This window comes from Xenopus laevis, chromosome 9_10S, assembly GCF_017654675.1.
Source record: "Xenopus laevis strain J_2021 chromosome 9_10S, Xenopus_laevis_v10.1, whole genome shotgun sequence".
Lineage (NCBI taxonomy): Eukaryota > Metazoa > Chordata > Amphibia > Anura > Pipidae > Xenopus > Xenopus laevis.
The window spans coordinates 24,565,311-24,709,489 of NC_054388.1; the positions used below are offsets into that span (position 1 = coordinate 24,565,311).

Genomic DNA, 144,179 nt, shown 5'->3' on the forward strand with positions numbered 1-144,179 from the left:
AAGCCATGTTAGGCCTCAACCAGAAGACATTTGCCAAATAATGAGGCATTAGTAGCAACAGCAGCAGTAGTGTTGGAATCAACTGTATTAGAGCCAGAAGAATTAAATGAGGCAGGCCTCCAACAGAAGACATTAGCCGACTAAGCGGCAAAATTAGAAGCAACATATTTAGAAGCCATGTTAGGCCTCAACTACAAAAAAAATTGCCGACAATGCAGCAGTAGTATCTACGATAGCAGTAGGAGCTTTGATAGGCCCCCACCAGAAAAAAATTTGCCAACAATGCAGTTAGTAGCAGGCTGCTGCAGCAGCAGCAAGGGCTGCAGGTGCTGACAGATGGGGAATGGGCAATACTACTGAGGAGGAGAGTATGGGCAGCAATGGAAAGAGGAGGCTACATCTGTGAAGAGGAGGAGGAGAGGAGGCTAGTCTCTGCTGTCTGCAATGGGCACTTGAATATCGCCACTTATCCATGCCTCATTCATTTTGATAAATGTCATCTTATCCACGCTGCCAGTGGATGGCCGTGTCCGCTTCTCAGTGACCCACCCCACCTGCAGCACTGAAGACACGCTCTGACAGGACACTGGCAGGGGGGGGCAAGCCAGCACCTCCAGAGTGTACTGTGCCAGTTCTCGCCACTGGTCGAGCCTCAATACCCAATAATGCATGGGGTCATCATCAGGGCGAATGGCATCCTGCACGCTGACCCCATGTAGTCAGCCACCATATGCTCCACCCGCTCGAGGCTCGAAAAAGCTCTTCCACACACCCATGAGATCTCCGCCCTTGCTGCTGCTGCTGCTAGGCCCTCGTCTCTGCTGGGTGTGTGGAGTAGTGGAGGCCTGAGAAGTGTCAGACTGGGGGAAGGCCTCCACTAGTTTTGAGCACAGAGCCCTCCTCAATTGACCCACCTTCCTCTCTCTCTGGCTCGGTAAAAGGAACTCCCCCACCTTTCCCTTGTACCGTGGGTCAAGCAAAGTGGCCACCCAATAATCCTCCCGGTCTTTGATGAAATAGACCCGGGGATCACTTCGGAGGCAAGTCTGCATATGGGCAGCCATGTAAAAGTGGTGCCCCCGACCAACCTCTTCTTGACTGCCCTCCAGATGCAGCAGGTCATCTGGCTCGACCTGCCCCTGCTCTGTACCCTCCCAGCCACGGACAATAGCTCGGGTGGTTGGGTGGCATGTGCCCTGCTCCCCATGCTGCGCAGGCACCCAGTCCTCCTCTCCCTCATCCTCCTCATCGGGCACCATTTCCTCCTCATCCTGCCTCCCAGCCCCTCTGCCTGCCTATTGGGCCTACTCTCCTCCTCCTCAGACACATCACCCTCCTCTAGCAGCCCATCCAACGTGCGCTTGAGGAGAAACACCAGGGCTATCACATCACTAAGACACGCATTGTCCCTGCTAACAAAGCGTGTGGCCTGCTCAAAGGGGGCAAGTACTTGGCAGAGCTGCCTCATTTGCTGCCACTGCTCTGCACTGAAGTACCCTAAATCTGCCCCCTGAGTACGCCTGGCACTGTGCTCCAGCAGGTAATTGCTGACCGCCCAGCCCTGCTCTACGAGGCGCTCCACCATGGGCAGGGTGGAATTCCAGCGCGTCGGCAGGTCACAGATGAGCCGGGGGGTGGCAGATTATGCTGCTGCTGCATCCGTGCCAAAGACGCGATGGGGGAAAATGGGCGCATACCCTACGTACCTTCTCCAGCATGTCACCCAACCCTTGGTAGTTATTGAGGAAGTGCTGCACCACAAGGTTGAGGACATGTGCAAAGCAAGGCACGTGGGTCAGGTGGCCTAGGTGGATGGCGGCCAGCAGGTTGCGACCGTTGTCGCAAACAACGTTACCTGCTTGGAGCTGGAGGGGAGTGAACCACCACTGCACCTGAGTCTGGAAGGCAGCCATGAGCTCAGGTGCAGTATGACTCCTCTCGCCCAGGGAGAGGAGTTGCAGCACAGCCTGACATAGTCTGTGCTGCACTGAAGCGTAGCTGCGGGGATGCTTCAGGGGTGGCTCATGCATAGTGGAGGAGGAGGAGAAAGTGGGCATGTGGGGTTTGCTCTGTACCCCACGGGGAGGCACCTGTAGCCAGAGGGGAGCGCGCCTGCTTGCACCCTCCCCAGCACTCATCAGGGTGACCCAGTGTGCAGTGTAGGTTATGTACCTCCCCTGCCCATGCCTGCTGGTCCACGTGTCAGTGGTGCAGTGCACCCTGCCACCGACAGCATGATCCAGCGACAGGGACACATTCTCCACCACCTGCCGGTGGAGGGCAGGGACGGCCTTTCTGGCAAAATAATGGCGGCTGGGGATCCGCCAATTAGGGGCAGCGCAAGTCATCAGCTGTCGGAAGGGGGCTGCTTCAACTAGCTGATAGGGCAGCAGCTGCACTGCCAGAAGTTTTGCTAGGCAGCCATTACGCCTCTGCACTTGGGGGTGGCTGGGGGAGAGGCGTCTTGCAGGTGAGGAACTGGGGGAGGGAAACCTGGCGGGACAGGGGCCGCATTGAGGAGGAGGAGGCTGCAGAAGAGGCTGAGCTACACAGTGACTGCCTCCAACTGTGAGAGGACAGGAAACACCACTGCCCCCCGGTGCCCTGCCACTTTGGTGCTGCTCCCATGTCATCCTGTGATGACATTTCATATGGGAACTTAAAGCTGATGTTCCCATATGTGACCCTGCCTGCCCCCTTTAGAACCTTCTGCCGGCAGAGCTGGCACACTGCCTGGCACGTGAAAAATGCCCACACTGCTGAAGTACGGGCCACTGCCTTGCCTGCTGTGGAGGGTTTTTATTTAAATGTATTCGCCCATCACTGCTCAGGAATACCATCCCTTAGAACCCCCCAATGCTTTCTGATAATATCAGCAATTTGGTTGCTCAAGACATTCAATCTAGAAACAAATGGAATAAGCTTCATCTGTCCCTTACTATGTATCATGGTTTCTCTACTTGCTCCTTCTATTTTCTTCCGTTGTTTCTCTAAAAGTTTCTCTGAACTTCTCCTGCATTTCGTCCAGTCTCCCAGTAAATTTTTGTTCATCAGTTACAATTCATTTCACTCTACCGAATTGAGATTTTGGTAAAGCTTTTTTGACTTGTGTTGGGTGAAAGGAATCGAAATGGAGGAGAGTGTTCCTGTCAGTGGGTTTAACATATAAATCCACGGATAAGAATCCTCCATGGTTCATTATTCTAGTATCAAGGAAGGAAACAGATTCTTGACTAGCATGAGTTGTAAACTTAATACACGATAAGGATGAATTTATATCACTTACAAAATTGTCGAGGGTCCAACGTGGCCCCGTCCATAAAGCGAATACAGCATCTATAAAGCGAAACCACGTAGTACAATGTTTTTGAAACCATTCATTTATGTATACATACTGTTCTTCAATTTGGTTCATAAACATATTTGCGTAGGATCCCATGGCTGTGCCTCTTATCTGTAGGTAGAATCGATCCTGGAAGAGGAAAATGTTATTATACAATACCATTTCCAGACACTGGAGAACAAATTTTTTTGAGCATTATCAATTGTCTGATCCTGGTGTAACTCCATGCAGACTGCCTCCACACCCCCATCATGTGGGATGGAGGTGTAGAGGCTCTCCACATCGAGTGTAACCAGCCACAATTCCCCCTGGTAAATTTCCATAGCCTGAATTTTTTGCAGAAATCTGCCATATCCTTAATATAGGCTTTATATGTAGTCACATAGGGGTTTATTATTTTGTCTACAAAAATTGATACAGGTGTTAGTGATGAATCCGTACAAGATACTATAGGACAGCCCAGGGGGTTCTCCAGTCTTTTATGTATCTTTGGTAGTGAAGTGAGTTTCAACTAATGTGAAACACAAACAGGATGGTCTCTCATCCAGGCTCCTTCTTCCTGAATCTCTTGATAGGGAGATAAAACAGATATCCTGTGCAGAAGCACTTAAAACATATTTAATAAAAAAGTAAAATCACACTCACAAACACACTCTGGTATGTCGCATTGAAAAGTCCTTCTAGCACTTAGGTTTCCTCGGCGTCCCTTGGAACTTTGTGCTCCTTTTTTTTTAAAAAAGCACGAGCGGCGCTGCGCCAAATCCCAGGCGTAAACACGCTCGGCGCTTCTGCAAGGTAAGAGCGTAGGAGCGTAATCACGCTGACGCGTTTCGCCTATCGGCTTCCTTCCTTTCCTGCTCTCTGCTGCTGATTTATCTCCCATCTTTTTTTCTTTTTCAACAAGTCCCTTCAAAAAACTTTATTTCTCTAGAACATTTTCACAATATTCTGTTAACTCCTTTTTATACTAAAATGAAGCAGTTTTTCTTTGTATCACATTACATTCATGTATGATGCTTCACAATATATTATAATCAATATAAATTTTTTTTAAAAATTATAATCTAAAAAGTACACTTATAGTTGCAATCAGGACACCATAAAAGTTTATTCATAAAAAGTTTTCCCATTTAACTCATTTCTTTAAAACAGGGATAATGGATAGAAGGTTATTTTGGTTTTTTAGTCCATCATTGTTTATTTCTGAAGCTTGTGTTTGGGCAGAGGAGGGCCCTAAAAGAAGTTGCTGGATTTTGGGGGAACTTCAATCCTGGATTAGTTTTTTACATTTGGACTTATATCTGATAAAGGCTTTTTATTCACAATACGGACCGGTGCTGTGCTTCAAGTATCTTACAATATGTAAATGGATGGTGGCCATTAATCGCACGTGCACTGGAAATTCTCCTTTAAAAAGGTAACAGTGGAGCTGAATCAACCAAGTTTACAAGGTGGAGAAACCATCCCTGAACAGAGGCGGGGTCCTTCGACACCACCTGTCTGCTACATAGAATGTTGTTCTTACATCTGTACCCCCCCATTTCAAAACACTTCACACATCCATTCATGCAACTCTCACAAGTAATACGTGTTTCTAGGAGTGCATGACACAATGGTAATCCTATCACAGTAACTACTCAGAATCAACACTTGAATTTCAGATGTCACCTCTCTGAAGAGTTACAATGTGCCAGTGTGATTGGATTAATGAAAGAGTCTATATGCTGAGAACTTCCCACAGCAGTCAGTTGAACTGCAGAAGCTGCTAGGATGAGTAGTTAAATGTCTTCAATAATTACTCAGCAAGTCCAGTTGTTTTTTTGAATTACTTATATTAGATATACCATGACCTAGATCAGTGATCCCCAACCAGTAGCTCGCGAGCAACATGTTGCTCTCCAACCCCTTGGATGTTGCTCCCAGCGGCCTCAAAGCAGGTGCTTATTTTTGAATTTCAGGCTTGGAGGCAAGTTTTGGTTGTATAAAAACAGGTGTACTGCCAAACAGAGCCTCAATGTGGGTTGACAATCCGCATAGGGGCTACTAAATGGCCAATCACCGCCCCTATTTGGCACCCCAGGAACGTTTTTCATGCTAGTGTTGCTCCCCAACTCCTTTTACTTCTGAATGTTGCTCACGGGTTCTAAAGGTTGGGGATCCCTGACCTAGATGAATGAAAGTATTCATCGTCAGAATATAATAGAGCTCCATATGGAAAAATGGCTTGGTTTAGAGAAAACATGGAGTTCTGTGGTTTCTAAATATTATTTGGTTCCATATAGATTGAAGATCTCAAAGATAAGCAAAGCTAAAAGGAGAGAGGGTTTTACTTGCATTCATTGCACTGTAGAGAAATCATTCAAAGGAACTGTAAATGTAGGAACAGTTGTGGAAAAGAGCAATTCCAGAGTTGATGTACAGACTTTCCCATGTGCTGAGTGTAAGAAATACTTAGCCTCAAAAACAATAACAACAAATGACTCATTTGCATAGCAGAGGTCTGAATAGGAGGCGGAAATATATACATATGTATAGATACATAGAGAATCAAAAAGTATAGAATCTATTTTGTTAATCCCTATTGTTCTTAATTTCAAGATACTGTGTAACTATCTATTTTTACTATTAATAGGTTATTTTTGGAAATATTCCTTCCTCTCCTTGGTACAGGGATAACTTAAAGGAGTGAGAGGTATGGAATGGAGAGTTGGTCTCCCCCAACTTCTGCTCTCCTGTGCCATGTGTGGTTTATATAGTGTCCATGTCACAAAGTACCTAACCTGGGATCTCACTCTTCTGTGAAAAGGTAGGTATGAGGTGTGGGGATATAAGGTACACTTACCAATAATCACAGGGGGTCCAGGTGCTCAAGCCCCAGACCTTCAGCTTGGGGAGGCAATTTAATACATATATATTCAATTGTAGGCTGTCACAACCCGTACTTTACTCCAAAATATGATGCAAATAAAAAAGTAATTTATTTAACCAAAAAACAATATCTGAAGGGGTAGCCTTACGCGTTTCATGCCTTTTGGGCACTTAGTCATGGGCTGGGGGTATTCTGTATAGACAGTGATATTTAAATGGGAACAAACCAATCAGAGAAGTGCTTTGCACAGCCAATCAGAGAAGTCAGTACATAAAAGATTGGGTTCAGAAATAGAGGTATACATTGAATCGACATTAAAAGCTTAAAAATACATATTTTTACAGAAGAAAATATTTTATACACAAGATTCTTATAGTTAAATGTTTAACATCAGTTTTACGGTCAAGGTGACAGTTTTAGTATTTTCAAGATTATTCAAAGTTTGAGGTATTGGAAATATTTTTAAAACAGATTTTCAAACATTTTTAGACAAAACAGGATACACTGTAATCTAAATTCATTACTGAGGGTTGTCTCGTTCCTAGAAAGAAAATCCATCAAAATGTCTGGCCACAGTAGTTAAGCTATTTTCATTTTTGATGTTAAGTATTTGTTCCCTTATTCTTTCTTTTAAGGTACGACTGGCTTGGCTGACATATTGTTGAAGACATTTTTTGCAAGTGATCACATTTTTAGAGTCGCAATTAATATATTGTATTATATTGAAGATTTTTCCTGAAACAGAGGAAGAAAAGGTAGTTGTCATCTTACAACCAAGCCTTGTTGAGTTTTGAGAGCAGTCTTAAATAGACGCGGACACACAGAAGTCAGCGCGCAACACCACACTTCGGGCTACAAGCGGACATCTTCATATCAGTAAGCAACACCACTTTTGATACAGCAGATGATCAGGCCCTTCACCTTAGGTGCTGGACTCAGGGGTCACCACCCGGGTCACTGAACATCAACGGTGAGTCCCCTCTACTTTAAGCTTTCTGCATTGTATCTATCTCTGCACCTCGAGGCTCCCTAATGCGCTAGACTCGGGGTACTATGTACACCCGAGTCTCCTAGTTCTAAGAGGTGAGCCCTTGCATCCCACTCTGGTCTACTCTACACTGCGGCACCATCTATTTATGTATTTGAATCTCCCTCATGTGCCAGACTAGGGTTAGCATACTACACCCGGGTCTCCTAGTTGCAATAGGTGAGTCCCTATTCGGCTTCAGATTTCTCAATTGCACTTTTTACATCTTGCCTAAGCGTAAATGGTGAGCACAAAAGTTTGGATTTCGTCTTATATATCCCAACTTTTGCAATATAACAAGTATACCATCTGTGCCCCTCAAGTGCTAGACCTGGGGTTTTATACACCCGGGTCCTTTAATATCTGGATCAGTTATCCCTTCCTCATTTTTTAGTCCATATGAACTATTTATTGATCTTACCATTTAGCTAAGGGACTTCCTATTACTCAATCTAATTAAGTCTGGCTTTTTGTTTACATACCAACGTGTAAAAGAAACGGATTTGCACACACACCGATTAGTGCAGTCGGGGATTATTCCCTTTTATTCAGCCACCAAACATCAACGTTTCGGGGGGGAAACACCCACCCTTCATCAGGATACAATTATTTGTGCAGTCACCCATTTAAACCCAACTTCCCACGCCTTCTTTTCCCATCATGCAGTTTGCCATAGAAATTAACCCTTATGTGGGATACAGGAAATTCGACCTATATGTAACATACAATTAAGCAATCAATTCAGTACGACAGTCAACAAAATGATCTTTTTCTTTCTTAAAGTGCCCATGTGCAATAATTATTACAAAATATGCTATCAAAACATTATTTTAAACAATTTTTTTTAAAACACCACATACATTAAACACCATATTGCAAAAATCCATGTGTTGTATTATAATACCTTACTGCCCTTGGGATTTTCTAATAACCCTTAATATTATATGTGATCATTCAGCAGTTCTTATCTGTAAAAAATGAATAAAAACATGCAAGAAGGTTAAAATCAGTTTTTCTCTCATAAGAAACACGTATAACTAAAATTCTCATTTAGGCCCTTTGGTGTGAGTGTTTTTAGCTGCCAAATCCAAAAGGCCTCCCGTCTCAACAATGACCTCTTATCTATTTCACCTTTCTGCCTGTGTATAACCTCTAATATTTGCCATCTGAGTTGAGAAATGTTATGTTTTGCTTCGCCAGGAGGGTTTCCTTTTTAAATTTCTCTTTCTCTTTCTCTTTTTTTTGGCCTATAGTAGCCCCTTCTCCCTTCTCTTCAGGTTTATAATTCCTTATTCTGCTCTTATGTTCATTCATCCGGGTTTTAAACGCTCTGGAAGTCTGTCCCACATAACATAGGCCGCACGGGCACTTTAACAGATAAATCACCCCTTCAGTGTCACACGTTGCGTATTGTTTTAATTTAATATTGTGACCCATAGTGGGGTGTTGGCAAATTTCCCCTTTAATGACCCCATTACAATGCCCGCACTGAAAGCATGGATAAGTGCCTTTCCTGTTAGATATTGGTTTCTTTATAATTTTTCTAAAATCAGTTTTAGTGAGTCCATTAGCTATACTCTTTCCTTTTTTATAGCTAAACAGGGGTTTATCATCAAAGAGTTTACCAAAGGTTTTATCCCTCTGTAAGATCGGCCAATGCTGTAATAGAGTTTTTCTAATAAAAGCAGAGTGTGGGCCAAAAGTAGTTACACAAACTGTATTTTGTTTTTTGTTATTCCTCTCTTTTTTCTTAGTTTCCAAAAGTTCTTTCCTGTCAATGCCCATGACTTCATCCCTTATAGCCCGCAGGTCCTTTCCTTCATAACCCCTCTCTTGGAATTGTTGCACAAGCCCTTTCGCTTGACTGTCATACAATTCATTAGAAGAGGTAATTCTTCTAGCACGTATAAATTGACTTTTAGGCAACCCTCTGGTGACCCCTACTGGATGAAAAGTATCTTTCCTCAATAGGTTATTTCTATCTGTCAATTTCTTATACAGGTCTGTAATAAACCTTCCTTCCGAAAATGTCACCTGCACATCTAGATAGTTAACCGTTAGGGGGCCCTTAGTCATAGTGAATTTTATGGTGTCATGTATTCCATTTAAATAGATGAAGAAGTCAGATAATGTTTCCTCACTCCCTGTCCATATCAGAAACATATCGTCCACGTAGCGTTGCCACATGGCGATATGTTGCTTGTACACTGGATGTTTTAATACATGTGTATGTTCAAATTGGTGCATGTACATATTAGCGTATGCGAGCGCCATGTTTGCCCCCATACTTATTCCCTGTATCTGTAGATAAAAATCAGAATCAAAACGGAAATAATTCCGTTTGAGGATAAGTTCCATACAATCACATAAAAAGTTGACTTCATGCATGGGCAATTTTTCTTTAGACAAATTTCCCCCCCCGAAATGTTGATGTTTGGTGGCTGAATAAAAGGGGATAATCCCCGACTGCACTAATCGGTGTGTGTGCGGATCCGTTTCTTTTACACGTTGGTTGCTAAGGGACCCGGCCGGGTCAACGGAAGGAACGCACCACCAGCTTGCAGGATTGGTGAACTACAGGTGTGCGGTAGGAGAATTACATTGTAATTTTTGTTTACATACCAAGCCAGTAACCAATGAGGAAGAATCTCTCTAGTTTATAATATTTATTGTAACATTAGCTATTTATACGATACATTTTTCTATGAATCAACCCCTTTGTATAAATTAGCACAATAGTTTATGGGCTGTCTGGGGACTACTCTGTGACCCCCATTTGAAAGCCATGTCAGAAGAAAAATAAAATAAATTAAAAACATAAAAGGATGAACACTGTAGCAATTCCATGTATAAATACCCCAGAATTCACAGTAGGATCAATACAGTAGCAATTCCATGTATAAATACCCCCAGAATTCACAGTAGGATGGCACAGGGGCAATTCCATGTATAAATACCCCCAGGATTCACCATAGGATTGCACAGGGGCAATTCCATGTATAATACCCCCAGAATTCACAGTAGGATGGCACAGGGGCAATTTCATGTATAAATACCCCCACAGTTCACAGTAGGATGGAATAGGGGCAAGTCCATGTACAGATAACCCCAGAATTCACCGTAGTATGGCACAGGGGCAATTACATGTATAATACCCCCAGAATTCGCAGTAGGAACACACAGGAGCAATTCCATGTAAAATACACCCAGAATTTACCGTAGGATGGCACAGAGACAATTCCATGTATAATACCTCCAGAAATCACCCATAGGATGGCACAGGGGCAATTCCATGTATAATACACCCAGAATTCATCGTTAGATTGCACAGGGGCAATCCCATGTACAAATACCCACAATCCAAAAACTTCCTTCTGCCTTTACCGATTTTTATTTTTATATTTACCGATGTGAGGTGCTCAATGTTAGCTCTGCTGCAATCGCGAGATTCCTATAGAAATAGGGACAAAGGCACACTTCAATCAATGCTTCTGCAAAAAATCCAAAGCTTTTCTTTTATTTAAGGTGAGATCTCAGCAAACGTTTCGGGGCCAAGCCCCTTCATCAAGTGCTACTTACAAAGTATGCGCAGGGAAATATTTTAAGCAAAGGTTAACAAACAACCCTGCCTACCCATGATTAAGTGATGACATCATAGCGATGAATGACATATGCATTGACAAACATATTAACTCCTGTTGTTCTCATTTCAAAAAGGATACATAGTACCTTTGTGTCATATTTATCCGTAATTGTCCGTGGGTAACAATAGTCCTAAATTCTGATCCTCAATGAAACAAGTCCCTAGTGTCGGTGTATGCCTAAGGCAGTTGCTGTGAAAAAAATTTTTGTGAAGAGGTTTCTTTAAAAAAAAAATCACTTATACAATTACAAGTAATCACAATCCCATAATTAGAAGTTAAGGCTAGACACATATTGATTCATCAGTAAAAACAGGAATAACTTTTTTCCTCATTCAATCCCATTGGTGCTAAAGTATTTAGTTTTTCGATCCATAGGACTTCCTGTTGCAACAATACTCTATCTCTATCACTGCCCCATTTGGGGAATTTTACGACTTGCAACACTAGCCACCTCAATTTTTTGCTATTATGTCCATAGGTTTTAAAATATCTACTTATTGGAGTCACATACTTCATTCTTTCCAAATCACAATTGTTAATTGACCTCTTGTATTCCCTAATATGTATTTTCACCTGTCTTTTGTTTTGCCAACATAGGCTTTACCACAAGGGCATTTGAGCATGTAGATGACACCCGTTGTATTACATGTGGCAAAGTCCTTTAATTTAATTTCAAATCCTTTTGAGGGATGTTTTAATTTATTGGCCTTAATGATGCCATTACAGCAATGGCAAGATAGACAGAGATAAGTATCTTTTTGTGATGTACCAAAAAAGGTGGGCTGACGATTGTCACTCAATTAAATCTTAACCAATTGGTCCCCAAGGCTTCTAGCCCATTTATATGAGAACATGGGTTTTTCTTTAAACAAATTGCCAAAATGTTTATCATTCCCTAGACTCTCCCAATGTTTGTACACAATAGATTTGATATCTCCTAGTCATGGACAGCATTCACTCCTCCGGGCCAACTGGACAGGCCCTCCTCCCAAAGATTAAATAGTGAGCCCTTCCTTTACTCACCCATCTTTTTTTGTCCTGTCCAGAGGCCGGTGGATAGATGTAGGTCTGTTTGACCATTATTTCCCAGCAGTGGGGGGTTTTCTATACTCTCTCCCTGTCAAGAGCTGTTGATACTCTCCCCTGTCAAGAGTCCTGATGCTCCCTGTGAGTGTAGTTAGCAGGGGAGGGCCGGATCTGTCTGGAACAAGCCAGGGAGACTAGCCATTACATTACCCTTATGGCGGTTAGGTAGGTGAAGTATCCTGGAGCAGCGTGAGTCTTAACCGCTCCATGCAGGTTCTGCTGCAAGTGACGTTCAGCGGTCGTGCTGGGATGACGTCACTGGGAGCACAGTCACGAGCACAGTAGAGAAACCAGCAGACCTGCAGGGGAGATGAGCTACAAGCCGGTGTAGCTGTGGAGACAAGCCAGATACTTTAAAGTAAGGGCCGACTTTTTGCATTCGACGACAAAGATCTCTATGCTTCATGCACAATCAAGGGGAAGTAAGGTGGGCGCCATTTCTGTTAAGGGCATGCCTGGGGCGGCGAGCCTGATGGATTTTGGCGACAAAATTAAGCTGTTGGCATTTTGGCAAGGATCATGTATTATGCATAATGCCGGGAGCCATGTATTAAGTTATATTGAAAAAAAAAAAGTGAGAGTGTCTATGGCTAATTGTATTTATTAATTATCCAGCCTTCCTGCCCCTGCTGCTGAGAAGAAAGACAAGACTCCAGAAAAGTCTGCTCCTGTGGTACCTTCATTGGTCTCAATCTCGCCCTCTTCAGACGCTAAGGGAGACTGTACATCTGATAAGTCAGACAATTCGCCTTCTGACAAAGAATCAGTTTGTCTTGCATATGAATGCCTCTGTCTTTTCTTATCATTGCAACTTCCTGGAAACCTTGTACAACAGCTTGTTTAATAACAGCAGCCAGGGATTCTGCAAAAGCTTGGTTTCCTTGAGAGATCACTATACTTTGCTCTTCCTGATCATATATTTGGGAATCAGCCTCCAGCGAAAGAGTATATAAAATCATATTTCGCTGGTACTATACTCCAACGCGTATCAGCAAACTTAGTGGTAATCCGGAAAACTCTATCTTCTTTAGAGGATGTGGGGAACAAGGGTTTTTTCTGCACACATGGTGGACATGCGCAGTGGCACAAAATTCTGGAAGATGGTAGCTTCTCTGCTCTCTGAGGTTCTACAAAACACCGTTCAGGCAGCTCCATACACATTTCTTATAGTCATGAAAATTAGGGCCATAAACTCTAAACAATCCAGTAAACTAGCTACACATATCCTGACAGCAGCAAGATTGAAAAAGACCACGACTACCTGGTCGGCAAATATTGATAACTAAAGTGAACTGGACCAGAGTGATGGAATCTATAAGAGACAAACTTCTAGATAGAAGCTATGAGGGGGAGCTTGAATGGTTTCCGTGGGCCCAATACCTGGAAAAAATCCAATCCATGACTGACACCATGCAGTAGCTTAGGTGCTCCCTGGTAAGAACTGAATTTAGGGAACTTCTATTCCTTCTACCTGTTTTTCTCCTCTTCCTTCTCCCCCCCCCCTTGCTCTAGCTGCCCCTCTCCATTTCTCCCCTTTCAGATGCAAGACAACAGAGAGGATACAGAATTACCTGAGAGATTACAAGATGTAACTAGACTCACAGGAAGATCTTTATGAACCAATATAAAGCTACTAGTTAAAGGCTCGCTTGAAGCTGAATATATGTTGTAATTTGTTGAACATATTATTTGTTATAATGCAAACTAATAAAAACTATGAATAATAAAAAAAAAATACAGATGGTGAACTGATAACAGCCTGCTTGCATTACTGTGATATAACACACGGAGAGTTTGGTCAGATTTTGTGGGTAAGATTTTATCTGATTTTGCCATGCACCATGCAACCCCCACACAACAGCACAAGATTTTTAGGGTGCTATAAAATCTGATTTCCTACAGCTGTAGTGTATTGTCAGATCAGATAAAGAGTCACATTCAATTCAATGAGAAAAGGGTTTGATCACATGAAAACTCATGGACGAGATTCAATTTGAGATGTAGTTCAATTCAAAAAAACGTATCTCACAGTTTATCACGTGAAACATCTATTGAAGTCTATGGGAAAAAAATGGGAACTGAATCCGGAGAAAAACTATTTCTCCTTGAATTCAATCTTGCCTGTGAGTTTTCAAGTGATAAACCATAAATTTATTTCTCACTGAATTGTGTCTGGCCCAAAATCGAATGTACAATGAATGGAGTCTTTTGTACACTTGTTTACATCAGACAATCAATTCTCTTCAATGAGGGGGAAAAAAGTCTTTCTGACACCATGTTTTTATCTTTTAGGATGAAGACGTGGCATGCTGTGTTAACATTTGACAAGCATGATGAGGTGGATGGCAAATGTTTCATGTAATTTACACATGAGATTTTTTTTCATCATTCCCATTATATTTTAACCCATGCAACTACATCTGACTTGTAGGATGCTTTCTGTTGATCCAACACCATCCTTCAAACTACCATGTAATTTAGCCATTAAGCCATCCAAACATCAGTTTTTTATTAATTTTAGTGAAGCAGTGGTGTGTATACTATTGTTGTGTTTTTAGAAGTAGCTCTCACTCTCTCTAAATAAACACACTTATTTGTAGTATTTTTATAATATTTTAATAATATATGTAGTATATTATTAAATATACTCGACCTTGATTCTGGGATAGCAGAGGATGTGATTTACTTAGACTTTGCTAAAGCATTTGATACAGTGTCACACAAAAGGTTACTGGTTAAATTAAGGAATGTTGGCCTGGAACATAGTATTTGTACCTGGATAGAGAACTGGCTAAAAGATAGACTACAAAGAGTGGTGGTAAATGGAACATTTTCTAATTGGACCAGCTCTGTACTAGGTCCCTTGCTTTTCAACTTGTTTATTAATGACCTGGAAGTGGGCATTGAAAGTACTGTTTCAATTTTTGCAGATGATACTAAATTGTGCAGAACTATAGGTTATATGCAGGATGCTGCCACTTTGCAGAGTGATTTGTCTAAGTTGGAGAACTGGGCAGCAAACTGGAAAATTAGGTTTAATGTTGATAAATGCAAAGTTATGCACTTTGGCAAAAATAATATAAATGCAAGTTATACACTAAATGGCAGTGTGTTGGGAGTTTCCTTAAATGAGAAGGGTCTAGGGGTTTTTGTAGATAACAAGTTGTCTAATTCTGGGCAGTGTCATTCTGTGACTACTAAAGCAAATAAAGTTCTGTCTTGCATAAAAAAGGGCATTAACTCAAGGGATGAAAACAGAATTATGCCTCTTTATAGGTCCCTGGTGAGGCCTCATCTGGAGTATGCAGTGCAGTTTTGGACTCCAGTCCTTAAGAGGGATATAAATGAGCTGTAGAGAGTGCAGAGATGTCTGCAACTAAATTAGTTAGAGGGATGGAAGACTTAAATTATGAGGGTAGAAATCCAATATACTGCAGCACACTGTAATTTGTGTAAAATTTGAAGGTGTACTTTATTGGCTCAAATACGAGCAGACATGTGGCAACGTTTCGGGCCTCGCAGGACCCTTTCTCAAGGGCTTGAGAAAGGGTCCTGCGAGGCCCGAAACGTTGCCACATGTCTGCTCGTATTTGAGCCAATAAAGTACACCTTCAAATTTTACACAAATTACAGTGTGCTGCAGTATATTGGATTTCTACAATTGAGGTTTGGATCCGTGGCAGGTGTGATCGAATACTGCTAGAAGCACCTGATCCGAAAGGATATATTGTCTGAGGTGAGCACTCCATTTTTGTGTGGAATTAAATAATGAGGGTAGACTCTCAAGGTGAGGGTTGTTTTCTCTGGAAAACAGGCGCTTGCGAGGGGACATGATTACACTTTACAAGTACATTAGAGGACATTATAGACAAATGGCAGGGGACCTTTTTACCCATAAAGTGGATCACCGTACCAGAGGCCACCCCTTTAGACTAGAAGAAAAGAACTTTCATTTGAAGCAACGTAGGGGGTTCTTCACAGTCAGGACAGTGAGGTTGTGGCATGCACTGCCGCGTGATGTTGTGATGGCTGATTCAGTTAATGCCTTTAAGAGTGGCTTGGTTGATTTTTTGGACAGACATAATATCAAAGGCTATTGTGATACTAAGCTCTATAGTTAGAATAGGTATGGGTATATGGATTTTATGTGAAAGTAGGGAGGGGTGTGTGTATGCATCCTGGGTTTTCATTTGGAGGGGTTGAACTTGATGGATGTCTTTTTTCAACCCAATTTAACTCTGTAACTATGTTACATATCAGTCAACCATTACTAAAGAACATGCTCAACTCGTTCTTTAAAAGGAGAAGACAAACACACCTTGAACAGAAAGGTATTTTTAATGAGAATAATGTTCGTGCTACAATACATGCAAGAGCTATTTACATCTGTACATAGGGCAGCTCTTCTGCCCCTATTTATAAATAGTATTTACAGAGTCCAATAAATAAAACCACACCCCCTCAAATGAGGATTGTTTAATTCATCTGATAAAAAAATATTATAAAATCTAATTTCTTTTATCATTAGCTGAGATATTAAAAATGATCATAGGTAAAGGCAGGTTCTAGTTACAAGATCTGAGTGATGGGGGTCAAATTCATATCTTCATGCAATATTGTTCATATTAGGCGAACTGGCTGTATGATGCAACCTCACCTCGGGTATCTATTAAAGACCTGCAGTTAAAGGCAGTTTTTTGCCTAAAGGGAAGTGGGGTGTTAGTCCAGGTACATATGCAATTTATATCCTCTCTCTTCATTCTGCTCTTCCTGCTGTCCCCACACCTCCTTGTTTTGGGGTAGGAAGAAAGGAAGATGTAGGTGTGTGTGGGCAAATGTGTTTTTGTAGCAGATGCTCGGTCAGGGCTGAGATGTGTGTGTGACCAAATTCTTTAATGTTTAACCAACCGGTATAATTTGTATGTTTGTATACTGTATATATTAATGTACCCAGTGTGTGGGTCTGCATTCAGTTTGTTTTTATACATCAGATTTCAGCAGCATCAGATCATATCTGACAAAAGTCAAATTGTTGTATCAAGAAACTGTCATGGGATACAATCTGATTCAATTTGAAGGCTGACTATATAATTGTGATTGATTTCTAGGCAGTGTCATAGTAAAAAATTGTTTAATATTCTGATTGGACCCAATTCTACTCATGCAGGGCCAGTTCAGAAAACTTAAGGCCATAAGTTGGACCTTAGCAAGTGGATTCAATAACAAAACAAAATGAAAATGATTTGTCGTTCCCATAGAGTGTAAGGAGAAGGGCATGCCACTCCAAACTCAAAGATTTCCTACTCATAGATATGCAGCTGTTGTGGAAATACTTCTGGTATCCTTTACTTAGGAACTGTAGTACATCCGAGTGTTAAATTCAACCTGTTTTCTGTGTTCAAGCAACTACTTTAAAGGATTAAGAAAATAATCCCAAATACAATATGCTCATGTCCGAAAGAATACTGTAATGTTCTTGTTTGTATTTTTATGTAAAAACACATGTAGGTATGTGTAAAATAGCCACCCCTAGTTAAGCAGGCAAATCCTTATTGTTCTAGACACTCAAATGGGTCCTAATGGGGACTTGTGTCAATGCTCTGCTTTATGCTATGCCCCTGAGATTCTCAATAGTGACCAGTAGATGGCATTGTGCTAAAGTATAAAACCCTTTGTAGCCATGCTCTCTTGTGCTTGCTCTAGCCTGAGCAGGCAGGCAGAGCTCCAGTGGAACCTAGACAGGTCAGATCTAGTAAGGATAGGCTATTCACCTTAAGAGGTCACTCTAGGAGTGACAGATAGGCTATTTAGCTGAGCAGCTCAAGGCTCTGACGAGGAGAGTCAGAGGGATTAAGATCCCAGGTACTAATTGCCCAGAAGTAGGGACTAAGTGTGTAGACTTAGGGATGTAGAATTCCCCTGGGTTCCACTTAGGGAAAAGGCTGAAAGCTGGATGTACCTTCATTGCTGCTGTGTATGTTCTCTTCCCTGTGGGACTAATACTGTTGTGCTGTGAGTATATGCCTATCCACTGTTCTGTATGATCCTGCTTTGCTATTATGTACACTCCACTGAGGATGGTAATTGTTCAATAAATATGTTCATTTGTTAAGTTATAAGAACCACTGGTGCCCAATTCTTGCAGTTACACTACACCCTGCCTCCACACCGATTGCAAAGGCTTACTCCCTAAGATTTAAGTTCTCATCCAGAGCACAATATTGGGAGTGGAGCTCATAGATAGAGATTGGTGCAATTTACTATAGGGCTACACACATATACAGTCATTAAAGAACATTTGGTATCAAAATAAGAGACTGCAATGTTTTAAAGAAAGCAAATTTAATTTTCCCATTAAGCAGAATAGGAATCTTCACGTACCCTATCACTGTTTTCCAAAACAGGAGGCTAAAAGCAATGTACAGAATGTATTAAACACTAAATAGGAGGAGTGATGCTCACTAAAATGGAGCAATAGTAAAAACCTTTTTTGCATATTTGTTGCCCATATGACCCCTATGAGGCAAAATTGCTTAAAATAGGAGCCAAACAATGTCAATAATCTGCTACTAAGTTTACATATTGCACCTCTTATTTTGTCCAAACACCAAGGCATGAAAGCAAGTAAAAAAACAACAGATTCTCACATGTTAGCCGTTACAATGTAATATTCATGGATTTGACACTTTTAATCACTCATTACACAATAATGACAATTATTTTGCAAAATGCAAGGCATTTTAAGGGAGTTTGGCCATTTAAAAAATATTTTAAAATACTATTAACCTTTCATTTTACCTTTAAAAGAATGTGTGAGGGCATTATGTTTTTTTGCTTCACTGATGAATAAACATACCACCAATTTATGTCTACTCATACATAAAGTTAACTGTACTAGGTTGTTCAGTAACCAAATGCTTAAATAAAACATAAAATATTATCTGGTTATTAGTAATGAAACTACTTATCCTTAATGGGAAAGTGATTTCATACTGGCATAAGATCATTAAAAAAATACTAGCAGATTAGTGAGCTGTAACTACTGGAAAGCTCCCATTGAACTAATTTGTTGGCTGAGGGCCATCTTGTGGAAAGTAGTTTAATGTCCCTGCCCACATTTTTATTGGCTTTGATAAAATAAACAGTAAATATAACAGAGCCCAACAGGTCACTTTTTATGGTTTCCATATTAACTCGTGGTACACTAAGGCATGTTAACTAACAATGGAGAAAAATATCACCGGAGATCTCTGGAGATGTTGACCATGGCAACCAATCGGCAATTTGATTTAAACAGTCACCTACAAGTTATGATGGCCAAACACGGTCAGATTTAAGATGCCGATATTAAATCGATATTTAGCTTATCTGCCAGTGTATGGGGTGTTCCAACAGGCCTCCCTGATCAATATCTGGCCAAGAAATGGCCTGATATCAGTAAGGCAGGTTTGATTTTCCTTTACGACCGCATTGGCTAGTTGATGTGGTCCTCATCGCGTCACAACCCATTGCCATTGCTGTAATCTGATCATTTGGCCCTAGGGCAGAACGATCGGATTAGCCCGATATCACCCTGTCGTTGGTGGGCATATCAGGAAAAGATCTGCTCGTTTGGCAACCGCCCCAAGAGAGCAGATTTTAAAGTATCTGGCCACCTTTAGAAACCAAAAGCAATGATCTGATTGGTTGCTATGGGCAACATCTCCCGAGATCTTTTTCGTAAACATTAGCGAGATGACAAACCATCCCATCCAAGGGCAATGGCAAACACAGCAGTTCACCACCTGAGCCCAAAGTGGCAAAATGCAAAATGCAATAGCTTGGACCTAAAGGGTGCTCTCACATGTCAGGTGACTGTTGCTCAGAAATGCATGACCAAACATGTACAAGCAACTTGTGGGTTCAGGTGATTGTCACCGAGATCAATGGGAAGTGATTCCAGGCATATGATGCACCCACACCAAAGGCTGTCTGCATGTACCGCTGAGCAAATACAATTTGCATGAGCAAACTTCTGAGTACATAATTGTATTTTTTAATTGTCATCCAGAATTAAACACTTTTTCTTATTACACATTGTCTTGCCATTATAAGGGTAATTTTTTTTACTTTTTGTTTTACTGGAGATAACACTTGTCTGACTATGTCAAATGGTTTATTGTCTTATTCATAAACATTTAAATTTGACTCTTCAAAAGGTTTCTTTGTTAACCAAAACCCCAACTAATTACAAGGTCCATGCCCTTACAATTTACTCCCTCACTGTTAGTATTTCTGCTTGCACATTCAAGCCCTTCCCTTTTAAGCACCATTTGTCAACAGTGGGCCCTTAGCTTTCTCCATCCATTAATAAGAACCCCCAACAATCACTTAGGTCCAAACCCTAACTGCTTAACACACCAAGAAGTTTGCCTGGCTCCATGCCTTGTTGACTGGCCATCTTCTGCACATCAAAGCCAAGATGCATAAGGAATTGCACCACACTCATTTCCTGTCCTGTAAAGTGGTCTCGGATGGAGGGGCAGGTTGGGTTACACTGTGGCCAGGGGCAGCTGTCCATCAAATGGAAGGGGCATCCCTTCAATTGAACCTTGCTGTTCTTGTTTGGCTCTTGCAGACTCCGATCCCAACAATGGAGAGCACGTGGAAGAGAGGTGCCTCGGACCTGAATCTCTGTCCAGTGACTGAAACACAAGAGAGGAGCTCAAATCAATGGTATATGTATTGCAGCTCCTAGATATCTACCCAGTAACAAATGTACACAGCTTTGTTTTATCAAACTGCTATTTTTGTGCCTGACCATCTAAAGAGAAAGTGAATTGATCCTCTAACTTAACTGTGGTATTTTATAACCCTCAGCCTACTCAAGGACTCCTACTCAAGGCATCATTACATTATTTTATATACAACGTAATGGAGGGCTAGAGTATATTAATCTCCCCCAAATACTTAAATTTTACCTTGGAAATATGGGTGCGTGTTAAAATAAAATTGTGGCATCACATTGTTTCCAAGCAAGAATTATTTTGCATTGTGAGTAGTGAAGGCAAGTTGTGGAATGCTATTATCCTATGCCTAGCCAATTACAAGTAACAACTACTAACCTCCCTATGAAAGCTGTAAAACGTGACTGCTTATTTTACTTACACCTTGGATTTAGTCTTCCTTGACATTGTATCCTGTTGAGTATATGCAAACAAGAACACTTGGCTAAGCTTGGTATTTCAAGTAATATGATTAGATGCTAGTAACTAGATGCCCATAAGCATGGTCCCCCTCCTTATCACCCTGGGTATTAATGTTGAAAAACAAGTTTTTTTAAACATACCTTTTAAAGCAAAGGTGATATCTGAGATTGTTCTGTACAGACTAGCCTTCTGCTTCACCTAAGTGCAAATACTTCTCAGGGAGAGCCAAGTATATTACTTTACTAACATAACAGCTTCTGTCGACGAAGTCTGATAACCTGTAGCTCTTATAATGTATGATTTACATCTCAGTTAAAAGGAATGAACCTGGTAGTTGTAGAAATGCCTGCCCTACTTTCAGTTCACCAATAGAGGGACCATAACACCTAACATACGATTCTACTCTTTAATAGTAGCATGTTTGCTGGGAAAAGTTCACTGTAAAACTTTTTTTTAATTAATAATAAATGTATATGCACATAAAAGTAGCTGTAAATCTTAGCTGTAACCATTCATGGTTCTGCACTGTTATAGGGCACTCTATATAGTATGCATGTCATAAATTGTATTGTATTTGGTCAGCTCACTGTTGGAATGGGTTGGCAGACAAAACTACTCCCAAAAGCAGGGCATAAAACCCATTAGAAATGACACTCTTGATCAAGCTGTGCATTTCTCTTCACAAATAGCAAATGCTATATAAAATATATTGTTGCTATTTATGAAAACGTGTATGTTTTGAAACACACATGGTTTAGCTACCATTTTCAAGCTAAAATTGTTAAAGTTGTCAAAGATGGGAAAATCTACACAGAGCAGAGATTGGCCAGAAAATTCCTGCTTTCTGCGTGTGTCTGCACCTGGGCTGATGCATTAGTTCCAGACACAGGTAAGTAAGAAGGCTGATGCCAGCATAGATTCTGTTTTTTGACCTGCAAATCAGCTCTGTGTGGCATTTGCCTTCATGTTTAGTGGCAGCTCTCCACTCTGCTCTGCACCTATGCAGCTATATGGGACCTGCGGAAGAGAGCAGAGAGAAACCTCCGTTGGAGAGAAGAGGAACCTATGCTCTATGTGACCAGGGCCTTAGGCTCAATAATTCATCTACCAACATATATAGAAAAATGCATAATTGCAGTAAGTTTTAGCAACCAGACACTTTATTTTAATAGTCTCATATCCAGTCCATTTACAGGTCTAATAGGAAAGAGAAATAGCAATAAGGTGCAGAACAACCAGTGGTCCTGTGATTGCTCATTATTTGTATATTGCTACTTCAATTGCTCTGGCAGAGACCCATAACCACTTGCCATTCCTTTACTGCGATATGAATAATGTATAATTGCATATTACTACTAATTACATAAAGTGTGCTGCAGAAGTCTGTTGACACTTTGCAATATCTTTATAGCAGTTTTTGTCTACATGATTTTCTTGCTGTTTAATAAACTTTATGTTAATACACCAGCACTGCTGTGTTTTATCTTATTCAATTCCTGTCTGAGTCTTTCTTATGATTTTTGTGGCTCAATGCCTGCTTGTTACTACTTTTTGTTGTGGGTATAAAAATGGAAGCAATTGTTGCACAGATGTTGCACAGATACCATTTTGTTCTAATGAATGGTATGCCGTGTACCCATCAGCCCAGTGTATGAACACTTAAAATAGATTTAATTCAGAGGAATGGGGATTGCCACATGGAAATATGTTTATGTGTGGAGATCTGGCTTAATTGAGGGAAAATGCAAAGGAGGTTATTGTCAGATTGCTACATGTAAAGTGCTTTACATGCAGGTCTTCTACAGATATATATACAGAAGGAACCCATTCTATTCAAACCCATTTCCTAAAAGTAAAGCAAGTAGATAAAGTCAGAATTAAAAACACTGCATCCATATCAGTATGTCATTTTGTTAGATACCCAGGTCATTAAGTTATTGTAAGCAGGCCGCCACATGATGACTATGGAACTTGCAATATGTAATAAGCCCAAGTGAGAATAAAATGGAAGAAAGAGATGAATATAGAACACAGCAGACAAAAATAGGAAGTATGATGTAAACATAAAAGATATAAGATGGCCTATAGATAAACGAGACTTACCTACGTGTTATCACCTCATGTGCTAGACACGCAGGAGCAAAACTCGCCCTGTGTGAAAAGAAGCAGATGTTAAGAGTGTGTACACTGGCCTTCAGACCCACACAAATAATAGTATAGTTCAATGTGTTGCCAGACACAAACCCAACATCCTTTAGTGTGTTCCTCAGCTCCCGGCCCAAATTTTGGATATAAAGCCATTGACTCTCTTGCACTGGCTGCCTACTCAGATGAACATTATCTACTGTCAGCTGGGCTTCATCAAACAGCCACTGCACCACAAACACAGGACCTAGTGTTGAAGTAAAATTGTGATATCACATTATTTCCCAAGCAAGAATTATTTCGCATTGTGAACAGTCAAGGCAAGATAAGGCACCCTTTCGCCAATATCGTTACCAAAGAACACCAAGATGTTACTGTGCGCACAGTTACTATACCTGGGGGGGTATGGACTTGCTCACTTTCACTGCTTGGTGCGACAGCATGCCTTTAAAAGCAAAGGCGATATCTGGGGTTACACTGTAGTAATACATTATGAGAGCTAACAAACTAGAGGTTTTCTTGACCTGAGGGCCAGAAAGTATAAGCACTCCCCTCCGATCAACGCAAAGTACTTACTTTTATTTTAACCCTATACTTATAGGGTACACACCGTGGAGTGGGAGGATGGCTTCTTACAACTGGGTCAGGAGGGGCTCTACTAAGGGGTTGTTGGGCCCCTGTGATGACAGCATTGGTGGGACCCAGACACCCCAGTCTGATACTATTGAAGTGTAAGAAAGTGCCATAGCTGCTGCTGTTTCTTATCTACTGAATGCATGAAGACAACAAACTTTTGTATTTAAAGCCAGAAAGGTTCATTATTATCCTTCAAATTATAGAGCACTGACATTAAACAGAGCTGGACTGGCTATCTGTGGATTCTGTCAAATACTAGAGGGGCTGCTTTAAGATACCAAAGACAGACTCTATTTGGTGGACTGATGGTGGACTGTTTGGGCCTCTGTGTACCTTCTATGAACCAGAGCCTATTTTTAATCCCAGTCCGGGAATGCCAACATAATTTGAAGATCTTTATAGTACCTTCATAAGCATTAAAGGAGTAGGTAACAAGTGAATGGTTAAAAACTAACTTCCACTAGTAGTTTCCACTGATAAACACTGATTTATCAGAATCCAAATAATCTTAAAATATGCTTTGTGAGGTGAAAATGAATTCACACAAAGAAAGCCACAGATACAGCTTTCATTTACATATTATTTATAGCTACATACAAATGGTAAAAAGGGTATTTTTACAACCCCCAATGAAAAGGAAAGAATTATATAAAACACATTTATTCTGAAAGAAATGTTGTGTTTTTCTTTCCTAAGGGGAGATGTGCTTTACTTTAGGTAGTAACTTGCCTAAACTTGCACAAGGGACAATTTCCAAGGTGCAAACAGAACAATGTTTGTTTGTGTATTAATATTTAGATATACATTAGTGGAAACATTCTCTACACCAGGGATGCTTAACCTACGGGTCAGAACCCAAACATGGTTTTTAGTATGTTATAAAATGGCCAATTTTAATCAACTTTTCAATTGATCATTATTATTATTTTTTTAATTATTTACCGCCTTCTAAGTTTTTCATTTCTCAAATGGAGGTCACTGACGCTATCTAAAAACAAGTGCTCTGTAAGGCTCTGTTAGTGCTACTTTATAGTACTCATTTTTATATAGTCAGGCCCCCGTCTATTCATATTAGAGTCTCTTATTCAAATCAACGCATGGTTACTAGGGTGATTTGGACCTTAGCCATCACATTGCTGAAATTGCAAACTGGAGAGTTGCTGAATTAAAAAGGTAAATAACTTAAAAAACACAAATAAAAATTTAAAACTATTTGCCAACTGTCTCATACTAAAAGTTAATGTAAAGTTTAACATCTCCTTTATCCCCTACAACAGAAATAGTAATATTTGGAGAATGTAAAAATCTGTTTTTGGGCTAAACAGATAATTTCACAATTTCATTTTAAAGGGATATATATATATATATATATATATATATATATATATATATATATATATATATATATATATATAAAATACAATCAAAATTAGCACATGCTGCGTAGAATTATAGTGTGAAGATTTTATAGGACAAGAAAACAAATTCACTGAGGTGGGTGCCTGAACATTACAGTACAATTTTCAGATTTCACTACACATGCACAAATTTAAAACTGCATTAGAGATTACTGATGTGCAGGAAAGGGGATGGAGTCAGGCTGTGACTCATCATGTGATGTCATTATGCCCCGCTCCTGCCTCCAACCATCACTATTTATATATTCATGTTGTGATCTCCCCACCCCCTTCAATGACATCACAGGAGGCCAAGCCATACGCAGGTATACAATTAGTGATAGCTCGGCAGGTCATTTAAATTTCAGGCTGGCAGCATGTGGGTCAACATATTGGTTGGGTTTTTACGCTATCTATTCTTTGTAGATTTTGCTTGATAAAGGGCTGGTATAGCCCAAAACGTATCTTTGCTAGTGGCATGAATAAAAATGTAATTCACTTTTCAGAATTCTGTTGGCTGTATTATTGTATTTTTTATAGATATGTTACTCACTTCTCAAAGTTGGATAGATCTTGTAGCCAAAGAAGCAGTTCCATTCTTCCCCTTCTTTAAACTGCTGCTTGCAACGTTCTGGAACCATGCTGTTCCAGTACCTACACCAGAGAAATAAATTCATGTCAGGAAGTACAACACCTGCCTCTGTATTGATTCCTCCCTGCTCCCCAGCCTCAAACAACAAATTCCATTGTTGTTAATTTTCACACAACACAACTGTTAAAGCCTACAGACCTACAACAGGTTTGTAATTTGGATCTTCATACCTTAAGTCTACTAGAAAATCATTTAAACAATAAATAAACCCAATAATCTGGTTTTGCTTCCAGTAAGGATTAATTATATTTCATTTTAGATGAAGTACAAGGTACAGTTTTATTACTACAGAGAAAAAGGAAATCATTTTGATGATTTTTAAAATGATTTTAATAGAGTGTATGGGAGATGGCCTTTCTCTATTTCAGAGCTTTCTAGGAAACAGATTTCTGGATAACGGATCCCATACCTGTACTTCAGAACACTTTCTTGCTCCTCAGTCTACACCTTTCCGCATGCTGCTTTTAGACTACTTCTTAGGGCAATAACACATGGTGCTACTTATTGTCCAAAATTTGTTGCGTCTACAAAACCCCACAATAGGGAATACTATAAGGGAATACTTAAAATTGTTAAAACGCGCAAATCGTGTAATCAATCAAAAATACAAACAAAAGTATATTTAAGCGTTTATACAATTTGAGTATTTTTGCAGACACAATTCTCAGTAGCACGTGTGTCATTAAATGTGCCATGCTGAAATTGCAGTCTTAGCCCCTGCACCATTATATCGATCTATATTATCTATAGACTCCCTAAATTCCACACTGGCATTACTGATGTCAAGTCATTATAAACCTATTCTTGCTGAACCACTATCCTTGAGGTCCATTGTCCAGATGAAGACAATGGAACAACTGTAGCTTTGACATGTCTAGTCTCTTCCTTCCAATCTACTCCATACCTAATTCCTCTCTGTATAGCCTCAGTGGGAGCACATGTAATTATATCTGTACAGTCTGTTCTCCAGTATTGCTTGTTATTCAGGAACCAGCCAGAGTCAGAGAGTCCTCGAACTTCGATACCAGGGTAACCCAACTCCTCCAGTAGATTAGCCACCATGTCCACATTTAGAAGGACACCAGTTCCACCAGCACTATGTAAGGAAATTTAAATTAGACACTTATGTCATGACAAATAGGGGATATAGGAAGAAAAGCAAGTATTAATTGAGGAAACCCAGGGCCAGGCAGGGTCTGGGATACCTGGAAAAAAACTGGGGGGCCCTCGCCCAATCACAGCTGCAAATTAAGGCGGAAGGAGGGAAAACATAGGTGGTGCAGCAGCAGAGGATGGGGGTTGTTCATAAGGGGGAGAGATGGGGCTGTACATAGGGGGAGGGTGGTTACATAATGGGGGGCCCTTGGTGTCACAAGAGACATTTCTAAGATACACTTCACAGTAACTATTTTATTAATTATAACAGTGCCTTTAATAAAACTCAGGAAATCTGTGCAGGAGGGCCAAAGATAAGAGTGTAGCAACTAATTATTATTTAGAATAGTTTACAGTGTTGGTGACTTCAATATTAGAAAAATGTGTACAAACAGAAGTTAATTAAAAAAAGTATTTCCAGTGAACTATCTGAAACAACCAAAATAGTGTTGAAAGGTGAACCCTTGTAAGGTTGCAGCCCCAGTGGGCCCCTGATGCCTTAGTTCCAGACTGATGCCAGAGACAAATGGACAGAGATAGAAGGATAGCAATTACATAGGTAGACTCTCATCCACATTAAGTAATGGCTGAACTGTGGCACCATAGCTGGTTAATGAAGGATGCTAGGAGCTGCAGTTCAGGAAGAGGCATAACGATCACTGATGCAGGTCTTCATATACCTCCAATGCCATTAACAGTTACCTGCTTCCAGCCAAAAGAAGAAGCTTGGCAGTGTCCAGTCCCTTCCCTAGAAGCTCCTTGACCACTTCCTGTATAATGAGCGATCCCATAAATGCATATCCACCTAGAATAATAAAGGTGGCAAACATTAGCCTTAAACCCAGAAGTTTTTTGGGGGGCATGCTCCTTTGCCAAGATTGATGTGCCCCAGAATGTATCATTCACTTAATAAATGTACATGAGTTTACCCCACTTACACCTTCCCTTGTTGTGTCGGTTAAGCATTAGTCTTAAACACAGGTCCAATATACCGGCGATTCACTCTATGTATTTTTATTAATTGTTGTTTTATATGGTCCAGCACTACTTATGAGGCATGATAGTAGTGAGTCTTGTGTATTGGGTAGCATGTTTTTAGCTAAATGCTAATAAATGCTAAGTTTTAACACAATGGTAGTGTCTACCATCTGAACTGGTTAACTTGAGGTGTACCAAACGGATGCAAATGCTACAATGTATAAAACTTTGTAACATTTCATTTGTAATTATTTTTGGATACATATACTTTAACCTGCAGGTGTTTGAGACATTAAATTGTTCAAAACTCTAATATTGGTTATGATGAGGTAAGCAAGATGCTTGGACAGCAGGGGAGCAGCAGATGTAATCTATTTGGATTTTGCCAAAGTGTTTGATACAATTCCCCAAGGCTGTCTGCAAGTTTGGATATATGGCTCAGAACCATTAGGCTGTATCTGTGCTATAAACCAGCAGTTCTGGATGCATATTTGGCCAAAGGGACACAAAGAAGTGATTTGCATGTCTCCGCCCATGACGCCTCATAGGAGAATCAAAACTCTCACTTTTGGTATCTAGGCAGTGCTTTGTGTATGGCATGAGACAAGTAAATACCTTCTGATTTCAGAAGGCATCACTTTGCATATAATTGCTAGCTAATGGCTTTTTGGCTCCTTTCAGCCCTTCTCACCATAACCAGATTTGGTTCCCCATTATACAATTCCCCACAAATGCCTGCTTTCTAACCTAAGGTCTGTTGGGCTTAATGAAGTTGTTTGCACATGGATAGGGATCTGGCTACAGCATGGGTGTCCAAACTACAGCCCGCGATCCATTTTTAATTGGCCCACAGCAAATTCCTAAAAAATACCAGTATATGCTACAATGCATAGGCATCAGAACCGGGGGCTGTGTATGGCTGTGTGTATCTGATCTACTTCCATTTCTCACCACACCCTCCCCAGCCGGTGCAGTGGAAGTGGCCAGCGGTGAAAAGGAATTCTGCTGCAGAGCCAGAGAGGGAGCCGAACATCACAGCAGCACGTCACACGTGCGCCTGCTGCACTTAAGAATCCTGCTGCCGAATGGGATTCAACCTCTCCTCAGTGAGCGGCTGCTGCACTGCCTTACAATGATGCCACAGCACAGTCACGCCAACCTGCCTACCCATTCCCACTGCAGCAGCCAGCCTCAGTGATTTTTTAAACCTCTGTTCTCTCTCCGTTAGAAAGAGTCACTCCCCCTCCCTCCCAGAAACCAGGCATGAAAAAAAAAAACTACATTCCTAAAAAACCCCTTCTATCCCCTGACTCTAACCCCCCCCACCTCAATAGTTTTATCGCGTGTCTCTGTGATCACATAGAAATGAATGTGCGGCAGCAGGTAAGTAAAGGTGCCCATACATGGAGAGATCCGCTCGTTTGGCGATGTCGCCAAACAAGCGGATCTCCCTCCAATATGCCCACCTTGAGGTGGGCAATATCAGCTGATCCGATCGTGGGCCCTAGGACCCAACGATCGGATCCTAACGATGCCCAAACGGGCGGTCGGATTGCGGGACCGCATCAACGAATAGATGCGGCCGAGATCCGACGGGATTTTCTGTCCCATCCGATCGAGATCTGGCCGACTTTCGGCCAGATCTCGATCGGTGAAGCCCGTCGTGGGGCCCCATACACGGGCCAATAAGCTGCTGACACGGTCTGTCGGCAGCTTTTATCGGCCCATGTATGGCCACCTTAAAAGTTACAGTCACAGAGACCACCTTTAGTTTCTGGGAAGGAGGAGCTGGCAGCTCAGAAGGAGAGGAGCTTGTGTGTAAAGAAGACTGGAGTTGTAAAACTATCAAGCTTTTTTTTCATGCCTGGTTTCTGGGTGGGAAGGGGGAGTTACAGAAGGTGAGTGTCTAATGGAGAGAGAATGAACAGTTGAAATAAAAGTTACAAGACAGGATTGGGTACAGAGGGTGGTTGTTAATGGTACTGTTAATGGTTGCTGTAGTAGGGTTCTTAGTGGGGACCCTCAGGGCTCTGTATTGGCTCCACTTTTAAAACTATGCATCCCAATTAATTCCATTCAGGATGTAGCAACAGGATCTTGACATCTGGGCAGATGAGATTCAATGTTGATAAATGTAAAGTCATGCACCTTGGATGCAAAAATATGCAAGCCACTTATACCCTTAATGGCACTGCAATAGGCAAATCCATAATGAAAAATGATCTTGGAATCCTTATAGATAATAAAATTGGCTGTAACAAGCAAAGCCATTTGAGCTGTAGTAAAAGCGACCTCGATTAGCGATAGGAGGGGGTTATTCTTCCACTGTTCAGAGTGCTGTTAAAGTCCCATCTAGAATATGGCATACAGTTTTGGTCTCCGGCACAATCTGCGCACCTGCAAATTGCTGGTAGCAGGTGTGAATTGCAAGCAGTGGCGATCTGAGTTCATGTGAATCGCCGGTAGTGGCAATCCGAGCGTATGCGAATTATAAGTAATGGCGATCCGCGTGCATGGGAATTGCTGCTAGCGACGATCTGCTTGCAAATTGCCGGTATTGGCATTCCCGTGCATGCACATTGCTGGTAGGAGCATCCCCATGCATGCGAATTGCCGTAGCAGCGCTCCCACGTGTGCAAAATGCCGGTAGCAATGTTCCTGCGCATGCACATAAGGGGCATTCATGGGCGCATGCGAATTAGGAGTGTTCAAGTGCACATGCTCGGTAGCTTTGCATGCAAGCCTAGTGCCAGGCCCTGTCTAAGGGTAGGCAGAAGAGGTACCCACCCAGCACCCCCCAAATCATTGTGCCCTAGGCAGCTGCCTCTTCTGCCTACGCCTAGTTCCAGCCCTGGGGCAGACAGAGTATGGCACACCCAGGGAGCATGGGGCAGACAGAGTATGGCACACCCAGGGAGCATGGGGCAGGCAGAGTAAGGCACACCGAGGGAGCATGGGACAGGCAGGATATGGCGCACCCAGGGAGCATGGGGCAGGCAGAGTAAGGCACACCCAGGGAGCATGGGACAGGTCAAACAGAGCAGGAGACAGGGAAAACCACTCCAAGATGTACTACATATAGTACAGCACACTCAGGGAGCATGGGGCAGGCAGAGTATGGAGCACCCAGGGAGCATGGGGCAGGCAGAGTATGGTGCACACAGGGAGCATGGGACAGGCAGAGTATAGTACATACAGGAAGCATGGGGCAGGTGGAACAGAGCAGGAGACAGGGAAAACCACTCCAAGATGTACTACATATAGTACATACAGTGACACAGTGCTGGTGCACCTTCATCAGTTTGTAGAAGTGTGAACAGGTGAACAATGTAGGCAGTTTCTGTCAGGGTCTCAGATGTTAACAATAGATGTGTCACAGGTGTGAACAATGCAGGTGGGATTACATGTGTGAACAATGCAGGATTTTATAGTCTGAATTTTAAATGTAAACAATGCAGGGGCCAGTCACTCTGTGCAGTTATACCTTTTAAAGATGACACATGATAAGCAGACACATCAGGCAGACTTTCATGTGGGGCCACACAAGGGGGGGTCATAGGCCACATGTGGCCTGCGGGCCACCAATTGGACAGCACTATATTAGATAGCTTTAAGAAGGGTTTGGATGGCTTTTGAGCAAGGGAGGGAATACATGGTTCTGAAAGATAGCTCATAGTACAAGTTGATCCAGGGACTAGTTCGATTGTCATATTGGAATCAGGAAGGAATTTTTCACCCTCTGAGGGATTTTGGAGAGCCTTCAAATGGGTTTTCTTTTTGCCTTCCTCTGGATCAACTAGCAATAAGGCAGGTTATATATAGATTTAAAAAAGGTGAACTTGATGAACATGTGTTCAACCTAACATACTATATTACTATGTTAATTGTGGCTTATTCAAAATAATAAAAGCTTGTTCAAAATAATAGCAGTATTATCCAAAATAGCAATAGTTCAATTAGTGAGGTCATTCATTCTGTGAAAAAAAAAGAAGTAAATTATGACAAAGGAAGGCAGCAAATGTTGTTGTGCATGCTGATTATAGTGCATTTCTCTCTATAACCAGCATGCACAACATTTGCTGCCTTCCTTCAGATCATAATTGACACTTGTTTTTTTTTTTTCACAGAATGAATGACCTCACTAATTGAACTCCACACTGCTATTATTTTTAACAAGCTTCAACAAGAAAATTACCCCAAACACTTCAGCAACAGCCTAATATTCCATTTTCTTCACTTTCTGTAAAGGAATACATTTGATAAATGTTTCTTCATGTTTTGATTTGGAATAGAATGTGCAATGTTCCCAATGCATTTGCATGTATGGAAATAAAAGCTATTATAAGGATTTGAGCTTTATCACTGTTATCCTGAATACAAATATAAATCTATCTATCTATCTATCTATCTATCTATATATATGCAGTCCCACAGTACCAGCACTCAGACAGATGTTGCCAGTGGTGCACGATCAACAAATCGTATATAGTCTTATGAAGGATCAGCACACACTGTTCTGTAGTGAAGTAATAGTGTTTATTTTCAAACGTATATATATATATATATATATATATATATATATATAAATATATACATATACACACAACTTTCCCTTGTTTGATATATATACACACACACACATACATATATATATATATATATATATATATATATATATATATATATATATATATATATATCTATCTATCTATATCTATATCTATATATATATAACTATATATACACACACACACATAAATACAGTACATACAGTCTGATTCTTTAATTGAAACATATAAATGGTTACAATGATATCTGGTTGCCAACAATCCACAACCTTTGAAGCAGAATTAAATTCATTCTGAGGCTGTAGTCCGCTCCACTCCTGCCATGAGACAAGGTGAAAACCTTGCCTCAGGCGGCAGAGAGTGGTCAGTTACAAGGGGCAGCAAAAAAAGCCACTTCTTGTAACTTTAAGAGCTGAATTTCCAGGTTTAACCAGGAAATTCGGCTCAGCCAGTGCAGATAGCGCTATTGCACTCATTGCACTAGCGATGTTGCCCCTTTGACCCACTCTGACGCTGATTTTGAAGCGTGGAACAGGAGGGGGGGCTGGAATCGCCCCTGGCTGTAGTGTTATTTATTTTTACATCGATAATAAAAATAAAAAAAACACACAAATTCCAGAGCACTTATAGTGAAAACTGTAAAACAAGAATACAGATGAGGATGAGGCTTGCCATTTTCACTGGTTTATAGCATTTTTAGATAAAACCTTGGGGGGTTCTTTTTACAAAAAACTTTTTTATAGTGATCTGGGTGCTTCTCTCTACCCAGATTATAGGAGATTCCTCATCTGTATTTTTGTTTTACTGTTTTCACTATAAGTGCTCTGGAATTTGTGTGTTTTTTTAGAAAAGATAGCTTCTCAATCTAGCTAGTTAAAATAGAATTGAGACCACAGTTCCAGAAGCACTGACTTCTCCTCCTTTGTGGGGTCCCGCAGTTAGTAAAACAATCAGCTAGACAATACGGGACTTCTCCACCCTTCTACCAATTTCCTTTTCCTACCTTTTCTTGGAATCAGAGATATTCATAATTACACTTTAATTAATTCATATGTGAATTAAATCACAATTGGTGGCACTTTACCATCCTTATTGGTGTTTTAGCTGGTTGTTAGTAATTCATTAATTAATGTTAAATGAATTGTTTATGAGTTAGAAATTACCAAATATACACAATATTTAAAAGGAAAATTAATTGTGTCTTAGTTTTACCCTATTTAATGCTAATTTATTGAGGTTAAGCACTAGCACTTTGTGGGATGAATTATTAAGGGGGGAACCTATAGATACTGGATCACGAGACCAAATGGTTTAACTGAAATCAAATCACACAGTGATAACTTTTTGTTTTTCTGATTAAGAAGACGGGGATACTTTCTTTCTTTTCTCCTATACAAAAATTATATACCCATACCTATACTAATTATAGAGTTTAGTATCACAATAGCCTTTGATATTATGTCTATCCAAAAAATCATCCAAGCCATTCTTAAAGCAATCGCATCACCCGGCAGGGCATTCCACAACCTCACTGTCCTGACTGTAAAGAACCCCCTACGTTGCTTCAAATGAAAGTTCTTTTCTTCTAGTCTAAAGGGGTGGCCTCTGGTACGGTGACTTTATGGGTAAAAAGGTCCCCTGCTATTTGTCTATAATGTCCTCTAATGTACTTGTAAAGTGTAATCATGTCCCCTCGCAAGCACCTTTTTTCCAGAGAAAACAACCCCAACCTTGACAGTCTATCCTCATAATTTAAGTCTTCCATCCCTCTAACCAATTTAGTTGCACGTCTCTGCACTCTTTCCAGCTCATTTATATCCCTCTTAAGGACTGGAGTCCAAAACTGCACTGCATACTCCAGATGAGGCCTCATCAAGGACCTATAAAGAGGCATAATTATGTTTTCATCCCTTGAGTTAATGGCCTTTTTATGCAAGACAGAATTTATTTGCTTTAGTAGCCACAGAATGACACTGCCCAGAATTAGACAGCTTGTTATCTATAAAAAACCCTAGTTCCTTCTCATTTAAGGAAACTCCCAACACACTGCCATTTAGTATATAACTTGCATTTATATTATTTTTGCCAAAGTGCATAACCTTGCATTTATCAACATTGAACCTCATTTTCCAGTTTGCTGCCCAGTTTTCCAACTTAGACAGATCACTCTGCAAAGTGGCAGCATCCTGCATGGAACTTATAGTTCTGCACAATAGTATCATCTGCAAAAATAGAAACAGTACTTTCAATGCCCACCTCCAGGTCATTAATAAACAAGTTGAAAAGCAAGAGACCAAGTACAGAGCCCTGCGGTACTCCACTAACAACACTGGTCCAATTAGAAAATGTTCCATTTACCACCACTCTTTGTAATCTATACTTTAGCCAGTTCTCTATCCAGGTACAAATACTATGTTCCAGGCCAACATTCCTTAATTTAACCAGTAACCTTTTGTGTGGCAGTGTATCAAATGCTTTAGCAAAGTCTAAGTAAATCACATCCACTGCCATCCCAGAATCGAGGTCCCAACGTACCTTCTCATAAAAAGAAATTAAGTTAGTCTGGCAAGATCCAGTATCTTATCCTTTATTAACCCTTTGAAAAGCTTTCCTACCACTGACGTCAGACTAACTGGCATATAGTTTTCAGGCTGAGAACGGGATCCTTTTTTGAATAGAGGCACATTAGAAATTCGCCAGTCTCTTGGCACTATGCCAGATCTCAATGAATCCTGAAAAATTAAGTAAAGAAGTTTGGCAATCACAGAGCTAAGCTCGCTAAGTACCCTGGGATGAATACCATCTGGCCCCGGACCTTTGTTAATCTTAACATGTTCTAGTCTCTTTTGAATATCTTCATGTGTGAACCATGCATCATTAGTTGTATTACTAGAATTGGGACTATTAAGAAGGAAACCTTCAATAACTGGTTCCTCATTTGTGTAGACAGATGAAATATATGAGTTCAGAATCTGCGCTTCTATTTTGTTTTCATCAACCAACTGACCCCCCTATGATAGTAAAGGTCCCACCCCTTCCTGCTTCATTTTTTTACTATTAACATATTTAAAAAATAATTTTGGATTTTTTTTATTGCTTGCTGCAATATCCTTTTCCATATCAATTTTATCTTGCCTTATAGCTTCTTTGCATGATTTATTGGCCTCCTTGTACCTTATAAATGATTTGGCTGCCCCAGCTAACTTGAAAGCCTTAAAAGCACCTATTTTCCTACCCACCTCAACATCAACACTTCAATTGCACCAAAAAGGTTTTGCTTTGCAACGACGTTCCTTGCTTACAAGTGGAATATACTGACAAGTATATTTATTAAGCAGCATTTTAAAGATTTCCCATTTTTGTTCTGTGTTTAACCCTGTGAAAAGCATTTCCCACTTAATATGTTGCAGAGATGCCCTTATACTGTCAAAGTTTGCACGTCTGAAATTTATTGTTTTAGTTACACCCTTATAGAATTGCTACAGAACCTCAAAGGAGACCATGTTATGATCACTATTCCCTTAATGCTCACCCACACAAATGTTAGAGAGGAGTTCAGAATTATTAGTTATTAAAGGTCCAAAAGAGAGTTATTCCTAGTAGATTCTTGAACGAGCTGGAATAAAAATTTGTCATTCAGCATATTTACAAACCTACTAGCTTTTTCTGTCTTGGCAACCTTGGGTAATGACCACAGTCAATGTCTGGATAAGCAACAACTTGACCCAGCTGTGAAGCCGCTTGTATCTGCAAGAGCTGGGCTTCATACTCGACACTTATACGAGGTGGTTTATAGCATACACCAATGATAATTCTTTTTGTAACCTTTTGCCCAGTCAAAATCTCTACCCAGAGGAATTCTACACCCTCACCAGTGCCAGCTATGGTTATTTCTTTAGCGCATTTAATTCAGGCTCCTCCACCCTTTTTAAACCCTCTGTCCCTCCTAAAAAGGGTGTAACAATTTAAATTCACAATCCAGTAACATGTTTCATCCCACCAGGTCTCAGTGATACCAATTATATCATAATTTTTAGAGCATACAATTAATTCTAGGTCTCTTATTTTACCTCACAATCTCCGTGCATTTGCCAGCATACAGCGGAGGTTACAAATTTTACTTTTGAAATTTGCATTACTTAGTGGAGAATTATATGTTAAGTTAGCATTATTCTGTTTTAGTTCCTTTTTCAAAAGGAAATTAAATATTCTGAAAGCTTGCTATGATTATCTTAGTTAGGCAATAAAGGTATCACCTTTATACCACTTTTTGTTATTTTTTGTGTACAATTGTTGTTTTTTGCCCTAAAACACTACATGTGTTTGGAAGAGACACCACATATACAACTCCGACCATTACCAACCATCAACCTGTGGGAGAGGTTCAGAGTGGTTTGATGGCTTCTCAGTAAGTGATTGTTGGTTGCCACAAAAAGTGGCTTCCCTCTACCTGTTCCTGTCTGTTTTTAAAAGTTTTTCAATTAAAAGAAGTTTGAGGAATTATATGTTGGATTAGGCTCCATTCATCAGGGTAGAAAGCACACTGCGAAACGATAACTGAAGTGTGTGGATTTTATGGTTATCTTCACATGACCATATGTGGATGTAAAGTTTCCTAAAAAGCAAGCAGCCCTTATAAGGGGAGGGGAATACTTTTGATCAGCAGCGCAGTAAACAGTTTGCAGAAGATCAAAGATCAGGAGTTTATGAGTGCTTAGTTATTCATTAAATCATAAACTCGAAGGGGACAATTAGATCATATCTAAGTCAGATTCTATGTTTCACAGAAGAAACCTTGTCCTGGCTCTAAATACAGCCTTATAATGAATGAAGAGGCTGTGCTTTCCTTAAACTCTCTAATGAGGGCAGTGTCAGAGCTAGCCCTATTATTAGTAGACAGTCTACACTAGCACTATAATTAGAGGAATTTCAACATCAGCCCAATAAAAAACCTTCTGTAAAGGAAAGTTGAAGCATCACAACTCACTTTTCTCAGTTTTAGGCGATACTCCACTCCATACATCACTAGAGCAATATGGGATGAACCTGTAGGAGGAAGGGGGGGGGTCACAGGTCATATATGGTAAGAAGGCCACTAATGCCATACAAAAAACAAAAAATAAAAATTAACCTACACAATATTAGCATTCCACCAGTGAGGATTCTCTTCTGGTTGAGTTGACAAAATGCCCGAAGCTGTGGAAAAATGTGTTGAACAGACTGGATTAAAGATCCAGGTACAGAAAATAAGGTTTATCATGACATAAAAATCTGAGGGGGGAAGGCATATTATTCATACCAATATACATGTATAGCCACTTTTCTATTGTTCAGTAAATTTGGGCAGCAGAACAGCAGGAAGTGAATAGGAGTTAAAGGAACAGTAACATTAAAAAATTAAAGTGATTAAAATGTAATATACGGTTAGCACGCACTGGTAAAAGTGGTGTGTTTGCTTCAGAAAGACATCTATAGTCTATATATATATACGCTGCTGTGTAGCCATGGGGGCAACCATTCAAGCTTGAAAAAAGGAGAACGTGCACAAATAAAAACATTTTTGATCCACCAGGATTGGCTCCTCTGCTGACTGATGCAGCATTGTGCCTGAACCCGGAAACATTCGGTGCAGCTTCGGTGCAGGCAGAACCAGCAGATTTCAGCACCAAATCATACATTTTGGTGCTGAAATTCACCACAACTGCCTGCTCTTGAGCAGAGGCAATGCTTCTGCATGCAGGCACAGCAATCAGCAGAACAGCAGAGGAGGAGTGGCTTCTTAGCAAGCATTTCTCTGCAGGTCAAGATCTGCCCAGTCTGGCCCTAGCCTTAAGGTGACCATAGACGAAAAGATCTGCTTGTTTGGCGACATCGCCAAACGAGCCGATCTTTCCCTGATATGCCACTAACGGGCACGGCTATATTGGGGGTAATCTGAATGTTCAGCCCTATGGCCGAACAATCAGATTACGATCAGAGCGCAATGGGCTCCAGCGGGACTGGTCGGGACTCTCCAAACACAGTCTGAAAATCTTACGAATCCTCGAGGATCTTTGCGTCTATGGCCACCTTTAGAAAACAAAAGCAAAGATCTAATTGGTTGCTATTGGCAACATCACCAGTGATGTTTGTCTCCAATGTTAATAAAAATGCCCACGTGTCAGCTGACTCCAGTGAAAGGCCAAAGTCACTTACCCGTTTTAGAAGGAGGCCAGGCCCTGGAGCTCATAAGACTCCTCATTGTGTCATAGCGTATATCACAGTTCTCACGGCTGATGCAGTACCATCCTCCTAAAAGTAATAATGAGAGTAATACCAGCAGCCAAAAAGGTTGTAGAAAATCAAATACAGGTATGGGACCTGTTATCCAGAATGCTTGGGACCTGGGGTATTCTGGATAATGGATCTTTCTGTAATTTGGAACTTCATACATTAAGTTTACTGGAAAATCATGTAAACATTAAATAAACCCATTGGGCTGTTTTTGCTTCCAATAAGGATTAATTATACCTTAGTTTGGGTTACTGTTTTATGATTACTGTGAAAAAGGAAATACTTTTTAACAATTTATTTTATTTAGATAAAATGATGAGAGACGACCATCCCATAATCCCATTTCTGGAGAACGGGTTTCTGGATAACAGATCATACTTGTAATAGGTAGTGAGAAAGACTTGTGATCTGGAAATACCATTGGAGACAAACTGCGCGAGAGAGAGGAACACAGAGTCTATTCACAAATACTATTGGAGACAAACACACATAGAGAGAGTAACACAAAGTTGTTATGTTTTGGGTAGCCGAGGATGAGTAGAGTATAACCGTGCTTTATTAGCAGGCTCATGCAGGCATTACACAACAGTAACTTTCACTTTTAAGTTATCAGGAAGTATGCACAGTATAAGTCTGGGCACAGTGACATCTAAAGGCCATTTGTATAAACACCACATATTCCCCCTATAGTAGGAAAGCATTTAGGCAAATGTAATAAACAACAACAATGCATCTTAAAGCAATAATATACATTATTCACATCACATAGTCCTGGGTCCGTGCAGGTAGTTTTATGATTCTCTCAGTACTCCTTATAGGTTCACTTTCTTCAGGCCTATTTCAGTTGACATCAGGAGTACTAAAATGTCCTCCATCAAATGGAGCTTCTCCAAAGTCATTCCTAACAGGCGCAAGATGACTTGGATTCCATATGCGAACATCAGACAGTTCATATGTGTATGGTCCTCGCTGGCGTCTCACTTCAAGTGGTGTAGTAAATTTAGATTGTCCTTGTTTCAGTATTCCTGGTTTCTTAATTCTGACAAAAGATCCAGGCTGAAAGTGCACTTCTCTTGCACCACGTTTTCTGTCAGTATAAGCCTTGAATTTGGCTTGTTGACGTTTGACAATGTCAGCAGTAGAGGATTTTGTAGGCACAGTATTTTGTGGAAGCTTGATGTCTGCAACATGTAACTCAGTGCACATCTGTCTGCCATGTAATAATTCAGCTGGATTGGGATGTTGCATGGCGCGTTGCTCTGTAGTTATGTAGAAACTCTGTTGTAAATATTTTCCAAGATTTCCCAGTAAGATTTGCTGTCTGTAGTGCTTCTTTCAGACTTCTGTTGAATCGCTCGATTTCTCCTTTTGCTTGTGGGTAATACACTGAAGATTTCCTATGCACAATATTCCTCTCTCTCTCAGAAAGGATTCAAACTCATATGAGACAAACTGTGGTCCGTTGTCTGATATTAACTCCTTTGGATTACCTTCTCTGCTGAAGACTGTAGACAGAAATGTTAATACTGTAGCTGATGTTATATGATAAACAAATGCAATTTCAGGCCATTTACTGTAATAGTCTATCAAGGTTATAGCAAATCTGCAGTCTATAGGAGCATCTGTAAAAGGACCGACAAGATCAATAGCAAGTTTTTCGCATGCTGAATCAGGAAATGGTACTGGCGGAAGTGGTGGTGTATGTGTAATAGCTGTTTTGTCATGATTCTGACAAGTAACACAAGAATGAATGGCAGTAACCACATCGGCATCCATTGCTGGCCACCAGTATAGTTCTCGTAGTGTTTGTTTTGTACGTACAATTCCTTGATGACTCTCATGTGCAAGTTGTATGAGCTTTTCTCGCAAGGTCTCTGGTACCAGTAAGCGGAGAGCTCCACGGACAACATAGCCATCTACTAAGGACAGTTCATGTCTAATCCTGTAGTAAGGTTGAGTATCAGGACTGAGTTTCTTCTCAGCATTTGGCCATTTGCTTTGTAAGATATCCCGTAGTTTTACTTGAATTGGACATGTGAGGCAAGCTTGCTTAAAATCAGCAGCTGTAATTGTAGGCGATAGTAAATCGGTCAATGCTACAACTTCTGGGTCCTCATCCAGTGTATCAGAAGCTGCAGGTAAAGGTAAACGTGACAAACAATCAGCAGTAACATTTTTCAAACCTGGTTTGTATTGCATTTTGTAGTTGAAATTCAGTAGCCTTGCTGACCAACTAGCTTTTCCTAGTCACTTTGTTGTAAGCAGTGTACAACAGTGCAGTGTAAAGGGCAATGATCCATGCATAAGGTAAATTCTCTACCCCATAGGTAGGTTCTCCAATTTTCTGTTGCCCAAACACATGCTAGAGCTTCTTTTTCAACAGCTGAATACTTACGCTCTGTCTCTGTATGTGTTCTGGATGCAAATGCAACAGTTTTCTCTGTATGATAAGCATGGATCTGTGTGAGAACTGCACTAATGCCATAGTCTGAAGCATCTGTAGTAACCATAGTGGGTAGTGCAGGATCAAATAAAGCTATCGCTGGACTGTTCATAATTAGCTGTTTCACTATTTCAAAGCTATATTGAGCAGACTCTGACCACACCAGACAAAGTTCCATGTAGTAGTGCTCTAAGTGGCTCCACAACTGAAGCATAGTTGGAAATAAACGTAGAATACCATGAAGTAAGACCTAAGAAAGCTTGTAAGGTCTGGAAATCAGATGGAGTAGGTGCTTGTGTAACAGCATTGACATGGTCAGGGTCATGCAGTAATCCATCTTGTGAAATTATTTGACCCAGAAATGACAGCTGAGTTTGTCTGAAGTGGCATTTGGAAAAGTTCAGTTTCAGTCCTGCAGAATCAATGCATTTCAGAACCATTTCCAGGTACTTGTCATGAAGATCCATAGTTGGAGCGTAGACAATTATATCATCCAAGAAGCATTCTACACCAGGTATGCCATGGGGTATAGAAGACATCAGTCTTTGAAAACAACTCTGTGCTGAAGCCAGTCCATAAGGTACATGCTTGAACCAAAACAAACGATCATGGGTGATAAATGCAGTGAGGTCACTACTTTCCTCATGCAGTAATACTTGATGATAAGCACTCTGAAGATCCAGAGTAGAAAAGAATTTTGCTCCTCGGAGTTCTGAAAATATTTCCTCTATGTGTGGCAAGGGATGATAATCCATAACAACTGCTTTATTAGGTTCACGGAGATCAACACACAATCGAATACCTCCAGTTTTCTTCATTGTTACAACAATTGGTGAAACCCATTCAGAGGATTCTGATTTTTCAATTAAATCTTGCTCTACCGGTTTCTTAATTCCTATGAGACAGTCTCCCTTATAGAGTAGGGCAATCGCCTCAATTTCTGGCTCAATTACTGGTTTTACATCTGGTCTCAACTTAACTTTGTGTACAAAGTTCTTTGCACAACCCAGTGAAGCTTTGTGGTGAAATTTTAGACACTGGCTGTGTGGCAGGCACTGGTGCTGTAGTAATGAGACCATCAACTAATTGTAGGTTTAATGCAGCAAAGAGATCCATTCCAAGTATAGCAGTACCTTTATTCACAATGTAAAAGTCACATTTTGTAGTATTTGATTCAAATTGTACAGTCACTGGCAAGCAACTAAGCACAGGGATTGGATCCTTTAAGTAACTGATCAGTTTCAGGGCAGTTGCAACAAGCGGATCTTTTGCAAAGTATTTCAAGAAAATATCCTTTGGTAGTATAGAAACAGCTAAACCTGTATCAAGCATCAGGTTAATGGAGTGTCCCTTGTCAGCAGAATCAGTACTGACACTGACAGTGCATATAAACTTGTCTGGAATAAATGTACCAGCTTTATCCACACTTAATACTGTAACATTTGTAGTAGTGATTTCATGAACACTTTAGCAGAACTACGGCAACTTTTGTGCAGTTTCGGCACCGTTTAGCTTTTGCAGGACATGTCACATAATTTGCAGTGTGTTGTGTTGAACAACAGCGAAAGCAGTATTTTCTATTAGTATTTGTTGCACAGTTTTGCAGTGTAGGTGAATCCCTTTCCTTAGCACTGTATTTTGCCTGTGACTGTGCATTATTAGGCCACAGTGTTGAATTCACAATTTGTACATTCCCAGCAGTTCCCCGACTGAGAGTTTTAGCCTCTGCCACTGCTGTTTCAATTTGGCTAGAAACTGTAATAGCCTTTGCAAGGGTTAAATCCTGCTCTCTCTCTAATGCGAGGTGAGTTTGTTCTTTCCACTGTTTGGTCTCTTAGCATTTCATCTGTTAGAGTCCCAAACTCACAGGTAACAACCAACTCTCTCAAAGCGGCTACAAATTGTTCTGTGGATTCGCCATTACGTTGTCCATGTTGGCCGAATGTATATCTTTTAGCAACCACATTTACTCTTGGCACAAAAAAGTTCTTTATAGTAGTAAGAGCAGTTTCATAAGTATCATCAGGTAATGGTAATGTTTAAAATATACGCTGTCCCTCTGCTCCCAGGCAGTGAATAAGTAAAGCATGCTTTCTAGCAGCAGAAATCTCCCCTTGGTTAGCAGCAATAATGTAGTTTTCAAACATAAGGATCCAAGCAGTAAAAGGTATGGTAGGCTCACCAGGCTGCTGCAGAGGTAGAAAAGCCATCTCGTCATCAATTTATGTTTTCGGTAGCCGAGGATGAGTAGGGTATGAGAACAGTGCTTTATTAGCAGGCTCAGGCAGCCATTACACAAAAGTAACTTTCCCTTTTAAGCTATCAGGAAGTATGCACAGTATAAGTCTGGGCACAGTGACATCTACAGGCCATTTGTATAAACACCACAAAAGTCTATTCACAAACAGTTAAACAGTTTATGACAATCATGTTTTTGCCATCTTGGCCTTTGATCTATGATCACATCAATAGCTGATTCATCAAAAGAGTCCTTTTAAAAGATGATACCATTTCAAAACGTGAATTATTTTTACTTCCTCAGCTGTGGCAGTTTGCCCAGAACCACTCAGGAAAAAAAAAAAAAAAAAGGAAGGAAGGAAGGAAGGAAGTTTTACCCTCGAGAAAGACAAGCCATCGTCTGCTACCCTTGGACTCCTTTAGGTAGTAGCTGTAATAAAACAGAGGTATTTTATAAAGAGCAGTAAAATGACAAATGGTTCCCTGTGAAGCGGTTAGCCATTAGTCCAAAACCCACATATATTCAGCAAATCAAAAAAATGCAATGGCCCAAATATAATAAGAAATCTGTAAAAGTTGATCTTTTTTGCCTTCCTCTGGATCAACTAGTAGTTAAGAAGATTTTATATAGACAGAAAAGGTGCAAATGCAACATTTATGAGTGCATTTCTGACAGAGTATACTGTAGCACACTCATGCCAACAGTTCAGCATTGATGGAACTACCAAGAACCTACTGCCTGCTTTACTATACCTTATTAATCTGCACAGCATTTACAGATGTCCTTTTACTTCTGAATCAGGTGTTGGATTAGAAGTAGATCAAATATACACTATACACTGGTGTGTTCAAACCCTACAGCCATAGTAAACTTCTTAATTATAGGTACAACGCTCACCCTGGGTGGGTCCGGGTGCACATGCCCCGCACCTTTTGCTTAATTCGCAAAATTCAGAATGCATTAAATAGTAGACAGGTCACTCACCGCTCCAGATCTCTGGCCCGGGTGCAATGCCCCAAACCCACAGCTTTGGGAGACTCTCACAGCCAATATAGAACCCTTTCGGCATGCACTCTACTAATCAACAGGCAGCAGTGAAATTAAAAATCAATTTTATTTATCATCAATTACCAACAATTCTCTTCCTAACGCGTTTCATGTGATCCCACATGTACTCATAGAAATGGTTAAGCGTTACACACATTTCATTCAAAAAGCATTGTGAGTTCACGTCACCATTGACGTGTTTCCTCTGTTAGGTAAAGATTTGCTTAGCATCCATTTCTAATCATGTTAACATACAATTTGAAATTTCAAAGATTAATAATTTATAGAATAATATTTTAATGACTGCACTAATATCACAAAATTAATTATTATACTTATTAAATCCAGTTCCATTAAATTAGATTCATAATATTCATAAAATACATTTAAAACATTTGAGACCTCATTTCATATGAAACAATTGATCAAACGATCAAACTTGTTATCAAAGTTACTTGTTCATACCCATGGGGTGGTTTCTAAGGTTTCTATTCTTTCTTCGTAACCTTTATTTATGTGTAATCTTGGGATTCTTGCAGAACTTCTCCCCAGTGGTTAGAGCGCTAAACATAAGGAGCCGTATTATGTATATTGGAGGCAATGTAACCTAATGTATCAAGATAGCTTCCCACATTTATATAGTTTCCTTTGTATCACTGTTGCCTATGTTATCGATACACTTATGGGTATGTTATTACTTCTATTTTTAGCTTCCTAACGATCTCAATCTTTTCATTCCGCAGCATACGAGCGGAATAGAATACAGTCCAGCTACACAAGAGAGAATGAGTGACAGGTGGATGTGCCTAATTAATCAGTTGAACTCCCAATGCTTTTTAAATGAAATGTGTGTAACGCTTAAAAATTCCTATGAGTACATGTGGGATCACACTAAACACGTTAGGAAGAGGATTGTTTGTTAAATAAAATTGCTTTTTAACTTCACTGATGCCTGCTGATTCGTAGAAAGGGTTCGTCGAAAGGGTTCTATATTGGTTGGATAATTTTTTTTTTTTTTTAAAGAAGCATGGAGAGAGGTATTATGTTAGGACAGTAAAGGGAAATAAAAATATATGATGGTTCTCCTCTACAAAAAATGCCTTGAATAGAATTATGCACTTCAGCACTGAACTCGCTTGGAATGTGATTGGAATACAATTACAGTGGAAACAGGTACTTTTGAAAGCGATGAAGGCTTTTGAATTTCACCAGATCCATCTAGCAAGAAAAGATATGTATTTTTTCATATCTGTGTATCACAGAAACCTACGAGAGAAGAAAAAGGTCTTGGAGAGGAAAGGGCCACAAGAATGTTCTGCAGGACACCATCCACAGTATCACCAAGCCTGCCATTCAGCACATCTCTGGCTTCATTTAAAGGAGAACTAAATCCTAAAATTGAATTTGGCTAAAATGGTGTATTTTCTATACCGAACTTATTGTACAGCCTGAAGTTGAGGTCCCTGCTCACCTTCTTATAAAAAGAGGTTAAGTTAGTCTGGCAAGATCTACAGTATCATGCATCAAACCATGCTGGCAAAAACTCATAGTATTATGATTTGCAATGAAGTCCAGTATCTTATTAACCCTTCGAAAAGCTTTCTTAACATTGACGTCAGTCAGGCTAATTGGCCTATAGTTTTGAGGCTGAGAACGGGATCCCTTTTTGAATAGTGGAACCACATTAGCAATTTGCCAAAAAATAACAGTTCAGAATATCAGCAATTCTCATCAACCATCTGATCCCCCTCTGATATTAAGGGCCCTGTCCCTTCCTGCTTCATTTTCTTACTATTTATATATTTAAAAAATAATTTTGAATTCTTTTTACTGCTTGCTGCAATACCCTTACCCTTGCTTTTTTGCATGATTTTTTAGCCTCCATGTAACCCAGTAATGTTTCGGCTGTCCCAGCTCACTTGAAAGCCTTAAAAGCACGTCTTTTCTTACCCACCTCAACACCAACACTTCTACTGAAACAAAAAGGTTTTTGCTTTGCAACAAAGTTCCTTGCTTACAATGGGAACATACAGACATGTATATTTTTTAAGCAGCATTTTAAAGACCTCCCATTTTTGTTGTGTTTTACCCTGTGAAACGCATTTCCCACCTTATATGTTGCAGAGATGCCCTTATACTTTCAATATTACACGTCTAAAATTTTGTTTTAGTTACTCCCTTATAGAATTGCCTCTGCAACAGAATCTCAAAGGAGACCATATTATGATTACTATTCCCTAAATGCTCACCAATGCAAATGCTAGAGATGAGTTCAGTATTATTAGATATTACAAGATCCAAAAGAGAATTATTCCTAGTAGGTTCTTGAATGAGCTGGAATAAAGGTTGTCATACAGCATATTTACAAACCTACTAAGTTTTTCTGACTTGGCAACCCCTTTACCCTAGTCAATGTCTGGATAATTAAAGTCACCCATAGTCAGTGTCAGACTGGCCCGGGCTAGACCCCTTCTCGTAAGGACCCCTCTCTATGAAAACTTTTTGTTTGTCGGCTCTGTCAACGCATGCTTGTGGTGCCAGCGCCTTCATGTATGCGAGCAGCAGATAAGGAGGTGGGGGGCCAGAGGGGGGCCCTGAACAGCAGTCCCGGTGGGCCCCCTAGTCCGACCCTGCCCATAGTAATAACTTGACCTAGTTGGGAAGCCACTTTTATTTGTAAAAGTAGCTGGGCTTCATACGCGTCACTTATACAAGCTGATTTATAGCATACACCAATGATAATTTTCTTTGTAACCTTTTGCCAAGTCGAAATCTCTACCCAGAGGAATTCCACACCCTCACCAGTGCCATCAATGGTTATTTCTTTAGTGCATGGCTTTTATTCAGGCTTTAGATACAAACACACTCCCCAACCGTTTTAATCCCTTTGTCCCTCATAAAAAGGATGTAACCATTTAAATTTACAGTCCAATCACGTTTCATCCCATCACATTCTGGATTTGGATGCTAAACCACCAGTTCTATTTTCCAAGATATTTCTGAAAAACATCCTATATTTGAACATACCAGTCATTAATGGTCAGCTCCAGCACAAATACAAATAAGTCTAACTTACCCTGCTGGACTTCCGTCGTTACAGGTCACTGATTTGTTATGCAGACTATGCAGTTTCATCTCATCATCTAGGCGCTGTGCAGAGCAGGGGTACAGGGATTGTGCAAGGCTCTTAATCTGATTCATGAAATTGTCCATATTACCCTCAACTGCAGTGAAGTCAAGCGGAAAGCTCTCGCCACCCCCTTCACTCCTCTCCCAGCTACTGGGTACTATTTGCTGGCTGCGTCTCCTCCAGGTCTTCCTTCCACCAACAGCAATTGTGCTGAGGAGCAGTAGTAGGGTTACACATAGGGTCCCAGCCATGCCAAGCACCACCCTGAGAAGAAACAAATTGACAATGATGGAAATTTACTGAAATGCAAAAAAAGGATTGCAATGAATATAGCAAAGTCTCGATTAACACAGAGGTCAAAACCAGGGAGTAACCTGGTAACTGCAGTTTTGCAGAGGAACTGCAAACCCCTAAGCCACCAGTTTTAAAATGCAGCTCCAACTGAATAGCTTTAAATGATGGGAGTAGTACAATAGCCATATGTTTGAGGTGTTTAAAGGGGAACTAATGTCTAAAATAGAATAATGCTAGAAATGCTGTATTTTGTATATTAAACATAAACTTACTGCACCAGAAGCCTAATTAATCAAATGACTTATGTTTTCAAAGTTGGCCGCAGGGGGCTGTCATCTTGTAACTTTGTTAAACATCTTTGCAAGACCATGCACATGGTCAGTATGGTCTGGGCTTCAGTTTGGAGGTTAAGCTTAGGGATGGTCATAAATTATCAAAACAGCACAAGTCAAATAATATCTGCCATAGAAGCCGATACAGCAAGACTGATAATAATCAGAATATGCAGACTGCATTGGGTCTGTGGATACAAATCTCTACACAGTTGCCGGCTGGTTTATAGGGAAACAAACAAAGTTGCTCAATGTCAGGAAAGTAAGGTGGGGGGGCTCCCCCTGCTGTTTGAAAGTATGCTTTTTTTTTGCCTTTCCATCCCCTTAAATCTTGGTACAAGGTTGTTTCAGGGACTGGTCTGAATACCATATTGGAATCAGAAAGAAACTTCCCCCCTCCATTACTCCAAAGAACACATATTGCAGCGCTCCGAATTTTGTGACAGTGGTTTATTGTGCCATCAAACGAAACCACTGTCACAAGATACGGAGTGCTGCAGTGTGTGTTCATTGGAGTTATACTGTATGTGGGTCCCTGGCAGGGGGATCAGCAGCTTGCACCCGACGTGGAGAGGTATAGTTGAGCATTGTCCGCATTTGATTCCCCCCTCCATAAGGCACTCCATTTATTTATCTTATTTTACAAAGGCCTTTTATAATATTGAGATTGACACTTCAGAACCTTAAAGGATCCATTTCTTGAGAGAATAAAATACATTACATACAGATTTACTAGGATTCGAATTGTAGAATTTGAATTTTCAATTTCTTTTTTTGTTAAAACTTCGAATTTAAAACCACCAACTCAAATTTGAATGTGAGATTATCACACCTCAACTCTGGAAACAGTTGTAATTCAGTTTTAGACCGGCCCCTATTTCTGATTTTCTCAGATTTGCTTTCATCTGGTATGGTATCTATGGACTGGAGAAAAGCTCCAATATTTAAAAACGGATTACGATCTCAGCCTGGCAATTATAGGCCAGTAAGTTTGACATCTGTGGTGAGCAAATTATTTGAAGGCTTGTTAAGGGATCACATTCAAAATTTTGTCCTTATGAAGGATAGGTCATGTCAGACAAATTTGATTGCTTTTTATGATGAGGTACAGTAAGTAAGATGTTGGACAGTGGGGGAGCAGTAGATGTGATCTATTTGGATTTTGCCAAAGTGCTGGATACCATGCCCCACAAATGACTGCTTTCTAAACTAAGGTATGTTGGGCTTAATGAAGGCGTTTGCACATGGATAGGAAACTGGCTAAAGGATCGGGTACAGAGGGTGGTTGTTAATGGTACATTCTTTACTTGGAGTAAGGTTCTTAGTGGGGTCCCTCAGGGCTTGGTATTAGGCCCAAATGAACTTGTTCATAATGACTTAGGGAAGGGTATTATAAATAATTTATCAGTGTTTGCAGATTACACTAAACTATCCAGCCCAATTAATTCCATCCAGGATGCGGCATCATTGCAACAGGATCTTGACCAACTGGCAATCTGGGCAGCTAAGAGGCAAATGAGATTCAATGTTGATCAATGTAAAGTCATGCACCTGTGATGTAAAAAAAATATCCAAGCCACTTATACCCTTAATGGGACTGCATTAGGCAAATCCATAATGGTAAAGGACGTTGGAATCCTTGTAGATAATGAACTTGGCTGTAGCAAGCTATGCCAGTCAGCAGCATCAAGGGCGAATAAGGTCTTGAGCAATATTAAAACGGGCATAGATTCACAGGAGGAGGGGGTCATTCATCCACTATATAGAGCACTGGTAAGGCCCCATCTACAATATGCCATACAGTTTTGGTCTCCAGTGCTCAAACAGGACATTACTAAATTAGAGAGGGTCCAGAGAAGGGAAACTAAGATGGTAAAAGGTATGGAAAACCTTAGCTATGAGGAAAGACTGGTCAAATTGGGGTTGCTCACACTGGAGAAGAGGCGCTTAAGGGGTGATATGATAACTACAGTATGTATAAATATATAAGGGGATCATATAATAATTTCTCTTTATTCACTAGGAAGTTTTTCCAGCTGACACAAGGTCAACCATTCCGATTAGAAGAAAGGAGGTTCCGCTTAAAAATTCTGAAGGTTTTTTTTGTTTTTTTTACAGTGAGAGCTGTGAAGATGTGGAATTCTCTCTCGTACAGGCTGATACATAAATAGCCTTAAGAAGGGGTTGGATGACTTTTTCGCAAGTGAGGGAATACAGGGTTATGGAAGATAGCTTATTGTACAAGTTGATCCAGGGACTAATTCCAATTGCCATTTTGGAGTCAGAAGGATTTTTTTCCCCTCAGAGGCAAATTGGGTTTTTTTTTTGCCTTCCTCTGGATCAACTAGCAGTTTGGCAGGTTAAAATAGTTGAAAGGTTGAACGTGTGTCTTTTTTAAACCGAACTTACTATGTTACAATGTAATTCAATACTTTGCCACCTAAAACCTGCCTGAGTTCATGTAGAAGTCAATGGCAGAGGTCAGTTGAACCATTTGAAGATGTTAATAGCCTTCCTGACATTCAAGGTTATTTTTGGAGGAAAACGCAATTCAAGTTTGATTTGGATCTTCAGGTCGTTCATATTTGATCAAATGTTAGAGATTCAAGTTTTTTTCATAAATAACCTCCAATTCGAGTTGTGAGTACATTCAAATTTATTAAAGTTAAACATTTTTTTTACATAACTTCGAAATTAAACCTTTGATAAATAACCCCCTTATTGTTTAACAATGAAAAGAGATAGAGGTGCTACAGAATACCAAGGTGCTACAGAATACCAAGGTAGATAAACTCACGTTATCTACTTATCTCAAGTAAAGTCAGTGGTCCAGGAGCTCCTGAACCTCGGCTTCAGGGAGCAGCAAACCGATATGATGCAAATAAAACAAGTCATGGGCTCAATGACTAAGGGTCAGATTTATCAAAATGTGAGATTAGAACTCACCACAGAAATACGAATTGACTTTCTATTCAGTCCTATGGAATTTTTAGAATCTTATTTATCAATGGAGTTCACCAGTTGATAAATATGCTTTTAAAAATCCCATAGGAATGAATTGAAAGAGTTCTTCGAATCTCACACTTTGATAAATCTGCCCATAAGCGTCTGTTGGGCACAAAACACGTAGGGCCCATGGAGATGTGTATTTCTTAAAGGGATCCTGTCATCGGAAAACATGTTTTTTTCAAAACGCATCAGTTAATAGTGCTACTCCAGCAGAATTCTGCACTGAAATCCATTTCTCAAAAAAGCAAACAGATGTTTTTTATATTCAATTTTGAAATCTGACATAGGGCTAGACATTTTGTCAATTTCCCAGCTGCCCCTGGTCATGTGACTTGTGCCTGCACTTTAGGAGAGAAATGCTTTCTGTCAGCGAGACATGGGTTTTTACTATTGAGTGTTGTTCTTAAATCTACCAGGCAACTGTTATCTTGTGTTAGGGAGCTGCTATCTGGTTACCTTCCCATTGTTCTTTTGTTTGGCTGCTGGGGGGGGAAAGGGAGGGGGGTGCTATCACTCCAACTTGCAGTACAGCAGTAAAGAGTGATTGAAGTTTATCAGAGCACAAGTCACATGACTGGGGGCATCTGGGAAATTGACAATATGTCTAGCCCCATGTCAGATTTCAAAATTGAATATAAAAAAAATCTGTTTGCTCTTTTGAGAAATGGATTTCAGTGCAGAATTCTGCTGGAGCAGTACTATTAACTGATTCATTTTGAAAAAAAAAAAATTTCCCTTTAAGTTTAAACAATACAAATACTGTTTTTACAATGTTGGCACTGTGGATTTCCTTGAGTGCTGGATAGTCCAACTTGTTTTATTTGCTTCAATTTATTGTTGCCATAGAAAATACAACATGAGAATCCCCATTTGTGGAATTGCTACAAAAGCTCAGTCATAGGGTGAAGTATTGGGTGTGCAGGAGATTTTGATTGTTGTTGACCCCAAGTGATATTATAATGATAATATAGTAACCAACAGACATAAATGAAAGGACCACAGTACCATTATCAGAGACTCTGCTCTCCTTTATGACAGGCTAGCAACTGCAAATTTCTTCCCTCATTTAGCTGCAATTTATTTTTTAATTTTAAAGCACAAATTACAAAGTTTAATGATGAGTTTTTTTGGACAAAGGGTTAATGCAGGCTCCACATTGTGCTTTAAAGTCTGCTTTTTTTGGACAAAAAATGTGTGTTTGGTCAGGAGCAGACAGATAAGGGTTGGGTGCTGGTTGAATTATTGTTGCCTGCACATCACTAAGGCACAACACTACTGGCTTTAAAAAAATGTACAAAACAAAGACTAAATAAAACAAACAACAAAAAAACTGGTACAAATTATTTAATTTCAGAAATTAAAGAACGCTCCTCCTCTATGTTAGGTGAATGTCAAAACCCCAGTAATGAATGGTATCAATATGTTTATTGGCACATCATCATCTTTTAATCATATAGCACCAACAAGTTACGCAGTGCTACGCAGTGTTTTGCACAGTTTATCTATTCACTTTAAGCAAGGGTTCGAGGGGGTCAAAATATTTCATATACTGTATTAAAAGTGTAGTTATCTTCAAAACCAGATTACTAGCCATTATGCCACTAAAATGTAGCATCAATGTTTGTCATTAAAAATGTATGGAAAATCATATTGGGATTGCTGGATATGGTCATCATTACACATATAGCTACTTATCCACTCTAAGCATAAACACTAAGCAAAAGTTGCCTGATCTCGCTCTGATGCAGGATGTGCTGAACTCACTTAAATATACCATCATGTTTGTAATGTAAGTGTATTACAAACTCCTTAACACACTGTGCTCTAAAAGTTGTGTCAAACATATGGGATCTCATCGACAGCAGAATATGCCATATGGCCATAATGTGTACATTTTACACATTTCCTTGTGTTCTTCTAACCTTTTTTTCTTTGTTCCTGGAACAATGATATGTGATATTTTAATACACCTCTCATTTTATTAATGGATTTAGCCCACACCAGTTGCTCTTTTAACATCGTACAAGTTTATTTTAAACTATAAATTATGGGAGACTTGACTACAGTGAAACCTCACTTTTACATCCCCTGATTTTCCCTCAGTTTACACCTTTTTTGTAGTCCTACCTAAAATGTATTGCATAATGTATTTCTCCGATTTTACAATTTCTTGGATTCTACTGCTTTAGATTATGAGCATATATTATTGCCCTTCCGGAGGGTTCCTCATAACTATCTGTCTACAATAGATACCAATAGGTTTATAATACAGTTTATCAATCCAAACCAAGGGGAGCATAAATTTATACTAACCCTAGGCAAGGATTAGAAAAGCCAATCCATCTTCCTGCAGGGACCATATTTGTAATTTATATATCTTACTTAACATCCATGCCTGGTTAGATAACCAAAAACTCTCCAAATAAAACTAGAATCTTATGCCCAAGGTACCTTAATGGACAATTTGATTATGGAACTGAACCAGGAATGGATTAACCCCACCAGTCTATATTTTATAGGTTGACAAAGAGACACACGTCCCTCAAGTTCAACCTTTTAGAAACCAGACTGTCAGCATTGTCTCTTAGGGCCCAGTGCAGAAGAAGTGTTGCTCAATAACCGATTTCTCCTTCCTGTCTGAAATTACTAGACACAAGCTCAGGAGGTCATGTGCGGTTGGAACCAGATAACTATCTTATCTTGCAATGCTGCACATCTTGCAAGAATGTAGAAATTTATATGTCAGTAAGTTTCCATGCCTTATAATGTTTAGACCATTTATGGTATGTCCATGTACCCCACTTCTGTCTTACCATTGTGACATCAAAAATGGAATAAAAGCTTATGTCAAGTGGGAGTATCTTTGGTAAATCCATGGGTGACATTCCCTGTGTTACTTCAACAGCTTATCCAGACAAAACTGTTACGTTATCTTGACTAAATAAATTGCCTTATTATTACTGAAGGTTTTCCTTTACTAAGCTTTGTCTTGCACAAGGTCAAAATGGTATTACTAAAAATACCATCAAAAATCGCAATCGGACTACTCCCTGATCAACTTCCATAACCCTGTATTCCCTTCACTTGCTAAAAAGCCATCCAAACCCTTCTTAAAGCTATCTAATGTATCAGCCTGTACGATATTCAGGGTAAGAATTCCACATCTTGACAGCTCTCACTGTAAAAAAACCCTTCCCAATATTTAGACAGAACCTCCTTTCTTCTAATAAAAATTAGTGACCTCACATCAGCTGGAAAGACCTACTGGTAAATAAAGCATATAACCCCTTAAGCACCTCTACTCTAGCGTGAACAACCCCAGCTTGGCCAGTCTTTCCTTAGCTAAGATTTTCCATGTCTTTTACCAGGTTAGTTGCTCTTCTCTGTACCCTCTCTAATTCAATAATGTACTGTTTGAGACCAAAACTGTGCAGCATATTCTAGATGGGGCCTTAGCAGGGCTCTATATAGTGGAAAAATTACCCCCTGCTCTTGTGAATCTATGCCCGTTTTAATACAATGCAAGACCTTTTTTGCCCTTGATGCTGCTAACTTGCATTGCTTGCTACAACCAAGTTTATAATCTACAAGTACTTAAAGATCCTTTTCCAATATGGATTTGCCTAGTGTAGTCCCATTAAGAGTATAAGTGGCTTGAATATTTTTACATCCCAGGTGCAAGGAAGGAAAGGCAGGTTTTAGTTATAGGGGATTCAATTATTAGAAAGGTGAATAGGGTAATCTGCTGTAAGGACCCTTCATTCCGAACAGTCTGCTGCTTGCCTGGTGCTAGGGTTCAGCATGTGGTGGAACGAGTGGAAAGATTATTGGGAGGGGCTGGGGAAGACCCAGCAGTCTTGGTACACATAGGTACCAATGACCAAGTTAGAGGAGGTGGTGAAGTCCTCAAGAACAATTTTAAAAATCTAGGTGCAAAGTTGAGGGCGAGGTAATTTTCTCAGAGATATTACCTATGTCACGAGCAACGCTAAGAAGACAGCGGGAGCTTAGGGAGATTAATGTGTGGCTGAGAGATTGGTTTAGGGAGGAGGGTTTTTGGAGAACTGGGGTGATTTCTCAGTCGGCTACAGGCTCTTCGGTAGGGATGGGCTGCACATCAATGATGATGGTGCAGCTGTTTTGGGGGAGAAGATGGCTAGACGGTTGGAGGAGGTTTTAAACTAGGTGTGGGGGGAGGGTTTAGTAAAATATTCAGTGGAAGACAGGTTAGATGTTTGGTTGGAGGTACTGTTAAGGATAGGGAGGACCACATGTCATTAATTCAATATGGTACCAGTATTAAATGTATGTTTGCAAATGCAAGAAGTCTGACTGGTAAAATGGGAGAGCTGGAGGTACTGGTGCTGGAGGGAAAATATGATGATTGGTGTGGCCAAAACATGGCTGGGAAGTTAATATCAGCGGCTATACTTTGTTTTGGAGGGAAAGAGGTAATAGAAAAGGAGGAGGGGTATGTCTGTTTGTTAGGCAGGATTTAAAAGCTTATATAAAGGAGGAGGAGGTTATGTTAGGAAATGAGGTGCAGAAGTCTTATGGGTAGAGTTCTTCACCAATTGTAAAGAGTCCAGCAAATTAATTGTAGGAGTATGCTATAGACCCCCTAATGTAAGTGAGGAGGAGGAGGCGAAGCTTCTGATGCAAATAGAAAAGGCTGCTAGTTTGGGTAAAGTAATGATAATGGGGGATTTTAATTACCCAGATATTGACTGGAGCAACAATTCTGCCAGATCAGTTAATGGGAAAAAGCTTATAAACTTGTTGCATGACAATTTTATGGCACAACTTGTTGAGGAGCCAACCAGAACAAATGCTATTCTGAATCTAGTGATCTCTAATGACCCAGAACTTATAGCAAATGTGCAAGTCATTGAACCCCTGGGTAATAGTGACCATAATGTTATATCATTTAATGGCTGGTGCATAAAACAAATATATACTGGGGCAACAAAAACCATGACTTTTGGAAAAGCTAATTTTAGTGCCTTGAGGGCTGCCCTACAGAGTATTGATTGGGGCATTAAGTTTTCAGCTAAAAACACAGAACAGAAATGGTTGTCAATTAAAATGATATTAAATCATTACTGTTCTTAAAGGGATACAGTCATGGGAAAAAAAAAATTTCAAAATGAATCAGGTAATAGTGCTGCTCCAGCAGAATTCTGTACTGAAATCCATTTCTCAAAAGAGCAAACAGTTTTTTTTATATTCAGTTTTGAAATCTGACATGGGGCTAGACACATTGTCAATTTCCCAGCTGCCCCTGGTCATGTGACTTGCGCTCTGATAAACTTCAATCACTCTTTATTGCAAGTTGGAGTGATATCACCCCCTCCCTTTCCCCCCCACCAGCCAAAAAAAAGAACAATGGGAAGGTAACCAGATAGCAGCTCCCTAACACAAGATAACAGTTGCCTGGTAGATTTAAGAACAACACTCAATAGTAAAAACCCATGTCTCGCTGACAGAAAGCATTTCTCTCCTAAAGTGCAGGCACAAGTAACATGACCAGGGACAGCTGGGAAATTGACAAAATGTCTAGCCCCATGTCAGATTTCAAAATTGAATATAAAATAATCTGTTTGCTCTTTTGAGAATTGGATTTCAGTGCAGAATTCTGCTGGAGCAGCACTATTAACGGATTCATTTTGAAAAAAAAATTTTCACATGACCGTATCCCTTTAATTTATTCCCTAAGGAGTAAATGTAGAAGCTCTAACAATCATCCTATGTGGCTTAATACACAAGTAAAGAAGTTAATAGGAAAGAAGAGAAAGGCATTTAAAAACTACAAATCTGTTGGGACAGAAGCTGCATTTAATGAATATAAACACTGTAATAAATGTTGTAAATCAGCAATCCAGAAGGCAAAGAAAGGCCCTCCGGTTTCTGCCTCTCTCCCGCTTTGTGGTGCTCCCAGGGACTAGAAAAAAAACTGAGTTAGATTCTATGGAGCAACTCCACCTGCTATTTATTTCTAATTTCGTGGTCAAATATATGAACTCAATAACTCGATTTTAAATCAATTATACTAACTTATTGGCACGGGTAACTTTATTTATTTATGAATTTCATGGGATAAGAAATGGGGTTGGATTAATACTAACACCTGGAAGCACTAGCACTTTGATAAGTTCATGATCGGTTCAACCAATTATTAATAAAATTACTTTACACTCAAGTAATGGCATCTTGATTGTTGTGGAGCACAGAATTAACTTTGGAATTTAAGAAATTCGCATAGAGTGGATTACGATTAGAGTGGATTACGATTGGAGTGAAATAATTAATTATAGAGTAATTTATTTAAATCAATTCATTTTTAATAAGAAAAGCACTTGCACTTTATAATTAATCACTTTAATTCATTATAGCCATTAATTGATTGACACAGATGTGAAAGTATTTTAATTCATTTTATTAATCGAGTCTTAAAGATAATTCATATAGTTATTGAGAAGTGATAAACCAACAAGTGGAGGTGATAAACAGATCTTTTGAGATTTCATACAAGTACCACTGTCAATTGTCATCAAGTGGGGGTGGCAAATTAAAAATATCAAACTATTAAAACAAGGTTCTTTCCTTCTTCTTCTCTTTGCATGTTTTAATGTTAAGATGTTAACACCACACCCATTAGTAATTTCACTCTAGCCTTGGCACCAATTTTGAGAGGGTTTAAATAGGTATGTTTGTTATGCACAATTTTCCTGAATAGTCCTGAAGACGGCTCAAGTAAGGAGCCGAAATGTTGAATAAAAAATGTTCACACATACATACATACATATATATATATATATATATATATATATATATATATATATATATATATATATATATATATATATATATATATATATATATATATATATATATATATATATATATATATATATATATAGTATTCAAAGTGGACCAGCACACCGAAGTTTTCAATCAAAAGGGTTTTATTTCAACATCACTCGTGTCCAACGTTTCGGCCCACATCATTAAGGCCTTTATCAAGGATAAGTGCAAGTGATCATGTGGGTGTTTAAATACAAAAAAAGTGGGCGTCAAGATGACATCATTAACAACCAATTAATGCAAATTAGTGCCTTAATACAATCAAGTGAATAATGTGTTACAATTCCAAATCTGGTCTCTAGGTGTCAGCATTGTACCAATTTCACCATTTTACTTTTTACTATAATGCTCGTGATTTCCATTTTTGTGTGGAGTTTCGCATAATCATATGTGATCATATATAATTATATATGTGTACAATGTGTATCAAAAAGAGTCATTAAAAACAATAAAAAAATATATGTCGCAAAGAAAAATTCTTTAGTATCTTATTGGACTGCTTACTTTGTCTCGGCATGATAGAGCTATTAGCACCATCTAAAAGAAAAAGATATGTATCAATATTACAAACATTGTTACTACTCATGTTTCATTTCACGTTTCGTTATTATGTTTCATATCTCTATTCATGTTTGACAATCGAGACTAGGGGAAAAACATTTTTTAAGTTAGGAAACAATTCAGGATTAGTTGCCCATTTAGGCCCCTGGGTGCCGTGCAGTCTAGCTCATGTATCCAGAATGCTTCTTTCTTCAGAAGCATGTCATCATAATTACCCCCTCTAGGTTTTTTGGGTATCTGGTCAATTGGCATACACCTGAATGCCGTAGGGCTATGCCTTGCTTCTGCCCAATGTTTAGCTACAGGCTGTTGGGAAATGTCCTGTTTCTTATCCTTAATTTTGTGTAATCTGTCTGGATCTAGAGCCGCTCTTATACTAGACCTGTGCATCGCAATACGCTCTTTCAGTTGTCTAGTAGTTTTTCCACAGTACACCAGACCGCAAGGGCATTTTATTATATACACTACCATTGATGATTCACATGTCAATTTTTGTCGAATAGTATATTTTTTGCCTGTCTGTGGATGAAAAAAGTGTGTTCCCTGTATCAATGTTCCACACATTACACAGCCCATACATTTGTACACACCTGGTCGCTCAGATAAAAAATGTTGTGCACTAGCCTTTTGGTACTTATCCACAGGATCAGAGGGGCTCAGGGTTTCTTTTAAATTTCTACCCCTTTTGAAACTAAATCTTGGTTTTTGAGGTAGGTATTTAGAAATGGTCTCGTCCGTGGCAATTATAGGCCAGTGCTCTACCACACTTTTTTTAATGGACATACTATTCACATCATATTGGCTAACATAGTAGAGATCCTCCTTCCTGTTGGTTTTTTCACATCTTTTTGATCTCATCTGTTCATGCATGATCTCGGCGCGATCTAGGGAGAGTGCCCAATTTTTCGTATCAGATAGTAACCGCGCTGGGTATCCTCTTTTTAAGAATTTGTCCTGCATATCTGATAGGTCTACCTCTCTCTTGGCTCGATCGCTGTCTATTCTAGCTACCCTCAACATTTGTGACTTGGGGAGGGAGTTTAATAAATGCTTTGGATGGTTACTATGGTAATGTACCAGAGTGTTTCTATCTGTAGGTTTTGTGTAAATGCGTGTCTGCAGGGACCCTTTGTCTTTATACAGCTCAACATCCAAGAAACTCATACATTGTAAGTCATATTTCACAGTAAATTTCACAGGGCTGTCCAATCCATTCAATTGCTCTACAAACTCCTCTAGTGCTCTAGAGGGACCCAACCACAGGAAAAACAGATCATCGATATATCTTCTATAGAAGGCTCCATGTTGTCTAAATAGGGGGTGCTTCAAAATGTGATCGTTTTCAAATTTACACATATATGCATTCGCGTATACCGGGGTCACTTTTGACCCCATCGCTGTCCCTGTGCTTTGTACATAAAAATTAGTCTCAAATTTGAAATAATTCTTATATAGAATGAATTGTATCAATGTAAGTAAGAATTCGATTGGAGGCCCTCTATATAATGGATTTTGAGTTATTAGTTCGCGCACCGCCTCCACACCAGCATCATGTGGGATGCAGGTGTAGAGGCTCTGCACGTCCATCGTAACCAGTATCACTTGTTATATCCACATCAACACTTTGTATAACATGCAAAAAGTCATTTGTATCTTTTACATAGCCATAGATATTCTGGATGCAAGGCTGTAGTACATAGTCCACGTATTCGGCTATGCCTTCGTTAAGCGATCCGTTAGACGAAATTATCTGCCGCCCTGGTGGCCTTTGGGCATTTTTGTGAATTTTGGGTAGTGTATAAATCACTGGTCATACAGGGTGTAATGGCAAAAAGTACTTGAACATGTCCTTTGTAATCCAGCCTCTACTCATAGCCATATTCAAAATTGTGCTTAGTTCTTTACTGAACTTCTCAGTCGGGTCAAAGGTCAGTTTCTGATACTTAGATGTGTCTGACAATTGGGATAGCAATTCCTGTCTGTAGTAACTGTAGTCCATGACTACTATCCCACCTCCCTTGTCGGCGGTCTTAATTATAATATCAGAATTTCGTCTTAGGGTTTTGACTGCCTCCCTTTCCACTGCTGTAAGATTGCCTCTCCATTTGTGTTTGCCATAAATGTGGGCAGACATATCTATATTTAGCATTCGATTATAGGTCTTAATGGATGCATTCATGCTCGGTGGATCATAATCACTCTTAGGCTTAAATTTGTTCATAGCGGGTGGGTATGTCTCCTCAATATCCGCACCCCTTGCATTGGATGTATCTAATTCCCGTGGCTCTATATTAACAGCATCCATGACATCTCCGCCAATAGTTATGCTAGTGTCCAGAGTTTTGGCGGATCTATCAACAATACCCCCAAAACGTTCTTTAAGCCTTAATTGCCTGGCAAACTTGTAATTGTCTATAAAATGGGAAAAAGAATTGCCACTCACCATGGGTACAAATCCCAATCCTTTTTGCAGTAGTAATTTCAGGACAAATTCTTAAAAAGAGGATACCCAGCGCGGTTACTATCTGATACGAAAAATTGGGCACTCTCCCTAGATCGCACCGAGATCATGCGTGAACAGATGAGATCAAAAAGATGTGAAAAAACCAACAGGAAGGAGGATCTCTACTATGTTAGCCAATATGATGTGAATAGTATGTCCATTAAAAAAAGTGTGGTAGAGCACTGGCCTATAATTGCCACGGACGAGACCATTTCTAAATACCTACCTCAAAAACCAAGATTTCGTTTCAAAAGGGGTAGAAATTTAAAAGAAACCCTGAGCCCCTCTGATCCTGTGGATAAGTACCAAAAGGCTAGTGCACAACATTTTTTATCTGAGCGACCAGGTGTGTACAAATGTATGGGCTGTGTAATGTGTGGAACATTGATACAGGGAACACACTTTTTCCATCCACAGACAGGCAAAAAATATACTATTCGACAAAAATTGACATGTGAATCATCAATGGTAGTGTATATAATAAAATGCCCTTGCGGTCTGGTGTACTGTGGAAAAACTACTAGACAACTGAAAGAGCGTATTGCGATGCACAGGTATAGTATAAGAGCGGCTCTAGATCCAGACAGATTACACAAAATTAAGGATAAGAAACAGGACATTTCCCAACAGCCTGTAGCTAAACATTGGGCAGAAGCAAGGCATAGCCCTACGGCATTCAGGTGTATGCCAATTGACCAGATACCCAAAAAACCTAAAGGGGGTAATTATGATGACATGCTTCTGAAGAAAGAAGCATTCTGGATACATGAGCTAGACTGCACGGCACCCAGGGGCCTAAATGGGCAACTAATCGTGAATTGTTTCCTAACTTAAAAAATGTTTTCCCCCTAGTCTCGATTGTCAAACATGAATAGAGATATGAAACATGAAACGTAATAACGAAACGTGAAATGAAACATGAGTAGTAACAATGTTTGTAATATTGATACATATCTTTTTCTTTTAGATGGTGCTAATAGCTCTATCATGCCGAGACAAAGTAAGCAGTCCAATAATATACTAAAGAATTTTTCTTTGCGACATATATTTTTTTATTGTTTTTAATGACTCTTTTTGATACACATTGTACACATATATAATTATATATGATCACATATGATTATGCGAAACTCCACACAAAAAATGGAAATCACGAGCATTATAGTAAAAAGTAAAATGGTGAAATTGGTACAATGCTGACACCTAGAGACCAGATTTGGAATTGTAACACATTATTCACTTGATTGTATTAAGGCACTAATTTGCATTAATTGGTTGTTAATGATGTCATCTTGACGCCCACTTTTTTTGTATTTAAACACCCACATGATCACTTGCACTTATCCTTGATAAAGGCCCTAATGTGGGCCGAAACGTTGGACACATGAGTGATGTTGAAATAAAACTCTTTTGATTGAAAACTTCGGTGTGCTGGTCCACTTTGAATACTGTATACGCTGATTGACCAAGCACCCACATTCGACTAACAAGGAAGGAGTGCAGGTACTTTGTGAATGTTTATATATATATATATATATATATATATATATATATATATATATATATATATATATATATATATATATATATATATATATATATATACTGGATAAAGGTGAGCACTCACAGGTCTTAAGATGCAAAAAAATCTGTGAAATTTATTGAAAATGAATAACTATAAATATTTATTTTCAATAAATTTCCCCCATTTTTTGCATCTTAAGACCTGTGAGTGCTCGCCTTTTTCCAGGATATCTTACTCACTTTGCTGATAGCACACAGGCACCAAACACTTTTTTTACGAGTAGTGCCGGCCCAACATGGACGCTATATATTCTGTCTGGTGCACTCAAAACCAATCTCGCAACTGCCTGGGTGTTGGTGAAGAAAGAGAAAGAGAGAGAGAGAGAGAATTTATTAAAGATGTTTTCTTTTGGTAGCCCCTATCATTGCCCTTACCAAGAAGGCCAATGGACCCTAGTATATGGTCTGTGTTAGGTTTCTATTCCAAGAAGGGGAACCCAGTTGCGGTGACCCTGCACTGGAGCGCAGTGAAAGCCCTCGGGTCGGCTGCTGGAAGTAAGGCAGCAGAGGGGAGAACCTGCTGGAGTGGTTAAGGGAGGGAGCAGTAGCAGGAACTGAGCACACTCAAGGAAAGTTACCGGAGGCGGCTGCTAATTGCAGTGGCGCCACAAGTTGCCGATAGGGAACAGGGAGATAGAGTCAGGTCCGGGCCACACGAGACCTGAACACGAGCCAACCAACTAAGCATCAATCCAAGAGAAATTACACAAGGGAAGTCAAAACGAGCTGGGTCAAACACAGGAATTCATGCAATGTTGCGATTAGCACAGAGGAGTTCACGAGTAACAACTTGCTCACTGAAAACCAATTGTACTGGCAAAGAGTCAGCGTGCGTGTGGGGTATAAATAACCTCCCACTTCTGCTGATTAGCAAGTTGCAAACTTGTCCTTAGCCCCTGCTTTACTGGACAGAATTCAATTCCTAACAGTCTGACAGTACAATTAAGGCATTTTAATTGCTAAAAAGAGCCTTTATTTCCCCAGTTCTCCAACATCATAACTCTTCTCTTTCTTTCCTAGTAGAAGTGGATAGTTTGGAAATTGGCGCAGGGGCAGTGTTGTCTCAGCGTTACCAAGATCCATCCATGCGCCTTCTTTTTTTTAAAAAGTGAATTATGACATTGGTAACTGGGAATTATTCGCCATTACATGGGCCTTTGAGGAGTAAAGACACCTTCTAGAGGGTACTAAACATGTGGTCTCAGTATTTACTGACCATAAAAATGTATTGTATATTGAATCTTCTAAACGCTTGAACCCCAGACAGGCTAGGTGGGCATTGTTCTTTACCCATAACACCATAACATTCAGACCAGAGGAAAAGAATGTTAAGGTGGACGCCCTCTCTAGAATCTTTGTCTCCAGTCCAAGGGAATAGTCTGAAACCATTGTGGCCAAGGAAGTGATTGTAGCAGCTTTAAGTCCTGATTTGTATTCCTCTTTATCTAAAGCCCAGACTGATTATCCTTCTGATACATCTTCTGGCAAACTGTTTGTTCCAGAAAGTCTCTGTGAAGCAGTCTTGCTGGAGACTCAGTAGCGGGTTACCCGAGTCGCAGTAAAACCTGCTCACTTTTGTCTCATACACTCTGGTGGCCAACACAGAGATGGGATGTTGGTAACTATATTGATTCATGTTCAGTTTGCCAGCGCTCCAAACGGTCTAGGTCAGGCACGTCCAAAGTGTGGGCTGGGGGCCAATTGCGGCCCTTTTTCAAATTTACACTAGCCCTCAGCCGCCATCATGAAATTAATAATAATGAGGCCCCCCAGCACAGTGCGATCAGGAATCCCATAGCAGTAATATTAAGGTACATTAGTGAAATGATCTGCCACTGCTACCTGTGTGATGAAGGTGTTAGCAATAGGCACGTACTGGCACATAGCGATGCACTGCTCTCACATACTTCTTTAGGGCTGAAGGTGTCAATAGACATACTGACGTGCCAATACAGTACACTAAAGAAGTATGGCGTCACTACGTTCTAGTACGTGTCTATTGCTAACACCTTCAGCACACAGACAGCAGTATAGACCAAGTGGCAGATCATTGCACTAATGTGCCCAAATATTACTGCTACGATTACTCGATTCCTGTTATTTAATGTTAATGGTTCAGGGAATGTCATGGCTGAATAGTCAGCCCCTACGCATTTTCACCTCACCAAATCTGGTCCTCATTGCAAAAAGTTTGGCCATCCCTGGTCTAGGTCTTTACCACAAAGGCTGCTGTAGTCAGTTCCCATTCCTGAGAAACGGTGGACCCACATATCCATGGATTTAATTGTATATTTGCCTCCCTCCAGAGGGAATTTTGGTGATAGTGGACTGTTTTATTAAAATGTCAAATTTCATTCCCCTTCCCATCCTCCCCTTTGCCAAAGCATTTTTTGTGTCTAAAGTGTTTAGATTTCATGGTGCCCCATTGAACATTGTTTCACATAGGGGGGTTCAATTTGTGTCCAAATTTTGGTCGGTTTTCTGATCTCTCATGGGGATTGGTTTGTCTTTCTCATCTGCCTATCACCCTGACTAATGGCCAGACTGAGAGAACAAATTAGTCCCTTGAGCAGTACCTCATGTGTTATATTTCTAGTAATCAGGCACTCTGGGCAGATATTCTTTCATGGGCCGAATTTGAATACACTAATGCCACTCATTCATCTACTGGCAAGGCTCTTTTGTTACTGTGTTTGGTTATAATCCCACTGCCTTTTCTTTTTCAGGTCACTCATCTGAGGTCCCCGCTGTTAATTCTTTGGTTGATCACCTCTCTAGGATTTGTGGTAAGGTTCAGAATTCATTAGCCTCTGCAGTTCTGTCATGCAAACAGTTTATTATTTAAATTTATCAAATATACCCGAGATTAGAGAAGATCTAATATTGTGTTTGTAATGAAATTTAAATGCTTTCATGCGGCCCACAGCCCCCCCCCCCCTTTTGTGGCCCTCCACATGAAAGTCTGCCTGTTGTGTCTGCTTACCATGTGTATACAGAGATTAACAGGCCCCTGCATTGTTTAAACCTCAAATTCAGACTGAAAAGACCCTGTATTGTTCACACATGTAATCCCCCTTGCATTGTTCACACCTGTGACACCTCTATTGTTCACATCCTTTGGCTTTAGCCCTGTACTGTTCACACCTGAGACCCAGACTGAAACTGCCCACATTGTTCACCTATTCACACCTTATTTAAAATGCTAATGGGGCACCAGCAATGTGCCACTGTATGTTGTACATTTTAGAGTGGTCCTGATGGGTTTCCCTGTAATCTGCCTGTCTTGTTCTCTGCCCATTCCTGACCACTCTTTTGGATTCTGTTTAGTTGATATTCAGTATTCTGACCCGGCCTGTGACCCCGACTAAGCTAATGTCTCCTGATATTGTACTATGATATCCATTTGGTATTTACCTGACCTGTAACCCCGGCTATGCTTTGTCTCCTGATATTGTGCTACGCTTTCAGTTTGGTGTTGACCTGGCCTGTGATTACAGCTACACTTCTTGTTCTCTAATTATGTATAATTTGCAGTTCCCTTGCTTGCCTAGAACTCTTCCCTTGGTCCTCTCATGTTAAGACCTGGAGGCACCCGAATAGCGGAGGGCTCCTCCCGATGCCAAAAGGTGTTGCTAAAGGTGGCAGTGAGTGAGTGAGTGAGCCTTGCCTGGTACCTTGGGGTTTGTTCTAGATTTGGGATACCAATCATAACAGCTGGCTGACTACTATTAGTTTGTATCAGCAGCCATCTGTAGCCTGCATCCTCTAACCCCCCCCCCCAATTCCCTGCACACGTGATTTCAATAAGAAACGGAACATCACAGTACAATGCATTGTGGGTTATGTAGTTCCTGCTGTGGAGAAGTTGTTACAATTTGTAACATCAGTTTTTAGTCCCTCCTCCTCTGCCAGGATTTTAAATGATGCAGAAAGAGAAGAAAGGTTAAACAGCTGGATTTCAGCATAGAAAATGGCATTTAATCCGGCACGTTTCAGGGGCTGCTGCCGCCTGAGGCAGCAGCCCCAATGCCGCCCCTCCTCCTGCTCCGCTCTTCTAACTACCAGCGTCGGAGCGGCCGCATCGCTAGTGCAGTGAGCGCTATTGCGCTCGCTGCGCTAGAAGAGCCGAATTTCCGTTTTAAAAAATGGAAATTCGGCTCTTAAAGTTACCAGAGGCGGCATTTTGCCGCCCCTGGTAACTGGCCGCTCCGTGCCGCCTGAGGCAAGATTCTCACCTTGCCTCATGGCCGGAGTGGCCCTGCATTTAATCATACTTTTTGAAGAAAAACATACAGTGATGGCTATATTAGGGATTCTGGGTTATGTTGATCTCTTTATCAAATTTTTGGTTTTGAAGCCGGAGTTCCCCTTTAAGGTTAGTATTAATTTGGAGGAAATACTTTTTTTTTCAGGCATTCCAGTACATAGGAACGTGTCAAAAAAGTTGCTGAGACAAAATTGTCCAGCCTATTGGCCTCAATGCATTTCGTTGTTTCGCTAATTCGCTAACGGGACAGATTCGCTCCTCACTAAAAATGAGGGAAAACTTTAAATCAGGGGATGTAAAATTGAGGTTCTACTGTAAATCGATTCTACATTTATAAGTTTTTAATTTTAAATAACACTGTGCAAATACAAGAATGTGTCAGTGCAATACACTCCTCTAATAGGGCAGTTGGGACAAACGAGGGAAATAATTTTGAGAAATGTGTATTTGATCATAATGGGGTCTATGGGAGACAGTCTTTCTGTAATTTGGAGCTTTCTGGATAATAGGTTACTGGATAACCGATCCCATACCTGTATAAAGCAAGGGGCAGTGGGTACTGACAACCAGGAATATTATATACAGTTAATGAAGGTTCTAGAACCCTAAGAACATTGCTTATAGAGAGAGGCAGTGTTGTTTTGCATCAGTTGTTATGCTGAATACTTGCTGCTCTCAGTTAATCTATGAGATTTTGCAAGTACTTTCTGTGCTTCTGTTTTGAATTTTGCCAGACAACTGAGAAACACGGCATAGCCAATAAGCGACCTTACACTAAAACTAGGTAAAGAAGAGCAAGTGCCTCCCTTTCTCCTTCCCCCCCCCCCACACACACACACACGTGTCAGTTGCACTTTTCCCTCTAATGATTTATTTGTAGGTGCACTCTCTCACAGGATACCAGAGACAGACGTGCGCAGTACAAGCCTGAGCCAGGATCACTGAGCGGAGAGTTTAAAGCCACCCACTGAACCACCAATGCTCGATCCCCTGATATGGCCCCCTAGTTCTGACGCCTACATGTTTAAATGAAGCAGACCGTGGGTAAAATTACACCAGATAAATTATACTGTTTACACTGCAAATAATTCACTCTACCATATAAAATTTAATTCCTAATCCAAGAAGGGTATTTTTTTTTTAGTTATAATATTGGTGTCTAGGCAGCTAACTCAGGTTATTGTGCCTGGTCATGTGCTTTCAGAAAGAGCCAGTGCTGCATTATGGAACTGCTTTCTGACAAGCTAATATTTCTCCTACTCAATGTATCTGAATGGAGTTGCAGTGGGACATGGGTTTTTACTATTAAGTGCTGTTCTTATATGTACCAGGGAGCTGTTATCTGGTTACCTTCCCACTGTCCCATAGGCTGCACTGCAAATTGGAGTGATATCACTCCAATAAAAGACGTGCTATCATATAGAAAGAAATTGTGTTTTATATTGAATGTTGAAAATTGGATTTATAACATACAATCTGGAAAAAACTATTATGTTGTATAATGTAAAGGTTGGGCCACAAAAACTTATGTTAAATGAGTAGTGATGAGCATTTTTTTTTTTTAGTCAGCCATGGATTCACTGCAAATTTACGCATTTCAACGCCTATTTTTCACCGAGACAAAATTGTTGCCAAGACAAAATTCTCACTCGTGTAAAAAATTGTTGTCTATTGACTTCAATGTGTTTCACCAATGGGACAGATTCGCTCATCACTAAAAACATAGGCGGATTTTCCATAAGGCTTGGGGAGGCTAAGCCTTCCCAAAACTGTCTGCAGCACTTTCAAAAAAAAGAGAAAATATAAAGTTTTTCACTGATTGGTGCCCTCTTTCCAGCATGCATGTTCGTGTAGATACAGCGCACTTTGAACGGCCACTTAGTAAGAAACAGCTATGGAAGCAAACTTTTCATGGGCAGATGATGGGTTGCTGCTGGGACATCACAACCTCAGTTCTGATGCAAGCACGGCACAGAGCAGGCAGAGTGTACAGTGCAATGTTCCCGGGTTTCCACCTTTGGCTGGGCAGTGGGCTGACTGGTATGTGTGATGTTAGAGCTGCTTACTGTTGTGTAATGGCTGCATGAGCCTGATAATAAAGCACTGTTATACTCTATCCCATCCTCGTCGCAATTTGTTATGTTTTGGTAGCCGAGGATGAGTATAGTACAACAGTGCTTTATTAGCAGGCTCATGCAGCCAAAACATAACAGTATGTTCATCAGAATAACTATAGTGCATAAATGCAGGTGCCCAGCAGAGGATTGCATACCTCCCAATGGACATGTTAACAAAATGTAACACAAAATAGACGTGTCTTTTGATGTAAGGGGAAATGGCCTAGTTTGAGACTTTCAAAGATTTTTAGGTATGTGAGATTTCACTATAATAATGCTCACTCAGGACAGGGGGCAGTATAAAATGTAAATATTTATTTGTTCTAAAGTTAAATGTCATTAATGCAAAATTTAGAAAGGGGTAAATAGGTGTAAGTGATTGCAAATCACCATGCACGGCACAGTCACAGCACAACAAGGTCTGCCTTTTCTTTTTCGTTATTTAATATTTGTGCCCCTGAGGAAGACCACTATGGTTGAAATGCGTTGGGCTCACTAATTATTTTGTAATTTTGGTTAACTCCTTTTTTTCTTATGTATTAAATATATTTTGTTAATTGAGTGTGCAATTTCTGGGTTACTTGCATGTTAGTTTTGGAGACCCTTAGGGTAAGACTCCATGGGAGATTTCTGTGCCATCCGACGCACTGGCGTCACCTCGGATACGACAGAAATAAGGTAAGTAATAGCATTGTTGGATAGTGTCACAGCGTTGATCCGATGTGACACGACATTTCCATCTCATATTATTTCTGTCGCATCTGACATGACGCCTGTGTTCTTGCGCAGTGCGTCGGATCGCGTGGAAATCGCCTGTGGCGTTTCCTATTGATTAGCACCTCGAGGTATCATTTTAAGGGTGTGCGCCTTCTTTCCCAATATTTTTGCAACACAACAAGGATCGGCTCCACAATAGAAAAACTAATATAAAACTGAGTGTAAACAAAAAATTTATTTGAAGACTTCAGAATATCCCACTATATGTAATATAGGTTTAAATGTAAATATGCAGACAAATATACAGTGCAAACAAACATCAGAAAGGGGATTTTAATGCTGCATACAATACTTTTTCTTTTTCTTTTATAACCTCTATGTGGTGTATTTAGTGCAAGAGTCTCATCCCAACTGTTGCCCCTCATTCATACATGTTATTCAACCCACTGCCCTCAGTTTTGTGAGACTGCAACATCCATCGCCCTTACTGAACACAGTAGAGACATTGAGCTGGAATGCTTTCCTTTGGTGATCACCAACTAGGGTTGAGAAAAAAATAAAAAATCACCCCCACCAAACACCCACACCTTACTTCCGCCCTCCATTTATAGTCCCGTGCCCCCTGCCTCGCCAATGATGTCACAAAAGGGAAGGCTGAGCAGGTTCGTGCCTATAAAACCAGAAGCTGTAAGTTGGCAGTGTAAGGTCACAGTGTGGAGAGCAGGCAGGAGAGCTCAACCCGCACCCAACTGGAGCAGCGAGGTCGACCCTAACCCGCCCGAACCGCAGGTATTGTGATGATGCATACATCACTAATCAATTAAACTATTTCTGAATCTTTAAGGTTTTATTTATGTCTTAACTTTTGTCAACCCCCCCCCCCAAACTCCCCCTGGAACCCAAATGCAGAGGACTACAGTTCAGCCAGAGCTGGGGGACTGCACTGTGCTCTCATTTTCAGTTATGTTGCTCCTTTCTTTAAATTAAATGCTTTCTGGCACTTCACTTTCCATTGTTTCCTTAAAGGAACAGTAACACCAAAAATTTGTGTTTTAAAGTAATGAAAATATCATGTAGTGTTGCCACGCCAAAATGTGGCGGATCTCTACACGTGTGTCCATAGCCTAAAACTGATCTGTTTGCTTCAGAAACACTACTATAGTTCATATAAACAAGCTGCTGAGTATCAATGGCGGCAGGCCCGGATTTGTGGAAAGGCCACCAAGGCCCGGGCCTAGGGCGGCAGGATTTTTGGGGGGCAGCATACTGACCAACCACACCCACATTGGTTCATAACACTGGTGATGCGCAAGGAGATACAATAATTTCCTGTGCACCAATCCCCATTGCTCCGGTCCAGATGATGGAAATTTGCCCAAATAAAGGTTGTGGTGAATGGCAGTGGGCCTAGGGGCGCCCACTATGTAAATCCGGCCCTGAATGGCGGAAATTGAAAAAAGTAATCAAATTGCACTTGCACACCCTGGCCTTCTCGAATGGTGATACCTAGTGCACAGCAATGGAGGAATCAGCTACCTCACTTCCAACGGATCCAGCATGCTGCAATACACTTAATAAATTAGCAAGGTTTATCCTGCTAGTATCACCTGTGTGCCAGTGAAATTTCCGTTGGAAATTGAAAAAAGGCTATTTGGCATAGGATAAATAGTAGATAACCGATAACATTATGTTCTACAGAGCTTATCTGCTGTGTAACTTGAGCCTTTTCTCGTTTGAATAGCTGCCCCCATGGCTACACAGCAGCTTATTTATATAAACAATAGTAGTGTTTTTAAAGCAAACACAGCAGTTTTTATTAGTGCAGGGCAACACTGCATTATATTTTTATTACTTAACCAATTTCATTTATGATGTTACTGGTCCTTTAAATATTTTTAGTTATGAAACAATTGTCAGAACACAGCTATACAGTAATTACCTTACAGCAACAATCACAAAAAACTGATTGTAGACTGCATGTTGCAGGATTAAGTAAACAAGGGCCTGGGTGGGGGAAAATATATAAGGAAAAACTTTAAAGCTGGCCATAGATGCAAAGATCTGATCGTACGAATCGAGGATTCGTACGATTTTCGGAACGTGTGTGGAGAGTCCCGACATTTTTCGTCCGGCGGAGATCGGTCGTTTGGTCGATCGGTCGTTTGGTCGATCGGTCGATAATATCTCTGCGTGTATTGCCGATCGTACGATTTTCAGTGGGAGACTGTCACTAGCTTTGGTTGGACATAGATATCGTACGATTGCTGTCAGGGGCAGAACATTGCTGATCTGTTCTTTAACTAATCTGACTGGTAAGACTTTGATCTGAATGGTTAGTGGCGGGTCGGGAGATGGGAAAGTCCGATCGTACGATGATTCGTACGAACGGATCTTTGCATCTATGGCCAGCTTAAGGCCTTTCACATTTAAAAGCTTTTGTTCTGGACTCCCATATATTGTGCCCACTTCTCTTTGCTTCACTTTAACTTCCTTTCACTTTCCCTTACCCTCCCCCTCATATCCTTGCGGTTCTGGGTGTTACCACATAGCTTTGATCTTTTTGTAAGAAGCTTCTTTTTCTCTCTTCTCTCAAAGCAGTAGGATCCTGGGGTGGGGCTAAGGACAACATTTTGCATGTGCAAGTATGAACCCAGCCTAAAATTGCCACTCAAAATTCTAAAATAAATAATGTATACAAATTGTATACAAATTAACGATTTAATCTAAATCCACTGAGAAATAGTACTTTTAATAGTTAATGAATGAAGCAGAAACTAGTCCCAGTGATATAATAAGGAATGACATCGAAGCAGGATAATTTAAGTTGCCCCTATTAAATAGTGTGACACAAACATATATACAAACCACTTCCCTGGTCCTTTACCCTAGAACAGGCATGTCCAAAGTCAGGCCCGGGGGCCAATTGCGGCCCATTTTCAAATTTCCACCAGCCCTCAGCCTCCATCATGAAATTAATAATAATAATGTGGCCCGCCAGCACAGTGCGATCAGAAATCGTGTAGCCGTAATATTTGGGCACATTAGTGAAATGATCTGCCACTTGGTCTATACTACTGCCTGTGTACTACTGTCTGTGTGCTGAAGGTGTTCGCAATAGATACATACTGGCATGTAGTGACGCACTGCTCTTGCATACTTCTAGGCAGATCATTTCACTAATGTACCCAAATATTACTGCTACGCTATTCCTTGTTTAAATTAGTTAAATGATGTTACTGGTTCAAAAAATGTTAGGCTGAATGGTCGGCCCTCACACATTTTCACCTCATCAAATCTGGCCCTCGTTGCAAAAAGTTTGGACACCCCTGCCCTAGAAGTTCCCTGCAGCTCCTACTATGCCCGTCTAGAATTGCCAGCCCCCAAACCATGCAAATCTCTCCTATGTGGGTGACATTTAGGGGCAGATTTATCAAAGGTCAAGGTGAATTTTCAATGAGAAAAATTTGAATTTCAAGCTATTTTTTGTGTACTTCGACTAGGGAATAGTCCAAATTCGATTTGAATTTGAAAAAATTTAAAAAAATTGTATATTAAAATTTATCATGTACCATCTATTTAAAAATTCGACTTGACCATTCGGCATGCCGAATAGCTGTTTTAGCCTATGGGGGACCTCCTAGAACCTACTTGGAGTCAATTGGTGGACTGAAAAATCAAGTTGTTTTTTTTTGGAAAAACTTCAAATCGAATTTGATCGAATGTACTATTCTTCGATTCATAAGGACCTATTTGATCAAAAACAGGCCTATACGACCAAAAAAAAAACCTTTGACTTAATTTAGGTTGGTCTTTTTGAATTCGAATTTTGAAGTTTTTCCAATTCGAAATGATACCCTTGATAAATATGCCTCTTATTGATCACTCTATTGATTGATTACCGAGGAACACAAATAGGGGGTTCGAATGAAAACTGTAGCAGGGGATGATGGTGGGGAAAGGTAGCAAGTGAATTGAAAACACTTTAATGTGGCAGGTTCTGCTGATATTCAGCACACAAGAGAAAATACATTTAATATATATGAAACAAGTGTTCTGTAAATGCTGTGAATGGTGTCAGGATATACTAACGGGCAGAAGGATAGTTTCTGCTAAGACAGTTTGCTGCTGCCAATGAAAAACTGAATTTTATAAGGAATGCAAACTTAACCTATAAAAGGGGGCCCTGTCATCCCAAGAAGTAATTTCAAATCCTATTTTATGATGTCATTCAAGAAAAATAAACTTAACTCACACTACATACACTATTTAAATTGTGTTTCTTTTAGTCTTAGACTCAAATAAAGCAAACAGCTGCCATTTTGTGGACACTTATTAAGACAAGCTTTGCATCATGCCAATGCCCATGCACTGGCTTCACAATTACATGGCAAGAAAGGTGGGGGAATGTGATGTCCCCTTGAAGGATAAAGAAGGGTTAAAACTAAGTAAACTTTATCAGAAAGGTCTATGCAAATACACAAGTAAACCCTCTGTCCCTAACCTGAACCTCCAGGACACAGGCTTGAGCCTGCTCAGTTTGGTCCTCTGTCCCCAAAACTACCTCCTCCCCTTGCTGCTGTAATCTGAGCCCAGAGTTATGAATGAGAGACTCAAACAAGAAGTTATGTGACACCAAGCCAATGTTGCAAGCTGCTATCCTAAACAAGCAGAAAGCTTCTGGAGCGGTTTACTTAGGTATGGTAAAGCATTCTACAGAATAAAAATAGCCACAATAGTGCAAGCTAGAATTCTAATCTACTGGCAATAAACTGGCTTGGTAGCTTTCCTTCTCCTTTAAAAGGAATTGTTCAGTATAAAAAACTGTGTAAATAGATAGGCTGTGCAAAATAAAAAATGTTTTTAATATAGTTAGTTAGACAAAAATGTAATCTATAAAGGCTGGAGTGACTGGATGTTTAACATAATAGCCAGCTTCCTGCTTTGCAGCACTCTTTCTTTTCAGTAACCAATCAGTGACTTGAGGGGGCCATATGGTTTGTAACCACTTGCTTTTGAATCTGTCTGCATGCTACGGATCAATTGCAAACTCACAAACCGTTATGTCCCATGTGGCCCCCCTTCAAGTCGCTGACTAGCTCAGATTTAGAAAGCTGAAAAGCAGGAAGTTATGTTCTGGCTATCTATCCAGTTTTTATTTTTACACTAAACTGTTCCTTTAAAGATACTGTAGATGCACAAAAATATGGCTAAAACGTTTAGCGTTGTCCTTTCCACTGGTATACTTATAAACTTTCACAGGCATATTCTAATCTACTTTACAGCAGCATAATGAAGCATAACGGATAGTCAACTCTAAAACGCCCAACATAGTGGTTCACCCCAGATGCCCTGGCATTCCCTGGCCATATTCACCCTCAATGTACTGGCACCCCTGGGTACACTCAGCACATCTCTGATCACAGGAGCATACTGATGCTGACACAATCAACCTACATCTCTAGCATCCTGTGGCACATGTTTTCAATGCACCATAAAGGACAGAATCATCCTTTCTGACCTGGTACAAGATGGTACAGTTGTGAGGCTCATTCTGGGTGGTGATGCCCTTTAATGAATTCACACCTATCAGGCATCTTCAGCCCAATTTACTAGCATAATCATCCCAAATGCACTGACATAATCAATAACTTGAAAATCATAAAAAATAATCACCAGTAATATACAATACTTTTGCATCCGCAAAAAAAAAAAAAAAAAAATCATCCAACCCTGGTACAAGTAATCGCACACTGAATATGTTCCCTGGTGCTCTTGTCATTTGGTACAATTATCCCTAATTACCTGTATCCACTAAGCAAAATCATCCCTATAGACCCGTTACCCACTGTGCACTTTTATTCTTAATGTGCTGACACTCACGTGACAATTATTTCAAATTCACTGCACCCTCATGGCATGTTTTCCTTACATGCAAATGAAAAATCCCATGATGTAACAGTTTTATTGCAACCTGATAGCATTTTACTATCACTATACTGTACACTGACATAGTTTGTATATGTACACTACTTAAAGGAGAAGGAAAGGCTAAAATTAAGTAAGGTTTATCAGAAATGTCTATATAAATACACCAGTAAACCCTAAAAGTAATGCTGCTTTCAGTCCTCTGTCAAAAGAAACACAGCATTTCTTTCCATCTATTGTGTACTCATGGGCTTCTGTATCAGACTTCCTGTTTTCAGCATAAACCACCAGCGCTTGGACTTGAGCATGCTCAGTTTGCTCCACTCTCCCTCGTCCCTTTTCCCCCCCTCCCCTCCCTGCGGTTATCTGAGCCCAGAGCTATAAGTGAGCAGGGAGAGACTTGTGCAGGAAGTGGTGTCACACCAAGCTAATATGGCAGCTGCTATCCTAAACAGAGAGAGCTTCTAGAGCGGTTTACTCAGGTATGGTAAAGCATTCTGCAGAATAAATATAGTCTTATAGCTTGCACTATTGTGGCTAATTTATTGGCAATAAACTTCTTCAGTAGCTTTTTCTGTACCTTCTCGGGATACAATGGTACTGCAGGAGACAAAGACTCTATAAATATATTTAAAATAATACCCTGAGTGCCAACAGACCAGCAGTCTATTTTATTAAACAGGTTTAGCATCAGATAAGTTTTTTGGGGGAAAATAACTTGCTCTTTTTAATAGGCAATAATAATGTATAAGTCGTTATTAGGCAAACACGTTTTAAAAGGGAAGGAAATAGCACCCTCTTCCAATTTATGATACATTTAAGTAATTATTTAATTGGATTAATGTATTGATCACATTTCACCTTTGCAGTAAAGATATGAAATCTAAACTATGCCAGCAGAAGGTCCCCTAATTCTAATACACGTATAGGATCGGTTATCTGGTAACTCATTATCCCGAAAGCTCCAAATTGGGGAAGGCCATCTATCACAGATTCCATTTTAATTGAATTATTCACATTATTAAAATAATTTACTTGTTCACTGCAGGAATAAAACAGGACCTTGCATGTGATCCCAACTAAGATCTAATCAGGCAAAACAATATTGGGTTTATTTAATGTTTTTTTTTTTTTTTTAAGCAAACTTAAGGAATGCTGATCCAAATTACAGAAAGATCCCTTATGTGGAAAAACCCAAGCATTCTGTATAAATTGTCGCATACCTGCAGTAACACATCCTGCAGAACAAAAAAAAATAAAAAATCAAGGCACTTTTCCCTAATATGCATTTGGTCAATCCTTCAAAGGAGAAAATCCGAAGCAGAACTGTTGCCCCCTAGTTAAAAACATCCTACAAAAGCTTCTCTGTTGGTATATGTTACCAATTCAGTCAGATAAATTAGGAAACGGGTGCCCCCTAAATCCCCAGAGTACTACAATTTACCTTCAGGATTCTACTGGCTCCAATGGGTGCTGGGTTAGTCCAAGGTGAACCGTTGTGCAGGGTCCTGAATGAAAGCGTTCAGTGGCACACCATCATCCGTGCCCACTGACCGAAACAGAAGAGAGGCAGGTGCAAGTAATTCCACTGAGGCAAAGAAGACACGTAGGGAATCAGTAAACTGCTCCCTCTGAAGACACACAAATTCACCTTGTGGAAGTTGGAATGGAGCAAACTGGAACCCCACTTGATAAACCTCAAGTGTAGAGTACAGGGGCAGAGAGACAAATGAACCAGGCAGTGAGGCTCACAGAACAAGTTATCTCAAGGAATTGCAAGGGAGGAGTGGGATTTTAAATCAGCCGCCCCCCCAATAAGTTAAAATCTAAAAATTTCCATTCAAAAAGACGTTTAAAGTGAAGTCACTCGGGGCTCCGCTCACTGATCAATGGCAAGAAATCTGAGATGCGTTGGAAGTTTCAAGGAGCCGAAACTCCTGCAGATTATATCAGCGCGTCCCACATCCGTCCCAAGGGCTGAAGGAATGAGATCAAGAGGAGGGCTCCAGAGGGAGGGCCAAAGGAACGAGAGACCAAAAGGGATGATTTTACTAATGAAGTTTTGGGAGGAGGAAGGGGGTTGGAAAACCCTACACAAAAGATAGTTCTGTTCAACAGGGAGGAGATGCAAGTGTGGTATCAGTTATGCAGTTTGGAAAGTCCCGTCCGCAGCACCACACACCTTTGTCCATAAGTGCACAGCACAGATATTTAGCAGAGGATGCACCCACAGAGGAACATTCAAATTCGTTTAATTACGTACATTTCTTACTATTATTTTCATTATTAGCAGCTCATTAACTTTACGACGAGCTAATTAGCAGGAAGACAAAACAAAATGTATAATATATTTTGAGTTGATACAGCAGTATATGTGTTTGTAGATAACTTACCCCTGTTTGATCGCAAGCTATATTGGCCACTCCTCCTACAGTACATATTTTTATATATATATACATTTTTTAGGGGTTTAACTTGATATACAATTGTCTTTTTTCAACTTAATTACTTGTATTAGTAATTAAAGGTGGCACAACTATCTATACAGCAGACCCCATGGTTATTGGGGGCCTGGACCGTGGAGTCTGCTGTATTTCATTCCCCCCCCCCCCAGCACAAACAGTCCCTTCTTCCCCAGCCAAACCAAGTTACGCTACTGCATAGAATGGGCTACACAATGTGGTCTCCGAGCAAAATGGATGTACACCATACACGTGGAATGGCCAACAGCAAAGGTCCAGATTGCAGAGCAAAAAAGGATCTGCAGATCCTTTACTTTGTCATCTGCCAATGTGCTAGCTGAATGCATTGGCAGATTACATTTTAAAACATGTTCAGTCATCTGCAATCTAATTATTGTCCAAGTAAAGGTGTACATTTATCAAAAGGGAAAATAAAGCTCACCATGGGTCTCTAGAGTAAACTTATGCTGCTTATTAACTGATTTTATTTTATTTTTAGGGATATATGTTGTTAAATGTCTTTAACCCTGATAGCCACAAATTATCCACATTTCAACATGTGGGTTTAAAAGGACACCTGTACTCACTCTCAGGGTCAGATTGGGCCGAAGGGACACTGGGAAAAAAAACAGGTGGGCCCAGCCTGCCAGGGCCCACAGTCCAATGCTGGACAATGTTTAAAACCTGAATATTTCCTGATTGCAATCCACCCCATGACAGATGGAGGTTGTAGTGTTTCTGATGCTATGCTTTCCGGCTGTGAGGTTTAAGCTACTCACAATAACACAAAAGGCATTCTTGTTGTAAAGGCTCTGCATTTATTCATTGCAGTACAGAAGTACAAAAGCATAAAGAAAAAGAAGGATAAATCTGTCATTCTTTTTGTAAGGGATCTGTATTTAGTCATTGCAGCACAGAAGTACAAAAGCATAAAGAAAAAGAAGGGTCAATCTGGCAAGCGTCTAGAGCAGTTCCAATGTTCCCTTTAAGCCGGTGCACTCATGTTCAAGCACACAAACTTACGGTCAGCACAAGTAACAAATTGCACCATGTATGCACTGTGCATACAAAGAATGTTGTGTGAAAACATACATTTTTATGCACATTTTACAAAATACCCCCCTAAGCCAAATTGACCATGCTAAAAATTGACCAAGTTGACCATGCTAAAAATTTCACTTTAATGAGGACTGTATAGGTTTGGGGATGCCTTCTGCTGATGGTTCTGCACAGGCCCCACACATGATCCAAATGTTGGCTAGGGGGATCAGCTAAATTTGGCCCAATATCTAGACCTAAAGCAGGCAAAGATTCACTTGTCTGTAAACCTCACCTTAGCATGTATTACCATGTATTGCTGATCTCTGACGCTCTCGGTTTGGTAAAAGTTGGCTTTATGGAAAATATTACAAATTGGCCTTCAATTCTCTACTTATCAAATTGGAAGGCTAAAAGCGGTATAATGATCATGAGCAATGCTAATTAAATCATGCAGACTATATGCTGCTTTTTTCCTTCAGAAATTGTTTAAATGATCTAAAAAAGTTCCTACACTGAAGGTATCATGAAGTTTTCATGTTATTTTTGTGCAACTGCATGACCTTGCATTTATTAAATTGGAACCCCATTTGCCAGTTTTCTCCCCAAATCTCCAGTTTAGTCAAATCTCTCTATGCCAAGTGGCAACATCCTGCATGGAAATTGTGCCCAATTTAGCAAAACTAGCAAAATCAGAGGCAGTATTTACAATGCCAAGCTATTATTGTTAACAAATTATGAAGCAGAAGATCAAAGACAGATCACTGAGGTATTCCACTAGTAATCTGTCTTCCAGATATTTATTGTTTTTTATTTAATAATTAGCCATCTGTGCTGTACTCTGAAATGTAAAATCTATATTGTATATATATTAATATAATTACTGAAACTCCAATGTCTATGTTATTGCTGACATTCCCATTACAATAGAAACATAATTTTCATTTGAAGCAGGGTAGGTGGTAATTCACCCAACATAGACCCCCTCCCTACTCCCCCCAGGCTAGCTGCTACCCCGGCCAAATGCCACCAAGTCTTTACTTACCCCTCTGTGCAGATTCTGTCCAATGGAGTTCACGGCAGCCATCTTCTTCTCTTCAGTAATCTTCAGAATGAGGCCTTCGTAGCGGCCCATGTGCAGTTGGAGCAATTTTCTGACTCGCGAAAACTGCGCATGCGCCAAAACTCACGAAAATTGCAGAATCTGCCGTCTCATTCCGAAGATTACCAAAGTGGCTAAGATGACGCCCGAGAATTCTGCTGGACAGAATCTGCATGGAGGAGTAAGTAAAGACTTAAAGGGGAAGGAAACCTAGTTGGCGCAAAAATCCTCCCGTGTGTTGCCCACCCTCCCTCCTCCCCCCTGGCCTACCCGTCCCGCTGGGCAAATGCCCCTAACTTGTTACTAACCCTTCTGCGCAGGTCCAGTCCAGGGAGTTCACAGACGACATCTTCTTCCACGCGATCTTCTTCCTGCTTTGAACGGCGCATGCGGAGTAGGAGCATTTCGCCAGTATGATCTACTGCACACGCGCCAAAAGTACTTTGTGACTTTTGCCGCATGCGCAGTAGATCCGTACCTGCGAAATGCTCCTACTGCGCATGCGCCAAAATGTCGTTCAAAGCAGGAAGAAGATCGCGTGGAAGAAGATGTCGTCTGTGAACTCCCTGGACTGGACCTGCGCAGAAGGGTAAGTAACAAGTTAGGGGCATTTACCCAGCAGGACGGGTAGGCCTGGGGGGAGGAGGGAGGGTGGGCAACACACGGGAGGGGGGGAGGGTTTTTGCACCAACTAGGTTTCCTTCCCCTTTAAGGGCATTTGCCCGGGGTAGCAGCTAGGTTGGGGGGGAGGAGGGAGGGGGTCTATGTAGGGTAGGCGCGGTTTTTAACTTTAGGGTTTAGTTCTCCTTGGATGATTTCTTGGACAAGTATAATATCAAAGGCTATTGTAATATAAAAATCTAGTATAATATAGATATTGGTATATATCGTTTATATATGTTAGGGCAGTATCTAACTAGCGGCCCACGGGCCGCACAGGTCTGCCTGCTGTGAGTGCTTACCTTGTGTAAGATTTAAAGGGATACTGTCATGGGAAACCATGTTTTTTTCAAAACACATCAGTTAATAGTGCTGCTCCAGCAGAATTCTGCACTGAAATCCATTTTTCAAAAGAGCAAACAGATTTTTTTATATTCAGTTTTGAAATCTGACATGGGGCTAGACATATTGTCAGTTTCCCAGCTGCCCCCAGTCATAATAAACTTTAGTCACTCTTTACTGCTGTACTGTAAGTTGGAGTGATATCACCCTCTCCCTCGCCCCCAGCAGCCAGAACAATGAGAAGTTAACCAGATAGCCACTCCCTAACACAAGATAATAGCTCCCTGGTAGACCTAAAAACAACACTCAATAGTAAGACAAGTCCCACTGAGACTGATTCAGTTACATTAAGTAGGAGAAATAACAGCCTGCCAGAAAGTAGTTCCATCCTAAAGAGCAGGCACAAGTCACATGACTGGGGCAGCTGGGAAACTGAAAATATGTCTAGCCCCATGTCAGATTTAAAAATTAAATATAAAAAAATCAGTTTGCTCTTTTGATAATTGGATTTCAGTGCATAAGTCTGCTGGAGCAGCACTATTAACTGATGCGTTTTGAAAAAAACATGTTTTCCCATGACAGTATCCCTTTAAAAGATATCAATACTGAGATTAATTTGCCCTGCATTGTTTACACCTCATATTCAGACAATAAACTCTTGCATTGTTCACATCTTTAATCCCCCTGCATTGTTCATATCTATGACACCTCTATCTATGACACCCCTAAAGCCCTGTACTGTTCACACCTCAGAGCCAGACTGAAACTGCCCACATTGTTCACCTGTTCACACTTCAGACAAACTGCTGAAGGGGCACCAGGTCCTGATAAATTTCTGTGCTCTATTCTGCCTGCTTTATGCTCCCTGTGTTCCATACTCTACCTGCCCTTTGCTCCCTGTGTGAGTCATACCTGACCTGTCCTATGCTCCCCTGTGTTCCATTCTCTGCCTGCCCTATGCTCCCTGTGTTCCTTACTCTGCCTGCCCTTTGCTCCCTGTGGGCCATACTCTGCCATCCCTATGCTCCCTGTGTTCCATACTCTGATTGCCCTATGTTCCCTGTGTGTGTCATACTCTGCCTGTCCTATGCTCCCTGTGTGAGCCATATTCCCCTTGCCCTATGCTCCCTGTGTGTGCCATACTCTGCCTATGCTCCATGTGTGCCATACTCTGTCTGCCATATGCTGCCCATTTGTACCATACTATGCCTGCCCTATGTTCCCTGTGTGTATGCCATACTCTGCCTGCCCAAAGCTCCTTGCATATCTAGGGGCATATCTAGAGAGGAAGCATACCCTGAAGCTGTGGGTGGGACCAGGAGGTATAAGCCTTAATTAATGAGCCATCTGCAACATCTGCATATTTGGGTTGCCCTAAAATTAATTTGCTGTGTGGCCCAATAACATCTAGTTACTGTATGTCACTGGCTCTTAGTGTGTGCCATACTCTGCCTGCCCTATGCTTCCTGTGTGTGTCATACTCTGTCTGTGTGTGCAGCCATGCTCTGCCTGCAGGAAGTGAACCTGGTGGGGGTTTTATTATCAATTGGAAATACTTGTTAGGGGGTCCCCAAGGTGTTTACTCATGTGCTGGGGGTTGTTGTGCTATCCACAGGGGAGGATGATACATATGAATTTTAAGGGTATGTCTTAATATGGTTTAATAAACCATATTAAGTGATAGCCCTGCAGTGAGCATGGTGTGGCACCATCATTAATGTGGATAAAGTATTAAAAGTTCTTGTGGTAACATGGGTGTGGTTTAAAGTGGGTGTGGTTTAAAACAGGGAGTGGTAAACACTGGCTACCATTAGCGGCCCTCCACCAAATACACCAGAAAAATTCTGGCCCCCGGTGCCACAGAAGTTGGACAGCACTGTGTTAGGGTATAGATAGGTTGTTATGTGTATACAGGGAGTCCTCAAGTTACATACACCTGACTTACAATAAATAAATAATAAATACTATGTTAAGATAAACATCTGTTTAAGTTGCATGTAATGGCAGTATTTACAATGCCAAGCTATTACTGTTAACAAATTATGAAGCAGAAGATCAAAGACAGATCACTGAGGTATTCCACTAGTATTCTGTTTTACAGATTCTTCGATCTTCTTCCTGCTTTGAACTGCGCATGCAGAGTAGGAGCATTTCGCCGGTACGATCTACTTCGCATGCGCCAAAAGTACTTTGTGACTTTTGGCGCATGCGCAGTAGATCCGTACCTGTGAAATGCTCCTACTGCGCATGCGCCAAAATGCTGTTCAAAGCAGGAAGAAGATCGCGTGGAAGAAGATGTCGTCTGTGATCTCCCTGGACTGGACCTGCGCAGAAGGGTAAGTAACAAGTTAGGGGTATTTACCCAGCGGGACGAGTAAGCCAGGGGGGAGGAGGGAGGGTGGGCAACACACGGGAGGGGGGAGGGTTTTTGCGCCAACTAGGTTTCCTTCCCCTTTAAGGGCATTTGCCCGGGGTAGCAGCTAGGTTGGGGGGGGGAGGGAGGGGTCTATGTAGGGTAGGGGCGGTAGGGATTTTTAACTTTAGGGTTTAGTTCTCCTTGGATGATTTCTTGGACAAGTATAATATCAAAGGCTATTGTAATATAAAAATCTAGTATAATATAGATATTGGTATATATAGTTTATATATGTTAGGGCAGTATCTAACTAGCGGCCCACGGGCCGCACAGGTCTGCCTGCTGTGAGTGCTTACCTTGTGTAAGATTTAAAGGGATACTGTCATGGGAAAACATGTTTTTTTCAAAACACATCAGTTAATAGTGCTGCTCCAGCAGAATTCTGCACTGAAATCCATTTTTCAAAAGAGCAAACAGATTTTTTTATATTTAGTTTTGAAATCTGACATGGGGCCAGACATAGTGTCAGTTTCCCAGCTGCCCCCAGTCATAATAAACTTTAGTCACTCTTTACTGCTGTACTGCAAATTGGAGTGATATCACCCCCTCCCTCTCCCCCAGCAGCCAGAACAATGAGAAGTTAACCAGATAGCAGCTCCCTAACACAAGATAACAGCTCCCTGGTAGACCTAAAAACAACACTCAATAGTAAGCCAAGTCCCACTGAGACTGATTCAGTTACATTAAGTAGGAGAAATAACAGCCTGCCAGAAAGTAGTTCCATCCTAAAGACCAGGCACAAGTCACATGACTGGGGCAGCTGGGAAACTGAAAATATGTCTAGCCCCATGTCAGATTTAAAAATTAAATATAAAAAAATCAGTTTGCTCTTTTGATAATTGGATTTCAGTGCATAAGTCTGCTGGAGCAGCACTATTAACTGATGCGTTTTGAAAAAAACATGTTTTCCCATGACAGTATCCCTTTAAAAGATATCAGTACTGAGATTAATTTGCCCTGCATTGTTTACACCTCATATTCAGACATTAACTCTTGCATTGTTCACATCTTTAACCCCCCTGCATTGTTCTTATCTATGACACCTCCATCTATGACACCCCTAAAGTCCTGTACTGTTCACACCTCAGAGCCAGACTGAAACTGCCCACATTGTTCACCTGTTCACACTTCAGACAAACTGCTGAAGGGGCACCAGGTCCTGATAAATTTCCCTGCTCTATTCTGCCTGCCTTATGCTCCCTGTGTTCCATACTCTACCTGCCCTTTGCTCCCTGGGTGAGTCATACCTGACCTGTCCTATGCACCCCTGTGTTCCATACTCTGCCTGCCCTATGCTCCCTGTGTTCCTTACTCTGCCTGCCCTTTGCTCCCTGTGGGCCATACTCTGCCATCCCTATGCTCCCTGTGTTCCATACTCTGATTGCCCTATGTTCCCTGTGTGTGTCATACTCTGCCTGACCTATGCTCCCTGTGTGAGCCATATTCCCCTTGCCCTATGTTCCCTGTGTGTACGCCATACTCTGCCTGCCCAAAGCTCCTTGCATATCTAGGGGCATATCTAGAGAGGAAGCATACCCTGAAGCTGTGGGTGGGACCAGGAGGCATAAGCCTTAATTAATGAGCCATCTGCAACATCTGCATATTTGGGTTGCCCTAAAATTAATTTGCTGTGTGGCCTAATAACATCTAGTTATGTCACTGGCTCTTAGTGTGTGCCATACTCTGCCTGCCCTATGCAAACAAATCAACTGAAAAGGATAAGTATTTGTTATTAACTGCTATTTTATATTAAGGTTTATATTTAACTATTGTGGTTTTATTTTTAAAGGTTTTTTTTCTTGGGTGCTAAACAGCAAAGTTTGGTGTGCTAGTGTGCTTACAGCAAGTTTGTCACAACCTGCTTTACTTTACAGTAAGTTTTCCCTCCGTTTGAGGGGGTGGGGTTTGATCAGTTGCACCTGAAAAGACTATATAAATAGAACCCCTGGGACCCCAGTGGAGCTTGCTCTAGTGTTAGCTCTGTAATTGTTTGCTCTGTAAGTGGAGTTACAAATACAGGAGTTAAGTGGGGGATCTGTAAGTGGAGTTACAAATACAGGAGTTAAGTGGGGGATCTGTAAGTGGAGTTACAAATACAGGAGTTTCAAACTAAAGGAGGTTCAAACTAGGTCAAAAGTTTGCTCTAAACCCTAATTTTTATTCTATTTATTTATTTATTTTTACTCCTGTTTTGAACTGTAACTGGGATAATGAGTGCTAGCAACATTGAAGGTCTGACTCAGTGCACAGTCTGCCATATATATGCAGATTTGGAACAAGAGATCCAAAAATGCTTACCTCTGTGGTTTTTTGTGAGCAAATTGCCACTTCGGAGGTTCGAGTTAGAGCACTAGAGAAACAAATTGCAACACTGCGGTTGATTGACAATCTTGAAAGGAGTCTTTTGCTCACTGAGGAGGACCTAGCGGGGTCAGATAGTTTGGAGGGAACAGCAGCAGGATGTTGAGGCAGCTAGCTGGGTGACAGATTAGAAAATCTAAGGTGGGCAAAAGAAAAATGGAGCAGGGGGTGCAATTGGACCAGGGCCCACACCCCTGCAGGGCCCCCCGGCAGATCACACCCCACTGTAGCCGCAAAGAAAATTGTCGTGAAGGGGGTAGGGGGGCCCCAGCTGCATGGCCCGCTTGAGGGCCCTCCTCCACCTAGTTACGTTACTGCCAGATTGTGTGAAGATGATGGGAGTATGAACTCTGGATTGGCAATTCTAGATGGGGCTGATCTCTCTAACAGCCGGGAGACCAGTTTCTCTAGTAGTGGTGGGGAGGAAAGTAGAGTCAGGCCTAAGCAGATTGTGGTTGTAGGGGACTCAATTATTAGGAAAGTGGATAGGGTAATTTGTTGTCAAACGAACAGTTTGCTGCCTACCTGGTGCCAGGGTTCGGCATGTAGTTGATCGGATAGAAAAATTATTGGGTGGGGTTGGGCATGACCCAGCTGTCTTAGAGCATATCGGTATTACCGTATATACTCGCGTATAAGCCGAGATTTTCAGCACCCAAAATGTGCTTGAAAATCCTACCTCGGCTTATACGCGGGTCAGCTGCCTTGTAGCGATGAATCCCCCTCCCAGCCGCGAAGAGCAACAGCGCAAGTGTCATCTGGTGTGACTGCGCATTTGGAGTAGGCGTGACTACAAAGGCCAACGATGCGCTATGGAGAAGGCATAGGACAACGCATGCGTCAAAGGTAATTACGGTAGGCGCATGATGTCCTAAAATGCGTTCCGTATAATAAGGCAAACCCCTGCCCCACGTGACAGCTTTGTTGAACTGCGCGAGTGTGCGTCTTCTCTAGTCCCAGCGCCTTAAGCAGCGACCAGTGAGACCTTCACCTCAGGGTAAGTGCCGTCTCTTGTATCAGGACTGCTGCTCTGCTACTGCCCAACTCTCTGCTTGTCACACACGGAGAGACAAAGGGACGCGCACGCACACCGCGTGGAACAAAGGGGCAGCAACGAGGAAGCCCCTGGTGCTACTGGCCTGGGCTACAGTTGATTGGTCAGCCTTTCTACCTAATCATCCCTTATAAGCGCCGCTGCCCAATGGGAAAGCACTTGGCTTCTGCAGGCTGGGATCAAAGGTCACCTCAGCAAACCCCCAGTAGTGTAAGGACCACAGTTAGAGGGACCCTAGAACTATGCATTGGGCTCCCATCTTAATGGTGGAAGGTGCATTGATATAAATCAGGGATGTCAAACCTGCAGCCCTCCATCTGTTGTCCAGCTATGACTTCCACCAGCGCATTCACGGCTCCTGCATGTTGTAGTGAGGCATCCCAGCCGTGAAGAAAGAGCAACATATATAACATAGTTGTGTCTAGGCTTATACGCGAGTCAATAAGTTTTTCTGGTTTTCATAGGTAAAATTAGGTACCTCGGCTTATACGCGGGTCGGCTTATACACGAGTATATACGGTAATGACTAAATAAATGGTAGATGGAAGACCTTAAAGAGTGATTTCAGGGATCTATGCTCTAAGATCAAGGAAAGGTCTTCCAATGTCATCTTTTCTGAAATTTTGCCCGTGCCACGTGCAAGTTTAGGAAAACAGCGGGAGTTTAGGGAGCTAAATGCGTGGCTCAAGTCTTGGTGTAGAAAGGAAGGGTTTGGGTTCCTAGAACACTGGGCTGATTTTTCCGTGGGGTACAACCTATACACGGTGCTAGGCAAGGGGGGGGTGGGTGAGATAAAGAAATATGGGGAAGCTAGGGTAGATGGGGCAGTGGGGTTAGTAAGGGATTATGGGGGAGGAGTGAGGGGGGGCATACAGTTTACCAGCTAAGGAGGTCCCTCTGTTACAAGGAAAACAGAATAATACTAACTTTACATATAATTCTCCATTAAGTAATGCAAATCTCAAAAGTAAAAGTAGTAACCTACGCTGTATGCTGGCAATTGCACGGAGTTTGTCAGGTAAAATGGGAGACCTAGAATTAATTGCATGCTCTAAAAATTATGATATAATTGGTATCACTGAAACCTGGTGGGATGAAACATGTGACTGGATTGTGAATTTAAATGGTTACACCCTTTTTAGGAGGGACAGAGGGATAAAAAAGGGTGGAGGAGTGTGTTTGTATGTAAAGCCTGAATTAAAGTCATGCGCTAAAGAAATAACAATAGCTGGCACTGGTGAGGGTGTAGAATCACTCTGGGTAGAGATTTTGACTGGGCAAAAGGTTACAAAAAGAATTATCATTGGTTTATGCTATAAATCACTTCTTATAAGTGTCGAGTATGAAGCCCAGCTACTCTCCAAGCGAATGGCTCAGCACAGGAGGGAGAACTCTACAGGGCAAAACTCAGCGGTCTTTCTACACTTAAAAGACAAGGGACACTCCTTTGAAGATCGCAAGGTCCAAATCTTGGATAAAAGAAGACTGCTGGTTTGAACGAGGCATGAAAGAGGCGATTTATGTCAAGGTGGAGAGACCATCTCTGAACAGAGGCGGGGGCCTTCGACACCACCTGTCTGCTACATACAATGCTGTTCTAACATCTGTAACCCGGCGGATTCAGAACACTTCACACATCCATTCATGCAACTCTCACAAGTAACACCTGTATCTAGGAGTTGCATGACACATTGGATAATCCTATCACAACTACACAGAATCAACACCTCTGTGAATTTCTTCAGATGTCACCTCTTTGAAGAGCTACAATGTGCCATTGCAAATGGATTAGTGGAAGAGTTTATATGCCGAAAACTTCCCACACCAGTCAGTTGAACTCAAGAAGCTGCTCCGATGAGTAGTGAAACATCTTCATTTTATTACTCAGCAAGTCCAGTTGTTTTTAGATTGACCTATACTAGATCTACTAGGAATAACTCTCTTTTGGACCTTGTAATAACTAATAATACTGAACTCATCTCTTACATTTGTGTGGGTGAGCATTTAGGGAATAGTGATCATAACATGGTCTCCTTTGAGATTCTGTTGCAGAAGCAATTCTATAAGGGAGTAACTAAAACACTAAATTTCAGACGTGCAAACTTTGACAGTATAAGGGCATCTCTGCAACATATTAAGTGGGAAATGCTTTTCACAGGGTTAAACACAGAACAAAAATGGGAAGTCTTTAAAATGCTGCTTAATAAATATACTTGTCAGTATATTCCACTTGTAAGCAAGGAACGACGTTGCAAAGCAAAACCTTTTTGGTTCAATAGAAGAGTTGGTGTTGAGATGGGTAAGAAAAGACGTGCTTTTAAGGCTTTCAAGTAAGCTGGGACAGCCGAATAATTTATAAGGTACAAGGAGGCCAATAAATCAAGCAAAGAAGCTATAAGGCAAGCTTAAATTTATATAGAAAAGGATATTGCAGCAAGCAGTAAAAAAATCAAAAATTATTTTTTAAATATGTTAATAGTAAAAAAATGAAGCAGGAAGGGGTGGGACCCTTACTATCAGAGGGGGGTCAGCTGGTTGATGAAAACAAAATAAAAGCGCAGATTCTGAACTCGTATTTTTCATCTGTCTACACAAATGAGGAACCAATAAGTGAAGGTTTCCTTCTTAATAGTCCCAATTCTAGTAATACAACTAATGATGCATGGTTCACACATGAAGAAATTTAAAAGAGACTAGAACATGTTAAGATTAACAAAGGTCCAGGGCCAGATGGTATTCTTTCCAGGGTACTTAGCGAGCTTAGCTCTGTGATTGCCAAACCTCTTTACTTAATTTTTCAGGATTCATTGAGATCTGGCATAGTGCCGAGAGACTGGCGAATTCCTAATGTGGTGCCTCTATTCAAAAAAAGGATCCCGTTCACAGCCTGAAAACTATAGGCCAGTTAGTCTGACGTCAGTGGTAGGAAAGCAAATCATAATACTATGAGTTTGTGCCAGCATGGTTTTATGCGTAATAGATCTTGCCAGACTAACTTAATTTCTTTTTATGAGAAGGTAAGTAGAGACCTCGATTCCGGGATGGCAGTGGATGTGATTTACTTAGACTTTGCTAAAGCATTTGATACAGTGCCACATAAAAGGTTACTGGTTAAATTAAGGAATGTTGGCCTTGACCATAGTATTTGTACCTGGATAGAGAACTGGCTAAAAGATAGATTACAAAGAGTGGTGGTAAATGGAACATTTTCTAATTGGACCAGTGTTGTTAGTGGAGTACCGCAGCGCTCTGTACTAGGTCCCTTGCTTTTCAACTTGTTTATTAATGACCTGGAGGTGGGCATTGAAAGTACTGTTTCTATTTTTGCAGATGATACTAAATTGTGCAGAACTATAGGTTCCATGCAGGATGCTGCCACTTTGTCTAAATTGGAAAACTGGGCAGCAAACTGGAAAATTAGGTTCAATGTTGATAAATGCAAGGTTATGCACTTTGGCAAAAATAATATAAATGCAAATTATACACTAAATGGCAGTGTGTTGGGAGTTTCCTTAAATGAGAAGGATCTAGGGGTTTTTGTAGATAACAAGTTGTCTAATTCTGGGCAGTGTCATTCTGTGGCTACTAAAGCAAATAAAGTTCTGTCTTGCATAAAAAAGGGCATTAACTCAAGGGATGAAAATATAATTATGCCTCTTTATAGGTCCCTGGTAAGGCCTCATCTGTAGTATGCAGTGCAGTTTTGGACCCCAGTCCTTAAGAGGGATTTAAATGAGCTGGAGAGAGTGCAGAGACGTGCAACTAAATTGGCTAGAGGGACGGAAGACTTAAATTACGAGGGCAGACTGTCAAGGTTGGGGTTGTTTTCTCTGGAAAAGAGGCACTTGCGAGGGGACATGATTACACATTACAAGTACATTAGAGGACATTATGGACAAATAGCAGGGGACCTTTTTACTCATAAAGTGGATCACCATACCAGAGGCCACCCCTGTAGACTAGAAGAAAAGAACTTTCATTTAAAGCAACGTAGGGGGTTCTTCACAGTCAGGACAGTGAGGTTGTGGAATGCACTGCCGGGTGATGTTGTGATGGCTGATTCAGTTAATGCCTTTAAGAATGTCTTGGATGATTTTTTGCACAGACATAATTGCAAATGCTATTGTGATACTAAGCTCTATAGTTAGTATAGGTATGGGTATATAGAATTTAATTAAAAGTAGGCAGGGTGTGTGTATGGATGCTGGGTTTTCATTTGGAGGGGTTGAACTTGATGGACTTTGTCTTTTTTTTAACCCAATTTAACTATGTAACTATGTAACAACTATCTGCAGGATTAAATGAAGGCAATACTTGCATTATGTTTGCACATCATATGTGACATTGGCGTTTGATCAGTAGGATTAGTTGAAACTCCACTTCCACTGTAAAAAAAAGTCTCTCCTTTATCAACACCAACCCAGGTTCAAATTTGCGCAGCGTTGACAAAGGAATCCCCAATAACAAAATCAATAGCTCTATCAAATATATGCAATTTCAGTTAACAAACTTCAGGAAGTCAGTCATTATTCCTGATCCCAGATTGCCCCAAAAGAGGTGCTCCTGCTTCTAAATCTTTGGCGACATACATTACCTTCTGTCAGGGGCGCTCCGCCAATGAGGCGAGCTGAGCTGCTCGCCTCAGGCGGCAGTGCCAGAGAGGATTTCATGGGCGGCAAAAAGCTGCTCCTGCACCTCTAAGAGCCGAGTTTCCGTTTTTTAAACCAGAAATATGGCTGTACTATTGCGAGAGAGCGCAATTGCGCTCTCCGCAATAGTGTTCCTGCCTCGCCTCCCGACAGGTAAGTCAGGCGGCTCCTTCATCAGAAACGGCGCTTCCTTCTGTATTAAAGAAGTCTCTGAATTTGCCAGAACTAACATTAGTTAAAGCTCACTCTACTAGAGCAGTTGCAACTTCTTGGGCGTTCCAGTCCTTGGTGAGTTCTGAAGATTTGTGCCGAGCAGCAGTTTGGTCTTCAGTGCATACATTAGACATTACCAGTTGGATGTAATGTCTAAAGGCTAATTTTGGTTGTTCTATATTGCAAGCAGTTTCTATTTCTCAATAAACATGTTATTGCATAATTGTGCCCTCCCTTCATTGTTATGGTATGTCATTGTCAGACTTACCGACCCGGGAGGAACCGTTGATGTAGAAGAAGACAACCCTTACAGCCCCCTCACAAGTACAACCCCCAATTAGGCACGGAGGGAGGCTAGTGAAGGTGAGGTATGGGAGCCTGAGAACTGGATACTTTGATCTGTAGGGAAACTTCAGGTGCTGGGTAACGTGACTGCAGGGAGCACAGAGAAATACGAGATTAGTAGTGTAACAGCGAGGAGCAGGAATCTGTAGTCACAGAAGAGAAGTTCTCAGCAAGCACCTTGGCGTCAGCCGTAACAGATCCTGGCAAAGCGTCCAGCAGAAAAGGTGTTTGACTTCAGTGAAGACGTTAGGCCACGTAACCACACGACGTTCAATAGAATTCAATAGTCACTTACTCAGAGTGTAGCTAGGAAACTACGATGTCCGAGCACATGAGAGTCCTCTGCGCTGGGCTAAATGGTGTAGCCTGCGTCATCCTGCTGCGCCGCCTGAATCCCTGGAGCCGGCACCGCGACGCCCTGTGATGACGTCACTGAGATGCACCGTGCTGCTGCTGGAATGCACAGACGTGCTGGAACGCAGAGGGTGCGCTGGAGCGCACAGGACGCGCTGCTCGCCCAGGGTAAGTACCTGACAGTCATACAAGTGACCCACTGTCATGAGTGCAGTGAACAGGAAAAAAGTAAACTTTATACTTACCGTAATTTTCTTTTCCTGGAAAAAACTCATGGCAGTGGGTCACTATCATTCCCTATGCTAACTTTGGGAAATTGAAGAACTGAAGGTGAAGGAGGCTTTTAATTGATATGCTAATTAGCCATCTGTCCAATCCTGCAGGGGCAGGGATACATACAAGTGACCCACTGCCATGAGTTTGTTCCAGAAAAAGAAAATTACGGTAAGTATAAAATTTACTCTTATCCAGACCCTAGGCCTCATTTACAAACCACTGAGCAGGGTGCAAAGTCAAAAAATTCCAGGATTATTTTTATATTGAAACTGTATTATATAGAGTAGACAATCAGTTCTAGTTTTAAGTCATAAGGGGTCATTTATGACGTGCAAGTGCAGTTGCAGTCATTCATAGTTTGCAGCAGCTGTTGCGCAGATTTATGCCATTCATGACACCTAAAACCACTCCAAATGGCATTGCCAATTCCAATGTGGCTGTTGTTCTGTATTGATGAATTGTGCACAGTGCAGCAATTTAAGGAGGAAAAAACCTGGAGCCAAAACCATAGAAAGATTTCCACTGCACATCCTTGAAGAGAACTCAAGCTTGGGCTGAGGTGGATCCAAGCTGAAAAGAGGTGCAGGTTGGGATTTTCTCGACTCCTGCCTGCTCAGTAGAGTTTACAATTAGTGCCACAGTTGCTAATTTTTTGTTCATACTTAAATATTTATGTTCTCCTTATTAATCTGGAAACCACAATAATACAATCCAATAATAACCGCAGGCCAGGCAGTACAGTACAATACAATACTTACTATGATGGTTTTGCAATAATTAATTCTTCTGATAAAGGTCTGTATGTGTGGGCACAAACAGTTGAGCTGATCAATTCAAATGTTTGTATTTTTTTCAAAAACAATGGGTTTCTTTGCTACATGTGTATAACGTGATGACAATACAGCAGAAAGGAAAATAATACAGTGAAAAAAGCTGTAACCCTACACACACTTGAAATTACATACATGCCCAGATAGTTGATCAATAAGGGGCAGATTCACTAAGGGTCGAATTTCGAAGTAAAAAATACTTCGAAATTCGACCCTCGAATTGAAATCCTTCGACTTCGAATATCGAAGTCGAAGGATTTAGCGCTAAATGTTCGTTCGATCGATCGAAGGATTTTTCGTTCGATCGAACGATTAAATCCTTCGAATCGAACGATTCGAAGGATTTTAATCCAACGATCGAAGGAAAATCCTTCGATCAAAAAAAGTTTAGCAAGCCTATGGGGACCTTCCCCATAGGCTAACATTGACTTCGGTAGGTTTTATCTGCCGAAGTAGGGGGTCGAAGTTTTTTTTAAAGGGAAAGTACTTCGACTATCGAATAGTCGAACGATTTTTCGTTCGAATCGAAGTCGAAGGTCATAGTCGAAGGTCGAAGTAGCCCATTCGATGGTCGAAGTACCCAAAAAATACTTCGAAATTCGAAGTATTTTTCATTCGAATCCTTCACTCGAGCTTAGTGAATCGGCCCCTAAGTGTACTATAAAACCCCAAAGGAGGGGTTGTTAACAACAGATGCAAAAGTCTCAGTAATTGCTGAAGGTGGCAAAGTTGTGAGGGCATTGGAGTTCCTGTTTGGTGCAGAACTGCATCCCCTCCCCACTCGAGCCCTCACATTTGCTGCTTCCCCTCCCTTCTGCTGCTTCCCTGTCCCACTGCTGCCCTCCACCGCTTACCCTCTCCACTTCAGCCCTCCATAATGTAGCTGCCCCCTTTGACGTCAGGGTGCATGCACAGTTTTCCTAACCTCAACTAGACGATATCGCTTAAAATAGCCATTTTTGTAGATGGACAAATCGTACATTTAAGATTAAAATCTTTTAAAAATCTTAACATTTATGGCCACCTTAAGACTTTCAGTTTAAAGAGACTAGCTGCATCAAATAGTATTATAGGATAACACCCTCAAAGTCACAGGCAGATTTTCCATAAGGCTTGGGGAGACTAAGCCTTCCCAAAACTGTCTGCAACACTTTAAAAGAAAAAAAAAGAGAGAAAATATAAAGTTTTTCACTGATTGGTGCCCTCTTTCCAGCATGCATGTTCGTGTACATACAGAGCACTTTCAACGGCCACTTAGTAGGAAACAGCTATGGAAGCAAACTTTTCATGGGCAGCTGATGGGACATCACAACCTCAGTTTTGATGCAAGCACGGAACAGAGCAGGCAGAGTGTACAGTGCAATATTCCCGGGTTCCCAACTTTGGCTGGGGAAGTGGGCTGACTGGTATGTGTGATGTTAGAGCTGCTTACTGTTGTGTAATGGCTGCATGAGCCTGATAATAAAGCACTGTTATACTCTATCCCATCCTCGTCACCAATTTGTTATGTTTTGTTAGCCGAGGATGAGTATAGTATAACAGTGCTTTATTAGCAGGCTCATGCAGCCAAAACATAACAGTATGTTCATCAGAATAACTATAGTGCATAAATGCAGGCGCCCAGCAGAGGATTGCATACCTCCCAATGGACATGTTAACAAAATGTTAACACAAAATAGACGTGTCTTTTGATGTAAGGGGACATGGTCTAGTTTGAGACTTCCACTATAATAATGCTCACTCAGGACAGGGGGCAGTATAAAATGTAATATTTATTTGTTCTAAAGTTAAATGTCATTAATGCAAAATTTAGAAAGAGGTAAATAGGTGTAAGTGTTTGCAAATCACCATGCACAGCACAGTCACAGCAGAACAAGGTCTGCCTTTTCTTTTTCATTATTTATCATTATTTTTTTTTTTTCAGGGGAACCTCAGACCATTTCAAGCGATATTGTCTAGTGCAGGGATCCCCGACCTTTTGAAGCCGTGAGCATCATTCAGAAGTAAAAGGAGTTGGGGAGCAACACTAGCATGAAAAATGTTCTTGGGGTGCCAAATAAGGGCTGTAATTGGCCATTTGGTAGCCCCTATGTGGATTGTCAACCTACATTAAGACTCTGTTTGGCAGTACACCTGGTTTTTATACAACCAAAACTTGGCTCCAAGCCTGGAATTAAAAAATTATCATCTGCTTTGAGGCCACTGGGAGTAACATCCAAGGGGTTGGAGAGAAACATGTTGCTCACGAGCTACTGGTTGGGGACCACTGGTCTAGTGGAAGCCAGGAAAACTGATGGGGAGCTGCCTGCTTGGCCCTGCAAACATAGATTTCACTGTGACCGGTGAACATTTTTTAAACTGGCCGATCAATTTTCTGACAGATGTCGGACGAAAAATTGTTAGATGCATGATCCTTCGATTCCCACTGACCTCACGATAATTTGACGGATTGGTTAGATTGCACTAAAATCGGTCATTCACCAAAGAAAAATCTTTGCATCTATAGGGACCGTTAGTACTGGACTAGTTTGCAGAGGCTGCAATGTCCCAGCAGCACAAATGTGCAGTCACACAATCCCAAGATTACATATGTAGAGTCACACACAAAAACTGGCACTTTTACCCTAGGCATTGTCCAGGGAAAACAAGTCATTTGATAAAGTACAAACGTACAGACTGTCAGATAGTTTGTAATCTGCTGTACGTAAGTAGTAATTGACCTCCTGGTTGCTAGAACAGTATTCGGTGTCCAAATAAATATGTGACCTGAAATAAACTATAAATGGAGCCCCACTATATGCGGAGCCAGGGTCACTTCGGTCATACAGTATCCGAAGTAATAAAGTCACAAGCTGGCAAATGTTATTCTTTTTATATACTGTAGATGTTCCGGCTTTTCTCCCAGTCACAACACAGTTTGTTCCCGCAGAATCCTGTCTGCGTTTGTCTCTGTGAATATCGCAATAAAGCTAGTTGATAGGTCTATGACTGTGCGTTATTGCGTACCATGGCGTCTACTGGGCAAGGGGTTTCGGTTTTGGCCCCAAATGGTAGGCGGCAAATTGTGAAAGTGACAGGTGGAACTCCATTACAGCAGGTAAATAAACGGGATTGCGTGGGGGCATAGGTGACGCGGGTTTGCCACAGCTGCCCAAGCAAAGCATTCGGTGATGATCACCATGTAAGATCGGAGTTCATGTATCGCTTTACTACAATCCCTAGCATTCCTCTATTGTGTTTCTTTTTTATCGGACCTGAAGTTGGTTCTATTTCTGAAAACATTGTTCTGAGGAGGTGAATTTCTTTTCTCAGCGGCATAGCGCACTTGGTGGTTTTTTTTTAAATTGAACTTTGAAGCTGGGGTATGGGCAATGCTACTGCATGGCATAATACCCAAACATTTGTATGTTTTGTTTTTAGGTGCTGGAGGAAGTCTGCAGAAAACAGAATTATAACCCCAGGGAATATCGCTTAAAGTAAGTGTTTACTGTATGGAAATTTCTTTCCAGCTGCCACTGATGCTCGGTCTTGACCTATACAGAATTATTGTAGGTTAAGGTGGCTAACTCTATGTATAAGACAATTTAGTAATTTGAATAATTTCCACTTTTAACCTTAAGCGTCATTGCCATATTGTTAAAGTTTTGTCATGTGTGCACCAATTTCTCTGCAGGTTGCTGTGCCCTGTTGTGTTGTTAGTAGGGATGCACCGAATCCAGGATTTGGTTCGGGATTCGGCATTTTCAGCAGGATTTGGATTCGGCCGAATCCTTCTGCCCGGCCGAACCGAATCCTAATTTGCACATGCAAATTAGGGGCGGGAGGGAAATTGCATGACTTTTTGTCACAAAACTAGGAAGTTAAAATGTTTTCCCCTTCCCACCCTTAATTTGCATATGCAAATTAGGATTCGTATTCAGCCGTATCTTTCACAAAGGATTCGGGGGTTCGGCCGAATCCAAAAAAGTGGATTCGGTGCTACATTTTAGCAATCAGAAGCTTGCTTTTAATAATTTCGTAGCCTTACATCTTCTCACAGGTCTAATAGGAAAGAGGAATTGCAGATGGGTGAAGAAGAAACAGCTGTGCTATGCTTGCTCATGATCTGTATATTGCTATTGCTCTGGCATAGACCCCTAACCACTTGTCATTTCTTTACTGTAACATGTATAATTGTATGTTACTACTTAATTACTAATAGGTGCTTCTGCTTCCCTGTACTTATATATAGTGAACTGCAGCAGTGTGTTCACACTTTGCAATATCTTTGTAGCCACTTTGCATTACTTTTTTTTCTTCTTTATGTTGGATACCACTCAAGCACACAATAATACATCGTACTGCTGTGTTTTCTCTTATTCAATTCCTCGTTTTCATGTTTTTTGTACCTCAGTGCCTGCTTATTACTACTTTTTATCATGTGCATGTAAAAAATTGATGCAGTTGTTGCCCATATCGACACGGTTTTGCTCCAATGAAAGTGGAATTTCCCCACTTTGAAGGTGGCAGTAATTTCAGGGTTCCTATTGTGACTTGTTCCTAAGGCTACAGTAACACATGTTGAGAAGCTCATTCCTGTGTCTTCTAACTGGTACTATGTTGGCGTGTGTGCAGTCAAATGGAGCAGAATATGTCTGCTCCGTGTGTTTTTACACACAGGCAAACACAGTGCCTGGTTGTTCACCATAAACAAATACTTTTTCAATTGCATTCAATGTTTTATTTTTTACAGTTTTCCCAAAATTTAAGTTTAGATTTTAATGTTCCTGTCTCTGGTGTTTTGGTATGGCAGCTCAGTAATCCAGGAGAGAACAGTTACAATTTGCTAAATTTAGTTGATGCAATTAGTTGATACATTTCTCAGCAGTATCTATGGAATATTAGCAACTATTGTATCAATTCTACCAGCTGCTTTTAATGCAGCTGAGGGATTTTGCTTAGCAGGGTTAAGTATAACAAATGTATCCACTAAATGTATCAATCCGTTTAAAAGTCTGCGACTCCTCCCAGAGCTGCTTCAGAAGGTGAAAAATTAAACTTTGCACTTCAATATTAGAAATATAGTCACAAATAGAAAGGAATTGGAAAAAGTCTCTATTTCTAGTGAACTATTTGAAACAACTGAATGGGGAAAAAAGTGTTTGAAGATGAACAACCTCTTTAATGCAGACACAAGAGCTAGCTGAGGCTGTGTCTTGACCTGTGTGTTTATAAGCAGGCAGAAAAACAGCTACATAATGTACAGATGTCATTTAAAGGAAAACTATACCCCCCAAACAATGTAGGTCTCTATAAAAAGATATTGCATAAAACAACTCATATGTAAAATCCTGCTTCACCTAAATAAACCATTTTCATAATAATATACTTTTCTAGTAGTATGTGCCATTGGGTAATCATAAATAGAAAATTGCCATTTTAAAAAATAAGGGCCGCCCCCTGGGATCGTAGGATTCACTGTACTCACAAACATACCAACAAACCATACATGTTAGGTCACATGAGCCAATTAACAGACAGAGTTGTGTCTTTTGCTTCCACACTTCTTCCTGTTACAGTTAGAGTTGAAGTATTTCTGGTCAGGTGATCTCTGAGGCAGCACAGAGACCATCACGAAATGGTGGCTCAAGGCAAGAGATGTAAAAGGGCAATATTTACTTAAATATATATTCCAGTTTGGTAAGATTCTTTAATATGCCACTTAATATGATATGAACTATCTGTTGCTTAAGTGTTCATTTTGGGGGGTATAGTTTTCCTTTAAGTGTTGGTTACACAATTCCCATTTTTCACTGTTCAATAAATGTTCTTTCGACTTGTTTCCTTTCATTTATTTTATTCATTACCTGTGACTTTTTGTGCTGTGTCTGCACTTCTCTTTCATATGTCAGCTGAGGTTTTCTTCCACTTCTGTGCATGCTTGTGTTTGTCACTTTGTGGTGTGTGCATTTTCTTGTTACTGGTGCTACACAACACTCGTACGGAATACACTTTTCCCCATGAAATTACCTCTGTGTCTGCAATTTTTAAATGGTGCTCCAGGTTCCAAATCTAATTTCCAGTTTATCAGTTTCGTCCCATCTGTAATAGCCGAATCTCCGCACTGTATTTGGATTAATTATGTTGGACATCCCTTCTAAAATGTCATATCCTCAACTGGAACACTTGATTAACAACTACCAGCGACACTTCGGCAGCATCTTTGGCAAAAGAACAATTTGTATAGAACATGTGTTATTTATGGGCAAGCAGCCACCACAAGCCTACATCACAGTTCCCAATGGCACTTGCCAGCTGGCGTGAGATGTTAGCTAAACAGGTGTTAGGATTAATTTCAGTATTCACCAAATTTCCCTAATCTAGCATTTAGATGAAAATGTAATCTTCCACAAGGATCCTCAACTAAATCGAAACCTTAATTGCATCAATTGTGACCAATTGTGATTCAGCAGGATCCAAATAAAAGTGGTGGAATTTAGGAGAATTCTGAACCAAATTCTACATTTGGTGTATCCCTCATTAGCCACATCTCCAAACTTTCCTGGGTTAAACCTGGTATAACAACAAAATTAAAATGTTTTTCTCTATTAAAGATCTTTGTATATTGGAGACATTATTTGTTAATGCATACATTTGTTGGATTAAGTATTTCCCATATATTGTCTTAAATACATACAGATTATCCTGTATATTGTATAGGTTTCCAGGTTTTGTCTCCTATGCAGTTTCAACATTGTACAAACTCTTCTAATAGTGTATAGAATATAATAGCGGCCAGGCCATGAATTTCTTTGTTCATTGTATATTCAAGAAGATAGATGCCTTCCATCATCCAGACACCAGTTACTTAATTTCTACCAATTTTATTTACAGGTTTCAGAGAACACTGCTGGATCTTTCACTGCAGTGGAGATTTGCCAACCTTCCCAACAATGCCAAACTGGAAATGGTGAGCTGCACGCAGCAGCAAGCATTGGCACTGAGCACAGTAAGCCATATCTGCATACTTGGTCAATATAAAATAACCACAATACTCAGAGCCAGTTTTAAAATAAAAGTTGGCCCCACTTTGTCCATACTCTCAGTCGGTTAGTCGATCGGCAGGTTAGAATATCTGTCGGCTAACAATAATATCTCGGCTTATCTGACAATATCAATGGGTCACTACTATTTGTCAGACATAACTTTCACACAATTGCTGTCTGTCAATTCATGGCCAGAACATTGTCTGATTTATTCTGTTTACTACTTTATTTAATCTGAGTTGGTAGATTACAACAAACGAGCCTTCATCGTAGAATAGAAAAAATCTGCTATTCTATGGCCAGCTCAAAGTATAACTGATTTATAAAAGAGCTATCTGAAGAATCAAATTTCATTTAAAAATAAAAAAATGCTTTTCACAGGTAAAGGGCTCCTTAAACACAGATGACTTAAAAAAAAATATCATTGGCAGATCTTAAAGATGAATTCAGTCAGAATAACAGCTATGGCTTCAGAATATATGAACCCGTATGTTACAAAGTCATTAACCAGTGTTGCTTTTTATATTTTATTGTAGAATTTTTCATTTTATTTATACAGACACACTTTCACCCTGTCATTCACCTTCTAATTCATGTGCTGCTTTCTCACAGTAACACTGTCATCCCTAACACCTTTATTGTTCCCACCTTAAAGCCCTGTGCTGTTCACACCTGAGACCCAGACTGAAACTGCCCACATATTTCACCTGTTCACACTCATACAAACTGCTGAAGGGGCACCAGCACTATGTTACCTTATGTAGTACATCTTAAGAGTACTTAAGGTTGGTCTTGATAGGTTTCCCTGTCTCCTGCTCTGTTCTGCCTGCCCTATGCTCACTTTGTGTGCCATACTCTACCTGCCCCATGCTCACTTTGTGTGCCATACTGTGCCTGCTCTATGCTCCCTGTATATGCCATACTCTAGCTGCCCATGCAGATCTAGGGATTCTTGTAGATAACAAGTTGTCTAATTCCGGGCATTGTCATTCTTGGCTACTAAAGCAAATAAAGCACTGTCTTGCATAAAAAAATGGCATACACTCAAGGGATAAAACCATAATTTTGCTTTATAGGTCCCTGCCAAGGCCTCATCTGGAGTATGCAGTGCAGTTTTGGGCTCTAAAGTGATATAAATGAGCTGGAGAGAGTTCAGAGACGTGAAACTAAATTGGTTAGACGGCTAGTCACGGTTGGGGTTATTTTCTATAAAAAAAAGACTCTTGCAAAGGGAGATGAGTACATTAGAGCACATTATAGACAAATAACATGGGACCTTTTTACCCATAAAGGGAATCATGCACCAGAGGCCACCCCTTCAGACTAGAGGAAAATAAACTTTCTATAGAAGTAGTGTAGGGGGTTCTTCACATTGAGGGCAGTGATGTTGTAGAATGCCCTGCCGGATGTTGTTGGGATGGCTGATTTTTTTTAATGCTTTTAAGAGTGGCTTCGATTATTTCTTGGACAAGCATAGTGATACTAAAATCTATAGTAAGTATAGATACGCTATATATAGTTTGAGTATATGGAGGGGTCAGTGTCAGTGTGTGTATGGAAGCTGGGTTTCATTTGGAGGGGTTGAACTTTACGGACTTTGGTCTTTCAACCTGATTTAACTTTGTAACTATATGTAATATTAAAAAAAGATCTTACAATATATTTAGTAAAAATATAACCGTGTAGCTGATTTTGTGCAGATTCCTTCCCTGTATGTATTTATTTTTGTTTAGGAGCAGGATATGCCTTATCTCTTGCTTTGACTGTAGGTACAATAGAACAACGCAAACAATGAACCTTGCTTTCCGCCATTGCTTGGGCTTTGAGTATGGCTGCTCAAACTTAAATCAATAAATGTAAAATAAGTTATCCCTTCATTTTCAAGAGAAAATTAAGTTAGTCAAAAATGTAATCTATAAAGGGTGGATTGATGAGGTGTCTTACATAATAGCCAGGACGTTACTACTGGCTTTTCAGCTCTCTAACTCTGAGTTAGTCAGCAACTTTAAGGGGGGGGGAACTGTTCAGTACGTTTTTGATCCTCAACATTTAGGTCATATTCAAAAGAAATCCATTATGACCGGTGTGCCCCACCACCAAGTAACTCATTGGTTATTACCTGGTAACCAAACATTGGAAACCAAGAGAGCTGAAAAGCAGGAAGTAGTGTTCTTGCTATTATGTTAGACAGTAATTCCAGCCTTTCTAGATTACATTTTTGGCTAACTAACTATATTGAAACATTTTTTATTTTGCCTGTTAACCCAGTTTTTATTTTTATACTGAACAATTCCTTTAAATCCGGCAGCAGACCAGAGGGTGTACCTACAGCTTTGGCAATTGTGCATACACAGGAGAGAAGGGGGGAGGCTGAGGTGCACCCAGTGCCAGGCCTAAATAGAACCCTAGAAGTAATGTGTATTATGTGCATCAGTGGTGGTTAAATTAGTCTCCTAGGGGCAATGTTTTTCTTTTGCCTGAGCAGGTTTGGGCGACTAAAAGAAAACATGGTGTCCAAAATCTCCTGCATGCCCAGTGGTGCCCAAGTGCAAATTATGCCTGTGTTATTTCATCTGCATCTAAACCTTTTCCCACCCTCACAGCTAAAGTCTCTCTCCTGGCTCCTGGTCCAGTGGTGCAAAGATACAGTTCTGCTGTAAAGTGCTATGGAACATGTTGCTGTATAAATCTTTCAAACTTTGGGTCCTGTCTGTCTGGTGCCAAGATTTGCCTATTAGCGCTTCATGTATCAGACCAGGGTGCATTATATTTATTAGTATTAGGACCGGTGCCCACCAGGGTTCTTATTTGTTGGAAACCTTAGTCAAATTGCCTGTGTGTTTACTAAGCAGTTTTGAAGTATTAGCTGTACTTTTTTGCAGCCTTTATAGTAATAGTATTGTGAATACCCTTCACATAGCTGTGTACTGCATTTGCTTTCAGGTTTTTAGTAATCAAGTTTTTATTAATCTTTAAATATTGCTCTGAATTCAATTACTAAAAATCAGAGATTTAATACAGATTTGAATACATTCTAACTGTAAATTCTCTACATTAGAAAGTGCGGGTAGCATTACAGTTGGAGAATGGGGAGAGATTTCAAGGTGAGTTCCTGTGCAACGAGTCTCTCATGGATATCCTCCTGCAGTTTCCGAAGGCCAGGTGAGAACTGTATGCTTATGTGACAGTCACACTGTTATTCCCAGTATTGGTCACAATGGCACAAACTTCTGATATGGCACTGGTTGTCAGGACAAGATTAAATACAAGGAAGCTGCATTCCCTCTATCATGGAACTCCACAGGAAGCTCATTACAAATATGCACTTTGAGAGTTCTATTGCACATATCCGAAACAGGACCCCAAAATTTTGTCTATGGGCTCCATACGAGCTTTTGGGGAAACCGGCTGATCTGTGAGAGGAAACTAGTGAAACACATATATGATAAGGTAGCCTCTCTGACCTAGCACTGGGCAATAGGTGACAACTTATCTAGAGACATAGCAAAATGATTGGGCCAGCACCCTAGTAAGATCCCCAGATTGGTAAGGGATAATTTATAAACATACTGACAGAATAAATAAAGGTAGACCAGTTGGTTTTGTTTAATCATTGTTTATTAGACATTACGTGCTTTTATTCAAAAAATGGATAACATAATATTTTGACAATAACAAAATTGTAAACTGTGAAAGGGACACTGCGTGTACCCATAATATGCAATGTTTTTCATGCAATTGGTGTATATAAGAATTCATCCTATAAAAATCTAAGTTACAAAAAACAAGGAAGCTGCATGCATAATAGATTATTTTGTTCCACTTTCCACACCGTAATGGTCAGGGCTGGATTTTGAAATTATGCCTTTTTATGAAAATTATGTTTTTGCATACAGGGAGCAATTGGAGCATGTGGTTTCTGGATACACTCCTGTGTGCATTTATATGAGGGATGAGGTAAGGCACAGTGTTGTTCCTCTCCTCCTTCACACAAGCATGATCCATCTAAACTAGATGGCTTATTATTATATACTTCATAGCTTCCAGATCTCACATTTTTGTGTACTCAGAACTTTCCAGCATATCTGAGGGGCACATTTTATCACCAAGTATATATGTAACAATTTTGTACAAACACAAATACTTGGCTGGAAATTTCCAATAAAAATTTTTTTGTACTTCACATTGAGTAAACTAGTAAAATGTCCCTTCCTGTCTGGATGTTTGTGTTTAAAAAGGATGCGAGTAATCACTATAATGAAATGATGTTTAAAATTAGCTGCACTTGCAAATAAGGAGGAATAGTTGGCTTCTTATTCATGCTGATATTTTAATAAAGCAGTTAAAGTTTAACAAATTTCCCTTTTGATGAAAAGATGTTAGGGGTCATTTAGAAATGGCCACCACAGTCATTGTGTGAATGAATATATGCTATTCATTACAAGTACTTGCATCCAAAGCAGCTCCTCTCACTTCTGAGTAGATGCACATGGCATTGCTACTGGCGGAAGCGTCAGGGTTCCCAAAGTGACCTGTGTCAATTTATAATGTGAAATTGCACCTAAAGAGTTGGGTGCAGACATCGTTTTGATGTTGAGTGCCAGAAATTACGACATCCGATTCCTGTAGAGTCATATAGGTTTTACATATTAACATAGTACGGTAAATTAGGTTGAAAAAATATGCTTTCATCAAGTTCAATCCAGAGGATTATTTCACATGTTTTCATGCATTAGCCACTCTAGGGGACCCACAAAGGAAACATTTCTCTGCTGCCTATTTATATTTTTATGAATCACTCAGAAAAGTGTGTATGCATGTGCATGTTGTAAAATAATTTACATTTATTTATTGGTCACACAGTAACTCACTACAGAACTGGGCATCAGCTAAGACACTTTGGGAGAAATTTAATAAAATTTGCAAAGAGCAAAACTTTGCTAATAAAAATTTGCAATGTAATATTCTTTGTTAGGCTTTTATTGCATTGCGTATCTTTATTGCGGATTGCGAACCTTTAACACCTGTTCTGGAGTTTAGTTAAATATTTTGTCTCAAAAAATGGTTTGTGATTGCGAATTTTTATTACATTGCGAATGCTCGCAAAAGCAATTTGGTCGCAAACTTTGCGAGTAAGTTGTTTAAGTCAGTCAAAAAGGGAGACAAACATGGTTGCTAACAAAGGTGTTTACAAACATTTTTTTTGCGCTAACTAAATATATTACATTCCCCCATTTCTTTTTTGATACCAGATGTACATTCATAATGTCATGTTTCAATCTCGAACAAGTTACATATAGCCCATTCCTTAAAGCCATATAGCTTTTGTAAATCAATAAGGCCATGTGAGATGGAAATTGTAGTAATTTTCTTTTTTTTGCATGTGTATTTACACATATAATATTTATATGTGTACATACATTACAGATCAATTGTGTACATTATACAACACCATAAAAAACTTTTCTGACTTCCTTTATTCTTTAGGTGACCGGTGAATTAGCCTTGAAGCAAACGACTCTCCAGTCACTGGGACTCACAAGAGGCAGCGCTATCATTAGGTGTGTAAAATACAGACTATTAATGTTGAAATTACTTCAATATGATGTGTCTATGCTTACTATCTTGAGTCTTTCTCCAGGTTTGTAGTTCGGAAATGTGACCAGATTGTTAATCAAGAAGGCTCAAAAGACCATGGGGATCCCAAAACAGAGACACACCCTGTGTCTTTTGCAAATCAAGAAGCAAGCCAAGAGGTTGTCATATGTGAGAAGAAGAAATTATCTTGCATGGGTCCTGCTAGCTCTGAGACCATAGATCAACCAGAAGCCCAGCTACGTGTGAATCCTAATGCTCCTATTTTAGGTCCTTCAAACACTTTTAGTGAATGGGAAGAAAAACAGGGTGCTGAGAGGAATGTTCACCCTAGTGTTACTAAATTCATTCCATTCCAAGGTGATGGTCACTGCCTTGGAGGTGCCAGTTTGCATGCAGGTCTGTCAGAAGATGGTGTGCCAAATTCTTCAGCTCAGAAGCTTATCCACAGCCCAGGGCCCTCCAAGCCAAAGAAGTCTAAGACAGAAAGGGTAGAGACTACCCAGGTAATTAGAGAAAATGTGAACTAACCAGGCAGTGTGGGGGAGCTTGATTAAATCTGGTGCATCAGCATTCATGTTTGGCATGTAATCATAATACTAATAATAATTATTCAAATTGTGCAGCTGATGGTGCATTAGAATGTATGCTTATAGATATATAGTTTGGCATGTAATAATTCATTGTGCAGCTGGCAGGTTCTTCTTTTTAATTGTGTAGTAACTTTCTTGTGAAATTGTTCTTATTCTAGCCAATAGACAGAGAACCCCTTGTGTGCCACATGGATCTGGGAAAGAAAACTGTCCATGAGTCTCAGGAGTTGTCAGAGGATTTTTTTGAAATCACTGTGGATGATGTGAGGAGAAGATTTGCAGAGCTCAGGAGTGAAAGGTCAAAATCAAACTTGCGTGAAGGGTTTTTATGGATATCACTGAGCAGTGAGACATGATAAGCAATAATACACAGGGATTAATCCACCCCTACTGTTAAATTATAAGTATATTGAAAATCACTGAAGAATTCCATATACTTGCGTAAGATACTTTTTTTAAAGGTCATTGACCTCCAAGGTGACTGTTCTATTTTACAACAGGGAGTATTATTTTATCATAATACACAACTTTTAGTGTGTCATGGGACACAATTACCGCTAAGCATCATTCATAAGCATATGTTTTTGGCTCTTTATGTATAGCAAATCTGTATTTTACACAGTGGTCTGTGTTATATGGTGTTGAGGGCTGCTATCTTTAGTTCTTCTTTGATTCCTATGAATCCTTTCTGATGTTGTTTTGATGTTGCATTACAATGCAAGGTTAAGCACTTTTTTTTTCTTTCAATAGTTTTTATTGTCATTTTAGTTACATAGTTACATAGATAAATTGGGTTGAAAAAAGACAAAGTCCATCAAGTTCAACCCTTCCAAATGAAAACCCAGTGTCCATACACACACCCCTGCCTACTTTCATTTTGGGAGGGGGGATACAGAAAAGAAAAAAAAAAGGGGGGGTCCTTATTTTTTTTTTTACTCCCATTTGCTTTGGAGTAGGTCCGGGTGTTAAAGTTTTATGAATTTGTCCATTTCTGCTGTTTCTGCCCGTCTTATAGTAAAGCTTTAGAGGAAAGGCACTGGAGCTCAGCTCACCATCAAACCACGCTCCCAGCACTTGGGTTTTTATGGATAACAAACTGTGCAACTCAAGGCATCGTCAGTTAGTGTATTTTTAAACAATAAAGTAACACTTGCATAAAAAAAGGCATTTATGCTGGTGATGAAAGCATTATTTGCCTCTTTATAGATCTATTGTAAGGCCTTTCTTAGAATATGCAGTGCAGTTTTTATCTTGAGAGAGTTCATGGATGATTGACTTAACTGGTAAAATTAATGAAACTACAAAGAGATTGTTTTTAGTGTTATTCACCTTTCATTAACTTTTGGTATGATGTGGAGAGTGATATTCTGAGACAATATGCAATTTGTTTATTTTATTACATATGCTTTTTCTTCGTTATTTAGCTCTTTATAGAGAAACTCTCCGGTTTCAATTGCAGCCAAATAGCATTGGCTTTTGAAAAGGAGAGAGCCTGAAAGACGAGTAATAGAACATAGCAATAATGATAAATTTGCAGCCTTACAAAGAATTTGTTTTCCAAAAAAAACCTAAAAATAGAGGCCAGTTGAAAAGTTTTTGAACTTTTTTTTGAAGTGTTCAAGTAGTTGAACACTTTTGCTTTCTTTCTCACACTAGGCAGCGTCTTCAGGAAGCTCCTTTAGTGTGCAAAGCCATTCGAGACAGACAGATGCAGGAAAAGCTGGAGAGATATTCAAAAGTAAGGTGATAATATTGTCTTGTCTTGTTACTTCTTCACAGCCCCTGAATGCCAACTCTAGCTGTCCTACATATTGCTGTTTTATTTATGGACAGTGCTCATAATTTTCCAAACAATACAGCATTGTCTGAGAATGTACAGAGGTTTTTTAATATGATGCTTCAACTGTATTCTTTTCACAGGTGGTTCTGAGGGTTCTTTTCCCAGATCGCTATATCCTGCAGGGATATTTTCATCCAACAGAGACTGGTACATGTGTAGCTTTTATTTTTCTTGAATATTTGCCAGTTGTAAGACAAATAATAAATAGTCATTTTTCTTTTCAGTTGGTGCAGTGAAAGAATTTGTGCGCAGCCATCTGGAGGATTCAAATATGCAATTTTATCTGTGTAAGTATGGAGGTGTACTGTGTTTTTACAGTACCCATACCACTTATTTATCATCATCCAACCATAAAAACCTGAGTTTAAGGGCTGTGTCACCCTTCCTTATGCTCATATGGATATACCAGGTCTTAACCAGTTTGTAAAAGACATATACACCTATCTGGGTTGTCCTTACAAAAGAGGGGAAAAAAATCATAGATCGCATTATATTATATGCCAGTTCCCTTTTGTAAGGCTCCATCAAAACACACCAATATTTTAATGTCATGAATAATGTAGAGGTACTGTGATTGTTACTTTTTCCAAGTTTATTTTGATGTGTTTTTTTTCTATTTATTTTATTAGATTGTTATAGTATTTAACATTTGGCAATGCCGATTGCACATTTGTGCTTGTAAAACATACATTACAAAACAGGACTAGTGAAACTGAGTCTCTGAGCCCTGATCTCACTGTGCGATGCCTGTATGTTCTTTGATTCATGATAATTGTTGCATTTTTACATTGTTCTTTAGTACATGTTTTACTTGTAATGCTAGTTACTTTGATAATATCATGTAAATAATTATAAACCCATGCAATAGAATTGTACTGTATTTTAGGTATTGGTGTGTTTTTAGAGAGAGTTTAATTTTCATTCAGATGTAAAATTACTCAAAAATTCATGCATATTTTATAGTCTTAGGTTTTACAGGCAATAATGAATAATTTATGGTGCTGATTTTATTTGGGGGCTAGAGATAAAAATTCATTTAGAAAATGCCCCCTTGAGCATTTTTTGGATTGGAGTTCCCTATAGATCTATAACAGTCAGTGTTTGTGTTTCAAATGAGGCTTGGGTGTGTCCCAACAGGATTTTTAGTGATACAGGGTATTTGCACTTCCATGCTGACACTACTTTAAATTTGACAAAACTTACATATGCAGTTGTTTTATACAGTTCCCTTATTTGTGAAATACTGGCTTATTGTTTAAGAGTAGTAGGCTAAACAGACAAAACTGCATGTACAGCAGGGTCATTGAGCATACATTTTAGTAGTTATCAAACTGGCTGTTGTATACTACTTTGTAGCAGAAACCTACTATGCAATACAATACAAGTCCCACATATGACATTATAGTCTTCCAGTAATAATAAAAATATTCGTATTGTAGGTTTTTATAATTTGTTTATTACAAATATTTTTTTTTGATGTTTCCTTTGCAAGATGACTTAGTCATTGTCTTCTCTCTGCAGTTATCACGCCACCAAGGACTGAGCTAAAGGACGATTTCCAAACTCTCTTTCAGGTATATTGGATTTATTATGTATATCACCTTACAGCCTGGCATGCCAATTTTTATGCTTCATGCAAAACTTGAACACCCATTATGACTTTAAAGTTATAGGTCCTTAATAGCTGAAGTGTAGTAGGTTACTTATGCTACAGCCAAAAGAGATTAGGCAATTAGTGTGGTAGGTAGAAAGCAGAAAATCTTCTTGGTGTATACTGACAGTTCAAAGTCAGTGGATTGTCCATCTCTACACTGGTGGCACACTAATTTGCCATTAGCTTAAGCAGCATAGGTATACTAATGGAGTATTAAGTGCTGTAATTAGAAATGCCTCAGAGCAAAAATTGAAAGCCTAATTGAAAAATGACACCATTTTACTTTAGACAGAGCTCAGGCTTTCTATTGGGAAGGAAATGTCTTTGCTTCATGCTTCCATTCTAGAGATCTTCTGGTCCTTTTTCAGTACAGCCACTAACACAATCATCCATACATACATACATACATGCTCAAGACATGTCCAAACAATCATATTTGTAACCAGCTCTTATTTAGTACCTCACAGCTGTGTGGGTCTCCCCATCCTCCTACCCAATAGTAACTTGAGCACCCTGCTTGTGTGTTCAGCCTGGGCTAGGTTCTTGAGAGGAGAGGGAGCTCTTGTCAGCTTGTGAAGGGGTCTTTCTTTTCTTTAATACTCCAGCACAGTGGCTCCTGCCTCATACTTTCATCTTGCAAGATGCCATGTTATTCTTGCCTGTGTTTCCATTGCTGCTGTTCCTAAAAGAGGTGCTTCCACTGATCCTTTAACCACTCAATAAAAGTGTCACAGGAGGAGGGGGTCCTTCCCTAGGGCTCAGAGGGCAATAATACATATGCTGTTATGATCACAGTTGTTTGTGCTGGGAGAAAGGGTACTTACATTTTTGGTGTAAGCAAAGCAAGATGCATATTTTTGCATTGTAGCTCAATAAACTTAATCCTGTCTTACGTTTATAGGCCCTCTCTGTGTATTAATATTGTATGAATGTATTTGTTACTATAAAATCCAATCCAAAATGTGACTAGTTCAGAGGCAGAATAACATGCTGGTTTCCAGGATTCAGTGCAGATTCTGGCCAAATTCTGAAGGATTTGGATCTTGGATTTGGACAGATCTTTAATGTTTAGCCAAATTGAATCTAAACCGTTTACAAGTTTTACAAATTTTAAATTACTGAAATGTTCAAATTACTGTCTTGGGTGGAGGACATCTTTAAATTGAAATATGCAAATTAGGGTTTTAAATTTAGTTCAGTATTAGGCCAAACTCGGTATTTGTCCAAACATGATATGGTGCACCCCTAAAAACAACTTCTAAATTTCCAGAATTGATCCTCTATGCAAAGCTGGCCATAGATATGGTTGTACGAAATGAAGATTCAAACAAATTTCAGATTGTGTCCCAACATTTTTTTTGTATACGACAATTTGTTGTTTAGTCGGACAGGACAGGTTAGAAAGTCTGATAATATCTCTTCATATATTGCCTATCTGACGATATCAATGGGTGACTGTAATTACTAGTTGTCTGGCATGTCACGCAAAGAAAAACATCTGCACGTCCATGACCAGTTTAAGGCATGGTTTTCCAATCTGTGGGATGGATTAATCTGATCAACTGTCCCAACACACACACACACCCAACACCAGAGAATGAAACGCCAAATTTTTTACTTTAAAGGAGACGGAAAGTCATCTTGCACTTGGGGGTGCCAAATGTTATTTACTTCCTTAAAACCCTGGGCTGGTGCTCCTATCAGCAGAAAACTGCAACGGCCCGGGGTTATTCCAGTGAGCACCACGGAGCGATCCTCTTCCAGCTTCTTCTCAGCACTGGACGGGGTTTCAGGTACAGTAAGTAAATACAATCACTTGGGGGTGCCTAACATTTGGCACCCCCAAGTGCATGAAGACTTTCCTTCTCCTTTAAGGGACCAAATACAGACAGCCACATACAAAAATCCTGTTGTGTTCTATTAATATACTGAAATCATGTCCAAGAAGGAGAAATAAAAGTTTATAAGGAAAAATACCCCCTCCCCCCCCCATATTGTGTATAATTATATATGTCCAAAAACACTCTGCTGTTCTTTTAGTATCTATTTTATACAGACCTACCCCACAGACTGAAAGGAAATCATGATAGCCTGCCTTTGTGCTCCCCACCTTTTAGCCTTAGTGTCATGCAAACTTTTCCTTACTTTCTCCCATTGTGAAGTGATGGATTCCAAGACTTGAAGTCCTACTTCTTTCCAAAATGGTTGGTGCACAGATTCTTTAGAAAGCAGAGGGGCTTCAATGTGATTGAAGCACAGGTCCACTGGGGTGGTTTAAGAGCAAAAATACAAATATCCTGCAGTAGCCCAGTCAAAGATGTCATCTCCGTACAAACGTGAATATATGGCCCTATTTGAAAATTGAGATGAACAAGCTGCCAGCCATCAAAATGGAAAACTGAAAAAAAAAAACATGGAAAAATGGTTAAAACTCACTCACAGACTGTGTGCAAAGTATGCCTTAAACCTCAAAAGACCTACATACACATACCTCCCAACTGTCCCATTTTTAGAGGGACAGTCCCTCTTTTGACAGCTCAACCCGCAGTTCCTCGCAGTACCGGAAAGTCACGTTTTTCTCTGCACTGAACAACCAGAAAAAGAAATAAAGTTTCTAACTTAATTGGCTTTTGGCAGAGATCCCAGAACAGCCACAGCTGCATATAAGATAACACAGAAATATGTTTAAACTTCATAACCTGCCAAATTTTGTAAAATGGGCGCGTTCAATAACAATTTTGCAACGCTACGTGCACCAACTGTTTTGTCCCTCTTTTTATTTCCAAAATATGCATACATCTATTATTACTATAAAAGGTATACTATATACACATATGTATACATTATATTTTGGACTTTTATTTTAAAAAATTAAAACAGTGTTACATAAGTTACAAAACCGGTGTAAATTATCGCCATTATTTAAGGAATGAAGGCGGCAAATGTTGTGCATTCTGGTTATAGTGCATTTTTTCTCTGTAAAATGGGTTGTTCCAGACATTGTTTAGAAAAACAGTGTACTTTGATTGGAGAGGGGAAAATATATAAAGAAGTGCAGAAAATTATAGACGAATCAACTAAAATTATCTCAAATACTTTAAAATGGCAACCAAAAGCCTGAAAGACGTGGAAGATAACATAAAACTTCAATTTGAGGGAGCTAGCACACAGGCAGATTCGGGGAGATTTAGTCGCCTGGCGACTTAGCCCCTCTTCTGCAGGGCAACAATCCCCCCCCCCCCAAACTGCCATCCCCCTGCTATGATGAGAAAACGCCAGTGCCAATGCACTCGCGGCAACTCGATTTCCTTGTGAGGCAACTTCGGAAATGGAAGTGCCGTGAGTGCATTGGCGCTGGCGTTTTCTCATTATAGCAGGCGGAAGGCAGTTCTGGGAGATTGTCACCCCACAGAAGATGCGATTAGTCGCCAGGCGACTAAATCTCCCTGAATCTGCACACTTGCTAGCTCCCTGAAAAGCTAAAATGGCAAAGACATAATAATAAATAATCAGCTCCCGGAAGATCAAAGAAGGTCTAAAGTTACCTGGGAGTACTGTTACAATTAGAAGACATGGTTTATTCCTGTCTGAAATGTTTGATCCTTGCAAAGACATCCTTGAAACCTTTAATATCATTTCAAAGCTTGTTTCTTGACAAGTGTGCGTGTGTCTAAATGTTTGCATTCTGGACTTTGCCATTCAATTCCTGCTTGTCCTTTGAAGTTCTTTTTCTTATTGATCTTCTGACGTCAAACTAAACAGACCTGTGGCACTTTAATCAGTTCCCATCCTGGGATGGAAAGAATGTTTTACATCCCTCCAGCTCTTGATTGAAATTTCGCTGTAACAGTTCAGTGCTGTTTATGTCTGGAGAAACAAACATATAGCTGGTGACAGATCGGGAATGTCAGCAGAGCATTGTTTCTCTCCTTACTGTTTTAAGGTCTGTGTTGCTCTTTTCTATGCTTAGTGGTTTTTTTTTGCTTTGGTTCTGGTACTTTCATCTCTGGCAAACTGGTGAACTCCTCTCTTCTTTTTGTATTACTCTTGCTTGTGTGTTTGTGAGTCCTGTTCTCCCTGCCATGAATTTTCTCTTACCCATGTGGCCCTTCCCTCATGAGACTTTGAAGTTTTTGCCCAGACACTGACAGACAAGGAAGTTTCAGTGGCGGCACTAGGGGAACAGAAAAGGGAGGGGGGGTGGAAAGGGATGCACTTTGAACTAAATAACTTTCAGTTTGGAGATGCTGGGCTAGTTATCTCCTGGACTATGTTAATTATTCGCCATGGTAATTGGGGGGGGGGGGGAGTAAAGAGGGTGAGGAGGTTATTAAAAAATTCCAACATTAACATACTATACAAAACTAATTTTCCAGCTTCCAGGCTGCATAAAAGAAATGCTGTGTTTAAAGAGGCTAGTGTATTTCCAGGGGAGTGAGGGGCCTTGTTTAACCTGTTGTTTTCTAAATAGTGAAATCCCTACAGATGGAGTGGGAACATCAAAGTGTTGGCGAGTGTTCTCTCTCTCCCTTTCTGAGTTTTAACCATACCTGGTACTCTGTAATTACAGTTTATGGAAAATTGTCTTTTGTTTTAAGATATCATGAAACTACAGACTGAAAAGGAAAATACCCATCATGTTCAACAGAGTGTTTATTGGGCTTCATTGGGACAAAGCAACCTAGACTCTGTGGCAGGTCAAAAGCCGTGACACTGTCTGTATTTTTCAGAGCCTGTTTTTAGGTCATAGTTTGTGCCATGGCATTTTAGGTTAAATGTTGCAGGAATGCTAAGAGGCTCTGGCGAGCATATGACACTGGAACTATCTCGCCATTATTATCATATGTGCTTCATTTTATTCCTAGGTTTACCTCTTCCCTGCTGCCCTTATTCACTTTGGATCACAGATAAAGAGAGGTAAGAAATATTTTTTTGAATTTAAACAACCTAAATATTGCAGATCTTGTCTATTCTAAGTTTTAAAGCTAATGTCACACTAGACTGTGTTTTTCTACCTGCATTGAAACACAGGCTGAGAAACAACGAATGGGAGCAGATCCACACCAATCGGCTCCATTTGTTAACTGCACTGACAGGCTGTGTGCACACAGAATGAATTTTGGTGCAGAAATACTTACCTTTGCATTTTTGCTCTTAAACCACTCTGTGTGCACTTAGGCTGACACAGTGCCTGCCACTGCAGAAATCACAGCACACACAGAGCAGATAGTTGCAGGTCTCCTCCCATCAGCTGTGTAACATTAGCAAAACAATGCATATTCAGTTGTTTAGGAATAGAATCTGACCATCGGGGCTCTTACACACAGGTGTTTATTTCTGTTTTTTGCAAATATTGTAAATTGATATAGGCAAATATTGTAAATTGATAATAAAGGGTTGGCACATACCAGACCGCACTCCGCAGATTGATGTAGTAAAAAAGTATTTAAGCAAAAAACATCACAGCAAAGCCTTGCGTGTTTCGTGCCTTAGGGGCACTTAGTCATAGGCTGATAATAAATAAAACACTAGGGTATAGCCAGGTGTGTGTGTGTGTGTGTCTTATGGTATCGGCACTCTAGGTGTTTTATAACATTTTGCCACAAGTATTTTATCAGTTATTGAGATGGGGACACAATTTTCGAATTTTTATAGAAATTTACACTGTTTTAGGTGCTGCATTTTTGAGGGATACACACGTCACTAGACAAGAACTGGTCCATAGCAGTGATTTCCATCGATTTTAGAACAGTGGGCGATTTCTAACCTTTTGTCCCTTAACAAGAAGGGAAAAACTCTCAGGCAACAAACAGCTAGAAATTGCCAAGTGTGCCTTAAGCCGTAGGCTGTTATATTTGGTTTTAAATAGTGATGGACGAATCTGTCCCATTTTGCTTCACCAAAGAATTTTGAAAAACTGCGAAAATTCGCGAAATGAATTAAAGTCAATGGGCATCAAAATAATTTAGATGCATAACAATTTGACGCGAGTGACTATTTTGTCCAAATACATTGAAGTCAATTCGTGTCCGAATAATTTTGACGCGTGTCAATTTTAACACAAGCCAATTTTTTTTTGTTGCATCGTTTTTTTTCCGCCAGCAAATTTCCAGTGCAGTTTTGCGAAAACATTTGTGGGTGGCGAAATGTGAAAATTCGGAGCAAATACATGCCTGCCAAATTTATTCATCCATCACTACTAGTTTTAAACAAATATGTATAGTTGGCTAGTCAGCAGTTCTAATCTTTAAACAAGAATACTGAAACTTGGTCTGTAGGGTACATTTCATTAGAAGTAGGTGTTTCATTAAAAAAGTTTGCATTTGAGCATGAAAACTTTTTTTAAAGGGAACTATGACCCCTTTTTTATACTTGTAGGAAAATCCATGAAAGGAAACCATGATAAGCTACATCTGTTCTCAACCCCTCCCTATCCTTGTCCCATTGTGAAGTAATTGATTCTGGCTGCATTACAGAGAATCTGTGCCTTATCCTCTATGGACTTCAAGTCCCAGAATCTTTGACTTCACAATTAAACAAGGTGAGGGAGGTGTTTATAATATACTGTAAGCCTAAGAGTGGTGGGGAACTGGTCCCAGGGAACACTGACAGAATGGTTTCCATTAATCCCTGGAATGAGTTATGTTTTTAATAAATAAAAATACATTTATATTTTTGGAAGTTCAGATTTGTTCTACATAAACCTAAATTAATGAGCTCTTGTCAGCAAGGGAGGTGTGTTGTCCCTTTAAAGTAAAGTGTCTCTGAACATGCTGAACACTTGTATATACTGACTCTTTAAGGGAACTTATTAATGTTTATTGAATGATATGTTAATATTACCCTTTTTTTTGTAAAACTGCAGATCATTTCTTGTCAGGGCAGCTACTGAAAGCCGCTATGTCTCCTTCACAAGCTGATATTGTAGTTGCCAGGTACAATTTTAATGTCTTTATCTGCAGCTATAAATGGATCATGCAAATAAATATATTTGCTTTATTTTATTGTATCATCATGAATTATCTGCTAAAACATTTAAACATTATATAAACCCTTCTGCCAGCAATATGGATACATACAGCTTAGTTATTATCAAGTACAGTTACTGTTTTATTATAACAGAGGAATGGAAAAAATAGTATCAACTCTATGGGCTCCTGTAATTTGTCTTTTTGGATATCCGGTTTTTATGGATAACAGATCCCATATCTGTATTGTTTATTGAAATGTGCTTACAATTGAACATTTTTGCTCTTGCAGAGCAATGCCACATGTACCATCTGCTTCTGGATCAACTGCCCAGGAAGATTTTGCAGGCCTTCCAGTAGGTGAAAATCTCAAAACAGAAAATACAATAGAAAGGAAAAAAGGATCTAATGTTGAAGCCCAACAGTCTGACCAGAGAGACCTTGGCAAAGTTCCCAAGTGGTTGAAGCTACCAGGTAATGTTTTATCCTTAGCATTTGCTGGCCTAAGGCCAGTGTTTGTAGTTCAGTTCAGTCCACAGTTGTTTTAGAGTACAACATAACTGAAAGTGGTTTTATTTTATAAGATATGCCCATTGAATCAACATAGTTGGATGATTCTTTTTTTCTTCTTAGGGAAGAAGTAAGTGGAGTTTTCTTTCGGATCGGTACTGTGGCTTATTGGTTGCTAACATCTGTATGCCAAAATATATAGCTGATGTTCTCTGAGATGCTAGATTGATGACAAGACCGTTCAAGATCTTCTGACTGCTATTTAATGAAAATATGTTTTACATCTGGATTCAGTTGTGCTGAAAAGTGGAAGACCTTTAGCTTGTTTATGGATAAAAACATTTGAAATGACTGCAGATCTCATTGATTTTACCATGGCTTTCTAACCTTAACAGTCCTGCAAGTGTATCCTAGTAATAAAGATAATATCATCAAGGCTGAAATCTAATTTAAATGTCTCTCTGCAAGTTGTTTTTTTTTCACAGCTTTGGGTAGTGGCACCAAAGGAACCCTGCTGTGGCAAACCACGGACCTATATTAACAATACAGAAGTCTAATTAAAATAACCAAACTACTTTGAAGTATGTTTATTTGGCTCCAGTCTCTCTACCACTTCACCATGTTGACTTTGCTAATTACTCATCCTCCAACAACAAGGAAACTTGAATGAAAAAGTCAATTTACCCAGTTTGTCTGCTTTCCTCTGTGTTAGTTTTGACTTTCCTTGGGCTGAAATTGTCCTTTGTTGGCACAGACATCACATGCAACACAAACACACAAGATTCAGAAGCTGATAAGTGCAATTGCTGCATACATACCTTGATAGTTTTAAATTCCAATTAGTGTTTAAATCCTGATATTCTCATTCTAGAACTATAAATGGGTTTCTGTACCATGGAGTTCCATTAAATGAGCTTAGCCTTTGTGTTTGTCTGATGAACAAATTGTTTTAACATCAATGTGAAAAAGTTAATTGGGCCCTTTGCACTGGTCATTGTCCCCATTCTTTTTGCATCAACTAACAAAAGCATCAAAGCAACATCTGTCTTTGGCCCACCAGGGAATATTTTCCTTCTTTCCTAATGACTTCCAAATGCTTTGAAGAGGGTTGGAGGGAGAGAAGGACCAAGAGTGTTAGGGTTGGGGCAGATGGGCAGATTCGGGGAGATTTAGTCGCCTGGCGACTAATCGCCTCTTCTGCGTGGCGACAATCTCCCTGAACTGCCTTCCGCCTGCTTGAATGAAAAATCGCCTGCCACACCAGGAAACTTTGGGCGACTTTGGAAATTGAAGCGCTGCAAGTGCATTAGCGCAGGCAATTTATTCAAGCAGGTGGAAGGCAGTTCAGGGGAGATTGTCGCCATGAAGAAGAGGCGATTAGTCGCCGGGCGACTAAATCTCCCCGTATCTGCCCGTCTGCCCCAACCCTTAGAGGAATGGGAGTGGTGGAGGGGAGTCTTTTAAAGGGGTAATTTGATTTTGAATACACTTTTACATGATGCAGACAGTGATATTCTGAAATTGTAATTGGTTTAAATTTTGATTTTCAGGAGGCTGCAAACAACTCCAAATTGATCCCAGAACATCTCCCATAGGCTAAAACAGCAATTTGGCAGGTTTAAGGTGGCGAATAGTTGAATTCGAATTTTTAAAGGACCAGTACGAAGTTCAAAAATTTTAATTTTTTTTAAAAACTACATAGTAAGTAACATAGTAAGTAAGGTTGAAAAAAGACATGTCCATCGAGTTCAACCTTTTTTTTTTTTTATTAACTACCTATCTGCCAGTTGATCCAGAGGAAGGCAAAAAACCCATCTGAAGCCTCTCCAATTTGCCTTAGAGGGGGAAAAATTCCTTTCTGACTCCAAAATGGCAATCGGACTAGTCCCTGGATCAACTTGGACTATGAGCTATTTCCCATAACCCTGTATTCCCTTACTTGCTAAAAAGCCATCCAACCCCTTCTTAAAGCTATCTAATGTATCAGCCTGTACAACTGATTCAGGGAGAGAATTCCACATCTTCACAGCTCTCACTGTAAAAAACCCCTTCCGAATATTTAGGCGGAACCTCTTTTCTTCTAATCGGAATGGGTGACCTCGTGTCAGCTGGAAAGACCTACTGGTAAATAAAGCATTAGAGAGATTATTATATGATCCCCTTATATATTTATACATAGTCATCATATCACCCCTTAAGCGCCTCTTCTCCAGCGTGAACATCCCCAATTTGGCCAGTCTTTCCTCAGCTAAGATTTTCCATACCTTGTACCAGCTTAGTTGCCCTTCTCTGTACCCTCTCTAATACAATAATGTCCTGTTTGAGTGATGGAGAAAACTGTACGGCATATTCTAGATGGGGCCTTACAAGTGCTCTATACAGAGGAAGAATGACCCCCTCCTCCCTTGACTCTATGCCCCTTTTAATACAGCTCAAGACCTTATTTGCCCTTGATGCTGCCAACTGGCATTGCTTGCTACAGCCAAGTTTATCATCTACAAGGACTCCAAGGTCCTTTTCCATAATGGATTTGCCAAGTGCAGTCCCATTAAGGGTATAAGTGGTTTGGATATTTTTACATCCCAGGTGCATGACTTTACATTTATCAACATTGAATCTCATTTGCCACTTAGCTGCCCAGATTGCCAGTTTGTCAAGATCATGTTGCAAGGATGCCACATCCTGGATGGAATTAATTGGGCTGGATAATTTTGTGTCATCTGCAAACACTGATACATTACTTACAACACCCTCCCCTAAGTCATTAATGAACAAGTTAAATAAAAGTGGACCCAATACTGAGCCCTGGGGGACCCCACTAAGAACCTTACTCCAAGTAGAGAATGTCCCATTAACAACCACCCTCTGTACCCGATCCTGTAGCCAGTTTCCTATCCAAGTGCAAACGACTTCATTAAGCCCAACAGACCTTAGTTTAGAAAGCAGTCGTTTCTGCGGCACAGTATCAAACGCTTTGGCAAAATCCAAATAGATCACATCTACTGCCCCCCCACTATCCAGAATCTTACTTACCACATCATAAAATGCAATCAAATTCGTCTGACATGACCTATCCTTCATAAAGCCATGCTGATTGTTGCTCATAATGTCATTCACTAGGACAAAATTTTGAATGTGATCCCTTAACAAGCCTTCAAATAATTTGCCCACCACAGATGTCAAGCTTACTGGCCTATAATTGCCAGGCTGAGATCGTAATCCCTTTTTAAATATTGGAATAACATCAGCTTTTCTCCAATCCATAGGCACCATACCAGATGACAGTGAATCTGAGAAAATCAGAAATAAGGGCTGGTATAAAACTGAACTAATCTCTCTTAGAACCCGGGGGTGTATGCCATCAGGCCTTGGAGCCTTGTTTACATTAATTTGTATTAAAGCTTTTTGAATCATATCCTGAGTCAGCCACTGACTAGATTGAGCTGAACCATTCATGCAGTTATTAAGTGAGCCTGTGAACCCAGACTCCTCTATTGTATACACTGAATAAAAGAACTGATTTAACACATTTGCCTTTTCCGTATCTGTCACAACCATACTGGTACCATTATTTAATGGAGCAACACTCTCAACCTGCATCTTTTTACTATTAATATATTTAAAAAACTTTTTAAGGTTTAGTTTTCCCCTCCACCGCAATTAACTCTTCATTTCTTTTCTTAGCCTTCCGGATTGCTGATTTACAACATTTATTACAGTGTTTATATTCATTAAATGCAGCTTCTGTCCCTACAGATTTGTAGTTTTTAAATGCCTTTCTCTTCTTTCCCATTAACTTCTTTACTTCTGTATTAAGCCACACAGGATGATTCTTAGAGCTTCTACATTTACTCAAGGGAATAAATTGAGAACAGTAATGATTTAATATCATTTTAAAGGACAACCATTTCTGTTCTGTGTTTTTAGCTGAAAACCTAATGCCCCAATCAATGCTCTGTAGGGCAGCCAACAAGGCACTAAAATTAGCTTTTCCAAAATTCATGGTTTTTGTTGCCCCAGTATATTTTTGTTTTTTGCACCAGACATTAAAAGATATAACATTATGGTCACTATTACCCAGGGGTTCAATGACTTGCACATTTGCTATAAGTTCTGGGTCATTTGAGATCACTAAATCATGAATAGCATTTTTTCTGGTAGGCTCCTCAACAACCTGTGCTAAAAAATTGTCGTGCAATAAGTTTATAAACTTGTTCCCATTAACTGATCTAGCAGTACCGTTGCTCCAGTCAATATCTGGGTAATTAAAATCCCCCATTATCATTACTTTACCTAAACTAGCAGCCTTTTCTATTTGCATTAGGAGCTTTGTCTCTTCCTCCTCACTTACATTAGGGGGTCTATAGCATACTCCTACAATTAATTTGCTGGATTCTTTACAATTGGTGAAGAACTCCACCCTTTTGCCCCCTCATTTTCTAACATAACCTCCTCCTTTATATGAGCTTTTAAATCCTGCCTAACATACAGACATACCCCTCCTCCTTTTCTATTGCCTCTGTCCCTCCGAAACAAAGTATAGCCACTGATATTTACTGCCCAGTCATGCGACTCATTCAGCCATGTTTCGGCCACACCAATCACATCATATTTTCCTTCCAACACCAGCAGCTCCAGCTCTCCCATTTTACCAGTCAGACTTCTTGTATTTGTAAACATACATTTAATACTGGTACCATATTGAACAAATGACATGTGGTCCTCCCTATCCTTAACAGTATCCCCAGCCAAATCTCCTCCCCCATTTTCCCTTTCTTTGCCCACTATCTCATCTAACCTGTCTACCACTGAATCTTTTACTGAACCCTCCCCCCCCCACACCTAGTTTAAAATCTCCTCCAACCCTCTAGCCATCTTCTCTCCCAAAACAGCTGCCCCATCATCATTGAGGTGCAGCCCATCCCTAGCAAAGAGCCTGTAGCCGACTGAAAAATCAGCCCAGTTCTCCAAAAACCCAAAACCCTCCTCCCTACACCAATCTCTCAGCCACGCATTAATCTCCCTACACTCCCGCTGTCTCCTTAGTGTTGCTCGTGGCTCAGGTAATATCTCGGAGAAAATTACCTTGGAAGTCCTCGCCCTCAGCTTTGCACCTAGTTCTTTAAAATCATTTTTGAGGACTTCACCACCTCCTCTAACTTTGTCATTGGTACCTATATGTACCAAGACCGCTGGGTCTTCCCCAGCCCCTCCCAATAATCTGTCCACTCGTTCCACCACATGCCGAACCCAGGCAAGCAGCAGACTGTTCGGCATGTAGGGGCCTTGCGACAGATTACCCTATCCACCTTTCTAATAAATGAATCCCCTATAACTAGAACCTGCCTTTCCTTCCTTGCACTCCCCCCACCACCCGTATTAGAGCCACTGCCTCCCAGGGTGCTCCGAGAGTCAGCCTGCTCCATACACGCCAGTTCGGAGTTTTCCTCCCCAGCATCCTCAGCCAAAACGGCGAATTTGCTGTTTTGGACAAACTGTGGACCAGCCCCCCTACTCTTCTGTCCCCTACTTCCCCTCTTGACTGTCACAAACCGTCCTCCCTCATTAGCCTCCACTGCCCCTTCTCCTCCCCCCACTCCACTAGCCCCTGCCAGTGGTTGCTCTACGAGCCTCCTGTCATTCCCCTCGTTTGCCGATGCTCTCAGTGCTGCAAGTTCACCCCTTAGAGTCTGCAGCTCAGATTCCAAGATGAAAACCCACCGACATCTCTCACATGTAAATACTGCATGGAACTGCTGCTCCAACACCACATACATGTGACAAGACACACCCTGAGTAATACCAGCAAACCCACTCATATTTAAACTGGGTACTTACAGTCTCCCAAATGTAATTCCTCACAAGCGCCTTTTTGGTTTTAAACGCCTTAAGGATCGAATTTTAACTATTCCCTAGTCAAATTCCACGTAAAAAACTCGAAAATAATGACATGGACTAAAGCTTTTTTCAAGATATTTTAAAAGATTTTTTTTTTTGGTATCGTTACACCAAGCTTATCTTGAAACAATCGTTTAAAATGTATGATTCTCCATCAACTACAAAGACCATTGCAAGCGATGTTGTCTAGTTGAAACCAGAAAAACTGAGGGCAGCTGCCTGCTTCGCCCTGCAAACATAGATAGATTTCACTGTGACCAATGAAGATTTTTTTAACCTGGCTGATCAATTTTCTGACAGGTGTCGGACGAAAAATCATTAGATGCGCGATTGTTTGATTCCCACTAAACTCATTATAATTTAATGGATTGGTTGGATTGCACTAAAATCGGTCGTTCACCAAAGAAAAATCTTTACGTCTATGGGGACCTTGAGACACTGGGCCTTACAGATGTCTGGAGGTGGAAAAACCCCACCCAAAAAAACTTTTCTTGCCACTCTGCTACCCATCACTCACTGACAAGGATAGACCTGGCATTGGTAACACCTGATCTCCTGCCAAGGGTGGTAAAAATAGAATACCTTCCCCGTGCCCTCTCCGACCACTCACCACTTATCACACTAAGCCATAGTAAACTCTCCTCAATCCAGTCTTTGGAGAATCAGCCCAATTTGGCTCAAAAACAATACAGTAAGGGAGAGTGCCTGTATAGCAGGTAAAGACTACTGGGCAACGAATGCAGTCGGCCTCTCCACCTGTAATCTGGGACGCCTCAAAAACATACATGAGAGGGCAACTAATCAATTCAAATAATAGAGCTAGAAAAAGAAATAGAGGAGGAGTAATCAAGGTTGATTAGTACTTTTTCTGCCTTGATTACTTGGGCTTTGAATTCCATTCCGTTACCAACCCCTCTCGACTAAACTATAATAGATTGGTAGACTTCCATAACTTACTAGCCAGGGAACAAACCCTACTTACACGCATGGCACAGCTATACTCATACCAGCGAACATTTGAAACTGGGAACAGAAGTGGTAGGCCTATCTAGCCAAACTGCAATCCCAGTCATTGCATCTGTAGCAGCCAGAGATGATACCCTTAAGTCAATGCCACAAGACATAGTAGAAACCTTCACAACATATTTTAAAGCTCTATATGCCACAAAGATTAATTACACTGAGGTAGAGATAACACATTAGCCAAGTCACTACACCCACACTAACAGCAGCCCAATGAAATATCCTTGATTCCCCTATCACTAAACAGGAATTACAACAAGCTATCAATGCCTTAGCTCCTGGCAAGACACCAGGTCCGGATGGTATACCGGCAGATCTATATAAAAGTCTTCTTGATGAGCTAACCCCTCATTTGCTACAAACCTTCACAATCGTGGAATCTCTCTCTCTCTCTCTTCCACCCTCCTTTTTAGAAGTCATTATGTTCTTGATATTGAAACCCCAAAAATATCCACAATGCTGTAATTCCTATAGACCAATATTGTTACTCAATACAAATGCAAGGATGCTGGCCAAGATACTAACCAGCAGGCTGGCTCAAGTCATGCCAGACCTCGTCCATCCAGACCAATCAGGTTTCATGGCAGGTAATACAACTGATATTAATTTAAGAAGGCTTTTCTTCAAACTACACATGATAACGCAGGCTCAAGGTTAATAATATCACTAGACTCAGCCAAAGCCTTTGATTTAGTGGAGTGGAACTACATATGGGTAGTACTTTTTAAGTTTGGCTTTGGACCCAAATTTGTGAGTTGGATCCAAATGTTATACTCGGCCCCCACGGCACAGGTTAGAACAAATAGAGTAACATCCAAACCCTTCCAACTTGCTAGAGGCACAAGACAAGGATGCCCCTTTTCACCTCTGCTGTTTGCCTTGGCCATTGAGCCTTTAGCAATCCTAATCTGACAAGCTCCCACTCTTGAGGGCTGGCGTCTGGGGCCAATAGAAGAAAGTCTCTACTGGTATACTTAGTAGATGCAGCTTTCGGTGTCTAATGATGACTAGACACTCTGGCTACTATTATAACGACCAGGGCCACCATCAGGGGGGGACTAGGGGACAGTTGTCCCAGGCCCGGTGATTTTTGAGTTTTAGGGGGGCCAGCTGCTGTACTCACTCTGTAGCCGGGCCTCCACTACTATCAGGAAGCTTTAGAATCGGGTGGGGAGGGCGGAGCTTTTTCTACATGTGTTTCCCCATCCCAGCTTCTAAATTATTGGTAGTTTTGTAGAGCCGCATGGTGATTGGATAAGCCTATCCAATCCCTGTGTAGATCTGGCGGGACTTAAGAGCAAACCAGTAGTATAGAAGCTGGACATGCAAGCACTATAGCTCTGCCCACCCTACCCGATTCTGCAGCTCACTGAGAGCAGTGGGGGGGGGGACTTTGAATGGAAAACAAGAAGCTGAAGAAGAAACTAAGGTAAGTTCCACTGAGCACCAATGTTTTTGTTTTTTTAGTTTATTGAACCCCTGGCCACAAATTATTTTTGTTATTATATTCTATGGGGCCCTGACCACCAAACTTTTATGGGGGCCCTGTTATCACTGTTTTTTTAATTTATAGGGGGCCCTGACCACTAATTTTTTTAATTTATAGGGGGCCCTGACCACCAATGATTTTTTTTTTTTTTTTTTTTTTTTTATTCAATGTTTTATTGACCTTCATTTCCAAAAAAAAAAAAAAAAAAAAAGGTAACAGGTACAATAATGATGCAAGAAAGTATTCAAGGGACTGTATCAGATGTCACACAACAGAATATAACACCTCAAGTAGCTTAGTCAACCCTTATGCACCACATCCTGAAAACGGATAGCATAATAACGAAACAATGAATCCTCATGGAAATGAAAGAAGTTTTAGTAGAAATGTAGACAGAGAAAAAGAAAAATAGAAAAAGAGACAGGTCCGACTAAGTCTGGGGACGTAGGGAATTCAAATTAGTGCACGATACCTCGAAGTTGCAAAGTCTCCAGATGTTGAGCCCACGGATACCACTCCAGCTCCCCCTCATAACTTCTATCATGAAGTCTGTTTCGTATGGATTCCATCGCTCTAATCCAATTTACCTTTGATACCAGCATTTGCAAGCCTGGAATCGTAGGTTTTTTCCAGTTTACCAATGATTTTTTTTAACTTATAGGGGGGCCCTGACCACTAATGATTTTTTAACTTATAGGGGGCCCTGACCACTAATGATTTTTTTAACTTATAGGGGGGCCTTGACCACTAATGATTTTTCTAACTTATAGGAGGGCCCTGACCACTAATTAATTTTTTTAACTTATAGGGGGCCCTGACCACTAATGATTTTTTAACTTATAGGGGCCCTGACCACCAATGATTTTTTTTAATTTATAGGGGGTCCCTCACCACTAATTAATTTTTTTAACTTATAGGATGCCCTGACCACCAATAATTTTTTTAACTTATAGGGGGGTCCTGACCACTAATGATTGTTTTTAACTTATAGGGGGGTCCTGACCACTAATTAATTTTTTTAACGTATAGGGGCCCTGACCACCAATATTTTTTTTAACTTATAGGGGGGTCCTGACCACTAATGATTTTTTTAAGTTATAGGGGGGACCCTGACCACTAATGATTTTTTTAACTTATAGGGGGGCCCTGACTACTAATGATTTTTTAACTTATAGGGGGGGCCCTGACGACTAATGATTTTAACTTATAGGGGGGGCCCTGACCACTTATTATTTTTTTTAACTTACAGGGGGGCCCTGACCATTAATTAATTTTTTTAACTTATAGGTGGCCCTGACCACCAATGATTTTTTTTAACTTATAGGGGGGCCCTGACCACCAATGATTTTTTTTAACTTGTAGGGGGGTCATGACCACAAATGTTTTTTTGGGGGGCAGGATCTGGGGTAGGTGGGGACCAGGAGGCCGAGAAAATTTTGCCATACGGGGCCCCGTGATTTCTGATGGCTGCCCTGATAACGCATTTTGGGAAACTTTTGGGACTCCAGGTCAATTGGGACAAATCAGCCTTGAAACGTATAGACCCAACCCCCCTTCCTGCCCTAAAATAAGATACCCCCTTAATGGCAGTAGTAGAATTTATGTATCTTGGAATAAACATCCACCCAGATCTACATACCTTTATACTGTGTAACTTAGAACCAGTTGTATCCTCTCTAATTACTACCCTTCTGGTATGGTCCAAACTCCCTCTAACACTGTGGGGAAAAATTAACATCTTTAAAATGGTGTATTTACCGTGATTTCTGTATACTTTATGTTCCCAAAAGCTTCTTTATATTAGCAAACAAGACTCTGACATGATTTATATAGGGTGGTAACACACCTAAACTTACAGAACCTAATCTATCGCATTTTAGATACTTCCAACTTAGGCAAGTTTTCCAGGCACAATTTGGTGGAGTGGACATAGAAACCTCTCAACCCCAATTCAAAACAACACTATGGTCCCCTGCTTTGACTAAGCCAACATCAACACTATATAAAGTGTTATTACAAACAACCCCCTCACCGTTTCAGACAGGATATAAAAAATGGTTATCCGACATCCCAGAGTTCACTGAAGAAGACTGGGATGAGGCAACAGACAGAAATTATTATTACCTCTACTCAATATGAAATAAATTAGTCCAGTTTAAATTGCTCCATTAGTTTTATGTTACCCCTTTATGACTAAAATCCATGGCAAACAACTCCAGCGCAAAGTGTCATAGGTGTGGGCTGAAGGAGCTAATTTTTTGCACATGGCCTGGTCATGCCCACCGATCTGGACAGAAGTGATGAATATTTTAGTGGACAAATTAGATTTTTCTAAGTAGCTAACATCACAGGTGTGCACACTGTGAGTCTTAGATTAAATCATAAATATTAATCAGAACCAGATACAGAACACTCCTATATCATGCTAAGAAAACAATTGTGTTGTCGTGGATGGGTCCCAAACCCCCCACAATACAGAATTAGATCACATTGGTAAATCAGACTCTACAGCTCATTAAACTCATCTTATTAGCACACGCAAAAAAGGTTTAAAAAGATTGTGAACTATACAGACTAGGGTATAATCGACTCTATCCAAGGAGACTTGGGGAAGCATAAAATCCCCCCTAGGCGAACAGATACCTGTTCAATCAAGAGGATGGGTATGGGTATATCAGCTAAACTAGCGAATGTTATTTAAAGATAACTAGTTTATATACTTTGCAATAAAAAATTCATTGATATAACGGCATGTGTTTTGGTTTTATGTGTTATAAAACAATAAGAATTATACCCCTTTAAAAAAAAACCTAAAATTCAAAGTCAAAAATTCTAATTCGAACTTGAAAAATCGAATTCAAACTTGAAAATTTGAACTCAAAACTTTGAATTCAAAATTCGAACTTGAAAATTCGAATTTCAAAATTCTGGAACACTTTCTTGCCATTTCACCTATGCTATACAGTTTAGTGGGTAGCTCCCCGACGGGGTTTTATCCACTGCCAAATTGGTTAGTGTAAAGTAGGGATGTAGCGAACGTCGGAAAAAAAGTTCGCGAACATATTCGCGAACTTGCGCAAAAATGCGAGCGGTTCGCGAACGGTTCGCGAACGGTTCGCGAACCCCATAGACTTCAATGGGAAGGCGAACTTTAACATCTAGAAAAGACATTTCTGGCCAGAAAAATGATTTTAAAGTTGTTTAAAGGGTGCAACGACCTGGACAGTGGCATGCCAGAGGGGGATCAAGGGCAAAAATGTATCTGAAAAATCTGCCTGTGTGTGCTTGGAAGAGATAGTGTAGGGGGAGAGCTGTTAGTGATTTCAGGGACAGATGATAGTAAGTTTGCTGGCTAGTAATCTGCTTGATACTGCTCTGTATTGGAGGGACAGAAGTCTGCAGGGATTTGAGGGACATTTTAGCTTAGGTAGCTTTGCTGGCTAGTAATCTACTGTTCTCTTTAAACAACTGCCATACGTTGACCTTGTAGGCATTGTTTGCCCAGTTTTTTTGGACGCAGCCACTGAAGCACAGTTGCCAGAAAAAATATGCCATATAAATGCTGAAAATAGTCATTTTTCGCCATACGTTGACCTTGTAGACATTGTTTGCCCAGTTTTTTTGGACGCAGCCACTGAAGCACAGTTGCCAGAAAAAATATGCCATATAAATGCTGAAAATAGTAATTTTTCGCCATACGTTGACCTTGTAGACATTGTTTGCCCAGTTTTTTTGGTTGCAGCCACTGAAGCACAGTTGCCAGAAAAAATATGCCACATAAATGCTGAAAATAGTCATTTTTTGCCATATACGTTGAGTCAACGTATGGCAAAAAATGACTATTTTCAGCATTTATATGGCATATTTTTTCTGGCCTCTGTGCTTCAGTGGCTGTGGCCAAAAAAAACTGGGCAAACAATGCCTACAAGGTCAACGTATACACTACTACAGCGGTGGATACGGATTACGTAAAATATATTATGGCTGCTTGAAAAAAGTGACTCCGGTGTTTTTTCTGGAGACGGTAATATTATGGATATTTAGACAGAATGGGAACAAGGTCACACAGCTCGATGGCGGGTTGAAGAAAACAGTGTGCAAATAATGCCTACAAGGCCAACGTATACACTACTACAGCGGTGGATACGGATTACGTAAAATATATTATGGCTGCTTGAAAAAAGTGACTCCGGTGTTTTTTCTGGAGACGGTAATATTATGGATATTTAGACAGAATGGGAACAAGGTCACACAGCTCGATGGCGGGTTGAAGAAAACAGTGTGCAAATAATGCCTACAAGGCCAACGTATACACTACTACAGCGGTGGATACGGATTACGTAAAATATATGAATGCTGCTTGAAAAAAGTGACTCCGGTGTTTTTTCTGGAGACGGTAATATTATGGATATTTAGACAGAATGGGAACAAGGTCACACAGCTCGATGGCGGGTTGAAGAAAACAGTGTGCAAATAATGCCTACAGGGCAAATAATGCCTAAAAGGTCAACTTATACACTACTACAGCGGTAGTAAAATAAAAAAAAGTAAAATAAAAAAAAATGAATATTAAAAAAAAAAAATTAAAGTTGGTGCTGCTGAACTACTAGGAGCAGCAGATTAGCACACCAGTCCCACTCCCCAACACTGCTAGACTAATAGCACTGGGCTCTTATAGTAGTAGTAGTAGTAGTAGTAGTAAAACAACAAAAAAATAAATAAAAGCAGTCCTTACAAGGACTACTGTTATTGCAGCAGTCAGCAGATGAGATCAGAAGCAGGACAGCTGCCCACTGCAGCTACATACAGAGCACTGCAGTAGAAGGTAGATTACTAGCCAGCAAAGCTACCTAAGCTAAAATGTCCCTCAAACCCCTGCAGACTTCTGTCCCTCCAATAACAGAGCAGTATCAAAACGATTACTAGCCAGCAAACTTTCAACTGTCCCTGAAATCACTAACAGGCAGCAGCTCTCTCCCTACACTATCTCTTCAGCACACACAGGCAGAGTGAAAAAACGCTGCAGGGCTTCGGTTTTTATAGGGAAGGGGAGTGGTCCAGGGGAGAGCTTCCTGATTGGCTGCCATGTACCTGCTGGTCTGGGGTGAGAGGGCAAAAAAAAGCGCCAACAATGGCGAACCCAAAATGGCGAACGTCGCGCGACGTTCGCGAACTTCCGGCGAGCGCGAACACCCGATGTTCGCGCGAACAAGTTCGCCGGCGAACAGTTCGCGACATCTCTAGTGTAAAGCATACCAAATTGGGACTTCAAAAAAGGTAGGTTGGAGGTAAGTTGTACAGGACTCTTTTTGAGGTTTATAAAAGTCGGGGTCCCTGCTCTATGTGGTGTGGTGATGGTAGGTGGGAGATTACCCATATCTGTAAGCTTTTGGTATGATAGTGACCCCACTATTGTGGCTTGCAGCTAGGGTTGCCACATGGCCGGAAAAAAATAAATATATAGGAAGGCCAGTATTATTTTCCAGAAAAGGTGGCAACCCTACTTGCAGCACCATATTGGGGTTGTATGGGTCAGGATGGTACCACCAATGTAGGTAGTATAGCTGGGCTGCTAGGTAGTATAGCTAAAAATTGGGTAGGGCTAAGCCTCCATCCTCTTTTTCAGTCGTCAATTTTTCCCAAGGCAATTCTAGGGACTTTATGGTTCCAGATAAAGGGGAGAACCAGGTAGCTGATCCTTTTAAAGAGGAATAGAGGAAGAGGGATATGGACTGGGGTGTTATGTAGGTGATATAGGAATTAAGGAAGATATATCATCTTAATAAGGTTGATTCCACCCCCACAACATTACTGGAAAGTTTGCCCAGGCTAAGTGGCAAGTTTTGTGATTATAGTTACATATTTAAATGGAGTTGAAAAAAGACAAAGTCCATACACAACCCTCCATACTTTCACATCAATTATATATACCCTTATCTATAATAACTTTAGACTAACAGAATCAGCCATCACAACATCACCCGGCAGTGCATTCCACAACCTCACTGTCCTCAATGTGAAGAGCCACCTACTTTGCTTCAAATAAAAGTTATTTTCTTCTAGTCTGAAGGGGTGTCCTCTGGTACGGTGATCCTCTTTATGGGTAAAAAGGTCCTCTGCTATTTGTCTATAATGTCCTCTAATGTACTTGTAAAGTGTCCCCGTGCAAGTACTTTTTTTCCAGAGGAAACAACCCCAACCTTGGCAGTCTACCCTCATAATTTAAGTCTTCCATCCCTCTAACCAGTTTAGTTGCACGTCTCTGCACTCTCTCCAGCTCATTTATATTCCTCTTAAGGACTGGAGTCAAAAACTGCACTGCATACTCCAGATGAGGCCTTGCCAGGGACTTATAAAGAGGCATAATTATGTTTTCATACCTTGCGTTAATGCCCTTTTTATGCATCTTTATTTACTTTAGTAGCCACAGAATAACACTGGTAAGAAGAATTTCACCGGCACACAGGAGTTGCAGTAGCAGGGCAAGCCCTTGCAATTTTATTATGCAGTAGTGCAACGTTTCGGGGTCACGCCCCTTTGTCAAGCATGATTGCGGCCGATTCCTCTATCACTGGGCACCAGGATAAGAACCTTTGGGAGTGTGTGGTGTGCAGCTTCTCCAAAGTTTACTTGGACAGAATAACACTGCCCAGAATTAGACAACGTATTATCTACAAAAACCCCTTCTCATTTAAGGAAACTCCCAACATTGAGCCCCATTTTCCAGTTTGCTGCCCAGTTCCCCAATAGACAAATCACTCTGCAAAGTGGCAGCATCCTGCATGGATTAGTTCTGCACAATTTATCTGCAAAATTAGAAACAGTACTTTCAATGCCCACCTCCAGGTCATTAATAAACAAGTTGAAAAGCAAGGGACCTAGTGCAGAGCCCTGCTGTACTCCACTAACAACACTGGTCTTTTATTTAACAATTATTACAAAAATAGTACAGTAGCAAGAATATAAATAGATAAAAAAAAATAAAAAATAGATAAGAATAAAGTAGAGTAGATTAAGAGTATATAGGACATAAGCTACCTCGTAGCAGTACACTTCCATAATTCGCTATCTTACCCCGCAAACCCTCTTTTAACCTTCAAGGTTACTTAAACCAGTTACAATTACAAATTACTCCTACTGACTCACTTGCCCCATCCCCTGTTCAGTCATATTTATACGGAGAAAGAGCCTCCATTTGATCCTCTTTCAACCTGACGTCCCTTTTATACCGATTTATTTAGAAACCTAACCCATGGTTCCCAAATTTCCCAATATTTAGCACTCTTATTATGAATAATATGAGTTATTTCTTCCATCTTCCTAGTATCCTCTACTACCTGCTGCCACTCCATGCTGCTGGGGGGAGCTGACTCCCTCCAATGTCTTGGGATTATTTACCTAGCCGCATCCAGCAAATGTAAGGTAAGTGGGTCCCTTAATAAACCCTTTTTGTCAATATCTAGGCTTAACAGGATCAAGGGGACATCTTCCGCCGACATATTGATGTTTGTTATTTCTTTTATTGCTTTCAAAATATTACCCCAATAAACTTGCAATTCCTTACACTTACACCATATATGCGCATGTGTCCCCCTCTCCCTACCACATCTCCAACATAAATCTATATGTTCAGGGTACATCCTATTCAACTTAGCTGGTGTGAGGTGCCATCTAGTAACTAATTTGAAATTCATTTCCCTCACTCTTACCGCTCTAGATGATTTGTGGGCTTGTAACTGGATCTTATTCCACATCTCGTGGGAGATCTTGATGTCTAATTCTTTTTCCCATTCCCTGAGAGCTGTATCTTTCCCCAAAGAAATATTTGATACTATAAGTTTATATATAATGGATATTGCTTTATTAGGGACCTCTTTGCTTTCTAATAATTTTTCCCATTTGGTCAATTCTCTATCCCAATCTTCCTCTCTAAATTTATAAATGTAATATTGCAATTGACGGTAGTTCCATGCATCTCTAACATGGTTTCCAAATTTCTTTTGAATTTCCTTTAATGAAATTATTTTATTGTTTTCCAGAAAATCCCTGATTCTTGTTGGTCTCCCCTTAAGTACTTGCCAATCCTTGAAGGCTCCATGCTCTAAACTGGGTATGAATGAACTGTTGTATACTAAGGGTTGTAAAATAAAGGGAGTTTTAGACAGGTTCATCTTTATTCTGTTGCTATACCAAATCCTAAGTGTGGGAGCTATTAAAGGGTGGGCCTTCACCCTTTCCGTTATACATTTGGGTTCACACTATAGAAAATTTAACAATGGTCTCCCGGCCCACTGATGTTCTAGAACTACCCACTCTTTCTTCCTTTCCTCTCCTGCCCAATGTTTTATACGTGTTAGTTGAATAGAAATATAATATAACCAGGCGTCTGGAATAGCTAACCCTCCTCTGTCTAGTGGTAATATTAGTTGTCTGAATTGGATCCTTGCCTGTTTGCCATTCCAAATAAATTTTGTGAACAAGGATTTAATTTTCTTGAAAAAAGCAGTTGGTAATCTAATTGGCAGAACTTGTAAATAATAATTCAGTTTAGGCATCAGGAACATTTTCAACGCTTGTACTCTCCCCATCCAAGACAGGTTTATTTTATTCCATTTAATTACCTTATCTTGAAGTGTAGTCAATAGAGGGACAAAGTTGTTGTTATATAAATCGGACATATTTGGAGGAATATTTACTCCCAAATATCTAATACTATGGTTTGCCTTTTTAAAAGGAAAATTATTTATTACACTCTCCATTATATTTTCTGGGGTATTGATATTCAGAATTTGGGATTTTGTAAGGTTAACCTTGAAATTTGAAAGGGTTCCAAAATATTCTATAAGAGTTAGAAGGCAGGGTAAGGAGGACATCGGATTAGAGACAAAAATTAGCATATCATCAGCGAAGGCTATTGTTTTATATTCTTTCTCTCCAAACTTTATTCCCCCTATATTTGTGAAATAAATATATCTAATATGTGAAAGTAATGTCTCAATCACCAGCACGAATAGCAGTGGTGATAGCGGACAGCCCTGCCTGGTTCCATTGCAGATATATATTGGGTCAGATAGTTTACCATTCACTTTGACTCTTGCGTGTGGATCTTTATATAGAGCTAAAATACGATTTATGGTGATCTCTCCTATTCCAAATCCTCTCAGTGCTTTTTCAAAAAACGGCCATCCCACTCTATCAAATGCTTTTTCGGCATCTGTTGTAACTAGTATTGATGAAGGTTGTACTTTGTGCCTATCCATTTGCCCTATTTTCAATAATGATAAGATTTTATAGATGTTACCTTTTCCCTCCCTTTTAGGTATAAACCCAGCCTGATCATCATGAATTAAATCCGGTAAGTATTTTTTCAGTCTGTTTGCTAATATTTTAGCGTATATTTTTAGATCTATGTTTATTAGGGATATTGGCCTATAGCTTTCACAAAGCTGGGGATCTTTCCCCTCTTTTGGGATAATAGTAATGTTAGCTTCTTTTGCCTGTTTATGGAACCCACAAGTTCGATCAATAGTATTGTAATAGGAACACATCAAGGGTATAAGTTCTATTTTATACGTTTTGTAGTACAATGCACTGAAACCATCTGGACCCGGGCTCTTTTTCACTGCCAATGAATCTATCGTGTCACTTATTTCTTGAGGTGTAAAAGGTGAGTCCAGTGTAATTCTGTCTTTCACTCTTAAAGATGGTAATTGGGCTTCCTCTATAAATTTGTCCATTTCCTCTAATTTATCTTTTTGGTCAACCCCTTCCTGTAGTCTATATAATGTTTGATAGTATTGCTGAAATGTTTTGGCTATATTATGTGTATCATAATAAATCTTTTGGTCCTTACCTTTTATTGATGTAATATGGGTTGCCCTGTTCATTTTTTTCAATCTTTGGGCAAAATATTTATTGCATTTATCCCCCAGTTCATATCCCTTCTGTTTACTATTCATATATGCTTTGTATGAGCCCTGGTCAAGTATAGCTTTCAGTTGTATTCTTTTCTTTTCAAGTTGTTCTAATATGTCTTCTGTCATTTTTGTTTTATGTATCTGTTCCAATTTAGAAATCTCTTTGATTAAACTGTTAATTTGTTTCTCTTTTTCCTTCTTTAGGTTACTGCCGAGAGCTATCAACTGGCCTCTAAGCACACATTTCTTGGTTTCCCATAATGCCACCAAACTAACTTCTGGTCCTGAATTCTCTTTGAGTATTTGTTGTAACATATCCCTGATTTTATTCTTTGTGTCTTTTCTGTGTAATAATAAATTGTTGAACCTCCATGTGTATTCTTTTTCATTTATTTGAGGTAGATCCAACCTGAGAGATATTCGGTAGTGATCTGAAAACAGATTTGTTGCAATTATGGCCTCTGTGACACAGTGGAGCCCCCGTTGTGAAACAAATAAAGAGTCTATCCGCGTATAAACCCTATACTTTTTTGAAAAGTGTGTGTAATCTTTAATTTTCGGATGTAGAACTCTCCAAGTGTCGACCAAACATAAATCTTCCATTTTTTGCTTTATACTTTTTATCCCCTTATAGGATATTTGGCTTTTCCCATTGGAAGAGTCCATTATTGGGTTGAGCATCAAGTTAAGGTCCCCTCCCATTATTACTAAGCCTTCCTTAAAATTATTTAACTCTTCTAAAAACTTATTTAAGAATTTCACCTGTGCTGTGTTAGGCACATACACATTTGCTATGGTTATCCTGAATGCCCCTAGGTTCCCCTTTATAATAACATATCTGCCTTCTTTATCTATTTTCCTCTCTTAGAGTACAAAGGGTAAGTCTTTGTGGATCGTTATCAAAACTCCTGTTGCTTCTTCTCAGGGTTGTTACTATAGTAAATCTGTGTATAGTGTCTATCCATTATCCTTGGGGTATGACCTTCTTTGAAGTGTGTTTCTTGCAGCATTATTATATGTGCCTGAAGTTTTTTACATGTGTTGAGGATTTGGCTTCTCTTAACCGGTTCATTCAGTCCATTTACATTATAGCTTTAAATTGAGCACATTAACTTTAAAATACCTTGTTATGACGCGCACCATTATAGTTTTTTTTTTTTTTACCACTTGTAATCATCTACTCTAAGAAAGTAAACAAAAAAAAGAGATATAAGAAAAACAAGTTGAAAGTTTGAAAAAGACAAGATATCCCACTTGCATGGTGGGAAATTAATATGCCGCCTCAGACTTATAGAGGATATATCCTCTTGCTGTTCCCCAAGGGCAGCTAGGTGCGCCTAGGCGCAATTTTGTGGGGAGTTATAGCTGCCGCTTTGCTGTCTCCTTCAGGAGACAGCTGAGTTCTTACTCCAATTAAACCTAAGCCTATTTGGGTTGCTTGCCAGAGCTTATCCCTTTTTCTTTTTTTTAAATTTCCATTCTGATCTAACCTTTTTCCCCTGCCTTCTTTTTAAACCTTGCTACTTTACTACCCTCCCTTAACCCACTTCGGAAAGGAAAAGAAGAAGTAAAAGATCTTAAATTCCATACCAATGTTACCCCTGAACACTTCAAAGCCGACTTGGGTCACGGGGGCATCTCGTGCATACGGGTATGGCAAATCGCCGTCTTCCAGGGTTTTCAGTGAACTTACTATGTCGTGCCCCATCCCCCCTTCTCCATGGTGCTTATCTCCCTTTGTTTATTTGTAGATTGTGTAGCCATTTTCACGCTTGTCTAATATCTTGTACAATAACCCGTGAATATTTACTTCTGCCCCTATTATGTTAAGTTTATAAGCCTCAGTATTTCCTGTGGTTTGTGTGATTTATATGGTCTTTTATTACTCCTTCCCTCTTTATGTGCCTGCTGTGCAGCTTAACCCCACTCTAAATGTGTTGTACTTAATCAATGCTTATCTAAACCTCCAGTATACCCACTGTTGATTTTGTTACATCCTTCTCCACTCTCTATACCCCTGTGTGGGTGATTCTCTACCCCCAAAAATATATATATATTATAACCGTGCTGTGTTTGTTTTCCCTGGAAGATTTATGCTATTTGCCCAACCACATGTCTAGTCCTTCCCCCCTCCCCTTATCGTACATATCAAAAGATAATTTTTTAAAAAAAGCAGCAGCAACAAACAGTAATTCCCATGCACATATCTGTACTTTCTTTACCTCCCACTCTTTTCCTTCCTTAATCTATTTGGCTATTTATGTAAAGGTAGTTAACATTTCATTACAACCCCCCATCAATGCATAGTGAACTCAGTTCAGTTTGTAACAGTTCGAACACCCAGTCTCTGAAAGTCATTCATATTTACCCATCCTGCGGGGTGGACTCTCCTTCTAGTGACTTCTGCTTGACCTTACAGGACTCTCGCTGGGATCTCTAGAAGTCGAGGTACTTGATTTCTTTTTGGATGCTTCCTTCTGTTGCCACAATCCCTGCTGTGCCGAGCCCCAATCGATTTCACAAGGTTTTTCTGTTTTCCATCCTGGGAGATCCTGATCAGGCAGCTTCATCTTCCTCAGAAATCTCTCTGTATCTTTTGGGAAACGAATCGTCACTTGTTGCCCTTCGCTGTTTGCACTTAAAGAGAATGGAAATCCCCATCTGAACTGTATGCCTGTAATGAACGTACCTGGTGGTCTAGTGGGGGGACGGCAGGGACGCCTGCCGCCCCCTCGGCGGGGACGCCCGCCACGACGAGCAGCTTCCTGTAGGCCGCAGGCGCCAGCATCTTAGGGCGTGCTCTGGTGTAATTTAAAGGCGCAGGCGCGCTGACGTACTGACGTCAGCGCGCAATTCAAATCCTATTTAAAGCCCATTAGGGCTTTGGGACCTTGCCCGTGATAGGATATTATTTCCTGGTGCTTCTGAGCCTTGTGCTATATTCTGAACCTGTTTGATTCCTGTTTTTAACCCCTGCCTGGGCTATTTTGACTATTCCGACTTCTGGATTCTGACCCTTGCCTGATTACCGACTACCTCCTCTGATTAACCCTCTGATTGACTTCCTGGTTTGACCCTTGCCTGCCTGATAACGTTTATTCTCTGCCTGCCTCGACCCGGCCTGTTCTGACTTTTTTGCCTAAACGCCTTGTACTACGATCTTCTGTCCAAAGACTTTGCTTTACTGTCCTGCCCCTCTGCCTATCCAGAACCCTCATCTTGCACCTCTCGTTTAAGTCCAGGTGGCATCCAAGTAAGCCGAGGGCTCCACCCGAGGCCCAAAGGCGGTCACACTACTGGTGAAGCACGAGCCGAGACCAGGGTGCCTGGTGTCTGTTCTGGTGTTGGGTGCCGACCGTGACATTATCACGGGCCAAGATAGACAAAGAAGGTTGAGCTGCCGCTGCTCCTTCCACCACTGAAGTGCTTCTTACCACACTGTTACAGCGCCTGGAAGAACATGAGCAGAGGCAAGATTACCTGATGCAAGGTTTCCACAATTTGACCCGTCGACTGGATGCTTCTGTTCAGTCTCCAGCTCCAGTAGTCACCCCTCCTGTGGGTTCTCCTGCTCTGTTGGGTAATGTATCCAAAACCCATGAACCCAAAATTGTGTTTCCTGATAAATTCAATGGGGAAAGGTCAAAATTTTTCGTGTTCCAAGAGGCATGTAAATTATACCTCAGCTTTTTCCCCCACTCATTCACTACTGGCGAGGAAAAAGTGAGGTTCGTAATGACCCTATTACAGGGTGATCCCCAAGTTTGGGCTCTCAGATTGCCCCTCTCAGATCCTGCCCGTTTTTCCCTTGATTCATTTTTTAAAACCATGGCTGTACTTTATGATGACCGGATCGTGCATCTTCTGCCGACTCCGAGATTCGTAAATTGCGCCAGGGGAAAAGGGATGCGGAGGTGTATTGCACCGAGTTCCGCCGGTGGGCAGTGGAGACTGGGTGGAACGACATGGCGCTTCGCAGCCAGTTCCGTATTGGGCTGTCTGATTCTGTCAAAGATAGCTTGGTAAATTACCCTTTATCTTCCAACCTGGATGATCTCATGTCACTTGCCATCCAGGTAGATAGGAGGCAGATGGAAAGAAGGGGTGAAAGGGGTTCTCCTTTGCATTCTGGGTTTACCAATGTTAAGTATAACTTTTCTAATATGGTGTCCAATGCTAAGTCCCCTAACCCTTCCATGGTTCAACCTCAGGAGGAACCCATGCAATTGGGCATATCCCATCTATCCCCTGAGGAAAAAGCCCGCAGGCGTTCCCTTGGTCTTTGCATTTACTGTGGGGAAAAGGGTCATTTCCTGAATTTATGTCCTAAGAGGCTGGGAAACTTCCAAGCCTAAATGGAGAAGGGGAGCTCCATTTGGGTGCAGAAGTTTCCTCTTCCCAGTCTACCTCTAGGATATTGATACCTGTTAAACTCACCTGGCCTACGGGCTCTGTCAGGGTGTCCGCTTTTGTGGATTCAGGGGCGGAGGGAAATTTTCTGGATGCCTCCTTTGCGGCAAAATTTGGTATTCCCTTAACCCCCCTAATTCCTCCCATGAGGATTTTGACAGTTGATAAAAAACCCTTAGGGTCAGGCCTGGTAACTAAAAAATCTGTGTCCCTTTCCATGTGCTCTGATAATCATCACAGTGAGAGGTTAGCCCTTTTTATCATTGAGGGTGCGTCTTCTCCTCTTATTTTGGGGTTACCTTGGCTTCAGTCCCATAATCCTCATATTGACTGGGTATCGGGGAAGATTCTGCAATGGGGTCTTAAGTGTGGTGGTTCATGTATTCCTCAGGTGGTGGCAACCACTTCTTTAGAAGGTTTACCTGCAGCATATGCTGAATATGCTGACATATTTTCTAAGAAAGCTGCAGAAACCCTACCTCCACACAGGCAGTATGATTGCTCTATAGATCTAATTCCTGGGTCTATTCCCCCTCGGGGTAGAACATACCCTCTTTCCTTGCCGGAGGCCCAGGCAATGAAAGAGTATATAAAGGTCAACCTTGAAAGAGGGTTCATTAGGCCTTCTAGTTCCCCTGCGGGGGCGGGCTTTTTCTTTGTTGGAAAGAAAGATGGTGGTCTACGCCCCTGTATAGATTATAGGGGTCTCAATAAGATCACCATAAAAAACCGCTATCCCCTCCAATTAATTTCTGAATTGTTTGACCAGGTTAAGGGTGCTAAGATCTATTCTAAGCTAGATCTTAGGGGCGCCTATAATATCATACGTATTAGGGAAGGGGATGAGTGGAAAACTGCATTTAACACTAGTGACGGCCACTATGAATATCTTGTAATGCCCTTTGGTCTCTGTAACGCACCCACCGTGTTCCAAGAATTTGTCAACGACATCTTTCGGGACCTGCTGGGGATATTCGTAGTGGTCTATCTTGACGATATCTTGATTTTCTCCTCTAACTTGGGTGAACATAGAAATCATGTTCATCAAGTCTTGTGCAGACTCAGGGAGAATAATCTTTATGCAAAACTGGAGAAATGTATCTTTGAGGTTACTTCCGTTCAGTTTCTAGGGTTTAATATTTCCAGCAGGGGTCTTGAAATGGATCCAGGCAAGGTGAGAGCTGTACTGGATTGGACCCAACCCCAATCATTACGTGCTACCCAAAGGTTCCTGGGGTTTGCAAATTACTATCGTCAGTTTATTAAAAATTTTTCCTTAATTGTGGCCCCCATTACTGATTTGACTAAGAAGGGTGCTGACCCCAGCATCTGGCCTCCTGAAGTGGTACAAGCTTTTGACTTCCTCAAGAAGGAATTCAGTTCTGCCCCCATTCTTCAACACCCCGACACTGCGCTTCCTTTTATAGTAGAGGTAGATGCTTCTGAAGTTGGGGCAGGGACAGTCCTTTCTCAAAGGCATCCAACAACCAGCAAGGTGCATCCCTGCGCATTCTTCTCTAAGAAATTTTCTCCTGCTGAGATCAACTATGATATTGGGAATAGAGAATTGTTGGCTGTTAAATGGGCCTTTGAGGAATGGTGGCATCTGCTGGAGGGAGCAAAACACATGATCACGGTTTATACTGATCATAAGAATCTTCTGTACATTGAGTCGGCCAAGCGACTAAATCCTAGGCAGGCTAGATGGGCACTGTTTTTCACCAGGTTTAATTTTTCTTTAACGTTTAGGCCTGGTTCCAAGAATACCAAAGCGGATGCACTCTCTAGAAGCTTCGAGTCCGATCCCTCCGAGTCTAGCGAGTGCATCCCCATCATCCCCAGGGAGGTAATTGTAGCAGCACTTGAATCTGACCTTTCCTCTTTATTGTCCCCTGTACAATCATCTGCTCCGGTGGATACTCCCTCTGGGAGGCTGTTCGTTCCACAGGAGTTAAGGGAACAAGTATTGAGGGAGGCTCACGATTCTAAGATGGCAGGGCATCCTGGCATTTCTAAGACGGTGTCTCTATTATCCCGTTATGTCTGGTGGTCTTCCTTCAAACAGGATGCAAAGGCCTTTGTTAACTCCTGTCCGATCTGCCAACGATCAAAATCATCTCATAACTCTTCCCAGGGTCTGTTAATGCCTTTACCAATTCCTGTGAAACCTTGGTCCCATCTTTCGATGGACTTCATTGTAGATTTGCCCTCTTCCCAAGGGAAGACTGTGATTTCGGTGGTGGCGGATAGGTTCAGTAAGATGGGTCATTTTATTCCCCTTCCACACCTCCCTTCTGCTAAAACCTTGGCTGATTTGTTCATTACTCACATTTTTAAGTTACATGGTTTTCCTGAAAATATTGTTTCTGACAGGGGGGTTCAGTTTGTCTCGAAGTTTTGGCGTGCCTTCTGTTCTTTAGTAGGGATTGAGTTATCCTTTTCCACTGCATATCACCCCTAAACGAATGGTCAAACCGAAAGGGTAAACCAGTCCCTAGAACAATATCTTAGATGCTATGTGTCCGATAATCAGTCTACATGGTCCGAACTGTTACCCTGGGCGGAATTCGCATACAATAATGCTACCCATTCCTCCTCAGGAGAGTCTCCATTCTTTATTGTCAATGGGTTACATCCCAAAAGGTTTTCCTTTTCTGGCTCTAATTCCCCTGTACCTTCTGCCAATTCCTCTGTCGTTAAATTTTCTGAAATTTGGTCTCGGGTGCACAATTCTTTGTCCGCAGCTTCCCTTGCTCAGAAAGGAGCTGCTGATAAAAGTAGGGGACTTAGTGTGGTTGTCTACAAAGAACATCAAGCTAAAGGTTCCCTCTCCCAAATTGGGTCCCAGGTTTATAGGTCCATACCCCATCACTGCAATAATCAACCCATCCACTGTTCGTCTTCAGTTACCTGCTAATTTTAAAATTTCTAATTCTTTTCATGTCTCCCTCTTGAAACCTGCCACTCATGTTCGTCATTTGTCTGTTCCTCCCCCAGTATTGGTTGAAGGTCAGCCTGAGTTTGAGATCCAAGAATTCCTAGATTCCCGCCTCGTACGAGATAAACTTCAATATCTCACTAAGTGGAAGGGCTTTGGTCCTGAGGAGAACTCTTGGGTCTCAGTAGAGGACATCAAGGCTGACCGCCTCAAGAAGCAATACC

At 40.5% G+C, this 144,179-nt stretch overlaps 2 protein-coding genes across 5 annotated transcripts; one reads left to right on the forward strand and one right to left on the reverse strand.

The window, feature by feature from the left end:
• Positions 1-18,294: 18,294 nt before the first annotated feature.
• notum.S (notum, palmitoleoyl-protein carboxylesterase S homeolog) lies at positions 18,295-78,086 on the reverse strand. 2 transcript variants are annotated; one of them, XM_018238341.2, is made up of 12 exons: positions 77,438-78,081; positions 47,767-48,084; positions 44,020-44,072; positions 38,884-38,979; positions 37,824-37,884; positions 37,676-37,734; positions 27,845-27,947; positions 26,892-27,083; positions 25,889-25,989; positions 23,402-23,549; positions 23,261-23,308; positions 18,295-20,653 (listed from the first exon to the last, which is right to left on the reverse strand). In XM_018238341.2, the coding sequence occupies exons 2-12, from the start codon at positions 48,069-48,071 to the stop codon at positions 20,353-20,355; spliced, it is 1,467 nt and encodes a 488-aa protein (XP_018093830.1). In that variant the 5' UTR covers positions 48,072-48,084; positions 77,438-78,081; the 3' UTR covers positions 18,295-20,352. The 2 variants fall into 2 exon arrangements, with proteins under 2 accessions (XP_018093830.1, XP_041434110.1); XM_041578176.1 differs by lacking the exon at positions 23,402-23,549 and having other exon boundaries at positions 20,516-20,653; positions 77,438-78,086.
• An 18,948-nt stretch (positions 78,087-97,034) lies between these two features.
• Positions 97,035-118,734, forward strand: aspscr1.S (alveolar soft part sarcoma chromosome region, candidate 1 S homeolog). 3 transcript variants are annotated; one of them, XM_041577833.1, is made up of 16 exons: positions 97,035-97,192; positions 97,516-97,571; positions 100,969-101,044; positions 104,179-104,282; positions 105,017-105,077; positions 106,608-106,681; positions 106,762-107,221; positions 107,467-107,606; positions 108,965-109,046; positions 109,229-109,295; positions 109,373-109,435; positions 110,670-110,722; positions 115,668-115,719; positions 117,668-117,737; positions 118,063-118,244; positions 118,404-118,728. In XM_041577833.1, exons 1-16 carry the CDS (start codon positions 97,103-97,105, stop codon positions 118,412-118,414), a joined length of 1,641 nt encoding a protein of 546 aa, XP_041433767.1. In that variant the 5' UTR covers positions 97,035-97,102; the 3' UTR covers positions 118,415-118,728.
• The last annotated feature ends 25,445 nt before the right edge of the window (positions 118,735-144,179 follow it).

What these genes read in the sequence shown, in the direction of transcription:
- notum.S (XM_018238341.2), bottom strand. Translation starts at nt 48,071, where the DNA reads ATGGCTGGGACCCTATGTGTAACCCTACTACTGCTCCTCAGCACAATT. An exon ending in AACGACGGAAGTCCAGCAGG is followed by an intron (nt 44,073 to 47,766) that starts GTAAGTTAGACT and finishes GTTTTATTACAG; the next exon opens with CTACTACCTAAAGGAGTCCA. An exon ending in TGGTGGAATGCTAATATTGT is followed by an intron (nt 37,735 to 37,823) that starts GTAGGTTAATTT and finishes TTCCTCCTACAG; the next exon opens with GTTCATCCCATATTGCTCTA.
- aspscr1.S (XM_041577833.1), top strand. Translation starts at nt 97,103, where the DNA reads ATGGCGTCTACTGGGCAAGGGGTTTCGGTTTTGGCCCCAAATGGTAGG. An exon ending in GTGGAACTCCATTACAGCAG is followed by an intron (nt 97,193 to 97,515) that starts GTAAATAAACGG and finishes TTTTGTTTTTAG; the next exon opens with GTGCTGGAGGAAGTCTGCAG. An exon ending in GCTGATATTGTAGTTGCCAG is followed by an intron (nt 117,738 to 118,062) that starts GTACAATTTTAA and finishes TTGCTCTTGCAG; the next exon opens with AGCAATGCCACATGTACCAT.